General features: G+C 39.1%; 1 protein-coding gene, 1 long non-coding RNA gene and 1 pseudogene across 5 annotated transcripts; all 3 read right to left on the bottom strand.

Moving 5' to 3' along the window:
• Positions 1-16,308: 16,308 nt before the first annotated feature.
• Positions 16,309-105,668, bottom strand: gria1a (glutamate receptor, ionotropic, AMPA 1a). 4 transcript variants are annotated; one of them, XM_086085700.1, is made up of 16 exons: positions 105,315-105,668; positions 105,046-105,180; positions 80,632-80,871; positions 70,980-71,164; positions 66,684-66,737; positions 60,140-60,298; positions 59,546-59,713; positions 58,573-58,677; positions 58,368-58,478; positions 51,467-51,673; positions 49,016-49,461; positions 33,488-33,686; positions 31,925-32,172; positions 26,165-26,279; positions 22,578-22,712; positions 16,309-19,959 (listed from the first exon to the last, which is right to left on the bottom strand). In XM_086085700.1, the coding sequence occupies exons 1-16, from the start codon at positions 105,400-105,402 to the stop codon at positions 19,792-19,794; spliced, it is 2,763 nt and encodes a 920-aa protein (XP_085941826.1). In that variant the 5' UTR covers positions 105,403-105,668; the 3' UTR covers positions 16,309-19,791. The 4 variants fall into 4 exon arrangements, with proteins under 4 accessions (XP_085941826.1, XP_085941825.1, XP_085941828.1 ...); XM_086085699.1 differs by lacking the exon at positions 26,165-26,279 and adding an exon at positions 26,799-26,913 and having other exon boundaries at positions 105,315-105,666; XM_086085702.1 differs by having other exon boundaries at positions 19,810-19,959; positions 22,423-22,712.
• LOC147168203 (uncharacterized) lies at positions 19,967-21,717 on the bottom strand (annotated as a pseudogene).
• LOC147168201 (uncharacterized) lies at positions 105,548-109,515 on the bottom strand. The gene is made up of 2 exons (XR_015096024.1): positions 109,369-109,515; positions 105,548-105,724 (listed from the first exon to the last, which is right to left on the bottom strand). It is a non-coding gene; the product is annotated as an uncharacterized LOC147168201 (long non-coding RNA).
• Positions 109,516-109,807: the final 292 nt, after the last annotated feature.

Below are 109,807 nucleotides of genomic sequence, written 5' to 3'. Positions count from 1 at the left end.
TGACTAAAAGTAACCAATCAGGAGCTAGCAGAATTTAGGCAAATGCAAGTGAATGAGAACAGCAGATTCAACACATCGACTCAACTGTTTGCATGTATGAATGTGTTCTGCAAACATAAATGTAAATCATTTATATATTAGAAATATTTTTAACAAATTAAATATAGCAATTAAGTTGGAATTCTTTACTGTCAAACCTGATATTTATCAGTCATTTTACACCTCATGTATTCCTTCTTGTGGGCGCTATGAACACAGAAAGGTATAACTAGGCCTTCACCATCTTTTTGAAAACTGATGTTTTTGTCACAATCTGTGTTTTGTTGATTTGATTTTAGTTAGATTTTAGTTGTGATGTTTTCCTTGTGTAAATGACTCATCAAGCTTTATCATGTCAACCTGTGCTTGTCATCCGGTCCCTTGTATCATCCAATCATCTGCCTCATCCAGGTGTGTCTCGTCTCGTTAATTTGTTTGTATTTAAGGCCCCATCCACACGAAAGCCAGTTTCAATGTATCCTCACAAGTTTCTCACCGTTTAGGCCGTTCGTCCACATGACGGTGCGGTTTCGGAGCTTGAAACCGAGCACTTTTGAAACTGAGCACTTTTGAAACCGGGCTCCAGAGTGGAAAGATTTCAAAACGCGCCCGTACGCGTCCGTTTGGACACCATATGCAGGATACTCCTCCAGTGATGACGTAATGGCCGCAGCTCGATGATGACGGATTGTCGCATGATTGATGATGCATACTCCAATTCTCACGTGACTGCACGTGAACCGTCAGTCTGTCAACAACAATGGCGGATAGCCGTGTCGTAGTCGTTTTGCGCAGCCGCCTTAGCTTGCTTACGCTTTTGCAGCAAAATATTTTGCTTCTTTATTCCCACGTTCAACAAGTGGTGTTGTACTTGTCGTCACCTTTCCTGTGTTCGTCTTTTTCATGTTGTTTTGATACATGCAAAGCCATGTTTGTTCTGTAGATTGCAATAAAGTTAGAAAAAAAAGGATTCGTGTTCTTCGCTGATTCTTTTTCTACGTTTTCCGTTAATTCCCTGTGGCTGTGCTACCGGCATGATTCCAGACTTGGCATATACATTACAGCCGTCCTCAGCGTCTTCTTTTGGACACATGCAAGTCTTGAAATGCTTCTGTGTGTACGAGATTTGTTTGAGGAATGAAGCCGGCTTTGCTTCCGTCTGGACAAGGCCTAATTCACTGCTTCCTGTCTGCCCTTGTTGGCTCATTGTAGATTTCATGTTCTCGTCATGACTGGACGCCCTTTGTTCGACGTCTTGAGTTAAGTCTAGTCATTTCCCATAATTTTTTTGGAACTTAGAATATTTTTCTAGACTTTGTCAATGTTGTGTTTTTTGATAACTAGTATGTACCTGGTTTGCCTTTTTGTCTAGTTAAGTTAAGTTTGTTTTTGTTTTTTAAGCATACCTTGGGTCCTCAATCCTCATGAGAAAAAAAACTGACAGTTTTTTCCCCCATTATGTTGGAGTTCCCTGTCAAACCTACATTAAACCCTTTTGTTTTTTAAGTTATTCAGTTTTTTTCCATTGTTATTTTAGAATTGATAAAATCCTATGATTTTTCCAGTGTTTATATAATCTAATATATAATTTACATCCATAAACACATCATGTCCACTATTACACAAGCTTTTTTCGTATAAGCTTTTTGAGGGACCCTATTTGCCTCGTATTGATAATGAAAAATGGATGTGCTCCATTGTGTTTAACGTAATAATTAATACAAGGCCTTTATTTGTTGATGCCACCAAAAACAATCAAGTGCTGTTGACATTGTAATTTCCACAAGGGCTTATTTAATTTCCACATCTTTTTATTTGATAGTAACCCATTTATATAAGTCATCAAATGCAGTCCTTTCTAGAAATGATTAGTGACAGCATTCCTGCTTACTGTCATGGGCAGGCGGGCCTGCTGTAATCTGCATTTTCAATACCGCTGTCCCTTTTCAAAGAGCAAGTTGAAGGTTTATTGGAGTTGGTGGCCTGTGATTGTGTTTTAATGAGAGAATGACTGTGGCGGGAAGATAAGGCACCCACTTTGGCCTGAGAAGTCCTTGGTGGGATTAGAATAATCATCAAAAAATGCCATGTCTTACAAAAAAAAAACACACACACAATAGGCCTCGGCTGCTCCTGTGATCCTCCCTTCCATCCCTCCATCCAAGTTAATTGACATTCCATTTTGATGGTCCGTTGCTTGCAGAGAAATATGACATTTCCTCCCTTCATTTTGTTGCGAGCCAAACGTGCCGTTTTACAGATGAGAGAAGGACAGCGAGGAAACGCGAAGATGGGTTGAGTGTGGAGCCGAAGTGTTAAAGATGTGACAGTGTGAGGTCACAGGAGACAGAAATAAATAGGGAGCGAGAGATGCATGATGAGGCATCGAGTAAATAAATTCATGCAAAGTCATGATAATGAGACATTGTCATACAGCCATTTCAATGATTATCTTTATGTTCGCAATGTGACAACTGAGTTGCATTTGGAAAATCAGCAAATTACAGCTTCAAGTTGAGGTGCACTGTATATGTCAAATGTTAATGTGACATTAACACTCTGTGTATACTCTTTTCTTTTTTTTTAATAAGGGGTGCAACACTAAATTGCATATTCTCTGTATGAATGGATAAATTCACATCCACATACTGTAAAATATTACACATATTGAAATGAAAATTTGACAAGTTTATTCTGATTTGTCTACTTTTGCTGTACTTGATACTAGGGATGCTCTATGACACTTTTTTTCAGACCAACACCGGTACGAGTATGCAACTTTTGAGTAGTCACTGATACCGATACCAAGTACATATACCACAGGTATATAGGTATACAGGTAAATTGCAGCATGGAGAAAAATGATTGTGGGTGGATCTCCTCAAGTGAAGGAGAGCCATTCCAATCTCCCACCTTGCACGCATGCTTAAGCGTTCTATTCTCCATCTAATCTTTCTGTGCACGCACAGCTTGAATTGTGATTTGTTTTCAATAACATTCTTCCCTGTTAACTCAGCATGTGCAACAGAGAGCCAAATAGAAGACAGTGATGTATTTCAAGGTGCTGTCTTTGGGCAAGCCAAGCGAGGTGATTAATATTGACACTGGTGGCAAACAAGTCACACAAACAGGCACAATTACGCAGACCAAGGCACAAGATACAGTCCTTAACACGAGGAAACCTGCTTGTGACAAAAGCCCGCAAGGCTCATTGACACTCCCTTATTTACAGCTCTTTAAATGCGGTTAAAATCAGCGCAGCTAATCTGAAAGGCTTTGCTGGTGTTAGTGTGCATGTTGTGTTTATTTAATGGAGGGAGATAAATGAAAGATGGGGAGAGAGAGAGAGAGAGAGAGAGAGAGAGAGAGAGAGAGAGAGAGAGAGAGAGAGAACTAGCTTGTGGCCTCTCTTTTCAGGGAGAAGGGATTATGTTCCTCTGCTGTCATGTGTTCTGACATTCAGAATGTTATTAAACTTCAATAGGCTGAGCTCAGGGTTCACTGATTACTCTTACTATGGCGGAATCCATTATTCAGCTTTTACTTTTGCGCACGCATGTTTGCCGAAATCACAGTCACGCCGCATGCTTTCCACACTAATGCATACACCTGGGTTGTGCTCAGGTATGCATACATTTGTATTATGCAAGTCTGGATGCCCTCATGTTGAAGACACGCTCAGATAAATGTATTAGAGAGATGTGTCATTGCTTCAGTGAAAACATTTTGGGGTAATACGCCTGCCTTGGCAGGTTTGATTTGTGTGCCTACTAAATATGCATATTGAGCTTCCAGGAAAAGGCGAAGCAATGGTGGTTAAATGTTTCTATTGTGATGTGATTGTATTTTAAGTGACCGATGACTGGAGCAAACAAAGAAGTAGAATATTGCCCACCCACAGTCCCCAATCGCAACCTACATATACAGTGTTGCCATGGTTACCTTGAACATGTAATTTAGTTACTTTATTGCTTAGTTGCATTCAAACGTAACTAAGTTAGATTATAAGTTACTTTAATAGTTACATTCAACAGGTGACATGCGGGTTTGCCACTTAATTGGATGTTCGTTTTTAACAGTGATGTTCAAGAACAAAGTTTGCTTTTAATAAAAATAAAATACATCAACCATTTTAACTTATAATTGTTTCAATTGAAAAAAAAAAGCATCTTTTCAGGATTGTACTTAAAAGGGAAATCAACCTGAATTTTTTTTCTTGACAATAATATGTTCTAAATATAGTATTCTGGTTAATATTGCAATAGCGGCAAAATCCAGCAGTTTTTTAATCAATATGAGAAAGCGGCCATTTTGTCACTTGCTGTCGAGTGAAAATGACATCACAGTTGCTCAGATCTCAGGTAACAACCAATCATAGCTCAGCTTCAGAAAACATGTGAGCTGTGATTGGTCGTTGCCTGAGCCCTGAGCAACTGTGATGTGATCAGTCGACAGCAAGTGGCAAAATGGCCGCCCCCTGAGATGGGATAAAAATGGCTGGATTTTGCTTCATAACTCATATTCCACAAATGTAAAATTAATCAGAATGTCATGTTTAGACTACTGAGGTCACATATGGTAATAGGTATTGTTGTCAAAAAATGTTTAAGGTTGAATTCCCCTTTAACAATTACATTTTTATTAATAAACTTGTTTTAAATTATTTTTTTCAAGTCTTTCTAGACTTAGCAAAAAAAATGAAATAAAGGCAGTCTTATTTTATTAAACTATTGATGTTCTAATATTAGAATGTACATTGTATATAAATATGGTAGTTAAATTTGGGTCCTCCTGCAGTCACACGATCTGGTATGACTGTGAATGCATACTGACCTGTGATCGTGTTTTTTTTAATATACATAATGTTAGTGAAGCTACGTAGACAACACTGTCGACTAAACAGAGTGTGGAACAAACTTTAAGATTTTTTTTTAGCTGACCCAAATGCAAAATAGTGTCTGTACTTGCATCTCGAAAACACAAAGCTCTCTTCTTTTCTCTTGCTGATTTTGTACACAAAATGATGATGTCACTCCCTCAAACGTAAATGTTAATTTGAATACTCTCACAATGCATATCACTATGTTCGATATCAGAGTTTCCCTTTCTTAAGTGTCATTCTATAATGTATAGGTATTTGTGAGAGAGGCTCTGGTGCTGATAAGTGTGTGCTGTTTATTTAGTCTTGTCAACTGCAGGCAGTCCAACCGGTATGAAATGCTACTCTTGCTGAAATGCTGCATTAACCTGCACATGTACATTCTACAAAATAACATTCATGGCCATTTGAAAAGTAACTGTAGTCAGATTACCTACATGGAAAAAGTGCGCTACTTTGTAACATGGTACTCACAACACTGGCCATATGCAGAACTGTGCATGTATTATGCACAGCAAAAATGTAATTCCTCAAAGCAGAGGGTATATCCTGCTCCATTTTTTTTGGCCCGTCCACCAGTCCGGCTGCTATGTGCAGGGAAGCTCTCTAAACTTTGATCACTGTTGAAAGTGGCCCTGCTCTATAATCCCCTCATCTATCATTCTGTCTGAGGTGATGTGGGCTGCCATACATCTCTCCTCCACTCCCGCTCCTCCTTCTTTCTGTCTCCAGCCCGTGTTTACAACCTCCATCCATCTTCCCCTCATGGCATTGCCTGCCACCAACCAGCAAGATGGACAGATGGGAATGGGAGGGAGAAAAGCAGCAAAACAGCTTTTCTATTGAAGAATTGGGAAAGAAAGGACCAATAAAATTTGGGGACAACCCATCTATAAAAAGGGTCGTCCTCAAAAACAGTGGAGGGGCCTATAAAGTTCCAATTGCATAATTAATTATCCATTAAAACCTAATACATTTTCATTTACAGAGCAATATAACTGGATTACTCGTAATATATCAACTGTTAATAGGGCAAGTGAAGACTGGAACTGTGGACCTCGATGTGTGTATTGACCACAGCAGTATTTCAGGCTGTGCTGCCCCCAGCTTCAGTAACAAATGTCGACCGCACTGTGTGGGTGGCGATTTATAGCCATTTAGTATCTGACTAGCGTCTTGCTCAAGGACATTCCAATATGTGGACTGAAAGAGTCTTTTTTTTCCCCCCCCGTGTGCGGCCTGTCACTGCCCAGACAGGAAATGCAGAAAAAAAGGTCTGGAAACAGGCAAGTAAACGCCTGAAATCAAACATGAAAAGATAATGGATATACCCAAAAGAGAAATTGCACTTAAAGGGATTACATCACGGAATTTTAAGCCCTTCCACAGTTAACTGTAGGCATATAATGATTACATCTTACCTTTGACACCATGGCAATGTAATTTAAAAAAAATGAAATATTAGGTATTTTGCTGGCTATTTTTCTAATGCTGTGTGGCCACGCAAGACCGGCCAGCCGTTGAAGTACAACCGCGTCTTCTTTACAAGTAGAAATTGGATATTTGTCCAATTCTTCAATAAACATTTGAAACAAAACGGCTCCTTGTCACAGGAAATCGTAGTGGAGGAGGAGGGGAGAAGAGGGAAGGAAAAAAAAGCAAGAAAGAAAGAAAGAAAGAAAGAAAGAAAGAAAGAAAGAAGAACAAAACTAACCATTTGTTTAATTAGGTTCAATTGCGCAAAAAGTTGTACTTGTAGTTTACGCAAGTGTCAGCCAGAACCCTTTCTGGGATTTTAAGACGGCCAATTGTCATTGCACTTTGGCATTGCAAATGGGAAGGATGATTGATTGCTTTGAATTCATTAGGACAGAATGTTCATTGATAAAGGCTACTTTTGTCATTATCCCATGGAGGGAGGACTCAGAGAAAGTCGGCGTGTGTTTAGTCCGCAGAGGCGGTGCGGGGGTGGATCCCCTCCGAATGACGTCAAAAAGTTCCAACAGCTCGTTTTCTCAGGTTGGTAGGGGCTGGTGCTTGGAGAGTACAATGATTTAGAATTTCTCATTGAGGGGCGAATGGAGGGAAACACCACTTTGGTGATGTTTTTGGTGAGGAATTAGCATTTTAATATGGCTAAAAGCTCCAAAAAGTAGATTTTTAACATTACTTAAAAACAGTGACAATGCTTAATTTTATTCCGGTTCATATATTTTGCAGTCAACAACATGGTTTTCAACATGAATGTCAAATACTATAAAGGAGAGAATGAATCAGAACCTAACACCACAATAACACATCATTTACATTTCAGCTGTTCTTACTCTACAAGTTTTTCTTTCAATTCAGCCCCCCCCCCCAAAAAAAACCTCCTTAAATGTATTTCATATGAAAGCTCATAAAATTGTGCAGGTGTTCCCAAAAAGTGGCCCTTAAACGCCTGATCTATTCTCTATTTAGCTTTACACACCTGTTATTCCAGGTTCATAGTGTGCGCCTCTTTTAAAGGAGCAAATTGTGCCTTTTTTTTCACTCCCCCCTTTCTTATGTTTTTCCTTTTTTCCATTGAAAAAACTAGGGGGCGCTAAGTAGCGAACCACCAGGCTTCCTGTTCTGTCTCACTCTTTTGGTCATTGTTATTTTTCATGTTTCTCAGAAAGGTTGTGACTGTGAAGACAAATTCCTTGTGTTTTTACACACTTGACCAATAAATCTAATTATTTTTCTAATTTAAGACATTTCTCCAAAATAGATTTTGTTTTACAATGGTTGACTTTCAATGTTTTGTTACTTAAAAATAACTGTTTCCCCCTCATATCTGAGCTGGAAACTATTTCAGGCTTTCCATCAGTACTGTTTATCCGCATTCGTCACTTCCTCTTCTTGCCCCGTGCGCTAATTTGCTAGCTGTCAGTCAATCACAGTAATCAAATGCCCCGACGCCGATTCAACATGTCAAATTTGCTGGAACCTCTTTAAAAGGTGCTAAACTCTAGTTAACGGGACTCTCTCTGGCCTTGACTCTGAGTCTGACCTTTCATCTTCATGCGTCTTTGATTTCATCCAAGAGAGCAGAGAGATGCTTCCCTTGACTGCTTGCTGTAGCTCCTTTTCTTTTCCCCCTTTCTAGGCATTGTGCTACAATTACTAAATAAATAGACCAATTGTAACCAAACAGACTGACTGTTGTCATAACAAGAAGGCAAAAGGGTATTTCTCACAGACAATTGACAATTCCAAACATCCGGGCATTTCTTCGATCACCAATGACGTATTGGATTGTTTTTGCCCGTGACTACTAGCATAATACAAACCAGACACAAGCAACAGTTCATCACATTTTGAAGTCAAAATAATCCACACAAATCAAATTACAATGATTCAAAGTCCAATGCTTTTCAATGCACGGATCACAGGGAGCTTCTTTTCACCGTCATTTGTCTTACTATGTGGTGGTTATCATGTTATCTATTATTAATTAGCATATAGCATTTTAAAGTAGGTGGCTATTATCGGCTAATTTATGCTCAGTTGTTTGTGCTGTATTAGACATGCTACTTCACAACAAAATGTTTATAGGTAGGGAATAGAGTGCAAACAAACAATACAATTTCACTGGATCCATAACACAGTTACCGGCTGGGGTGGAGCAGCAGGGGAAGGAGATGCGCGTGTGTGTCTGTCCCCCACCACAACCGTGGGTAATTAGCGTTCACGTGACAAAGGAAGCGAGCGAGCGAGCGAGCGAGCAAGCAAGCAAGAGAGCTAGGTCGGGTGCTCGCGCAGGGTACACATATTGTTTTGTTTTTTCCACACGTGATTAAACATGCAGCTTTTATAAAAGATTGTGTCAACATTGACCTGTCCTCAGTAAAGTGTTTATTTAATAAAAATAAATAAAAAAATTAAAAAAAAAAAAACTTTCCAAAGGGCACCATTAGGGGTCTACCAGCGCTAAAGATTCACATGGTCATCAGTAGTCAACTCAGAGTCTATGGCATGTGGACCACATTTGGTCGTCTGCTATGTTCTTTAATCCAACTCACCGAGCATGATTATGCGTTCTGTAGTATTTGATATATTAATTAAATTAAATTATATTAATTTATTGGTTTATAAAAATGGATTAATTGTTTTTAATTTTATTTAGCTTATAAAATAATTTAATAATTAATTCTCATAAACAATGCAATAATAATTATAAATAGTATTTTTTTTAAAACTATTTTAACAAATTTACATTTTAAACTTTTTTTAAAAAATTAATTTAAAAATGTTTTTTTAAATACCTATGTATATTTGAGAACAAAGGTTTGCCATTGCCACCAGACTTAAGGCGAGAGGCAGAGTACACCCCTGGTCACCAGTTATTTGCAGGGCAAGTATCAAATTGCATTACCACCTATGGAGTCTTCAATTAACCCACTGTGCATGTTTTAGGGATGTGAGAGGAACCAGGAGTACTCAGAGAACAACCACACAGGCACAGAGGGAACGTTCAAATTCCACACAGAGATGTTCTAACAGAGATTCCATTTACTTTAAAATGTAGCTGTGGGTATTTCAACATGAGCAGCTTTCACCTCAGTGAAATGTGATTGCTGTTATCCACTCATCTAGCCTCTGCCTTTCCCTCAGGCCCCTTCGGGAAACAGCCTGAGGGGTGGATGCTGAGAGACATGAGATGTAAGATGCTACTGAATGAGGTCCCACGCTTGCAGAATTTTTGCATTGTGTGTGCAAGTGTGTGCGTACTCATACTATACACATACATCGTCTTAGGGTGACATAAAAAATGGGAACTTTTTAACAATTCAATAAAACCAAGAGTGATGAAAGAAAAAATATTTAATTCATAGTAATTGAAACCTACAATTATATATATATATATATATATATATATATATATATATATATATATATATATATATATATATATATATATATATATGTATGCATAATTTTGCAACACACTAGTATACAAAAAAATAAATATATAAATAGAGGGCAAGCTAAAGTTGTCTATAAAATGTTACCTGCATAACCAAATTGCCTGGAAGAGCTTTCAAAGCAAAAGGCTCAGCTAGCGAGCATTGTTGCTGCGCAACAACATGCAAACATGTTTTTTTTTTTCAGGCAGACCATACTGGTATAATCATAGATAAGACACACACTCACAACCAATATTTATTTTCAAGTTTATTTATTTGTAAAGCTTTGAAAACCTTTGCTTTTAACAATGTCTCCCTCATCACAGCACATCAGTAACCTGGAGCTAAATGCTAATGTATATTTAGTTTTGGCAAAATACAGAATAGTTACTAAATTGTAATATATATATATATATATATATATATATATATATATAATAAAGTGCAAATAACAACCTTCCCATTAGTTGAATTATTATTTTAATCTATTTTCTATTGTGCTTTGCCCTCTCTTTTTGTCCATTCTCTGTTGTGTGGACCTCAAGACGACAATGGGTTATGCAAAGAATTCAATAGAATAGAATACACTATTCAAACTCTTTTTTTTCTGAGAGAGCTCAGTATTGTTCATTCGGTAATCTTACCAATTCTACATGTCATCATCATTGTTCTCATAGTGCGTGTGCGTGCGTGCGCGCATGTGTGTGTGTGTGTGTGCATATGTGCGTGCGTGTGAGTTTGTGCTCATGAATTCACCTGAAACCTATAAAAAATCACATACCCTTAACCTAAACCGAATACTTCAGAATTCCGATAGAGTCATGAAGTTGTCAGAAGACCCGAGGAGTGATCAAAGAAAAGAGAGAAAAGTGAAATCCAGCACCGACCAGACACCACCTACTACACACAGGGTTACAAACCAGAATATTTCACCAACCCCAGAAGCATATTCATTTCAACAAATTTGAGATACCTCAAGAGACCAAAGGAAAGACTAAAGAAAAGAAGGAAGGATAGATGAAGCAGGGTGAGATCAACAGACATCAGCCTCCACCGATTCAGCAATCAGAGGAAGAAGCAGCTTGTGTTTGAATTTCGGTAGATGCTGGTGTGGTGGATCTGGCATGCATGAAAAACCTTCACCAAAGAGGGGAGCCGTCGACCCAAACCAGGACAGGGCAAGCACAACCCCCCAGGGTCCCCCAAGCCTCTGCAGCGCCATGGCACAACGCCCGGCCCCCGCGGGGGCTACAGGCCGGAGAGCAAACCCAGGAGCCCGGAGCGCCCACCACCCCCACCCAAACACGGCCCACGCCCCCAGCCCAATGCAGCAGAAAGGGGCACGGCAAACCCACCAGGCACCCTACCGGCCCCCAGCCCCACCCGCCACCCACCACAGCCCAGTCCATGCCCCCCCACCCAGCCACCAGTTCCATTTCCCCATGTGCCCTATGTGTCTATTTACAAAGTGAATTGTACAAAACTAGTGGAGTGAGTTGAGGGGAGCGACCAGCGGGGCCTCTCTCAAACCGGCGGGGACAGGAGGCGCACCTGCCCCCGCCCCAACTAGACCCCGGCGGGCAGATGGAGACAGCATGGCGGGGCAATAGGAAGTACCCCCGGTTACCGGGGACCGCCCAAGGTGCCAGGAGGCTCTGGAGCGGGGCAGGCCGCACAAAACCCCCACCTACCCGCCCGGCTCCCGGAGCCCCGACACCTGGGCCAGCGGTGGAGCCCCCGGACCAGGGGAGGCGGAGGAAGGCTTACAGGGGAGGGGGACAGGACGGGGGGAGGAGCCGACAAGAAGGGGAAGGGGCGGCGGCAGGGCAGCAGGAAGAGGGGGGAGGAAAAGGAAGGGTGACGAGGGAGAAGGAACCGAAGGACTCCTCTTTGTCTACTTTTATAAGGGGCAGAGTATACTTGAAATTCCTGAAATAAATAATTTTTATTTTTTGTCGGTGGGTTTCTTGTAGGAGACTAATTTTTTAAATTATTTTTGCCTGTGAGCGAGCACCACACACATTTCAGGAAACCAGAGCTAATTCATGCATACAGACAATATAAACTCAGTCCTGTGTGTATATCTGTGTAAGCTGCTTGTTAATATTGGCATGTTATAGGTGATTTGTGTGAATGGAGAGGTGACGTGTAAGTAAATATGACAGTGAAAAAATGGGGAGGGAGGTGAATGTAAATGAAATTGGTGGGGGGTTAAACATAACAATGCACCAGTAAATGGTAACCATAATATAGCCTATACATAATAAGTATGAATAATTTTAAGGTTTTATAACCAAATATATGTGTATACATCTAATAATCAAACATAGTTCAGTTCCACCAATGGCAATTAGAACAGCCAGGAAGTGGAGTAATAGTTGGTCATCAATGTATAGCTTATCAATGACTATCGTAGTCCGTTTACCCTCCTGCCTATTCTGTCTCATTATAGGAAACAGTACCTTTCGCCACTTATTAATCTCTCTCGGGAATTGGTCATTCATCCAGAAAGAGGTCCCTTTAAGCTCTCGTCCTTTACTTTTAACACATTTTTTCAGTTTAAAATGCTCAAACTTAGCGATAATAGGACAGGGTTTGTTGCCTCTACGAGCTCCAAGCCAATGTACACGATGAAAAGAGATTATTTACCGTCTCCTGAGGAATTTTTAACGATGTCGTCATCATTTTTCTAAATCTCGGGCTCTGAATCCAGAGGTGTTCTCGGATATACCTGAAAATATTAAATTCTCCCGCATGCTATGGGATTGGACATCCAAAACTGTTTCTTTTAGCGTTTTATTCTCCTTTTTAATCGTCTCCAACTCGGCTGAAACAGTGGCAAGTGAAGAATGTAACTCTGCATTTTCTCGTTGGAGGTCACTTACTCGCAGATGAGGAAGAGAACATATAGTTTTTTGTTTATGGAGTCCAGCATACTGACCGAGACGTCCGTAGCAGCTAGATCATCCGTGTCCGCCGATGAGTCATTTTTCCTCTTCTTGGAAGGTTTCCTCTATTCAAGCTTACTCTATTTAATATGGTAAGCCTTCATCGCGGTGAAATGTGAATAGTGGACAGTAGAATGTATATATATATATATATATAAATCCATTCATTTTCTTAACCGCTTAGTCCCCACAAGGTTCGCGGGGGGCGCTGGAGCCCATCCCAGCTGGCTTCGGGCACCTGAACTGGTTGCCAGCCTATCCAGGTATATATATGTATCTCTCTCTCTCTCTCTTTATATATATATATATATATATATATATATAGAGAGAGAGAGAGAGAGAGAGAGAGAGAGAGAGAGAGAGAGAGATACATAGATATATACACCCACGCACACACGCGCACACACACGCGCACACACACACACACACACACACACACACACACACACACACACACACACACACACACACACACACACACACACACACACACACACACACAAGATCTATTTACATATTAACATCACTGCAGCATTCTTTGTGGCAACTATACATGAATAATAAATACTATGATGCAGATGCTGATAGCTAACAACATATAGGAAAAGTTAATGGAACAGCAGCCCAATAGTCTGCAGTGTAAAAACATGAACCAAGAAATAGTCTAAGGCTGTTGTGAGATGAAACAAACACTGGCTGTTGTCAGTGGAATGACAATTAAACATAAATGAATAATTTATAAACATATACAAACGTGAACAAAAGTTGCATTGGATTGGCAGCATCAGTGACTATGACTTTATACTAAATGGATCAGCAATACCACATATGGTATATCACACACATTCACCACACACAATCACACATTTGGGATGAAGGTGCGAATGCTTTGATGGTGTCTTGAATACAATTGCAAAAATTTAACTTAAGTAAGAATACTCTTATCTTAGAAAAACATGAATCAAATAGGCCGTGGGGGGAAAAAAAACTTTCCCTGGATGTTCGCCAGTGTTGTCCAAAAAGTTCCCTTTACTCCTTTACATTATCTTCCTGAATGAGGAAGATGATAACAGAGTCATCAGAGAACTTCTGTAGGCGGAAGTGGATGGAGCTGTGCAAGAAGTCTGATGTTTCCTGTCAGTCTTGGAGTATAGTGGATTTCATTGTGGGACTCTAACATTTTGGCCCTATTTTCGTGCCCAACGCAAGTCTACACAAAGTGCAGTCTAACTGTACACATGGGTGGAGTTTTCTTTTATTTGGTATTTTGATATGTGCAGTTCAGAGGGATTATCCGATGCTATTGGCATATGTATTATTATTATATTTTGGGGCGGCGTTGCTCAGTGGTAGAGTGGTCGTCTTTCAACCCAGAGGGTGTGAGTTCAATCCCATTGCCCACGTTGAAGCAAGATACTGAAACCCAGTTGCTCCTGATGCTGCGTCATCAGTAGGTCGAATGTAAAACGCTTTGAAGGCTTTGTAAGGTAGAAAAGTGCTGTATAAATGAAGCATTTTTCATCAATCCATGTTCCATACTGCTTATTCGGGTCACAGGGAGCTGTCGTTAAGCCCATCGGATTTTGGCTGTAAGGTGCACTTCACTCTGGACGGGTAACCCGTCAATCAGGGACAATACGAACTAGTATTTTTCATTCATTGAGATCTGGAATGTGTGATATGCTGTGAGTGCTCAGTTAAGATGAACTATATTATGATGAGTGGCGGTGATACCTATCTCCATTAGTGTTTTTATATATGCAAATGTTACAATAGTAAATTTATATAAAGGTGCATTGAAATGAAATGTGGGCTGTACTTAGTCATCTTTATCACTGTGATGAGGACCATTAAATACAACTCTCTCTTCAGAGCTGCTTTGCTGGTCCAGACTTTTTTTTTTCTCCTTTCATGTCAGACAGAATGTCACAGATTATTTTTGGGATCAGTGCGTCCTTTCAAAGCGAGACACATTATCCATCTCAGCAGCTATTATATAACATATCACATATCTAACACCGACTACGTTTACATGCAGGCAATAACCCTTTTAAAACTCAAATATTGGCAATATTTGGGTTTTGTAAGGCCGTGTAAATATGCGTAATAACCCGAATATGCTCTTTTTCGGGTTTTTAATAACCCGAATAAGAGCCCTGAGCTACCCCTTTCATAACCCAAATTCTTGCTCGCATTCGGAATACCTCGATTGAACGGCGCATTGTTGTTCGCTGTGTGCATGCTCTCTATTTTCTTATTCGTCATCTTTTCCTCGTCTTCGCTTATTTGAATTTGCAAGGAATTTTGGCCTATGTCGTGACGACTTGTATAACTCACTCACTCACTCACTCACTCACTCACTCACTCACTCACTCACTCACTCACTCACTCACTCACTCACTCACTCACTCACTCACTCACTCACTCACTCACTCACTCACTCACTCACTCACTCACTCATTCACTCACTCGGTAAAGGAGCCTCGCTTGAATACATTGATTTCTCCACGGCATTTTCACATTATTTTGTGTCTCTATGGCGAAAACACCACCGTTTGTGCCAATTAGACGTAGTAAGTAGATAAGTCCGTGCTTCTGGCGTGTAACCCACCAGAAATACTCAAGCCGGTGTAAACAAACATGACGTTCGCAGCAAAGAAACACACTTCTGGAGCGAGGAGGAAACCGACTACTTTATTTAGCGTGGTGAGTGACATAAATATAATGTCTTTTATGGAACGTAGTAAGTTAAAAGCGTAAATTACGTTATTTATGTAATTACGTTGTCCGTGCATCACGGTTCGATATTCTAATCAAACACAAATGACCGTGGCTGTGTCCGAATGTGCACCCTACTCCCTAAATGGTGACCCACTGATGGCTCACGCCATTTTGTAGGGGTGTCCGAATGTCCAGGGATCGAAAATGTAGAGCATGCTCACTCAACCGGGTTGATATAGACCACAATGCATTGCAATGGATGAAAAAACAACAACAACACAGCACGAGCAACAGCACGAGCAACAGCGCAAGCACGACAATCAAAGCTATGCATTAAATATAATAATAAATAATAAATATCACACTGAAATTATGAATTTGTTTTAGTTGAAAATATGTACAATAAAGTAAATAAAGTACAGTTTTATAACATTTTCATTCACAATAAATAGTCAGAGATTTCTAAACTGCCGAAACAGGTACGGTGGTCATGGGTTATGCGACGAGGAGAAAGTAGTGAGCTGGCTGTCCAAATCGCCAAACAGCCTATAGTGCGGGGCTGTGTAGTGAATGAGGGCTTAGGGGTCAAGGGTGGACATTCGGACACAGCCCATGTAAACCAGAGTAACTCTTTCTGCCACGCATTTAAATGTGTTACCTCGATTGTTTCACAAACCACAATTCTGACCTTAACCCGAATATTGACTGCATGTTAACATAGTCACTTATTTGATGGAGTCATGTCATGTGTGAGGATCATTTAAATAACACAAATGTCCATGAACAAATATACATAGTTTATTCTTTTATTCTGTTACAAAAGCACAATGACTTCCTTCCAGGACACTTTGGCTAGAAAAAAATATTTATCAAATTTCCCCCCTCCTTTAAACATGTTAATCTTTTTTTTTTTTTTTAAGATTCTTAGACATCCCTTCTGTAGTTAAATAAAACATAACAAAAAACATCTTTGTAACCCATAATCAGATTCTAAGAATAAAATACTGTGAAAAAGGAAAACAACATGGAAATATTCAAATTGTGTTAAATTACTCACACTTAAAAGTACAAACAGGAAATAATTTTTAAACCTCAGCAATAAAATGAAAAATAAGTCGATTTAACATTTCAATAGATTTTTCTACACTGGCTTTCTCTCTCTCTCTTTTTATTTTTTTTTATTTTTTTTATTTTTACACTATTCAAAGTGTAAAACACTGGCAACCAAACTCTCCTCTATAATACAAATATCAAGTGTATTTTTTTGATATATATATTTTTTCTTATAAATCTGTTATGGCATATAAAACCTCTCTGAATGTGAAGCCTTGTTTGAGGAGTGCTGTGCTGTGCCCTAATCAATGCAACAGCACAAAAAGACGGAAGTAAAGTATGCACGCAGTTCAGGTACACAGAGGCGTCTCTGCAAAAACAAACATTTGAGAGAGGAAATCGTTTTTATATACATCATAGGTGCTGATATGTATGATTTTGGTGAACTCTGCCTATTTATCATTAACAGTAAGTAATTTAGGATATGAAGTATTCAATTTGGTACCATAGTTCATAAAGCAGAAAAGGAAGAACAAAGCAATAGACATCTTAGACTAGAGGAAGAAGCGATAGTGTAATGTAGGTGGGACTGTAAATGATGGGACAGGAGACATCCAGTAAGACATAAGCCACAACCTTCGAATCACCCTCAGGTAAAATTACAGCTTTAGGTATGAACAATTTGCAAGAAGGGTGATAAATGACTGTAATTTCGTGTTTTCATGTACCCGCCTTTACTTTCATCTACTTTGTCTGAAACCAAATTTCACTGCAAGATGACATGTGATAAGGGGAGTGGAAAATATTCAAATGTTCATTCTGCTCAAAAACAAAATAGCGTCTGGCTTAAATACATTACACCTGCATGGCAATTTCACAACATAACAATACTGTTGGTTTGTATCATTATGAACACATTTACAACACGTAAAAAATGATGATTCTAAAGTATGGAACAGTTAAAAAAAAAAGTTTTTTTGGGTCACAAAATAAGACATTCTGTTGTTTTAAGGATCTTGAACTTGGTATAGTGCTGAAAACGTCCATGATATGGCAAATTGCTAATCGCAGTGGATGAATCTGATAAATGGAAAAGTAGGCTATAGAAAAATAGAAGAATATGATTGCAATACTTAATTCTAAATTATTTTGTTTTTAAACAGTTTTAAAATAAACCTGAACAAGTTTGGAATATGTACAAAAAAAATCATGTAAGTCCTTCAAGGGGAAGTCAACCCAATTTTATTTATTTACAATAATAAGCTAGATGTGCCCTCAATGTGCATTCTGATTAATATTGTGTTTGTGGAATATGAGTTAAGCAGCAAAATCCAACCGTTTTTATCCATGAATTGGGGCGGCCATGTTGCCACTTCAGGCGACTGAAAATGACATCACAGATGGGTTCAGGAAACAGCCAATCACGGCTCAGCTTCAGAAAACAGGTGAGCCACGATTGGTATGGCAATAATAATAGTATATGTAATGGTATGGCTGTGACCTGAGCAACTGTGATGTTATTTTCAGTTGACAGCAAGTGGCAAAATGGCCGCCACCTGAGATGGATATGAATGGGTAGATTCTCATGATTTTGCTCATATTCCACAATCACAATATTAATCAGAATATTGTGTTTAGACTAGAAAATGTGTTTGTAAAGAAAATGTTTAGGTTGACCTCCCCTTTCATGACATTTTTGTACATTTTATTAAATTGTTTGAAAAGGGGGTATTTGCTAGGGAGTTATTCAGGAAATTTATGACTGAATATAGTGGCATAAAAAAGTATTCATACGCCTTGAACTTTTTCACGTTTTCACCTTACAAACACAAACTTGATTCATATTTTTTTTTATTGATTGAGATTTTATATGACTGGCCAACACAAAGATACACATACTTGTGAAGAGAACAGAAATTATATCAAGTTTACAAAATAAAACCTGAAAAATCTGATGTCACATATATAGAGCCACCTTTCTCTGCATTATAGCTGCATGTCTTTTGGGGCATTTCTTTATGAGCTTTTTTGCCCATTCTTCTTTAAAAAACAAAAACAAACAAACCTGAAGCTCAGCCAGATGAGATGGAGACATGCTACTTTGTGTTGGTCTAAATACATTTAAGTTTGTGATTGTAGGCTCACATAATCTGAACAAGTTCAAGGAGTCTGCATACTTTTTCAAGGCACTGTAGCATCACTGTCCAATTCCTTAAAACTGAACACATTGAAAACCACATCACATGCATCACAGAGATGAATCCATCTTGTATTTCAGGAGCACTTTTGCCAGTATATTTCTTTACTCTTCAACATATGCTGCTAATAGATTTCCGAATATAGCAGTGACACACTGGGAATCTCACAGCAGCAGAATACAGTGGAAGGTCACTCTTAGTCACAATATTGCACCAGTGTGCCTTTTCTATCTCACGAGGTCAGTCTAAGAAAAGCACAGAAAAACTTTCTGCATACAAATAATGATGCTATGGCACAAAGACAAGGAGTGATGTGTTACGTACATGAGGTGTAGCAGCAATGCATGTTTTTGTAGCCTGTCAAACAGCATCAGCCTTTAATCGTGATTGAATCAACTCAACCACACTCTACCGTACATCAGTGCAAACCATCTACTTAAAACTATGCTACACAGAGCACTTGGTCCTCCTAACAAATACATGGACATGTGAGAGAGTGCAGGCATGGCGCCAAGAACCAAATTGAAATTATTGTAGCAGTCACAAGTGTTTGTCTTCATCAGTGCGAAGACACCCTCAACCACCAAAAAGCATGTTGGTAGTACAGGGTCAGCAGTCGAGATGAAAATATTGCACGCAGACTTAAGTCAAAAACTTCATTGCAATGGCACAACGCAGGTGGCACATTTAAGTTTGTTTTTTTTTGCCGCACAGAAAAGAACACGGTAAAAAAAGAAGTAAAAACACACCCAGATTCTTTATTGCAGCACACTTCCTGTCTTCTTTCTCTCTCTATGTATTTTTTTATTTTGTTTTTTTCCAAATATCCACATATTAAAAACGTCTTGAGTCTCTGTCGCTTGTAAGGAACGTTTGAAGAGTACATTTTGGCAGTAAGTTAAATCTTGATCCAGTCGGGCAACGCCAGGAGAATTAATGGGTCAAACCACACAGCCACGATTTTTTTGGGGCGTCATCAGAGTCTTCTGCTCGTCCTGTTCCACCCTGCCTAAGTCATGTGATCACATTCCTGAGGCACCCAGCCCCATGCTGGCAGTGTGGCTCATGCATGGCAGTGTCTGAATGGTCTTGGGGAAGTCGTGGCTGAGGAGTCGTCCATTCTCTCCTCCGCTCCCGTTACCGCTCATCCTGGTCAGGGTGGAGCAGCGCATGGCGTCGTTAATGGATTGCTGTTGGACAGTAACACATTACAATCAGACCGCAAATTCAAATTATTGTATACATTATTTGTCTATAAAATTGTGGGAGTATGTCTCTGTAGAGGAGCTAATACTCGTTGCGCACTCCCTGACAATGAGAGTCACTGCCACCTACTGTAGTGGATGTGCAATTACACTTAATTCTAGTATGGCCAGAAAAAAACATGTACCCCGAGGTCACAAGGGCCCGCCCCTCCCAGCATCACACTGCGCCCCCTATTTGAGAAGCACTGCGCTAATGGGAACAGCATTGTTGTTTTTCAAGCCAAACAGTACAAAGGCACTGTAGCTCCTCAGCAATTTCATCAGCATACTGATCGAATGCCCGTTTCTATTCTGATTAAAAATGAAGAATAAACATCCTTGTTGGCCCTGTTGTGCCTTTTCTGTTTAAAAAAACCCAAGTGAAAGTAAGCCCAAGCAGGTGACTGTTGTTGAATCGGGTTGTCGATTGATTACGGAATTAAATGGCTAATATTGTAAACTACATGAAGGGAAACTTTTTATTTGTATCGCAATAAATCCATACTTTGAAAATTCTGAAATGCAATAAGAAGGTTCTACGTTAAAGCAGTGATGGAACACAGGCCTGCCTTATGGTATACATATAAAGGATGCTCACCACAATGGGCCCTGCTTTGCAAGACAGTCAGCAAAAAGAGCAGAAGGAGCAGGGGACAGATTTATTCAGAGTAACAGAGGTAGATAGATGCATCACTGTAATTCAAATTGCCTTTATACTTGTCCTCCAACATGAGCTTCTGTCTACGGTATGTGTGTAGGGGTGTGTGCATATAGTATGTGTGTGTCAGTACTTTCACGTACATTATTGTGAATAACAACTAATATAAGAGATGTGTCAAAACCATCTTCTTCCAAAAAAAGACTCATGCTCAGTTTTGATGAACACCATAGAGAGGTTTCTATTCCACATGTATATTTTTATATTTTACCATAAAGTGCAGAAAAGCATATACGGAAAGAGGCTAGCTAAGAATAGAAATAGTGAGAAATAGTCAGAACTCAAGAAAGGAGACAAGAATACAAGGTGATGTGACGTAGAGCAACGGCAGTTGTGGCAAAGGTCAATAAAGATGCAAATGACAGTACAGAATGTGAGAAAGATCTTTACAGGTTGGCCAACAAAGAGATAGCGATGGAAAGGATGTGCAGCATGTTAGGGTGATTAAGGATAGAGATGGAAATGTGTTAACTGGTGGTTATAGTGTGATGAATAGATGGTTGAATGAGGGAAATGAGAGAGAATGAATAGTATAAGAGGCAATTGTGGTGGACCAGGAAGTAACAATGATTGGTGAGGAGGAAGTTAGAAAAGCACTAAAAAGGGTGGAAAAATTGAAAGGCATCTGGTCTTGATGATATTCCTGTGGATTTATAGAAGCATCTAAAGAGGTGGCTGTGGAGTTTTTGACCAGGTTGGGTAATAGGATTCTAGAAGGTAAGCAAAGTCTAAGGAATGGAGGACTAATGTGCTGGTGACCAATTTCAAGAACAAGGGCAATGTGTAGAGTTGTGGGAACTATTGAGGAATCAAGTTGGTGAACAACACAATGAAGATATGAATGAGAGTAGTGGAAGATAGACTTCAGGACAGAAGTGAGTATTTGTGAGGAACAGTATAGTTTCATGCCGAAGAAGAGTACTAAAGATGCATAATTTGCCTTGAGGGTGATGATGAAGAAGTACAGAGAAGGTCAGGAGCTGCATTGTGTCTTTGTTAATTTAGAGAAAGCCTATGACAGGATATCTGATGAAGAACAGTAGTACTGCATGGGGAAGTTCGGAGTGGCAGAGAAGTATGTTAGAGTAGTACAGGACATGTATGAGGGTAGCAGAACAGTGGTGAGGTGTGACAGACGAGTTTATGATGGAGGTGGGCCTGCATCAGGAATTAGCTCCAAGCCCCTTTCTCTTTGCAAAAGTGGATAGGCTGACAGACGAGGTTAGACTGGAATTCCCATGGACCATGATGTTTGCAGATGACATTGTGATCTGCAGTGAAAGCAGGTGCACTGGAAAGGAGAGGAATGAAGATTTGCAGAAGGCAGAATATACTGTATGTGCGTGAACGAGAGCTGGAGGACGAAGAGTGAGGCTACAGGGAGACGAGATAGTGAGGATGGAGGACTCAAACCATGTTGTATTTGCAAGTACTAAAAATGAAGCAGGTATAAGGGCAATTTTGAAATAAGTGATTGAGGACATCTGCAGGCCATCAGTAACACGAAAACTTAGCGAGGGAGCGACAGAAGGAAAGAGAGGTACAGGAGAGCGATAGAGCTGCGGTGGAAGCCGTGAAAGGCCCTACTGTGGCCACGGTTAGATGGGCGAGGGATGAGGAGGCGGATGTCATCATCATCATCATCATCATCATCATCATCATCATCATGGCTTAATCACAGCATTTCCTACCCCGTGGCTGTGCTCTGCCCTTATATCTTAACAGTGTTGTTGGCGTACAGGCCGTAGCTCTGCAGCTCTGTGTAGGGGGCGCTAGCACCACTGTCTAAGGCTGAGCAGTGAAAGGCCTGAGCAGCTGAGGCAGCAGCGGCTCGTGCGGTTGACACCTTCATTCGGCGTGACTCGGTCCTGGATTTGTAGCAGAACTCCACCAGCGCCACAAGCATGGCCAGGCCCAAGCCGCCGATCAGGATGTAGAAAACTCCGGCCACGTTGCTGAGGCTCAGAGCGCTCGTCTTGTCCTGGGGGAAGCGACAGGATGGGGGAGCCAATCGGTGAGGGGAGATTTTGGAGCGTAGCAACAGACAACATTCACATTTACGCACTCATGATTGACTGAGGATGTTTCCATTCACACATACTGTATACAGTAAAGTGCAAAAATGCCTTTACCACATGACACACAGTCCTATACATAATTCTACATTCTTATGTAATCACCGGCCACAACATTAGGGACACTCTCGTTAAGAAAACGTCATCAGGGGCACAATCAAAGTTGGGCAAAACCGTCGTTACATCGGCCCGCCATTGACGGATGCCCACCTTTCAGTGAGTGCTTACGCATTTTCGGCGAGGTCTTTATGGTGCAAAGAAAACTGCATGGAGTAAGACCGGATCAACGGATGTAAACCTGCTTTAGTCGGTGCTCAGTCCGTGTATTTTTTTTAGGCTTTGCGTCATAAAGCACTTGCCAAAAATTCAATAGGATCTGTCAATGATGGGCCGATGTAACGACAGTTTTGCCCAGCTCTGAAGACAATACAGATCCAAGACAAAGCTATACAAAAATTCTGCATTTACCAAACTAGTTGATCACTGGAAAATATTATATATATATATATAGGAGGTGTCAACAATTTTACGTTAATTTTGTGTTATTTTATAGTTCCTTTAACGCCACAATTTTTTTTAACGAGTGACCTGGGGGAATTCCAGTCCCAACGCAGCAGACATGTCCACGTAAAAAATGAGCAGTAATAAAATTAATAATAATGCATATATTTGTGGAGAGTGGGGTCAAGTCATATTTTACAACTTTAAAATTGTGCAGAATTTCTCAAGTTACTTCATAATAAATATTAGATAGCTTTTAATATCAAAAGAAAAATGCACTGAGCTGTCACCACCGTCTTACAAATGAAATTCTGCCATCTAGTGTCAGAAAAATTACCTCAACAGAAATCCATATCACACTCGTTTTTTTAACAGTACAGGACATATTTTTAATTGTAACTCAATTTTATGAATTATTATGAAATTACTGTATCAATGACTAAAAGATGCATATATTTTATTGTACATTTACAACAGATATAAAATTTGTGATTACCGGTAATCGTGTGTTAACTATTGAAGTCATGCGATTAATTCCGAAAATTTTTTTTTTAGCGGTTGACACCCTAATATAAAACATAGTACTAGCACTAGTACCTAATGTTTTGACCAGTTTTACAGTACATGTATACATACAGAAATACGCACATAATGTAGATGAGGTTGTCAAATCAAGATGTAAATGGAGTTCACTCAGACACACACACGCACGCACGCACGCATATAGACACACAAGCACAAAAAACATAAACAAACAATATTACAAAACAGTAACATATTCCAGGCCTGTCTCACAAAGCACAGTTATACAATTCAACTGGATGAAATCAATAATTTTAAGATAGCTTCAATTCTATTTCTTTCAGTATGAAACGCACAGATCTACTCAATGACAATAGTTTCTCTCAGAACCACAGGCCCATCTGTACAAGATGCATGTAATAGTGCAACAAGTTGTAATTGTACTAAAGTATTACATAATACGTCTACAGTACCCAAGGTATTGGCTGCTGATTTTGATTTCATAAAGACGTATCAGAGCCACATGAGCCATTTTTGTCACACATGCAGTCACTGCACGGGTTAAATGTCAATTATCAGTTTTGTGAGATCAGTTATCCAGAGATATGAATGTAAATGAGGTATTGTTTCACTGGTTTCATGACACAGGCCACACATATTTAAATGACGCACACATCTTGCTAATATATTTTTCTAAATGACTAATTACTCTGCATTTCCAACTTATCTATATTGACATACATTGTGAGGGAAATGACACATTTACAGGTTTGGTATTTACCTCTAGTAACAGTTTTGACGTCTCATCATAGTACCTGTATTTAATATAAATTCAATCAATGCAAAAACAGGATCTATAAAAGTTGTAGTGGGAATTGTTAATTAAATCAGAATTAAAAATAAATAAATACTAGATTTAAGCGCCTAAATAGATTTGTCTTTATTACTATAAATGTTCATTTTTACGGCTGAGTAATGTTGAACTATATATGGAAGTATTATACGGTATAATGTAGATAAGATTAATATTGCAAGATCGGTGTCAAATAATGTGTTCTGAAGGCATGACCGGCTGCAGGTTATCAGTCTAAACTGAAGCAACATGACAATTTCAGAGTCAAATTCCTCCTGTCAGGAATAATTTACGCTCATCAAATCATCTTCATGGGCATTTACAACCCTCTCAAGGTCTGCCCCTGAGGCCGAATACTCTGAAGCGTCTTAAAAATAAATGATCTGACTGTGTTTGAAGAATGATGTTTATTCCTCAAAACTATGCTGGTTGCCTGGTTGTATGCTTGGGATAAACACGACTGGTACATTTGTTTCCAAGCAACAAAAATAAGTGTGTATATAGTGGTAGTGTACTGAGATGCAAGTCATGTCGGAGGCCTTTTCATTGGAAATGCGATGAAATTAGGCGAATGAAACTCAAGTGCAAACACATGCAAGTAAACTCGATATGACTCAGCTTTGAGTTACCAGATGAAAGTCTATGCATGATTTAGTTCAAAAGTCAAGGACGTTAATCTGTTTGAGTGATTCTAGAAAGCTAAACTCAGGCATTTGTGTTGATATGCTTGGAGAATAGTAATCTCGACAAAAATTTCAAAATCATACAAACAGACTTGAAAAAACTAAAACCAGACACCAGATTGCCCACAAAGTACATGTATATACAGTAAGTATATAAGGCAATTATTAAAAGATGTTGTTGTGAAAATTACACTTTAACGCAGGTGGATGAAAATGTATTTATTTATTTAAGAATCATAGTAAAATACTGTCTTATTGATGAATCATTTATAGCAAATGCGTAAAGTAGTTAAGTAGTAACCAATTATTGATCAACTGTAAAATCCTGTGAATAACGTTATTATTATTTTAAATACAAAAAAAAAAGATATCAATTCTAGGGGGGTATTACACAGGAGGCTTAATAAAAAATGAAAAAATTCACATTGTTTAGACATTTACCAATATCTTATTAAAATTACAAAAGAGTGCACAGTACAAAAACATGCTTTTAAAAATACTTTGAAAGACCTTAATCAAAAATAGGGGAAAATAACTTGGTTTTTTAAACCAACATTTTGATTTTTCATACATTTCACTTAAAATATTATCACAGAAAGTTTAGTTACTTTTGGATTTTTTTTTAAAATTATGAATAACTGATGAATACTACTTTTGTCCAGGCCTGTACTGTTTTTGCTACTGCAAGAGTACTCAAAGTATCAGAGGCCTCTCGGCCTGGATCTGGGGCTGGTCTAGGATCAGGGCAGGGTTGTGCTGAGAGATGCTGTGAGGAGACAGAATCAGGATGGGGACTAACCTTTCTTCCGGAGTCCTTGTTGCCACACTCCCCTTTATCGTACCACCATTTGTTTTTCAGTTTGTCTAAGACGGCTTGTTCATTGAGTTTCAACACCGCTAGGTTTACTGGGATTCTTCCAACCACAAAGAAATAACATAAATAACATATTATACCATGTTATTTTATGTTATTGATTCAAAAACATAGCAAAATACATTCACACATGAATATTTGAGCTGGTTAAAGAAAGGAGAAAGCAACACATCACGCACATGCACACCCACGCACGCACACCCACACGCAAATACAGGTTGCATAAACATCATTGGAATCATTAGGAATCAAAGTGATATGCATTAATACTCCATCTAGCTTGTTGTGCTGGCTCCCTAAGGCAGTAGATGTGTATTACTATATCACTTTGGGTAACCGGCACACTGCACACCCTCCTTTGCTGCAGTTGAGCTTTTTAAACAAGAATTGAAAAAATACAAATGATGATATATCACATTGTCATTTGCTGTTTGTTTGTTTTTTAAGCCGGGCCGGTATTGCAGTGAGGGTCTGCCGGTTACCCCCCCTCCCCATACACCCACCACGCACCCAGCGGTGGTGGTAGGTTACCCGCAGGGTTTATCAAACTGGCTCTGACCTTGGAGTCCCCGCCCCCGCTGCCGCACTCTCCCTTGTCGTACCACCACTTGTTTTTCAATTTGTCCAAGAGGCCCTGCTCGTTCAGTTTTAACACTGCCAGGTTTACAGGGTTTCTTGAAAATAATATAAAATGATAGCCATTAGGAGACATTCTATGCCACAGATATAACGAGGTCAGAATCATGGTGGTGGTGATTATGACAACACTGACTAATGTGCTCGTTGAAACTCCTGCATATAGCTACTGATATGAAGCAGGAGCCCTGGTTTTACGATGCACGTGTTAGTTGTACATCCGCAGTGGGCTGAAATGCTGGATGCCCATAAAACAATCAAGTCAGGTTTTACCAAGCAGCGGCCTCAGAGGGAGACACAGCAGACACTATAAATGGAGATGTCTTGGATGCGGAAGTCTGTCTACAGATGGCAATTTCCTTTTGGAGACGACAGCGTACAGATCGCTATGGTAACTGACATATCAATATGAAACTCAAAACGACCTCCTAGTGAATTAAAGCTCACAACGATTCATTTCTCAAGATTTTGGTTTTTACTTCTACAAACAAAAAAACGCTGAAGATTATGACACGTCATCGTCATCCTCATTCAAATCATCTCCTTTGTGGCTGCAACCTCCCTCTGGTGAGTGAGTGTGTGTATTTCCTATAGCTGACAGCTGCGGACAAAGACATTCCCCATTCACAAATCCAAGAAAAGAAGAATTTGCAATCAGAGTTTGAATGTGATGTGAAGATTAGCCTTATTTCCAAAGCAGCTACATTTTTTTGTATCATTCTTCTTTTCTAAGTGGATGCAGGAAAGTCTTTATTCACAACCGTGAGTGTACAAAACAGCTGTAGGGAACACAGGTACAATAATATCCTCTGAGCTGGTAAAACCTTTGAATTCTTTCTCAGCCTTGCTCTCAGACAGAAAGAAAGAAGTCAAAGTGCATGGACATGGATGGTCAGGAAGTTAGTTAGTTTGGTCACTTGGTTCAAGACCAGCGGATGTCGATACAGGGAGGTGGGGTTGGGATTAACAGGCTGGCAGGCATGTTGGTGGCAGGAGATCATACATGTTAAAAATGTATGACGGGACATCAAAAGACAAATAATAAAATATATATCGTCAGCAAAAGAAAAAAGCGCCTTCTGTGAAAACAAGATGTATGTCATCTGGGCAACAATATGATCATATTAACACAGCTTTCCAACAGGGATGGGCATTATTTGTTTTTTTCAATATTACTTGATGTGAAAATGTCTCTTTTAGCGTATGGAACTTGTTTTTGTGCCTCATGAAGTTGCCATAGGCAAAGCCTCTATGCACCAATCCGACGTTGGCCTATGTGACAGATCAACCATCAACACGCCGTGCTAGAAAAATGACAGAAATACACACCGCAACAAACTGAACACGACGCCGACTATTACATACCGTCTGTGCATGCGTGAGAAGTAATACCACACCAAACCATCGGCAGCTGTAACTAGAAAGTTCTTTACGGGGGCGGGATATAAACTACTCACAAAAACGTTTGGGATATTTGGCTTTCAGGTGTGTCAAAAGTTCACACGGCAGTGATATATCATGAAAGTAGGACATTTAAGTAGATGGTTGCACTGGTGATTTCCTCATCTCAAACAATTGATTGAAACAAAATCTAACAACAATGTTGGGTACACTACAACAAAAAATTGAAGGGCAGGCCTCAGGTCATTGAGGTTCTTGGGTGCAGAGTTTTGAACCTCTACTCAGCTGATCCTATGGGTTTTCAATAGGATAAGTGCAGGCCATTCCATTTAAGGTACCCCAGTCTCCAACAGCCGTTCCTTGATGATACCACCTTCATGAGCTGGAGCATTGTCGTTTGTGAATTTTGCCGTTAAGCTCCTCGTTCGAGAACAGCAACTTGTGCAAAAAGTACTGAAACATTTAACAGTTGGACATGTGCATTCAAAAGCTTAGAGGAGGTCACATTAAATTAACCTGTAAACATTAGAATGCATTTTAGGCTCGTCCTGAAGTTTCACCTGAAAGCCAAATATCCCTAACTTTTTGAGTAGTGTAACTCTATACAGTAAAATAAAATAATAAATAAATAAAGAATAAGAAAAAAATAATAAGTAAATAAAATAATTTTCAGTCATAATGCACACCCTCAGGCTCTTTGCAGAGTAATGCGCAATGTCCAGACAGACATTGTATATCCAAAAGCAAAGAGTGAATTTTCCAAAATGAGCGAAATTGTGAAGGCTTTATAACTATTTATCTGCATTTGTCACTTCGTGTTCTTGTCCCGTGCAAACAGCCACTAAGAGTGATCAAATGTCACGACTGCCTGACGCCGATTCAAATACACTCCCCAGACGCTCCAACATTATGACATGAGCGTTCTACACCATTCAGATGGCGCATCACGACACTTGGGACGTCAGATTGGTGTATAAAAGCTTTTAGACCGCACACTAGTTGAGACAAGTTGAAGCGAAGTAGCACATTGCATTTTGATTCAAGACTTGATAAATCAGCAATTATTATGCCCATCCCTACTTTACAAAATATTCATGCAACTCATTCTTTCCTCTTTATCTGAAAAAAAGAGCTCAGTCGTGTTGTTTTTCAGACAAATGGAAAATAATACATGCATATCAAATGACAATACATTGACAACATAGTTTTTTTTTTTAAACGCATTTGTTTTTCATTGTCAACTAAACATCATACATTCAAATAATGTATGTTGCATATGTGTGATATCAAAAATCTGTTCGTGGCACCTTGAATGCAAAATGATTAAACACCACAAAGAGAGAGAGCTTCTGGAGGTCCTCAGCAGATTTTTACTAGTCTACAATGTACCTCCAGATCTAGATGACTTTATGACTTTGAAAAATAATTCAACATTTGACTACACTATTGAATCTAATTTGAGTCTAATTTAAAAGATGCTGTGATTGAACCACTGGAAGCATTTCTTGTCAGTTATCTGACCTTTGGCTGCGGATCAAGGTAAAAGCCCAAATGAACCCTTTGAAATTTTGAATGAAATCTCACCATATGGCTCCTTTCATTAAAATGAATGAGCCTTATTAGTTCTGGATTATAGGCTTCAGATACCACCGGCTTCAGCTCTCCCACTCTGCAGCAGCAGAAGCATGAATGGTTGTTGATCTAATGCAAAATGGCAGCTGCTGCACTTGGACATCGATGGTAGAAGAGCGTTCAGTATACGTTATCATTAGTTACACCAATTAGCACACTTAATAGGGCACATATTCAATTTGGTTGACTCAACACTCACTAGTGTGAGCCCTGACTTAAGTGGGCAGGTGGCTGTGTGGGATGCGCTCCTCTTTACTGTCCTCCCACTTATTGCCTTGTGATGGACACATTGAGTGTGCTTGCATGCCATAAGATACAGTCCCCTACTAAACTATTGGAATGGCAAGTTGAATTCCTTTGTTTGTTGTATACTAAAGACATTGGGGTTTCAGATCAAAAGTTCAGAATCCCATCTTTTAATTCATGGAATTTACATGTATAGATTTGGTCAATAACTCAGGAGCACCTTTTGTTTAAAGCCTTTTCAAGTGAACAAAAGTATTGGGAACGGATAGTATGTAGTGACATAACTCTTGTAATAATTGCATCAAACTTGCGACCCATTGATTTCCATTTGAAATTAATTTCCAGGCTTTTAACTGCAGCCTCTATAAGCTCTTGGTGGGGGTCTCTCCCTTCAATATTCACTAAAAGATAAAGTGCATGCTCTTTTGGGTTAAGCTCTGGTGATTGACAGTATAAGACCTTCCACTTATTCCCTTATGAAGTCCTTTCCTGTGTTGGCAGTGCGTTTTGGGTCATTGTCCTGCTTCATGATGAAGCTTCTCCCGATTAGTTTGGAAGCATTTTTCTATAAATTGCCAGAAAAAAAGTCATTTTAGAGACTTCAGAATTACAGTTAAATCATCAATAAAGGGTGTCATGGCTCAGTAGTGGAGAGGTCTTGTCCCAACTGGAAGGTTCTGGGTTCAATCCTCACCCCTGCTGACCATGTTGAAGTGTCCTTGAGAAAGTCACTGAACCCTAATTTGCTCCCAGTAGATCTGGCCGCGCCCTGCATGGCAGCAGCCGACCACTGATATATGAATATGTGTGTGAATGGGAGGCTTCGTAAAGCGTTTTGGGCATCATATGGTGTAGATAAAGTGCTATTTAAAAAAAGAAAGCAGTCCATTTACCATTTAAAAGTCTAGTGAGTCAATTCCAGAAGCAGCCATGGAAGCACAAGCCGCGACGTTACCTGCACTATGCTTCACAGATGAGCTTGTGTGTTTTGAATTATACGCAGATCTTTTCTTTCTCTATACTTTGGCATTTCAATCACTTTGGTAGAGACTAATCTTGGTCTTCTTATCAGTCCACCAAACTTTGTTTCAAAACTTTTGTGGCTCATCTCTGCACTTCTTTGCAAAATCCAGTCTGGTCTTCTGATTCTTTTTGCTGAACTAATTGGGAGAAGCTTCACACACGCAAAGGTTTTCTGTCCTGAGTTTTTTAACACATCTAGATGTGCACCAAATGCCACAAAATAAAAACCTGAATTCTCAACTGTTGCCTGATGTTTATCTTTTAGATCCGAAGCCCAAATGTCTTCAGTATACAACAAAAATAAAGGATTTTACAATTGGGGATTGTACATACGGTATGATGGTTTTAACTAAGAGGAAAATTCATTCTCAAAACCACCAGCCACCAGAACTACTCATAAGGAAAAGTTACGTGTAGTTCGATGAATACGTTTGTTCAACTACACTTAAGCAGGCGCTCACAAGCTTGAGTGTATTACTTCATTAGGACACAACACTGTGTTTAAAGAAATGACCGACTTGAACAAACTTTAACAATGAATGTGACTTCACTGCTATGCAAAACAGTTTCTATGAATTTTTAGATGCAAAACATGCATAAATAATCATGTTCTAATAATGCAATTTAAAAAACTTTAACAAAACACATTATGGAAAAATAAAAATACATGATTCAGCTCATGCACAAACTTCCATAAAAGCTTCTCTGAGCTTTTATGCGGTTTTGCTGAAGTTTTGGGGGTTTTACCTGAGAGGGGATCCCTTGGGAGTAGCAATGCCATAACCTTTTGAGTCCAGATTTCCTCCTACTTTCATCGTGTCACAGGGTTTTCTCTGCTCTATGTACTCATTCATGGTGGATTCCAGCAAGTAGGCATACTTTCCCTTGGATTTACGAACTCTTATGACGCCCTCGTCTGTCGTCTTGACGAACACAGATGGGTCGGCTGCTTTCATGTACGACCACATCTTCTCAAACACAGCAATTTTAGATCTCTGATTGGAGAGGATGAAACGAGTGTTAATCAGGGGAAAGATGCAAGGAAAGTGAGAAAAGTTCAGACCAGGCATATGGCATTCATCAATGAACACTCAAAATTGAAAGCTCATTTGCATGCAGCATAGTTGGAAAATACTATTTATTTTGTTTTCAGCATTTATATCTTAACTTAGACCAACAACCATCCACATTCACACCTACTTTATGGGCAATTTACAGTCTTCAATGAATCTAACATGCATGTATTTGGAATGCAACCGTAGTACCCAGAGAAAATCTCATTCATCAATATACAGTATTTGTAATTTAGCTCAATACTTAAGTATCTTTTGTTTTCCCTCAGACGTAAAGGGAGAAATAGTCTAAATCTGATTCACGTTTTATGTTTTTTTTTTTTTTTTTTTTTTTTAGAAATCAAGGCCTTCCAAAACACAGTGTGAACATGTAGAGAACCGATCAGCCACCCCATTTCATGTTGTGGCTTTCTTTCATCTAACAAGATTGTTGTAAACAGTTGGCAGGTTCTTTCAACTTGAGTGAATGAATACAGCTGTTTTGCATCATTCACCCATATTTTTGTTAAAAATGGTTTGCTGTAATGCTTCGGTGCACTGAAGAGTGTCAGCCGCAAAGGTTAGTTGGTGCAGATTTAGTTCCTACTATTAAACTGCTTAGTCAGATCATCATTTTATTTATTGCATCACTCGTGGCCTCTAAGACCTAAAAAAGAGTTAAGCACAGTTGAAGTATTAAAGGCTTTTTGTATGGTCAGGCAAAAAAAACGTAGTAAATTTGCTTCTTTTTTTTTTTGCATATTCAAGTATAAATCAAACACGATTTTCAGGTGGGGTTGTTTTGATGTTGGTGCAATATAAATATCAACTCGAACGATTCGGTGTTTGATAACAAGAGTTAAAAATAAACAAAAATGGCAGCCCCCTTATGCGAGTACAGCACAATTTAAATGTATTTTTTTTTAGAATAAATACGGTAAAGATTTAAGTAAACAGCAGCAGATAAAGATTTGCTCATTCAAAATAAAACTACGTTTTGAAATCTTGGGGTGAGCTCCCTTTTATCGTAACATCCAAACATACAAACAAAAAACTTTAAAAATAAAAGCTAAATAGTTAAAACAGCTCAAAACAGTGCCCTGTGGAAACAGAAGACAAAAATGTCAGGATCAAAAATTTGTGCCAGCTTGTGGCTTTTTGTGCATATTACAGCGACAAAGAAAAAAAAAACATTGTCATTTTTGTGCAAATGTACACTTTGTAGTGAATAAGATCTCTTCACTATTAAAGTTCTCACCCTGAAAAACTCTTTTGTTGAGCCAGCATCCAGTGTTCCATAGGCAATCTCTGTTTGCTTGGCCAAATCTTCAGCACTCTCTATCGGGGACACCATCCTCTCCACTGTCAGGAATGCAGCCAAGTTGGCAGTATAGGATGAGATAATGATGAGGGTGAAGAACCACCAGACACCTCCAACAATGCGGCCGGACAGAGAGCTAAAACCAGAGGGATGACATCATTGGGTGGTCAAAGGTCATCATTAAATGGCATACAAGTGTTAAGTATGAAGCATTTGTATTTTCGTCATGCAGATTTAGAGATGATTTTGTTTTTTTCTGTAGATTGAACACATTTGAGTTTTACTTGAATATGAGACAACAAAAGAGCAATAGTTCATCTTTTAATTCCATGTATTTACACCTGGATTGGAAATAAAGATAGAAAATAAAATTAGTAATAAATCACAGAATTTGTAGGCGACAAAATAGAATAAAGATTCAAACTTAATATTTCATTGAAGATCTTTTGCAAAAAACTGCATCAAGCCCGGGAACCATTTACATCACCAACTGTCTGCATGATATTTTTTTGATGATACATATAAAACAGACTTTAAAAAAATACATGCTATATAGGGCTTTAGTGTGGAGATTGACTTGGCCAGTGTAAACTCTTCCACTTCTTTCCTTTGTTGTCCTAGCAGTATGTTTTGAATCAGTATCTTGGCTGGGTGATGAAAAATCTCCCAATTAGTTTGGTTGCATTTTTCTTTATATTGCAAAGACAACATTTTTCTGTAGAAAATTGTGTTCATTTTGCTGCTGCCATCATTTTGTTCACCAATGAAGATTAATGAGCCTGCTTTAGAAAAAGCCATGCAAGTCCCAGCCATGACAAAACATCCCCTGTTTTCATGAGTACCGTCGAGTTTTTGACAAATTTCAGCCTGGCCTTTCTATTGTTCTTGGTAATGCATGGTTTGCATCTTTGAGTGTATGTGCTTTTGTTTGTGTTTGCTATCCTCACTCCTCCTGTCCTTTGGTCGTTGTTGATGTCATTAACAGTTGTATTTTTCGCTTTGAAAATGCTTCTGCAAAATAATTTAATTTCATCTACCCATTTTGACATGTGTTAATTAATACACCAGGCGTTATTACTTCTTCAGGGCATTCAAAATGTCTGCTCACTGGCCATAGCCAATGTTTGCTCAAAAGGTCCAATTAATTTTCCATCCTCTCTTAGCTTTACATTCGCTTGTTTTTAATTCATAAACAAGCTCTCTGTTTTTCATGTGCCTAATACAAGTGTAGATCTAAAATATAAACGTAGTTTTCACAGGAAAACCCCCCCAACACAAATCTAAAACTGAGATTCCATGATCTGAAAAGAACCTCTTGAGTCAAATCCCTGCATTTCCATCCATAAGCTGGCATCATCAACAGCAACGCTTGAAATTCTGTTACGTTCCACTTTGGTCTCTGTCAGAGCAGCAGGGCTGGTGCAATGAACATGACACAAATCTGAAACAAAAGGCCGCGTTCATGATTGTACCTTTGTGTCAGGCTAAACCTAGTATGAACATAAAGCAAAGATTAAGTAGGAAAAGAGTGAGAGGCTAAAATGTAATCATTTGAGATGTTTTTCAGATGACGACTACATGATGAAAGAGCCAGTGGAGACATTAAGTGTATGGCAAGGCTTTGAAACTTGCAGTGTGTAGAATGCACAGCCGACTGCTGATTGTATGCGCGATGTCCATCTTAGCTTTTTAGACTTTGACAACGGGTGAAAAAAAAAATGCACCCAATGCCACTTTATTTAAAGCCCTCTCCACCTCTTTGCTTCCAATTTGCATGTGAATGTAAAACAAACTATTATAAAAATGAAGATGCAAAAAGGCAAAATAAAACATTATAATAACATTTAAATAAATGATTCATCAGGTGTGAATGATCCATTTTCACTTAAATGGTCCGGAAATTATTGCTTAAAATCTCTACAATTATCTCAGCTTTGTGTTCATCTAAACAATCTCATATTTCACGAGTAAGCTAATTTGTAAGTAAATTGAGACAAAATCATCATTAATTCCAAATTTGAGGCATTTCCTGGTCATTGCTTCTCCATGTTGTTGGTCTCTGCAAGTATTAAATACGACAGGAAGTGTGGAATTGCGCTTCACATGCCAATAAGTCAAAGCCCCTTATTCTACTCAATAGTTCCTCATCCCATTTCTCCTCAGCTACTTGATAGATCCTTACTCCATCACCTTTTTCAAATTCTGACATTCCTTCAAGGGTTTTAGTTCCTAAATTCAACACCTTCTTCCATCCCACACGTTTGCAGAAAATGCAGTCATGTTTAAATATGATAAAGTGAATTTGATTGAGACAAATTCTGAGCTTCGTGGACATTTGTGGTGATTGTATTTCATTCACAAGTATAACAATAGACCTCTGAATCATTGCAGAAATAAATTCACTGAATGCATTATTAATATATTTTTTTAAATCATTCTACTGGCCCACTTCAAAGATCTGATATCTCCACGGCAAACTGTACATCAGTCACCCATGCAAGCCTGCTTGTAATTCCTTTCTGAACGTACTTTGCACACTTTGACCTGCTGCATTAAACTGCCTCAATCTGTGTGCATCTATGACAATACCAAATCAAAGTCCAACTTGCCCCTGTGCAGATTTAGACCGCACCTTGTGCCAGACTTGCTCTGGTGACAAAAATAGAGCCTTTAATGTTAAGTTTTTAACATAACATTTGTACAATTGTATGCACCAATGGGATGCTTCAAGTATCATAAGACATAGCAGAAAGTGCAACTTTAATTAATACTGTTAAATCAAAACCTACACTGAGCATCAAAACGGAGAAATATGAAATATTATACTTTGGCAATGACATGCAAAATTTTTGATCCCAGAACAATAACCACATTCGATTGCGCAGTGTTGTTGCCAGTGAATATACGTTAGATGAAGACAACATCTCGTCAAAATAAAAATCATCATATGATTTAAAAAAGGGAACCAGGGGAGACTGAAGAACTGCTAAAATTCTTCTGATTAAGGCACAGGAAGTGATTAACATTTTTGGGGTATGCGAAAACAAGTTAGGGAAGAAAGACCTAACGAGAGGGTGGCTTGCTTGAGAGATAGACTGACTGAGGGAGAAATGACAGAGATTAAAAGTTAACTCCTGCTGCTGCCCGGGCTCGGGAGATGCCACTAAACATCTGTCTAATCCTTTCCTTCAATTGCCCTCGTTCTATCTTGTTCTTTCTTATGCTCTTCCCTCCATCCACCCACAATTTCCGCTGTGCCCGCCTCTCCCTGTCTGCTCATGTGCTGGGGGGGCTGACAGAGCTTTGTTGTGGTCCACACCTTGGCACAGACACGGAGGCATTCAAGTGTGCACGCACTCTCTCCCAGTTGGAGTGTGCATGCAAGTAAGAACAACTGCAAAAGAACAACCAGGTCACCATTTCCATCATGTGTGTGTGTGTGTGTGTGTGACTGCAGTCCTCCACACTCAAAGAAAAGAGCACCTGGCACACCCAGACCTGTTTGTTCCTTTTTGTTTCCTCTCCAAGCTCATCCGTAGAGCCTCTCTTGCACTCATCAAACATTAGTGCAGCAGCAGCAGCAGCAGCCTACCTAAGAGCCTTGGTAAAACTAAGCTGTCTCATTACTGTAAGGGAACACCTCCAAGTAGGACTGTAATTTCTTAGCCTTGTAACAGCTATGATTAATCAATTATTCATTCCGCCTCCTCCTTTTTTTCATTTCATTTAATGACAAGAAGAAATGGTAATGAAAGAACAGCTCGGGTGCTGTTTACGCAAACGCGGTTGTGGATGATAAAGGCTGTAATGATTAATTGATAAGTCATTTGGAAGGTATTCCATATATTCAAGAGTTGTGATTTGGGAATGTTAACAGGGGAATAAAAAAAACAACAGCTTCTTGGTGTATGATGGGAGCATTCTGGCGTCCAACTGCCAATAAGCCTTGTGTTGTAATAATGCTGTCGCTCTCTAGAGGGTCACTATAAAGGACCAAAAGGCATCAATTATTATCACCCACGTATACAGTATGTTGCTTGATACTTTCCCTCTGAGTGGATACTACAAGGCCATGGTGCCTATATAATTATGCAAATAAGGGGGAGAACGTGATCATCAGCCATGTAGCCAAGTGAATTTGGTCATTCTTTCAATAACCCAAATTACCTGTAATTTAAATGTTTCATGCTCATCACATGCCAATGAAATTCCTCCTATGCACAATATCCAGTAAAACATATAATAAGGTTATTTTGCACCCGAATCCTTGTGTGCACGCTGTTGTCATATTTCTGAATGATATATACTGATCAAAAATATAAACGCAAGACTTTTCTTTTTGCTCCCATTTTTTACGAGATGAACTCAAAGATCGAAAACTTCTCCCACATACACAATATCACCATTTCTCTCAAATATTGTTCACAAACCAGTGTAAATCTGTGATAGAGAGCACCTCTCCTTTGCCGAGAGAATCCATCCCACCTCACACGTGTGCCATATCAAGATGCTGATTAGACATCATGATTAGTGCACAGGTATGCCTTAGACTGCCCACAATATGTGGCCACTCTGAAAAGTGCAGTTTTGTTTAATTTGATTCTATTTATTTATGGGGGGGGGGGGGGGGGGTCTGCAGTACCGAAAATCAGACTCATGGATTTTCTCAGCAAAGGAGAAGTGCTAACTATCACATATTTAGAATCCAATATTTGAGAGAAATGTTGATATTCTGTATGTGGAAGAAGTTTTAGATTTTTGAGATCTCATAAAAAATGGGAGCAAAAATAAAAGTGTTGCGTTTATATTTATGTTGACGTCCAGCACACATGTCAGCGGTGCGCCGATCTGTCTGCCTGTGCCTCCATCAAATGGACCAAAATCGTGTTACACCACATACACTATCATTTAGACCTGTTTTTATCAAGTCAAAAATTCAGTGGAATTTTTCACACCAGATTACCAAATGTGCCTTGCGGCAGTTTGATGCGCCGAAAAGTCTACCAAATTCACAAACACGAAATTAGATTTACCCCAACACGAAAATTAAGATATGCCTGTTTTTAGGCCGAGCGCAGTCCACTTTCTGCTCCCAAATTGCCAGATGTGCCGCAGCTGTGTCCGTTGGGACGCCCAGAGAGGCGCAACACGGCCGACAACTAGACTTGCCCTGGCATGAAAATCGAGATATGCCCATCTTAATGCCGAGCGCATGTGCACCTGTCTACAAAAATAGAGTCCAAAGTGTTTGTTTTGTTTTCTTTCTCATTCTGATGGAACGTCATCAAGAGGGCCCATTTTGAAGAAGACATCAAGATGGCCAAGATGACGGCGTTGCAGAAGATCCCAGAAAAAAAATCCTTTCATGAGTGTATGAAGGTGTGGCAGAGAAGGCTGGGAAAGTATATTAGGCTCCAGGGGGATTACTTTGAAGAAAAAGTATTTTGATTAATTATCAATTAATAAATTGTATTTTGGAATTGGATTCCTGACAGAACTCTTATGTGTGTGCTCGGCATTTGTATTTAACTACAGCAGAAAGAGAATTAGCAATTGCCATGGCCAGTGTCTTCCATCAGATATGCTAATAAGCAGTGACTAATAACTTTGGGAAGTGTACAGAAATCAGCCACTTTACAAACAGATTAGGAATCACAGAATTTTAAACGAGAATTAAACAGTATCTAATCATAGTGTGACTTTAAGGCAATTTTGTTCTTCTGCTGTGGTTTGAAAAATCATCCGACTCTGAAATTGTACGGCATAGTGGTTTGTGCAACAAAATGCTTTTAGTGCTTAATGAAGTGAAACTGAAGTTGAAGTTAATGAACTTTTTCTCTTTTTGTTCCTCTTAGGTCATAAAACAAGTAGCAAAGGCAAACCACACAAATTATTGGAGACACAGTGAAATAAGAAGTGCGTAATGGACAATATAGCAAGAGGAGGATTTTTGCTTGACTACTCGTCTCTTTAGGATTATTATGATATCCTAGAGCTTTTATCTCCAACACCACACTAATCTGCAAACTTGAACTGGTAAGAGAAATAATGATTTCATAAACATTCCCTCCTCTTGCCATCTAAAGGTCAATATTAGCATGCTGCTGCATGAAAAACAGAGTATGAAAATGTAGCTGCCAGCATGCCACAGCTGCATTGAAAGATGTAATTTCATCATTCATCATTTATTTGTGTGCGTGTTCTGACGACAGAGATGAGCTGATGCTGTTCAACTTTTCTATCATGGATGCCGTCTTTGCCACATGCACATATCTTCGTGCTGACAAACAGTGAGAGTGCCAACACTCATATGCAAAACATTACAGAACAGAAATTAAGTACTTTACTCATTTATGTACATCAAATAATCACAAAATTAAATATGTAGTTGTACCATTGTAATTGTATCCATTGGCACAAAAGCTTGCAGTGCTCTTCGGAGAACATCTCCTTACCGTTGTCATGGTAGCACACTCTGCACTCCAAACTTTACAGCTGAGCTGAGAGAGTCTTTAGTGATCTAATTTCTGTGCCTGGCTCTCTGCAAGTCCAATAAGAGCAGCCATTCCCAATGTGCGACGGAATTACCACGACGATGGGGAAATTCTCATTAGGTCTCCTCTTAAATCAGTGGCTAACAGATGCACGATTGACTGATAAGCCATTAACATGCCATCACAGTTGATTGCAGCAAACCCCCCTGGTGCCTTAAACAAGAGTGCGACTGTCTTTTAAATGCAGATTAGACATAGTATACATCTCGAAGGGAACGCCATCTTGGTCTATGTAGAATGTGTGAAAACCCCATTGAGCTCCCGTTGGGGTTCGTGCAACTCGTTTGTGTGCCGCACTGGTTTCGGGTTGTGAGCGTGCATGCATGTATGATCACAAGTTGCCTGCATGAGTTTTTTCCCCCTTTTTTTCCCTTCAGATAAATAAAACACAAGCGATGCTGCGAACCAAAATGAACTCCCTGTATGAATAAATCATTCTTCCCCAATCACTGTGACAGCGTCTCACAAATGCCGCAATTATGTAACTCGGTGAAATGTAATTCGAGCTAACATGTTCTTAATTATAATGATGCTAAAAAACAAAAACATTTGTGTATACTGAGACGAGCAATTCTCTTGATTGAAAATACAATTTGTGTTTCTCCATTTACTGTCAGATAGTAAGCATAACTAATACTGCTTTTTGATGTAACTGTCAAAATTTGGTGGTTAATATTTTGAAATAAAACTGCAACAGATAAAATATGCAAAAACATAATTTAAAGTTGTAAAGTTGTCTAGTGATTTATGCTTTACCTGAATAAATGAATGTTAAACACCGCATTCGTTAAAAACGTTACATTTTGGAAATGTGTGTTTGGTATACACATTTGTTTATTGTAACAATGTTTCTTCTTCTTCTGAAAACAACAACAACAAAAAATGTCCTACAGTTGCAAAGCACAACTGAGCACACATTACACCCACGCAAAATGGGCCAAACCTTCACACGGCTTCTTCTGCTGTTGACTGTTCTACTGTTATTGACTCTTGTTTTCAGCTCGCCGGTACCCCCCCAGGTGTTGACAATTCAAGCATCCGATTGCAGTGTGATGTTGTGGAGCCGCATCTACATCACTCGAAAAACAAGGCTTGTCATCATTAAAGGCAACCTCATTGCAGAGTGGTATGGAAAGGATAGTCTGCAAACAGTGGCAATCCCATATGTCTGGACTGTGGGACCAAACTCAACCCTACAAGATGGCAGCGCTCAGTGCTCACCTGTGCCGTGCTGTGGGGCATTTTGTCTCCTTTTTCGCTGGTGCTAGTATAGATCGCAATTGGTTTGCTTGCTGGGCAGGCAGCGAGCAGCCATGAAACGTCACTACGCAGAATGCATTGCTACGTAAACAACAATGGCGGCGTACGTACAAATAAAGTTTCTACAAAATGTACTAAACTGGAAATTATTTTTGAAAAATGAATCTCATAGTTATGTTAGTAACAACCAAGTAAATCATATGGAGCAAATTTGTCATTAGAGTCGGGGTTTCTTTTAATCGTAAATGTAGTATGAGATTTGTAATGCGATTATAATTAATATTAATGTTAAAGTGATGTATACTGTAATAATGTACAATCATGTTAATGTAAATTTAATATTAATATTGGATACATGTGGATCTCATGGTGTATTTTTATCAACTTGATATTTAATCTAAAATAAAAAAATTTGAGTGAAGAAACATTTTCAATTGACAATAACACTTTTTTTGTATTGTAGCCACGTCGGGATGTATTCAACATAAAAAAAACACAATTTAAAAATTCAGGGAATTGTGATTTTTTTTTTAAAGTGTGCTCATGCCCAAAGTTTCAAAAGTAATAAATTAAGTGGAGGGCGGTACAATAGTGAGACTCCTGTTTCAAGATGGCGGCCACTCTGTTTGATTGCTATGAAAAAATTTAACCAAAAGAAAGATTAGAGTCTCTTCTTTCTTCATGAAAAAGGTATATTCCTATCTGTTTCTGTTTTGCAGCAATCAGCATTAGAATAGAGTTTCATCATTATTCACAAATCCGTTTAGAACCGTAGGTAAATGAGCTTTTTTCAACATGGCCCTGGTTGGTCTCTTTTACTCTGCTGCCACCTGCTGACCGTTTTTGTAATTACTACCATTGCTTCACCCGTTCTCTGCAATTCAGAGGCTGAATCAAAGCCTTCTGTACGCTCTAGCATAAAAAAAACATAAAAACATACACTTAAAACATTAAAAATAGAACGTATTTAGGCAATTTTGGGAGCAAATGACTTAAGTGCAGGCTCCATCTTGTGTTATAAGACATCTATGGACAGTCTTGGTAGTACGATGGTCATCTGGATTGAGGGATCAGACTCACAATTTTCAGTGGATATAATTTTACTTGTGCGGTCTACTGTCTTCTCGACATCACCACAAACTATAGGAGCAGTTAGCACACATGGTGATATCGTCCTTGTCATTTGTCGGTTCTTTCATATTTGCAACATCTGTTGTCCAAAATCCTAACGTGCACCCGGCTTTACAACAACTCCTGTCATGAGTGTTGTCAGGCTGGCGAGAGGTATGAGGAGGAGGTGCCTGGATTTTTTGGGGGCTCTTACTGCTTCTTCCACATATTACTGAGACCACTGATGGTTTGATAAAAGAATACAACTGCTGATATTTTTTGTTTATTCCTTGTTACTGATCTTACTAGTCATCCAGTCCACCAAAAAACACTATACGGGAGTCAACAGCAACAGCAGAATAAGATTTTTGGCATAGCCAGTGTAGATTTGGTAAAACACACATTTTCTGTTGTAGTGATAAATCCCACAAATGTGTTGCTTACAAATGAGGCATCATTAATAGGGAGAGAAAGACGGTTTCCAATATTATTGATGTTATTGGCAAAAATAATTATTTAAAAAAAGAAATAACCTGTTAAACACAAAGATTTATTTTATTTTATGGTTTGTTTCTACATTATGCAAAAGACAGATAACTTACATGAACTCACTGGACACATCCTTTAAAATTATGATAATGCTGGATTGAGATTTAGACTGCTATTGTTGAATTGATAGAGCAATAGTTTGAATTTACACGCTTTAAAATTTTGACTTGACTATGGCCGGTGTCACCCATGTTAATTAACTCAGCTGACCTTATCGCAGCTCATTCTTGAAGGCAAAGTGCTCCTCATTATTAAGAAAAAAAAAAAAGGTGAAATTTGACAAACTGGGTTCAAGTTACATTTTAACACAAGAACATGAATATAGAAACTGAGGTGGTGGGAGGTGTTTTTTTCCCCCCATCACTTTTTCCGGTATTAGGTAGGTTCAAAGAGAAAACATCAAAATAGCTCACAGATCACATACACCATCCTCCCAGGTTACATGTGATACATCCTTTACCGCCAGGCAAGAGTGTGAGTGACAGAGCTCATTAGTTTCATTAGTCTGGAGTCATAAGAGTGGAGCAATGCAGACAATGTAAGAGGAAAAAGCTTAATCGGGGAGGGGGGAGGTGGTTTTCAGGCCACATATGCATGCTCCAGCACGCAAACATGCACCCACAGTTATACTGGGAGAATATGGTAAATGGAACTGAGAACAGTTGTAATGAGTAATGATCCTCCGGAAAGGAACATCGGTATCAAACATGAAATGTGTTGTCAAATGTTCTAAAGCAATGGTTCTCAAACTTGTTGGAGGTACTGAACCCCACCAGTTTCCTACACGCATTCACCGAACCCTTCTTTATTGAAAAATAGAACATTATTTTTTTCTCAAATTAAGACATAGATATAGGGTTTACAGAGGGCAGCCTTTTCATTAAATCTGGCTCTCTTCACCTTGAATTCAGAAGCGTCGTCCTGTAGTTTTGCTACATAGCTAGTTTTGCTGGACTAGAATTGCTCAACTTGAAATTGCAAATCCTGACGTTAGGACGCTGACTCCCATCACTCGACTGTTTTCTTAAAATGGAACCCAGAGGCAGCAGATACTATGTAAACAGCAGAGGCCCCAGAATTGAACCCTGTGGAACTCCATACGTTCCATTATACATGTGAATTCATATTACACATACTCGTCCGACCGCTTTCTCAACATAGTATGAATAAGAAAGAAATCACACGCCGTACCATCACAGTACCAAATTTCTTGCAGCAAAGACAGATCAAGCGATGTACCGTGATCGCCTGCAGGCAATGATGGGCATATCATCACGAATCAAATGAGTTGGGTGTATGTCTTGACCTCTGCTGAACTCCTGAGACTGACTCACCGAACTCCTGGGGTTGGATTGAAGGACTGGTTTATAGAGAGAGAGTGGGCGGGAGTCAGATAGTCATGCAATTTAACTCTTCCTTAAAATGGCACCGAAAAGAAAGGAAAAGCTTGCTTGACTATTTAAAAAACAAGCACAAGTGGTGGAAGAGACACGACATAAAATTGGATCTAAGGACTGATTTTGAAAGACAGGTTGATGGACGGATTGAAGGAGGTATGTGTTTGTGGAGGGCATTTAGCCATGTGCAGAGATAAACAGAAGGAGAAGCCACCAACGTAGATTACGGCCTGTGGGAGGCCTGACTGACAGTGCTGACATTTAGAAAGAGCACAGTAGACTGAGAATAAATAGCAGGAGCAGCAGAGTGTCTACACAGTACACATTCATGTACCATCTTAGTGTATGACTATGTAACACCGAATGCCTACAAGCATGTGTACACACGCACCCATCCTACAGTATACGAAGGAACACACACACACACACAAACACATGTGCAGTCAAGAGAATTAAACAACACTCTCTCTGAATACAGTCATCTAAAACAGAAAAGATGCCCAAAAGTGTTGATTGGCGTTTGTCTCTGGTTAAATGAAACAGTGAAAAAGCTTCCTCTGAGCTCAATGCACCTCCAGAACATTATTTCCTTGCTGATTAGAGACAAATAATCAGTGGTTTGCGAGCACCTACACGCACAGAACTGCTTCGGGTGTTAAATGTGTTAATTTCCTATGCTCCGCAAGAAATAACATTACATTAAAACAATTAGTGATGGAAAGGACTGGCTCAAACATCATGACTATCTAAGATTTTGAGGTATTGAAACCTCTTATTATCCTTTACCAGATTTCTGAGGGAAATATTAGTGCCATTATTAGGTTGATGACACTACTGCAGGTATACACTACAAGAGATATACAAAGTATACACACCCCTGCTCAAATGCCAAGTTTTTATGACAAAAATGAGACCAAGCTAAATAATTCAACTTTTTTTTCACCAACAAAATCTAACAAACATAACTAAGTGAGCTGGATATACGGCTATATAGACAAGGTGGAAGAACTTATGGATAGTTCAAATAGCAGTCAGTGTTAAAAAATTATTTTTAAAAAAGTCAGGAAAAGCCTATCAATATAACTTCTGGGAGGCACTTAAATTGCTTTTTAAACAATTGACTTTTTACAAGTCTAATTAATGGTGGAAAAAACTTTGAAATTATTTATTTTGGTCACATTTTTTCATATCACAAAAACGTAGCATTTGACCTGCGGTGTGTAGAATATTTTTTTTCTCTGTACATTAGATAAGTTTAAAGTGTATTATCATTTAAACAAGCCGACTGCAAATAATGAGTAAATAAGCTGCAACTGAGATTTGTGCTGCTTTTCACATTTGTCTATTTTACATATGTATATCCATGCAGAAATAAAACTAGCGGGAGATATATTTTGTACATCATTATTTATTATTAATTAAACTAGGAAGTGACAAACTGCACATTATATAATACATAAATATTCAGTACAATTAATTAAATAATATAACGGACCACAATAATTTGCAGGGCTTATTGTTATGTTTTTGCTTTTTACTCAACTCAACTCATCTTCATTTATATGGTGCTTTCACAACTGCTGCAGCTATAACAAAGTACTTTGCAGAACACAGGACAGAAAACTTTAATCATTTTACAATCATGACTAAACAAATATTTTAAAGGTTTACCCAGTAGAAAGGTTACAATATTTGTATTATTCTAAAATGACGTCAAACCAATTTTTTTCTTTACATTAACATGTTTTATGTGCCCCCACTAATCGATAGATCATTCTTTATAATATTGTGTTTGTAGAATATGAATTAAGCAGCAAAATCCATCCATTTTAGCAAAATGGCCGCCACTGAGATGGATAAAAATGGGTGGATTTTCCATGAAAGCAATATTAATCATAATACCGTGCGTAGACTAGTGAGTGTGCATAGAGCATGTTATTTTAAATAATTTGTGTGTGTGGGGGGGGGGGGGGGGTTGACCTCGCCTTTAAACCTGAACCCAAGCTACCACAAACAAAACACTTCAGGAAAAAATAAAATAAAGAGAAACTCATGAAATGTTAGTCTAATTATAGCGAAGAGCTGAAATGTAAGAAGACAAAGGCATGCAGCATTTTTAGAGATCTTAGGCTGTGTTCACACTGCAGCTCAATTCGAATTTTTTCACACCCGACCTGGGCCTCTTTCGTACGTGGATATAAATCGAATATGTATGCGATGCGTCTGCACTGTGAACACTCATCTGTACACATGCATTCAAACGTCATCAAAAGCCTGATATGCGCTCTGCGCGGGCGGGAGAGAGTGCTTGGAAGGGAGACTAATGACACGTCTGTGAATATATACAAAGCCGTTTTGAGTAACTTTTTATTTTGTATTTGTCTTTAATTTAATCACACTTGAAACATGAAGCATAAAGTTGATATGTGTGGCGATAGTAGAAATTCAGCCCCGCAGACGGTTCATCAGGTATGGCGATGACGCGACATCATCTTCGGTAGACTTCTCAATGAAATGAGGAGGTCGAAGAGTGTCCCCTCATTTCCCACAAATGACCTCTTCCAACCTTGCTAAACTGGCGACATGAGATTAAAAAAAGGCCGACAGATTTCTGTTGCTGTTTGTAAACAGCACTTTAAAAACTGACACACAAGGAAGCTAGGACAGAAGCCAACCAGGAGCGAGCGTGAAAACAGTCCACCAACCAGGAGCGCGGGCGTTCGCACAGCTATATTTGTATAATTTATGCAGACAAGACATACGAATTGAACTCCTAACACGTCCGCGTAACGAGTCCACCAGACTACCATTCGCTAGCGTGCGTTGGCACAGCTAAATTTGCATATGACACTAATAAACGTCGCTTGCCTCAGTGGCTTGGCTGGCGTAAGACCTTGCTAGTCGGGACAATAGGAACTTCCGTGAACACTGCAACGTGACGTCGTTGTAGTGCGTTCACATTCACAATACATTAGATGTTGCATTTGTTTATGTAATGTGAACGGTACATAAAAAGATCGGATTTAACAAAAAATCCGAATTGGGCATCACACTGGGTGTGAATGTAGCCTTACTGAAAATACTGCCGTGAAAATAACATATATAACAAATAATAGCACTTCCCTATTAACATATACACTTGTGGCTTGTGTTGAGGAAAAGCTTTGAGAAATGATGTGAGTTTATACAAATACAGACAAAACCAAAACAACACTTTGACTTTCGGGACTCCATCTACACCCACCTCAGTGTGTGAATAAAAGCTGTGCTAACTAAAGTAACTGGGTCACCCAAATGTTTAAGGGGAGGGTGATTCCCTCAGGGCAATACTGAGCGGGGTCAAACATTCACTGAGTTGATATTTCAGTACACACAGCTTTAGCCACCCTATTGGACACTATTACATCTGCTCAATCCCAGTGTGTTATAATGGATGCCATTTAATGCCGTACTTGTTGCTAAACATTACTTAATCAAACACACACTGTATATTTGTACATATTTGTATTCAGAAACATGCTTTTATACATGTTACCAAAAAATGAGAGAGAGTGAAACTGCCCCTACAAGACACTTGGCAGACAAATCTGATGCATTCACTGGCAGCACTCGGACAATAAACTACATTGAGCGTGAAGAACCGCAATCTCCAGACAATTGTACTGGTACACAGATTCTCTACCTCACCCTCCCAAAGCTATTTGTGTACAGTGGGTGTAAACCAGGAACAGGATGAAAGCTATCACAGTGTTATACTATAATTGCAATCATTTATTTATGTTTTTCAGAAACAAGTTACAAAACAAATTCTATATATAGCTGGACGGTTTTAGATGAAAACCACCAGTCACTATTTACAGCTGAGTTGATTCGTGCTGTCAGATTGACTGAGATGTTATTTCAGGTGTGCAAACAGGATTTGTTTTTGTTATGAGTTAAGATCGCAGATCAAATACATGGTTAGTTTGACAATTTGCATTTTGAAGTTTCAAAGAAGCACGGAATATGTCACCTGAAGTCATCTACGGTTTTAAAACCTACCTTTAAATCACACTCATCTCTTTATTGCTAAGCTGCAAGTTAAAAGAAAAGTCTAGGACATCAGCGTTTTACATCCCATCTAAACCTTACCATGGTCCTTTGATCACAGCAGGTCTGCACTGCAGATAAATTAGACATACATATATCCAATTTTGTATTGATAAATTATGCATATCTGTGTTAATGTTTAAAGAGACAAGAAGCTCCTGACCTATCTTGTATCTGCTAGGTCAGACTCGCACGAGCAGCGATAATACTAACATGATCCTTTCATTTTCTCCTGCCGGTCTCTCTGGAAAGCTCAGAATGTCGACCTCAGTGTCTTTAATTTCAGACACTTAATGAGATTTTTAATTGGTGACCTTTGGAGAATGGTTTCTTGCCACTACATATGAGAGCACTAATGGGAGCCGACAGAACATTCAATACTCCCATCAGGATCTTTCAAAGAGTTACTGTAAATCAAAAGCTCAAATGACCGGTTGATTGGTTTGAGTGAACGACAGAAATGGGTCAACATTGACGCATGCGGTGATCTAAATAAGAGGTCTTACCGTGGTGAAATATCACAGCCTTGCTGCATGAAGGCCCCAAGTGAGAACCAAAGGGAGTTGAAGATGCCAAACTCATTGGTCTGCTCCAGACTTTGCTGGTTGGCGTTGGATTGGCTCGTCGTTTGGCCCTGCTGCAACCCGTTGGAGGCCGCCGCCTGAGTAGGGCTCTGCGGCTCTCCTCCTTCCTCGTAGTCGTCTGCGTGCCACTCGTACGGGCTGAAGCGACTGACGAGGAACAGCACCACGCTGACGCCAATGTAGGCAAACACGATGCACATCCAGATTTCGTAAGCCAAGGGGTCCAGGAAGGAGAAGACTCCAGGTTTGGATTTGGTGGGTTTCTTGATCATGATGGAGATACCCAGTGACATGAAGGGCTTGGAGAAGTCGATGACTTCCTCTCGGACGAGAGTGATGGTCAAAGGGGCAACAGCCACGTCTGCTTTCTGAAGGAAGTGAAAAGACGCAATGCATATTCATGGTTTATGACATGGGATATATTGTTCTGTATTTACAGTAGGGGTGTGCCAAACATTTGATTCTCTTAAGAATCACAATTTTCATTTAGTACGATTCAGAATTGATTTTAAATGTCCCAAAATCGATTTTATTTCAATGATTTTATACTGTCTTGCCCTTGTTTGTGTGTACCTTTATTGTTGTACACGATTTGTCCACTTAGGGGCAGTGTGGTTCCGCGCGCTCTGATACACTGTTAAGTTGTAGCCACATTAGAGAGTGTAAGGAAAAAGTCACGATCAAGTTATGACAATAAAAGTAGGTTTTTTTGCAGCGTAGGAAGAGAATATGCCAGTGGGTAATGTTAACATGCTTCTCTGTATACATTCCTGAAGCACTTTGTATGAATAGCCGTCCTTTTGAGTGATAAAAGTGCCGAGAGTAGCACGCTAATTAGCATTAGCATTAGTGAGTCGGACTGGAATAGATCATGCCGATTATTTGCACATCTCTAAATTGAAGCAGCAATCATTGTCAATCAAATCATTTTGAATTCAAAATCAATTCAGAATCAAATCGCAGACGCATAAATCAGAATTGAATCGAATCGTGAGACAGTCAAAGATTCCCACCCTAATTTACAGCATAACTGCTAAATAACAAATTGCACAATCCACACCAACTATATTTCATACCCACAAAAATTGTTGGTTGACATGTTGAAAAAAGTGATCACTGAAACAATTTGAAACTGACAAGATTTGCCACCATGCGTACTGACAAGGGTTGTTTGGACCGATGAGACAAAACTGGAACGTTTTGGCGGATCACATTAATTCCACGTTTACAAATGCATAAGCAGAACAACCCAGTTGCGATGGGTTCACTGCCCTTAGGGTGAAATGACCCGGATGAATGAGAATATACACAGGCATAAGAAGGTATGCACCTAAGTGGTGCGCATGTGCCCATGAGCACTGAGACTTGTCAAAATGCACCACAAGCGGTGTTTTCATGCAGACTTTTTAGTCATTCTGGCTGAAATCATTCTGATTGAAGTTCTCCGGTCACTTGTTTATTAAAGTATTTCAGTCTTTTCATCGGAACAGCTGTTTTACAGATGTGTGACGTGCATATCAATTAAAATTCCATGTGACTTACCAAGATGACAATTTAGCACAGTAGTTGCAATTGTCCTTAAACTTTTATTAAAGCAACATTGTAGGTTTGCAGTCATGCCATACTTTTTCAATTTCGGATGTTGGATTGAACGGTGCTCCTTGAAACATTCAAATCTTGGCATATGTGTTTATTATTATTATTATTATTATTATTTAATCTGTCTACGACTTTGTCCGTGACCTGTCTGGTGAGTTCCTTGGTATTCATGATTTTGTTTTCTAATAAACTGCCGAGGCCCTCACAGAACAAGTATATTTATAATGAGAATAAATTACACAAGTAGACTCTAATATACTAATTAGGTGACTTCTGAAGGCAATTGTCTTACATAACTGCTCAACACAATACACACAAGGTTTTGATTGAAAGGTCGCAAAAGGTGAAAAGCTAAAAGGGTATGAATAATTAAGACGTTGTCATTTATCACTCAAACATCATCTAATTAGCAGTTCACAATGGTACTCCTGCAAGTCTCTGGCCAATAGTTTTCAGACTAGATTCGGGTTCGAATTTCCCGCCCTCTGTGACGTCATGCGTCCATTGTGGACGTGTGACTGGAGTGTGCAGTTTCATTTTTCGGCCACTTGTGGCAGTAGCGATTTGAAATTCAATTTCCTGCATTGAGCTGCATTGAAAACCAACTCTCCCGTTGCAGATCAGCTATGGTTTGAAGCTTCCATATTTTCACGTGCGTAAATGAAGATGTCACTGCACATTAATGTCAAGAAAGTGCATGTGCAGACAGGACACAGCTTGGCTATTCTGACGACTTACTATTGTCAATCGAAACCAATAAAGCAGTACACTCACCCCATACACAAGTTCTCCAACCATGCCGTTCCACATTTTGGTCTCAGGGTCTCGGGCTCCATACTTGCCATCCGAAACAACCTTCAGTTTGTACTGGTAGCCAACATGTTTGGCTATCTCTGCAGCCAGCTCCACGATGTAGCCCTCATACTTATCATTCCCAACAAGGTGCTCATGTTTCTTCTTCAGCATCACATATGGTGATTCCTGATAAATACAGAGCATAGAAAGAAATGAAATGATGTAATGACTGAAATGTGTATGAAAATAATTAAAAACCTACCCAAAACAAAATACTTTGTATATTTGGCTATGGCACAAGCTACTGTGAGCGTAGTTTAGCTCGGTATAGTGAGACATTTTTCAAGTTAATTAAAGCTATGCTTCATATCAAAGCTGGGTGCAGTCAATGCGGCACAGTAATCCATCTGAAATCTTGTTGTTTGGAAAACATATTATTGAGATGAAACTGCATTTGTCGCTCTGCAAGATTTGGAGGCAACATTAATTGAATGAGATTACATAATGTTAATTGGGCTGTATCCTTTGACGGTCTGCTGCGTAATTCAGATGCAAACAATTGGTATGACAACGATGACACATGGGCCAGAGGGGACAGTGAGGAAGACAATATAGATGATTAGACTTTGTGTGTATGTGTGTGTGTGCGCGCGCGCGTGAATGTGTATAACCTGGCTGTCCTCTATTCCTACATCTGTCTGTAACAGCAATTTAATTACACAGCCACATTTGTGCACCTCGCACTGATTGGGTGCCACGAGGTATTACTGCTGCCTTTACACCTGGGGCCTCGTTTTGCCTTTCTCCAAAAATACATTTCACATAGATTGGAAAGTATGAGAAGAATTGTCCATTACGAATAGAATGACCGCAATACCCAGAAGTTATGTATTTTATTGTGTTGAGGTGAACAAACAGCACTTCATATTTCATATAAAGAAGGAAGAAGGCATTATTCTTTTGTATGTTGTCGAAGTTCTCCTGCTCTTTATGGCTGAGGTGAAAATTCTTAGCCTACTAGTAATATATCACCTTCTGAGACAGAGAATAAAGCAGGACCTGCCGCATGACCCACTTGCTAATGCACCCATACAAACACATAACAAATGAGCAATTACAAAATGTAGAGGTGTTGCTAGATGCTTAAAAATATAGTAATTTGAGGGTTTGGAAAAGTCGCTAAATACAATTGTTTATTTGGCTGCTATCGCTATGATAGTAGCCAAATTAGCTAATTACATTAGTTACTATCATAGTGAAATTAGCCACTATATTTAGCGGCTTGTCCAAAACTTCAAGTGACTATTTTTTTAGTGGCTAGCAACACATCTAAACGTTCTAATTTGCCAATTTGTGTTCCCAGATGTGTCCCTGGAAAAATACAAATCTTTCCCGGGACAAACTATGCCAAAAGCTAATTTTATTTCCTTCATGCTGTAGTCTAAAAATGTCCCCTGTATTACTGTGGAGTGCTTGCCGCTGGCACTCTCTCTCGAGGTGCATTTTGGATTACCATAATTCTGGCACCGTTCTCAAAAATTCCAATGGTGTCTGAAAGCTGAGACCTTGCTCTTTACAGAAAAAGTACTGTTATTACGGTAATTTCAGTCCTGCCTCTCATGGAAGCCAGGAAAGTCTCAAGTGCAGAGAGAAACAGCGCGGGATTTTGAGACGTCACATTTCTACATCAATTTGAACAAAAAATATTAACAAGATGGTATGTAGCCTGTATCGACACTTGTATTATATAGTGGCTTTTTTTTTTGAACCGTACACCAAGTCTGTGACTTTATAGTACGTACCGAATTGTTTGAAATCTAATCTGTATTGTTGGTGACGTTTTTCTAGAATAGTTATGCAATGCTATTTTTGTATCTTTAGAGTGTATGCCTTGTTTGTACTTTACAGTGTGTGTAACTAGCTGAATATAACACTAAATTCAGTTTGTTTTGTGATGAGGGACAAACATTGCATTAACGGCTGAGGCATGCAGCTTTGGAGGACCAAAATAGCCAAAATAATAAATAAATAAATAAATAAAGTGAAAATAAAAAAACGGATATAAAATATAATTCAAAATTCAAATACATAAAATAAATATAAATGGAAATAAAAACAACAAAAATATAGACATAAATAAATAAATAAATAAAAGTAAAAATACAAAAATAAAAACGACTCAGAAAATATAAAAAATAAATGTGGAAATAAATACAAAATAAATATAGATTTAAATATAAATCAATAACTAAAAAAGCTCTGCTCTAATATTTATTCATTTCACGCTGCAGAGGCTCATGAAATGTTATTCAAATGTGGGGGATGTCCCAAGCGTGTCTTGGGTTGGACTCCGTCAACAATTTGTAAGTCAACTGCATTTTTATTTTCATACTAAGAGTTATCTAATCTTTAACATGAAGTAACTTGTGAAATTCTGCACATTTTTAAAATTGTAAAATACAACTTGACCCCAGTCTCCACAAATATATGCATGATTATTAAATGTATTACTGCTAAATCCAAGGTGGTAACCCTAATCAGTATGTTAGTAGCCAAATAAGTTAATTTGGCTACAATCATATGATTTTTAATAACAAAAAGCAGCAGGCACACGTAGATTTGATGGTTGGTTGGAGACAAAAGTTTGGATGTTTTGGTAGATGCTTAAAAAAAGTCACTTGGGAGGTTTGGAGACGTCGCTAAATAAAATCACTAATTTGGCTACTATGATATAGTAGCTAATTTGGCAACTATCACTGTCGCAAATAATCACTTATTAGCAGAGGTGGGTAGAGTAGCCAAACATTTTATTCAAGTAAGAGTAGCGTTACAAAAATAATATTACTCAAGTAAAAGTAAAAAATAGTCATAAAAAAAATCATTCAAGTACAAGTAAAAAAGTATTAGCTGAAATGAATACTCAAGTACTGAAGAACTGCCTGAACATGAAGTCTGATTTATTTTTAAAAACAACGTAATCAGACAGGCAAAAAACTAAAATTGTGTGGAAATGCTGGCATCTTCAAATCATAAACAATAAAAAAATAAAAAAACTTTTTGAGCTCGAACAACAGTGCAAGCAGACACGTTAAGCCAAAGTGTTCGGATATTTTTATTTTAGCCCTCTGAAAAGGCTCAGCAGGAGACACATTGTTATGGCTCGTGTTTGTCTGTGTTTGTTTATTGAACATAAGACCACAGGTCATAAACCTGGAGCAAAACAAATACAAATAATATCACAAAGATATAATGCTAATATTACATGTATCATTATACAAATACATGCACTGTATACATTTTATTTATTGTTGAAATGTATGCTCTATGTTTTTTCATTTGATTTCAAATAACATCTATTTTTTAATTACAACAAAGCTGATGCACAATAATCGCTATTGAACGTAATCAACTACATAACCCATAATGCTTTGCAAGGTTGGCTCATGCGCACAACGGCTTTCTTCTGCCCGTCACCGAGTCAAACAAACGTGCGACGGTTTACCCAAGCTTCACATCCAACTCTTCTTAATGTAAGCACTGCACGCAATAGTCACAAAGTGCGTTTCCATTACCCTCAGGTTTGCGCAAAAGCAAACTGGTAATGGAAACACGTGATTTTTGAAAAAACTCTAAAATATTGCAAAAAAGTTTTTACGCTCTAATGAGGTGGTTTTTGAGACGTGTCGAAATAGACGTATTCTGCAAAAGTATAATGGAAACACTTTTTGCGCATTTCCTGTAGTCATGTACGGAGGAAAGGAAGTAGAAAGTACGGGCCACTCGCTTTCGTGTCGGAGCTGCCTCCGGCGGGGATAACAAGTCTTTTTAAAGTTGTGTCGTTGATACCTCCAGCAACGGACACTTCCGTGTTTAAGTTTTAATTAGCTCCGCTCTGCCGTCCGCAATGAATGTCCGTGCAGAAACACGAAATATTGGTTCTGGTTATTTCAGGTCGCACAAATATATATATTTTTTAATTATTGCACAAAGTATTTTTAAGTAAATATAGACTTTAACGGTGAAATCCGACTTAAGACGAAAATCGGGTTACATCAACAGCGTAGGAACGTAACTCGGCCGTAACTCGAGGACTACTCCCTGTAGCGGCCAAATTAGCAATAGTATTTAGTGACTTTTCCAAACCCTCATGCGACTATTTTTAAGCATCTAGCAACACATGTAAACTTTTGTCCCAAACCAACCAGCAAATCCATGCGTGCCTGCTGCTGTTTATTATTAAAAATCAACTCTTGAACAAAATAATGTGCAATTTCGGAGTGGAAGCAAACTCATAAAGATGCTGAGCGCTAGTGTTGCACTAAAGCCAGCCTGCTTCCCTCCTCCAGATCTCCTGCTCACAGCCTGTTTGCACTGGCTGCAACCGGCCCCATTGTAGTCAGGCACAAAGTTGCACGTGCATGTTGGTTGGAATGGCACGTTGCCTCAAGCAACAGTTCAGCCAGCAAAAAAAGTTAAAAGGTGTAAAAGCTCTGTGCTGCAACCCCCCTCAGCCTAATAAATGTTAACACCTAATCTCTTCTCTTTGCTTTTGAGGCAGAGAACAAATTTGTCTTCCCAGAAACTGGGACAATGAAGAATATGTCAGAGAGTTATTTTGGCTCTGTACTTGAGTGACTGCAACCTGCAGGCTAAAAGGAGGTTTTCTATTGACTTTTCATTAGACGCCAACAAACAATTTGTATGTAAATTCCCTTTAATTTAGCTAAATACGTTGAACTATTGTTGTGTTGTGTATAATTCTGACACAAAATTGTTTCCCCTCCAAGTGTTAAATAAATGTGTTTAAATAAATGTATTCAACTGCTGCCTGAAACAACACAGCATTGTTGGAATGCACTTCTATTTTTCCAGTTAATTCACACTGCCTCAGATCTCCCCACACCTTCCGTACATCATGACTTCATTCTGTCAAATTTCTCTTCAGGGAAACTCTTTGTTGGAATCGTTCAACCCTTCAACCTTCACAGCAGAGATTAGCTGCACAGAAGCTTCCTCGCTCGACCGCGAAAGTCTTGCAGAATATCTAAACTCAGCTAGATCCATTCCAAGTCCAGCGATAATACATGCACTGATGCCCAGAGATAAAAAGCACAAAAAAACCCACACAAAACCCGAAACACCATACTTGAAATATAGCAGACGCAGAGTCAGTAAACTGAGAACTGGAAATGGGATTCTGGCATCTTTAGACGGCATTTTTTTTCTCTGATATCAAATTTTTCGCACAAAGCAGAACCTGAGAACATCCTGTGCCTGCCAAGATAAAATTACGTCGCCATTGTTATATATGTGTGTATATGCGTGCGTATATATAAACCAGGTGTTCTGAGCAATGCTCTTAAATTTCAAGAGGATGTCAGAGATAACACTGCTGCTTTATTTGGAAATCAAAACTACTATAAAGACACAGCTGCAGCTTTTTCTCTTACATAGACAAGGTCAATGAAAACTACCAAGTTGCATTTAACTAGTGGATAGTAATCCAAACTTTGAGCATGCATGTCAATAGCACCATTAGACAGTTTTTACAATCACTGACTTTACTATGTATTGCTGCATTCTAGAACTAGCAGAAATCTTTTTGGTACTGATTAGTGTGGTAGTTCAAGATCAATCTTAGTCTCAAGACCACTTTTTAAGTGTATCGGTCTTGTTTCGGAATCAAAGGCATTTTTTTCTTGCCTCGGCCTCGGACTGGGCAGACTCAGAATTTTTGATCAAGACCGGTCAAGACTAGGTGAGTACTACTGTGATCAAGAAATAACGCAAGTGGTAGCACACCGTCTTCTCTGTGGCACCAAGAGTGCCACGCCCTCGGCAGCCAGAGAATGGATGAAGACAGGAGACACATTAGACAACATGTCGCTAAACTCTTTAGTAATTAAGTTTAGTAAACCATAAGAAGTTTGTTTCTAATTGGACAGTAAGAGAAGACAACGGACCGTTAATAGCATGTGAGGTTTGTAGCTTGATGGGGCATTTAAAAGACTCATTCACCATTTGTGTACCGTGGATAATTCTCAAGTTGGCAAGTTATAAACATTTCTTTGACACGTGTTCTGGCTTTTCTCACGGTGGTGGCTGTTGGCTAGCTAATGTTGACGTTAGTCTTGCTCCAACACACAGGTGCGTTCGGAAATTAATGGGAGCGGAGGGCACTTTGTATCTCCAAACACTCGTACTGCGTAGTGCACGGACTTCAGACCATATTTCCAAACGTGCAATGAATGCTATGAATCCAATTAATCCTATTTATCAAATTAAACACAATGAAATTTTATGATCTAGTTGAGTTTAAAACTGCTCAAGGTACACAACAACCTACTTTGCCACAATATTCAGAAGCTGTTTGAAATCAGAGACAATGACTATGATTTGAGGGGTATAAGTGTCTATAAAATATTCAAAATAAGAGCAAATAGTATGCAAATGTGTGTTACAAAGTATAGGTGTAAATTTGTGGAATCGTTTTGGAGTTAAACTGAAAAGGTGTGATTCACTGGTTGTGTTTAAAAGGATGTTTAAAAACAAAATACAACAACAATATGTAAATCAGGTATAAGTCAGTACAAATAATAAATGTGCAATTAAAAATGTATGTGTAAGCCTCTGTGCTGATTTATATATCTGTAAAAATGTTTTGCTTATCAACTAAATGTACAGTACTGTTGGCATATCTATGCACGTATAAGTGCAGCTTTTTGTGTGTAAGTTTGTGTTTGTTTGTTTTTTCTTTCGTAATGGGGTGGGACTTAATTCGTTTTTTACTTCTTCCTACTCCCCTTTGAACATGTAACCTATTATTTTAAATATTTAAATTTAAATTGCAGTGTTGCTGGTTTATTTGACACAGACTCACCAGGATAGTTGTGACAATGTAAGTTCGGTTCTGAAGTCCATAGGTGTCATTGCTGCCTCTTATTAAGGTTGCAGTGGTCACGTACTTCTCATCTTCATTCCAGTAGCCGACCTATGGAAAGTAAAGTGAATTTCTTTCTTAGAGTATATCGAAAACAGTGTCCCAAAACAAACAAGTGCACTAAAGCCGAACACATAATTCTCACCTTTTTGGGTCCTGATGGAGCCAGTTCCATCACGCTAACAGTGTAGTTGGTTCTGCGACCTTTTTCATTGAATTGAATGTGACCAGTCAGTCCATCTATACGGACCTGAGTTGGAGATGCTGAGTCAGTAATTGGCATACAGTAAGAAACTCTTTGAAATATGTGGCAACAGAAAATAGATAAAAGCCATTTTCTCCGTCTCACAATAATGTATTTGTTCACAAGTGTCTGTGTGGCATGCGTCCGAGACCGCGGTGTCTGCCTCCCTACGGAGGTGAATGACAGACGGGGTGTGTGTCCATGTACAGTGCAGTGTTTGTCTTGGCGGCATGATGGAGTTAATTGAGCGAACACAGCTTCATTCCACAGTCTATCCGAAGGCAGATGGCTAGATTGACACAGAGTGGGCCTCTGCACAGCCGTTCCGCAGACAGAGCCTCGGGCTGTCTGCGTACATGCATGCTATTTCATTATATGTTCTACATGGCGTCAAGTCTATTATGAGTTCCAGCGAAAATTAAGGGATTTATTTTAAATTACATTTTTAGTTATGTGTTGTTTATTTCAGGAATTGTCTCTGCTTCTTGATAAGAGTCCATGCTCATGTGTATGTTTTTGCATGTGTGTTTGTTTGTTTGTTTGCGTACGGCTTCGAGAAGTCTCACTGCAAGTCCACTGTTTCTTTTTTTATTGCCAAATATTTCATTTCTAAACTCAATAGCTGATGTCATATTTCATGATGATCACAGCTGAGTGTTGTTGCCTGCAGACATTGTTTACCAGCCTTGATGTCACTTTTGATACTGGGGACTTTCCTGCGACTTCATGTGAACTTTCGATAACAGAACAAGCCCTAATTTGCTCAGCCAGCCTCAACTCAAGAGCTGTTAGCCCACGTGCCACTCAGGAAAAGGCTGCATGACTCTCGAGGTTCGTGTGTTTGAATGCAAGGCTTCCCTGCGTGTACGCAGACCTGCTGCAAGGCTCTTTGGATGTCGATGCCTTGACCCCATGGAGCTGGTGGGTTAGCCAGACATTCCCCGGCGTTGCCCCTGCGCGAGATGTCTATCCTTTGTCTCCTTAAATTCTGGAACGCTGTTGACATAACTTTTACGCCATCATATGTCAAAGCTCCAGTATACTGGAAACACAGAGAAGAAGAAAAAAGGCAGATCATTTTACAGGCTGTGATGTAAGAGTGAACCGTGTTCAGAATTTCAAATATCTTTGTAGAATTACGCACCTAACTAGATAATCTCTATCAGTTCCATTCTTCCATTCGCATTCAGAGTTAATTGCTTCACACTGATCCATAACTTTTGATGGTTAAATCTGTTATCGGAAATTTTATTGCAAAACGGCAGCATTTTAATTATCCTAATGAGATAGGATCACGCAAAAGTTTACTTGTACCCAAATGTATAGTTTCATGACCTCTCGTTGACAGCCAAAAGCTAACAACTATACTGATAAAAGTTTAAGCCTGAGGACACTCATTAATATCAATGGAGTATATTACATCCGCACTGAATTACTGATGGTGAGCAAAGGTAAACATTGTAGTTACTTTGAGTCCACTCTTGGGCATTTTGGAGTCCTTGTTGTCAAATTCCAACCATTGCTGGACGACTCTACCAACGCTCGGGTCTGAGTTGTTGACCAGCTGGAAGCCGGTAATGTTCGCTCCACCCTTCCGCAGGTCTGTCAGGTCAATGTCCAGGAAACCCTGTGAGGGGAGGCAGACAAGTAGAGAGAGTGAGCCACAGGCAAGAGACGCGGTACGCTCACTGGCCACAATATTTGATGCAGCTGTACAATCTAATAATGCAAGCGCTGTACTAACAGTTCTGACACCACAAAACTAATAATTCAGCTCTGTCAGGGTGTGATTAATTAAGTGTGTACCGTAGAGGTACAGTATGTCATGTACAGTATGTTGAGTAATTTGTTTGTGGTTTGCATGCAATCTGCAGGTGTGCCAAATGTTTGGTTAACGTTTGGGATGGGCATTTGACGTAATTCCCTTCAGCCACTATGTGAAACTTGAGTAGAAAATTTGTTATTGTGGGAATGCTTGTTGTGATTTTTATTCTCCACACTTCTTTGCCATGTAACAACTCCCACACAATACTTCCGATTTACACTGTTCACATTTCTAGTTGCTTAAAAAATGAACGCCTCTCGGGGTATGTGTCGTCTGATTTCACATTACTTACAGTATTGGCACAATTTAACGTTAAATATAAACTTTTCCCCATTCGTTTTCAATGGGACAGACATTGACATTTTTGTCCCACTTGTCGCAGGTTTTAATCCCACCTCCGATGTCCATTATGCTAAGTGATATACATATATACCAACTGACTATCATATCAGCAAATGCATTATAATTTCACTTAAATGATTAAATGCATGTTATCTTTCAGCATCAGATGACACATTTCAAAAATAAATACACTATTAGCCATGATTTAAAACAATTCAAGTTAGCTCAGTGGTTAGAGCAATTGCCTGCCACCTGGGCTCAAATACTCCTTGGACCACATTTGAGTACATTTGTTGGTTCGATACCAACTCACTATCATATCAGGAAATTTATTATAATTTCACTGAAATTATTTAAGTACATGCATTCAAATCTTAGCATTAAGCTTTTCAGCATTCCCATGCAATTTCTGTAGAAAATGCACGTTGACTAGTTTCTTTTTAGATTTAGCTGAATGCACTTGACTCCTGTTTCGTTGTTCTTGAACGAGTTAATTGGGTGGTAGTATCTAAACTGTAAGGATAACAACTAGTTGGAGAGATGCTATTCAAGACTAGTCGAGGGCATTTGAGTAAGGCAACGCACTATCCCACCACAAAATCTCAGCTCATGGGAACTTGCCCCCTAATTCTAATAATTCCTGCAACCCTAGTGAGGATAATTGTTTCAGAGAATGGACTCTGATATCCAGCTGTATTTACAGTTTTCTTGATAGCAACAAAAATGACTATAATACAATACAATAAAATTAAGTTTAAGCAGACCAAAGAGGACATAAAGTGTTATGGAATCAGGTATATTTTGTTATGTTCATTGTATTCTTCAGGTAATATACTGTACATTCATTGAAGTTAATAAGAAACTGAAGAAACAAACTCTGTAAATTCAGAAATCCGTATTAAATCTTCCTCTCACCTAAAGATGGTCAGATGTTCAATTCAAGGGGTCAACAGCAGTATTTTATGTGGGTTTTATGTATGTTTCAGGTTTTAGGTGTCAACACTATGCAAACATCTCGGGTCTTCTCCAGCATTATCTTATTCGTCTTGTTTTGCTAAACAGCCATCCTGTAGGTTATACACACACAGACTAGGCACTATGCTGTGAAGACTGTGTGTACGTGTGTAAATGATAACTCAAATTACACTAAAATCAATATTTAAAAAAAGAGAAATACAGTTGTAATGCAGTATAAGTAAGCTAGTTGTTTGTCTGATAAAGCTAAAACAGTTAACTACGGAAGATGGAGATGAATATTGCAATGCCTTATTGCGTCATAGCGATCTTTAATTATGAATAGCATCCTGAAAATGACATACACCTCTTTTGCACTTGAAATGGAAGCTCATGTAAGAGACTCACTTTTCTCCTCAGGGACAAAAGTAGTGAGGAAAAAAAAGAAGGAAAAACAAGTCCTTAAGTGGAGCTGATAGATTTAGCAACTTTTAAAGAAGAGCCAAACCTTACAGGCCACCGTGCAGATAAAGCAAGCAGTGTATTCAGTCCGACCATAATGGGCTTGACTCTAATGATACACGCAACTTGTACTTCCTCCCTTTATGTGAAGAAGGCTATTTTAGTACTCGTACAAGGGACAAAGACAAGACAGCGTGCCTGTCAGGAAGAGGCAGACACTTGTGATTGAGTGGGAAGTCCAAGAGAGAAGAGTTTTGCCTGAAGAGAGGAGAAGGTTCTTCTCTGGATTGTCAGATGGAAAATCTTTTCATCTTCCCTCCATGCTCTGATATTTTTGTTTGAATCTCATGTAAAGCCTTCCTTGGCTCTCTCTTTCTGTCACATGCCACATGCCGAATGGAACTACTTCCCAGTCCCGACACCAAATACATGATTGATCATTAACTTAAAGCCAGTAGACCTGGCTGACTGAGCAGCTTTATGTGCTACTGTTTTCATGAACTTTTGGGTCTAGTGAAGGTTGGCATGGCAACAACTGCAACATGAAAGCCAGTTCATGCTTCAGTAGAAGCAAATGTCACCACCTGCTCCCTAAAGTAGGAGCATGCTTGCCAGGTGTTCTTTTTCCTGCACTTTAACAGACAATATTTGGGAAACATAGTCAGCTGAAGAACAAGTGGCAAGCCTGCATTAGACACAAGGCTATATTTGTAGTTCATATTAAAAGCAGCAGTGATCTTTAATAAATAAATAATCGCTGAATAGAAAAATTGGTCCATGAACACAAGTCAAAAGTGTGTGTTGATGACATTTAAGTATTTAAAACAGAGAGAGATAGGACTGATTTAAATGTGTCCATCACCCCCATTTCCTCCTGCCTACTTATGCAAATCTTAGAGTTCTTTTGTAATGCCTTTTATTATTATGTGACTGCGAGTTTTAATCAGTACGGGTCAGGCCTCACGGTTCGGATCTCACACGAGCCGCGGATTGGTTGGTGAAAAAAACAAACGGCACATTCACATGAAAGCAAATGATCAGTCCACATTCACTATACCAGCAGAGAAAGTTGAAAATCACGTAAGTTCGACTTTTGACAACTATGGGTGAAATGTCAACATCAACACAAAGCTATCTCAAACACATATTCAATCGCTAATATAAGATGCTAAGAAACCGCTAGTTAATTACGTCGTCATTGTATGGTACGGCACACATTTCCGACGTTAGTGGCTAGCAGCTAGCTGTTAGCATTAGCATCGTGTGCCTGGCTGGTAACAGTAAATGAGTTTGACAGCTGTTCCATGGCTTGCTTTCTTTGCTTCTTTTTCAATATAACCAAGGCTACTTTGTAATTCACTCTCCATGTTAAAAGGAAGGGGATGTGCCTTAAATTGCACTTTGAGGTCTTTTACATTATATATATATAAAAAATAGAACTTTGTCCTCATTTATTTTATAAAACTCTTTTGCCCATTAAAAAAACTCCCCAAAACATTCAACTCAAAATGTCAAATATAGATGTTTAGATTTTAGGGACACAAACTTAAGCAATTAAGACCTTGTTATTTTACACATGGACCATGTATAAAATAAGAATGTATCTGCCTTATATCAAATTTACAGTTGTGTTCCTAAATCCTAAACGGTTAATTGGACATTTTGAGTTGATTTATTATTATTATTATTTTATTTAATGGGCTAAATCGTTGTACAAAATAAATGAAGACAAAGTGCTATTTATCTTTTATTTATTTATTTATTTATTTTGCTTATCCAAAAAACAATCTGATCCATGACTCAAATCCGTGATCCGTTGCACCACTAGATAACATGTGCAGAGGTTTTTCCAGGTTCATACTGTGCACCCCTTAAAAGGGCAGAGCTTGAGCCTTGTTTTCCCCTCCCTCTTCTTATGCTTTTCTCAACCCCCTCACCCCCCCTTTTTTTTTATCTAAAAAAACTCAGGATGTGGAAAAGTGATCCGCCAGGCTTCCTGTTCCTGACTCAATGTTGTTTTCATGTTTCTTGGATGTGTTGTGACTGGGAGAATTGCCTTTTTAGGGATCAATTAAGGAATCTGAATCTTCAAGAATGTATGTATAATTTTCTGCAATTTGTATAGTGATGGATTTTAGTATTTTCCTCAGCGTATGCCAGGCTGATTGTGGGACAGCTTTGAGTCCGAGGCTTTCTGGGTAACAAGTGGCTGCACAAACGTGACCAGAAAAGGAAACCAGGCCATTTTGTTTATGTTAACTGCTGCATCTTGCTCAAGAGCTAACATTTTATCTCACTTGTTAAATATGATAGCGAATCGGGCTCGATTTGTGCAAACCTGTGACACAAATTTATTTATTATAATTTTTTTTTAAAAAGCACATGAGACCAGATCTCAATAAGATTACTGTTGTTTTCCTGCTGCAGAGCCTACCACTTTGGTTGTTGTTAAAATAAAACCTTACACTGATGAAGTTACTAATAAACCAAATCCGTCCTAAAAACGTACTACTCTTTGACATCTGGGAGATATTTCAGCTGCTCTAATTTTCACCTTTGTCACATAGTCTACATGCTCTACACATATTTAACACATTGCACGAATGGAGGTAAAACACACAGTTCGCAATCTCCAGACTCCAATGCCCAAGAGACTGGACCATCTGATTATTGTCAATGCGAGGATATGGAAACAAAAGTTCCATGTTTGAAAAGGACTGTTGTCCCCTCAACTAAAAAAAAAAGTCCAAGCGTTATCATTTGAAATGAACTCATGCATTTGGGGCAGACAAGCAAGATTGAGTCACTCTAATAACCACAGTGGTGAGAAAGTGTTGAAGCTGCAGCATATTAATGCTGTTATCACGACAATGTCAATTATTGTCTTCTTCGGCGTCACTGAGTGAATGTGAAGAATGCTGGAGGGTGGTCTGCAGAGAATTTGCATGTTGAAAATGGCCATAGTCAAATTGAGTTAATGGATCTAATCTTACACCACATTGACTGCCTGACCTTTGTGACTATGGATCCGCTCACTGTGTCTCGCTAAATTGTTTGGAACGTCGAGTTGACTCATATGAGTGACAATTTGAAAGACATTTAAAGGCAGAGCTCCATTCCCTTTTAGAAGTTTAATTCAGCTAAGGTTTTGTTTCTAGTGTCAGATTCTGTGAAGGGTATCAAAAGGATCTATATTGTATATCTATATTGTCATTTTTGGACAACTTAAAGACACACTGTAGTCTGATAGTGTGTCAGTATTTAATTATCATGCCCATTAAGGTTTAATATTCCAAACTGGTGGACTTGGTGGAAAGTTGACTCTAACTGGGATGTTAAACTAATTTACTGTAAGATTGACGGCCACATTCATCCTAATAAATTTGGTCTCAAGTGGGCCGGAACAGTATATCCGTGCCTTAATAATCTCTTCCCTATTGTTTTGGTGCAAATAATAACACATACATTAGGAAATTATTCATATTTATTGATTATTATTAGCTTATTGAAAATATTGTTGCATATCATAAAATCCATTTGAAATTTCATAAAACTTTTACAATTGCAAATGTCACGGTTTTAGCCGGAAGTTGTGGACCCAAGCACAGGAAAGCAGGTTGAGGATGCAGAGGAGCTCAAAAGTAATTTAATTTGAAGGATGCGTATCATGAAAAATCAACTTTTTGAAACTTTTAACCATGTAAAAATAAATGTATGAATGAATTAAAAACTGAAGCGGTGATTATTCAGGAAAAAAAGATGGTTACTTTGCAAATGCATAAATAAAAATACATGCAAGTTGTCATTCAATGTCTTACATTTCTACTGTAATCTCTCCAATAAAAGATGATTTGATACGTATTTTGGTGCATAGCGTGTGATGTGATTCAAGGATGGTGGGACAATTTTGATTTGGTTGGATTCAGTGTGATTTCAATTTAATTTAGTATGTTACAGCTTAGTTCAAGATGTATGCTTAGTATGATGCAATGAGTTTCTTGTTGTCATTTTACAATATGAATGAACTTGTCAGTAGAATGAACTGTAAATGTAGCAATTCCTTTAAAGATCTATCCCTCCAATAAAAGACAATTCGATATGTATCACAATATAATTTAAAGTGGAATGAATTTATTTAGTTTGATTAGATGAACTCACATCTTATACATCACAGCCAATTTTACTGATTAAAAAAAATGTTACATTGGTGAATACTGAGCAGTGAGCACCCTTATTTCACAATGTCATTTAAGTGTCAAGTGATTGCCAGTGCACCCTCCAGTGCACTAAATTAGCAGCAACAGTTAATTTTATTGAATGTGAATGTGTTGAACACCACGGACGGGTTGGTTTTAGCCCACGAGTTGTACGTTTGACAGCCCTTCTACAGAACATTCATTGTGGAAAGCAGAAGAAGATCAATGCTTACCAGGTTTGCCAGTATGTAGTGGTAACTCTTTGCATTCTTGCCTTGCTCAACAATCTGGAGAAGAGAAAAAGAAGAATAAAGGATAAAATGACGTAGACAGAACAATGTGTGCGTGTGTGCGTGGGAGAGAGAGTGAGAGAGAGAGAGAAACAGAGAGAGAGAGCGAGAGAGAGAGAGAGAGGAGGAGAGAGAAGAAGTGAGAGACAGAGACACTGTCAAAGTAGTATATACCAAGACAAGTGTTCTTGACAGTCATGAAAGTACATAGGTCCATACAAATTAGAGCAATGGCACAAAATGAAAAATAGGTCAACCTTCAACTTTGGACATATTTAGAGATTTTTGTTTTATTCTCCAGGATAACCTTTGTATGAATAGGATCTGAGGTAATTAATGTGATCTCTTTGAATTGACTTTGACAATGTATTATATTACATTGGAGGATAAAAATGATTTTAATAATGAACACTGTATGTACTATATATATATATATATATATATATATATATATATATATATATATATATATATGTATGTATTTTTTTAACCGTTATTTTACAACTATGATTGTTTGTTTGTTTGATTAGATGAAAAGTCAGTATATCAATATAGATATATTGACTTTTTAATTGCATGTAGTTTGGTTTCAGGGCTGTATTTCCCCCCAGAAAGTGTGAAATAAAACAAAACCAATCATTTATCATCATCTATTTCCAAACGTGTACCCGTGGGCTGTTATGAAACAGTAGGGCTAATTTACAAAATAAAAATACAAGCCACATGAAATGTGTTTAATAATTGTGGAGTGTTACAACAAAACATCCCCTCCTCCTATTTCTTTTACTATTGTCTCGCGGAGAGCCATCGTTTGATCTCTGATGTGTAAATAATTCAGAGCAAAATCAGTGAAACATAATCATGATCTAAAAAAACAACAAAGCACATCACTGCATTCGTTCCCCATCGTAATGGCAACACACAGAATGATGACCCTCTTGCCTTTCCTGCTGACCGTTCAGCCCACCCCGAAGGGTCAGGCCAGATGGAGTAACACGTCGAGCGGTGTGGAGTATCGTGCCAACATCAATTTATTCATACGTATATTTTTGGCCCCACTTTGACTGACATTTAAATAGGCCGCCCTCTCCCCTGCTCCTCACTGCGGCGCTCTAGGCAACTCTCTTTCCTAAATAAAGACAGTGTTTTCATATTCAACAACTGAGTGTCAATTGTGTCAACAAAGCATTCTGAGGAGTCACATGAATTAAGCCTGAGCGGGCAGCATGAGTCAAAAGTCATGCAACATCCAATTAACATGTCTTACAGTAGATAAGCAGCTCATTCATGTGTCTGTGTTCAACCAGTGTGCAGAGCATCACACATTGTTGCTCTCTCAGAATTTTCCCCTGAGGGGGTGAGCATTTGTTTTACGTTTTGTGTGTGTGCGCGCACGAGTGTGAGCGTAATAGTGCTGCAGGTTACAGCAGAAGGTGGCATTTGTTATTAATGATGACCCCAGTACAAGGCGGGCCCTGCGGTCAAGCCCGTGGCAAGGAAAAGGAAGACACCCGCACACACACACTGACACTACTACACAGACGCACCCGCGACAGTCGGCTACCAAATGCAAATGTTTGGGATGCGAGAGCCGATTAATTACACATGCAAATTTGTGGCATTCAAAATTTGAAAGGGTCACTTCTCACGTCCATGCATGGAAATGAGCTGTGCAATATTTTTCTAGTAACACTTCTGTCACCACGGATGTTCTCCAAGGAGACTACGTTAACATTTAGCCGCTCTGAAAAGTCACCCTTAGGATACTGCCAGTGACATTATCGTAAGAGAATCTGTGTACTGTAAGAGATGAATGAGATGAACACGGGAGTTTAAAGGGCGGAAGAGGCAGACGGGTGTGTGTTTGTGTGTATGTGTGCACACCGCTGCATACAGGTGTCAGATAGTCTGTGGGTGCACAAGCAGGGCACCATGGAGGCGGCGAGCAGATGTGGGTGATTGATGGCGGCTGTCTGAGTGCAAAACTTCTCAGCCCGGGATCCTGTAAAGCAGCGAGAAATGATGCAATAACCTTAACTGTTGACCAGGTGGCCATCAATAACATTCATGGCCAACTAAAGTAGTCTCGACTGTATGTATGTGTGTTTGTGAGGATGCGGATGTTAAGGTATGATTCATGGCTTGTCGCAACAAAAACATGTTTACTGTTCAAATTGTCCAAACAGTACAAGTGTCTTTTTGCATCACATGAAACACTCTACAAACTAAACGTAATATGTGTGTGTGTGTGTGTGTCAGTGATATATTAGTTTAAAATTTCCATTATAGTTAGCGTTTTGAGTATTGATTTTAAATATAGTTGATTTTAATTAACTCATTCAAACCCCAAAACATTTAAATATTTTTTTTTTTACATATTTGTCCTTCACTCCCAAAATACGTTTCTTATGTTTTTTTATGCTAGATCATAAAGAAGGCTATGATACAGCTTCTGGCATGAAGAGGTGGCTTAAAGCAATGGTAGTTATTACAAAAAAATGGCCAGCAGGCGGCAGCAGAGTATAAGAGACCAGGGCCATGTTGCAACAAACTTTTTTTGCCAGTATTTTCAACAGGTTTGGGAATAATGCTGAAACTTAGCTATATTCGAATGCTAATTGCTGCAAAACGAAAACAGATACAAATATAAAATTTTCCCTGATGAAAGAAGAAACTCTAATCTTTTGTTTGGTAGGTTCCATGTTATATAGCAATAGAACAGAATATTCTGTGGACCTCACTAAATGTGAAAATGGCTGAGAGTGAAGGAGTTAATTAATTAATTAATTGACCCATTAATTGACTTTCTAGGCGCAGCCAAGGCGTTGAGGGGGTCCGGTTTGGTGGCCTCAGCATTGCATCTCTGCTTTTTGCAAAATATGTGGTGCTGTTGGCTTCATCAAGGTGTGATCTCCAACTCTCACTGGAGCGGTTCGCAGCCAAGTGTGAAGCGGTTGGGATGAAGATCCGCACCTACAAATCCGAGACCATGGTCTTCAGTCAGAAAAGGGTGGAGTCCCCTCTCTGGGTCAGGGATGAGATCCTGCTCTAAGTGGAGGAGTTCAAGTATCTTGGGGTCTTGTTCACGAGTGAGGGTAGGTTGGAGCGGAAGATCAACAGGCGGATCGGTGCACCGTCTGCAGTGATGCGGACTCTATTGGTCTGTTGTGGTGAAGAAAAAGATGAGCCAAAAGGCGAAGCTGTTGATTTGCGAGTCAGTCTACGTTCCTACCCTCACCTATGGTCACGAGCTGTGGGTCGTAACTGAAAGAAAAAGATCCCGGATACAAGCGGCTGAAATGAGTTTCCTCCGTAGGATTGTTGTATAGAGACATGATTTTGCTCGTTGGATTGTTGTACAGAGATCTTTAAAACTAGGATGGCCTCACTTTTTTCATAAAGCAACTGCACCATGGCACAAATTATTCGAAGATCCGCAAGCCTGTGCTTGTCGTCTGTTACCAGCATATCGGGTCTTGCCCACCTCGGCACAGCAACACCACAGCCTGCGCAGGATTCATGCCGGTCATGAAAATAGAGCCCAATTGAATAACTTGTTTAAAAATATGTGGTGAGACATATTTAAGAAATACAATTAGACGTCATAAAAAAAAGTAAATTTCTGCTGTTGCACGAAAACAACCGGATGTAGTCCAGAATCATAATGGGTGTTACCAATTGTAAACAAATGTATTATTACATTATGAATATTATAGTTATGATTATGATTTTGTATTATTATTATTATTATGTATTATTTATTTAGTTAATTTTTTTCTTAAGTAAACAGTTACACTGAACCTTCCACCAAGAGACTGCTGCAAAAGTCTTTCTATTGAACTGTCAATTACGATTCCTGGATCATTTTTCTTTGAGCATAGCTGCTGTGAGTGCTCATCCTGTCATCGAAGAATTTCTGGACTTAAATGCATAACCTGTGTTATTCAACATTTTTGTCCTTGATGCTTGGAGAGTGCGCATAGTAGCAGACCAACAAATGCTGTCACTACCTGCACATCCTTTTCCGTTCTGCATCGTCGGTTCGCTTCATCTTGTTAAACCATGCAAAGCCGAGTATACAAAACCACTTCTTCCTAACTCCTTTGAGGAAGCTAATTGCTCAAAATAACTCTCATGTGCCCAAAGGGGAAAACAACCAAACAGATGGACTTTATTTTTCTTTCAGGATTTAAGATCATTAAAGCACAATGGATTGTATTGGAGAGAAGCTCTCTTTACCTTTTTAAGGATGCCAGTGAGCCTCTCTGTCTCACAATCGATGATAATCTGCCCCTCCTTTCTCTTGTCCAAATCTTGGAACACTTTCAAGAACGATGCCTCCGTCATAGTCTCCACATTGACCGAAGTCACCAGCCAGTTCCTCTCTGCTGCTGTGTCCAAAACCTTCTGGAGCACGGAGAGCCCTGCACAGAGGTGGAAAAAAATCAAAGAAAAATGTGACTAATTTACACAAAGCGTCATCTTTTTTTTTTTTTTTTTTTTTTTTTTTTTTTTTTCTTTTTTAAGAGCTCAGTATTGTTCATTCGGAAATGTCATCATCATTGCTCTTATTTTTTTTTTTTTTTTTTTTTTTTTTTTAAATATATATATATATATATATACACATATATACATACATATATACATATATACATACATACATACATACTTTTTTTTTTTTTTTTTTGTGTGTGTGGGTGAGTATGTGTGTGTGCGTGCGTGCGTGCGTGTGTTTGTTAGCTCACCAGAAAACCTATTAGAAAAAAAAATCTTATACCGTTCACCTAAATCGAACACCAGGAGACCCGAGGGGACCGAAGAAAACCAAGGAAGGTGAAATCCAGCACCGACCAGACACCCCCCACCAGAACTCCTCCCCAGCCCAAGAAACATCCAGACCCCAACAAATCCAAAAAACATAAAGTCAGGGAGGCCTCAAGAGACCAACGGAGAGACCGAGAAAAGGAAGGAAGGACAGACGAAGCCGCGTGAGATCCGAGACACCAGCCTCCACCGATTCAATAACCTGAGGAGGAAACAGATTGTGTCTGAGTTTCGGTAGATGCTGGTGTGGTGGATCTGGCATGCATGAAAATCTCCACCAACAAACACAAAGCGTCATCTAAAGACATCATCATTATTCATCAGGATGGCCTTAAGAGTGATGCATTCTGTTGGCATATAGTGAGACAGAATACACATTTTGAGCTGTATCACTGTCAACATTTCTCACAGTATCGATGCACACAAGAATTTGCATTCTTAATGACAGGTTTTGCAATATACTGAATATTTCATAATTATTATAGTCATATCAGTGTAAAAATATTGTATAGTAAGTTCCTATGCTTTTCCCCACCCATAGTAATATTAGGACAGAAACAAGGGCAAGGAACAAAGCCCATCCATCAGAACTTCCCCTGTAGGTTTAGTGATAAAGTGTAATGAGTGGTTGAGTCCATTCAGCACACTGACACGTCCAAGTGTGCTGGCCTAAATAATGACCACTTCTACACCAACAAACACTCAGTCCATGCATCACAGCCAAAGACACCGTCACAAGCCGGTTCACATCCTCCAAGTAACAATTATAAGTGACACTGCCACAGTCCTGCACTGTTGCCTGGACACTGGAGCGCCATGGAGTGAAAGCGAGAGCAGCCAATGAGAGAAGAACTCTTGCAAAAACAGGAAGAAAAAGGTGATTAGAAAACACACAACGCTCTGACTCATTGCTTTTTGCTCCCTTTCTCTTGGAAGTCAGCCACTCAAGCTGGGAGCCACAAACATTCCAGTGAGAAAATGTCATTATTTCACTGTAGCAGCAGACTGGCAGCTGTTATCCAAATTAAAATTTTTTGAAATATAGCAATGTTTTGGGGGGCCAACAGACAATGTTTTTGCATACCACCATTTGGTAATGTCTGTTCGGGCATTTGATTTATTTTTAGCAAATGTAAAAATGGCAACCCCAACAACACAACGTTCTCTGTCAAAGGAAAATGATAAATGCAGTCACTGCCACTGGAAAATGATGCCTTGGCCCTTTTTGAATGCACACCAACTGCTCTCCAGGCAATCGATGTGCCTATTTGACGCCAACTCATTAAGTAACAAAAGGATGGATGACGTTCAACCTCCATAAATAACCACATTATGAGTAAATAAGTAAGACAGCCAGGAAGTGAAAGACGTAGACGAGAAGCGATGCCTTTCAGCGGGGAGACCAGAAATAAACTAAATGGGGGCTTTTACTAAGTTATCATATCCAACACTGAAACTGTTGTGTGCAAAGGTGACGTAGGAAGCTGTTACTCAAGGCGTGAGGGAAAAATCAGCGTGTCCAGTTAGAGCAACATTTTGCCCTGTAAGGATAATAACAAAGTCAAATCATACAGATCCATCAAATGGGCTATTTATTAAGATAAGAGCTTTAACATTTGAGGACTTGGTAAACTGTAAAATAGCACTGATAATGTATAAACTCCTACCTAGCCACATAGAAAACATGTTTAAGAAAAAATAATGTAGATACAACCTCAGAGGGAATAAAATCCAGGACTAAAATAAAAGATCAATTTAGTTCTATAAGTGGTGTGAAAGTATGGAATAATCTTGATGGAGACCTGGAAGAGTGTCAGACAATTTTTAAGTTTAAACGTTTGAATACAAGTAAAGTTTTTGAAAAATATGCAAATGAAGGTTGATGTATTCATCTTGTTTTTGTGTGAATAATATATTATTTATGTGTAATGTGATGTTTGATTTCACTATTTTGAATGGTTTGAGCTGGTAAAAAGGGTAGGCGTAAATAAGTTTCAGCTTATGCCTTTTTGGTCTGTGTTTTACTTATTTTTTTAAAAGATGAACATGTGTGTTTTTTGGTTTGTTTTTATGACTAATCGAAATAAATTGTTATTCATTCAATTAGGGGTGGTAAAAAAAAGCAATAATTTTAAAAAACTAATTTGTGGCACCTGGAAGTTGCTGGGAGGCCCGGAACCAATGTTTCGTGCTTTCGCACGGACATTTATTGCTGACGGACTCTGACCGGCATTCACCACTACTAACTAATTGACTTGTTACGGTTTGTTTGTGGTCTCTTAAACTGAAAAGGGAGAAAATTAGCATGTCTGATGTTTGTAACAAAATAATCCATGTCAAAATTATTGGTGTTCCCTCGTTTCTCGTGGGTGTTACGTTCCAAAAACTACCCGCGATAATGGAAACCCATGTACACCATCCCCAACCCCGTTAATTATAGATATTTTTCTTTTATTATATGTTTTTCCGTTTTGGTATGATTTTTAGTTTATTATGAATGCTTTTTCATTCATTATGTATGTTCTTTATTTCATTTAGTCTTTTTTTTCTCCGTTAAAAGTTTTTTATTGCTTTACATATTATCAGCACAGTATATATATATTTTTTGTTTATTCCAAAAAAAAATCGTTCATCCTATATATTTTTCATTTATTATATATATTTTTAACACCTCACCACACACTTTATACATGCACTTATCTTAATAGGCGTAAAAAAAATTCACATACTGTATCTTTTATTTAAATACAGAAGGCCTATACACACTCTCAGTGTTCAAACATTTGTAGATTTTAAAATAATAATGACAACAATAAAATAGAATAAACTAATGTCCAAAACATTTATTTGAGAAACAAAAATATAACGGCGATCGATCCATTTTTTTCCGGGCCGGTATGTTTTCCTAAAAAAAATAATAAAAAGAGTAATTAAAAAAAAAACACACACACACACACAACAACAACAAAACAGCTGTTAGAAATGACACTCTTAATTTTAAAGATGATGACACGAGGCTGAGAAATCCATTTTGACCGGGAGGCTCGGGAGAACATTGCTGCCTGGTGACTGTCGCCTGCCTGCGTGGGTCTATTCGTCTGGCGGTTTCGGCACGATAAGCTGGTCGGCAGTCGATCCGCATAATATGAACAAGCTGGAAATGGAAACAAATCAGCGGAGCAGATCCCCAATGCACACGCATGCGATGTAATCTAGGAGTGAGCCATGGGGTGGTGGCGGACGCACGCTGGACCGTTCCAGGGCATGAAATTGGGAAACTGTCGGCCCTCTATCTCCAGGTCGCGAATGCGACGTGCAAGGTCGGAACGTGACGGACCATACCGTTGTATGAGGTGGGCCATTATTCGGGATTAGCTCTCACACATATAACTAAAATGCTCTTATAAACACCACTGAAATGCTTTTTTGCTCATGCACACTAGTGAAATGTGTTCATTTTACAAGTGAAATACTCTCGTAAACACAACTGGTTGGTACATCCAGCATTTGCCATAAGGACCATTACTACGGTTTTATGCCACCAAATGTGAAATAACCGAGCCAAATTGACCCAGTTGGCTGCAATGCACTTAACAACACACGCAAGGAAGACGCTGGCGGACCTTAGAAATGAACTCCATTGTAGGCTTTGACAACTCAATATGTTTGAAAGAGACAAGCGAATACGTCAGGTTTAGGAAACATGATGAAGATAAAGCGCTAATTAAGTGCATTCCATTTACCATTTAATATTTTCATCAACTTAGATTTTTTCATATGTTGGACTATGAAGTTATTTTCAGGAAAAGTACAATAAGTAAGTGATTCGAGTTTATTCAGGGCTAATGCTAATTGTGATTGTTAATCGTTAAGCATAGGCTAATTTTGATGGTGTTTGTGTAATATGTGCATATGTGTGCAGAAGATAAGGAACAATGAGTATTTATATCCACTGAATTCAACTCACGTAAATTAGTAGTGGACTTTAAAAAATAAAATAAAAATAAAATAAAAAATATTTTGTAAAAAAACTAAATTGGGGCGATTAATCGATGGAATAATCCATAGGACACTTGATTTTAAACAAAAGTAATTAGTGACAGCACTAGATTCAATCATTCAAAGTTGCTGTGAAATTCCAGAACCGAGGACAGCAGCCATATGATGTTGTAAAAGTGTAAAAGTCACAATAAGTAATTCAAGGCTATAAGTTATCAAGACAATAAGTTTTGCATCAAGACAATAAGTTTTGCATCGAAGTTTGTGAGTAAAACATCACATTTTACGCCTCATTGAAAGGCAAGACTGTGAAAGAGTTGACGTTTATGTGGCAAAATGCAAAGCTGCCAAATGTTATGGAAATCCCTGAACGGTAACTCATTACACCTATAACATGTGATTGTTCCAAATATTTACAAAAATCATCACCGCTACTGAGAGCCTTAGCTTTCTCCTCTGCTCCCTCTGCGCGAGAGTCAAGAGGCCGTGAGCGCAGAACCCTTTGAAGAAGAGGGCTCCGCTCATGTGAGACTTTGCTAGCGCTGAACTGAAACACATTGCCGCCACGTATGCATGAAGTGTCGATGATCAATGTGTTGCGCATTTCACATTAGTCGTGGCAGCTAGTTCATCAATGCATGAGCCGCTAACCACACTTTTGTGTATGTCAGCCGGTTTGCGACGTCACTGACCATCGTTGGTGGGAGTAACGTGTTTCAAAATAACGCATTTAATATAAAAATATTAACTAATATATTACGTTTAGTCAGTAACAACGTAATATAAGAAGTTACTGTAATAAATTTGGGTAATAATATTACATGTTGCTGACTCCCGTAATGCGTTACAATTTTGTGACCACAAAAACATTAATCACCGATTAAATAAAAAAAAAAGCAGCGGGAGGAGCAAAGTAAAGCAATCATCTGTGAGCAGAGTTGCTTACTATTGCATTGAAAACACGTATCATGATAAGGTATGCTGGACAACTGACCTCCTCAGAGAACAGCATCGTATTCCATTAACACGATAGTCAGCTCTGTACAGGCTGAGTCATTGTTTGTGAAGCCACTCACAGTTACGGAACTTAGAGTGTCACGAAATAAAACGCCAAACATTCAAAATACAAGCACAAGCAAACAAAGTAAAACAAAAATAATAATAAACTGTGTTTAGAACTATAAAAATGTAAGCGTTATTGTGTGTTTAGATATGATTTGAATGATTGTGCCATCACTTGCAGTATGGAAAATGATGATCACCGATTGGCTGTCGGCGAGAAAAATGCATTCTTGGGAAGATCTCCAGTGGCTGATGACGTCCCGCTAAAGCAACTCCAAACGCACGCGTGCCGTACACTGAAATACATAATTATGGTCCCGCATGGTGTCGCGTCTGGGATCAACTTATCACATGGATTTACATGTAAGTACGGGCCTGTTCATCTCATATGGCCAGAGTAGTGAGACAGGAGAAGGTACTAGAAATGTTTTGGGGAAATGAGGCGACGTATGGAGAGTTTGAGACGTCTACTAAAGCTGACGTCACGTCATTACTTTGCGGAATAAATATACCATCTGCCGGGCTACCACAAATGTCAACTTAAGGCTTCATGTTTCAAATGGAATTAAATTAAAGGCAAATATAAATTCGACAATGTTACTTTGCGTTCATATTGCAGACGCATCACAGATATCAGATTTATAAACAAGCCAAAAAATTGGAATTGTAGCCTATTATTCGCACTGCATGGGGAAGAAAACATCAGACACGTCGCATATATGGGCAAAAAAAAAAAGGAATTGGGCTGCAGTGTGAACATAGCATAAATATTTTTGCTTTTATCCAATTCAATCCATCCATCCATTTTGTTAGACCAGTTATCACTTATACTTCATCTATCACTATTATTTTTTAGCCAATTTCCTTACATACTAGTTAACAATACATACACAATTGCATTGTGTTATTGATAAGAGGAACATACACGGGCAATATAAACTCATCTTTCCCTTATATGTAAATTTATTTGAGTATGTTGGTCAATTTATTTATGGTGTACAGTCTGGGATTATTTATTTACCGGACCAAATATCAGTTCCAATATTTATATTTGGAAAAAAATACATCTTGATACAAATATGAATCGAAGGCAGTGATCTCACACTATAGAGTACAAATATTTAACATTATACAACACGCTATATAGTTAAAAGTCCTCATCACAGTTGTGGTTGCAAAGTTTTCATTTTATTTTTAAAATCTCAAAATCATGATTAAATAAATTAATCCCCGATTTTAAAAAAAAGTAATTTAAAAGTAACTTTAAATTTCAAATGCAAGTAACTAGTAATATGAAATATGTTACATTTTGGAAGTAACATGCCCAACACTGCTGACCATACCCACTCATTTGGGGCCCAAGGAAAACACATGTATGTTTTATTTGTTATATCAGCAGACATATATTATGTCAGATCATGCAAATGAAAAACACAAAAAGGAGTGTTTTGTTCACATTAATGTGTTTTAAAGTATCTGGTATTTTGCAGTCCAAGAGAGTTTTTTTTTAGCCTGTCCTACATTTTGGTTCATATTGCCTTCAGTGAACATCCTATTTTAGATGAAGACAAGTTGCTGATGCAACCCCAATGATTTTGAAAAAGGCTGACAAGGAGCCTCGTAGGACAAGTCAAAGTAAAACGGTCCTTTCAAGGCATCCTAAATGAGAATAATATCTTAATGGAATCTAGCTCCCACAAGCACCCTTGGGCGCCACGCAATTGAGAGTCGAGAAAAGAAACCTTTAGGAAACCATTTCATTGATGTTTTTTCTTTTTTTTTTTATGTCTTATTAGCCTATCAAATATGTTTTTCCCAATCTTAGCTTTTGTAAAACAAACAATACGTCCTTTATTTTCATCAAGTGCTGCATGGTAAAATGACAAGAACATACAGTATCTCAAAATTGCCACCTTTAAATGCTTACAATATATTTTTCTTTCATGAAGACAACACAACACAGCCAAATATTTAATGTAAAAGCTCAGACTCGATGTGAATAAATAATACAAACCCACATAAGCCAAACCTCTTTCAAGATATTATCTCAAAGTCTTAAAATAACCTTGTAGATTAAGATGACTGCACTGTTGTATCCAGGCAACAGGCGACTTCTGATAGGGATTGCACTGACTCAATTCTACCACTCAATCACACGGAGGGTGAATGTATCCAGTACACACACAGTGCACCGAGTGGGGAAGATAAAGGGATCACAGGACATTTAAAACAATCTTTGGGACGTGCGGAACACAAAGGCCATCATGCGTCAAGAGGACTAAGGAAGAGGGTGAAATCTTCACTGTCACTGCCCATCACTAAGCTTAGCAGCGTAATATTGTGCAATGTGTCCTTGAAAGCTCCAAAGGGTGGCGACTGTATTGTGTAAAACTGACTTTTTCATTGATTTTGTTCAAATAGGTGGGGCAATGGAGTGCATGCCGACTCATCAGGTGTGAAATTACATTCGTAAACGTTTGAGTGAATGAATACTAGTTGTTAAAATGTTTGGTGATGTGTCCACACGCACACATGCAAACAGTTATAGTCAGGTTATTAATTAAGTGACTTGAAGTGATAACTCCACAAGAGAAAATGCTTTTCTTGTCTTAATAAATTTAAATACATTTCCACTTCCGCAAATAGGAGCCATTTGCTGACCTCGTTCAATCCCTTAGCTGTGTGCTTTGTCAAGTGTAATAAAATCCATTATATAATTCTTGATCCTTGGGATACACCTGGGAATATACCAGCTCAGTGGGCTAGTGGTAGAGTGTCCGCTATGAGACTGGGAGGTTGTGGGTTCAATCCGCGGCCGGGTCATACTAAAGCCTATAAAAATTGGACCCATTTGCCTCCCTGCTTGACACTCATCATTAAGGTTTGGAATTGGGGGGTTATATCACCAAATGATTCTCTAGCGCGTCTCCTGCTGCTGCTCACCGCTCCCTCAGGGGATGGGTCGAATGCGGAGAAAGAATTTCACCCCACTTAGGTGGACTTGACAATCAGTGGTACTTTAACTTGATCTGTTTTAATTTGTGAAAAGGTGAGACAAAATGTCACCATTAACATCTGGTACATGTGCTTGCTGATACTGTATGTAGTAAATAGTGCATGAGTGCTTTTGCCCCCCCCCCCCACACACACATTTGTGGCCATGCACCAAAACACCTGGGAGAGGGCCTGACAACATGGAGAAGATAGAGCTGATAGAGCTTCTTCCTGGGAAGAAGATAAGAAAACATGAGGATGACTCTTTTAGTTCTTCTGTCTGTGTATTTCCAAGCAGCAGAAATTCCTGCTGAGATGAGCACAATGAAAAGCTGAATCTTTGTTGTTTGTGCGATTTATCTGCCAGTCAGTGCGGGTGCATTTATCTTTTCAGTATTCTAGCCCATTATAAAAACAATTACACAGTATAAAACTAACTGATAGTTCGTCATTCAGAAACCGCATATCCGTCTCAATGACGATGTGAAGACCAAGCAGCCTAGATGTGGCCTCTGTCTGGAAGGGTCTTTATCAAAAGTATGCTGTTAGAGAGTCATTCACTCCCAGCCATTTTAGAGCATTTTGACATTTTCAAGACTCACAGGATATTGCTCCATGATTATATTTAAACCAAATCTACCAAATGAAAGAATAGAATCTATCCTATTACAAAGGGAAAAAATGAAAACAATAAATAAAAATAAATGTGGAATCAAATTCAAAAATAAATATAAAAATAGAATTTAACATCAATAAATAAAAACGTTCTGCTCTTATATTTATTTATTTCATGGTTGTCAGCATGAAATGCGTCATGAAATGTTATTAAAATGAAGGGGCGGTCATAAGTACTCACTGAATAGGGTTGCAGGCTATGTAAAGTTAGTTTTTTTAATATATATATATATATGCTGAGGGGTGCTGGAAAATGGACGACGGGCTCTAATTTGGACACCACTGCCAGACAGACAGACAGACAGATAGATAGATAGATAGATAGATAGATACCTACCAGAATCTGAACTGTACATGTAGACAAACTTGTTCCATCCATAGTATTCGATCACACCCACGAGAGCATCCTGCAGCTCAGGCCTCAGCTGGATGACAAATTGGTTGGCCGTCTCAATCGGGAAGGACGGAGTAACAAAGCAGACGTGCAGGGCGCCGCAGAAGGACATGAGCATGTTGACCGTCTTCCTGTCATATAAGCCGATGATGGCATACACACCTTTGGAGAACTGGGAGCAGACTGCAAGAAAAACCAAACAAAAAAATGCTTGTGAATGAACTTTCAAATGTTGTTTTTATACTAAACAAAAATATAAACGTAACACTTTCGTTTTTGCTCCCATTTTTTACGAGATGAATTCAAAGATCTGGATCGTCTTCCACATACACATTATCACCATTTCTCTTAACTATTATTCACAAACCAGTCTAAATCTGTAATAGTGAGCACTTCTCCTTTGCCCAAAATATATATCGCACCTGACAGGTGTGCGGCCCATATCAAGATACTGTTTAGACACCATGATTAGTGCATCGGTGTATCTTAGACTGCCTACAATAAAAGGCCACTCTCAAAGGAGCAGCTTTGTTTTAATAAGGGGGTGGTCTGGGAACTCAGAAAACACAGTACTGACTGCAAGTGTTGCGTTTATATATAATACTAGTGGCAAAGGTGTATAGACCCCTACTATTTACTTTGATAAAAAAATAATTATTTGCAGAGTTTTATTTGCGAATGAAGCAACTTTCTAACTTACAACAATATTTTCATTATTATTATATTTTTTTGCAGGTTAATCCCAGGGACCTGAAGCAAAAATATAACAATATAATGGATTAACTTTTTTTTTCAACAGTTATTTTGATGTCCAGAAGCAAAGCTAAATTGGTTAAAAAAATGCTTCAGTGTAAGTTTCAGGACATGTATTGTGCAGAACTCAAAAGTCAAAGGCAAAACTCATGGCTCTATTGTGAAAACAAACAAATACCGGTACTGATAAATTCCATGTATCTCATACTATGTTTTAATATACTTTAATATTACGGTAAATGGTACTTCATTTACAATCAACTGCAGCATTAGGACCGACTGGGGTTTCAGTATCTTGCTCACTTCGACGTGGTCACAATGGCATGGAATCTAACCCACAACCTCTGGGTTAGGAGACGACCACGCTAACACTGAGCCACAACGCCCTCTTGGTTGACGTTCAGCGGAACAGAATTTAATTCATTTCCAGTTCCAATTCAGTTTAGCGAGTATGATTTTTCCTCTCCTCCAAAATGTGTTAGGCGTACTAGTGGTCAGCCAAAGCTGTTGCGAGCAAACTGCTTCTGTGTAAGTAGCAAATAGCTTCCCTTGACCTCTGACTACCTGCGGTAGTCCACGTGAGTCCAGCAAAGCTTTTTAATCTTGCTCAAGGATACTTCGACGTGGTCACAACTGCATGGGATAAAATCCACAACCTCTGGGTTGGGAGACGACCACGCAACCACTGAGTCACGACGCCCTCCCTCCTTTTAGACGTGTCTCGTGGTTCTTTTTTTCTTCAACTTTCCTTGGACGGTTGGCGTTTTGCTCTTAAATGTGTTCAAATAAGGCACGTATTAGTTCTGACCCGCTTTGAAACCGCTTATATGGAGCCTTGGAATAGATTGCTAAACCTTGTCCTGAAGAAAACAGATAGTGTTTGAGGTATAAATCATGCTTGTATGGGTTGACTCCATGATTGTGTGAGACAACCGGATGGGTTTAAATGCAAGAAAAAAAAGGTAGCCCATGTTCAAAAGCTAATTCTATTGAAACTGAAAATATTTAGTTTCATCTAAACCAGGTGCTCCCTTTGGGGAAGCGTACACCGTACCGGAACCCTACTCATTTGTTTTCCACCAGCCTGTCTGTTTAGCGTCAGTGAAAGCTGCAGGAGCTGAAGGCAGATTAGGTGTAGAGAGGTTAATCAATGTATCCCCGGGGTTTCACTGACATTTCACTGGCAGCAGTAGGCGGCTTCCATCTATCATTTGCTTTCATCCCTCAATTTCTCCACCTTTCTTTCGCTCATTTTCTGTCTGTCAAGCTAAATTCAGTCACACCCTAGTCTCCAAAAATAGCTCATTTATGTTTGCGGTCTCGTCATTAGTAGCACGTGAGATTCACACATGCAGTTTTTGGTCTGAGCCAGTTCTGCTGTGGAAATTGGTGGACCTTATCTCAGTATTTACCCGAACATATTGATATTGCTGCCTGTGCCCTGCACCAGGGCCAGCTCACCACCAGAAGCCGGGGAAAAGACAGTGAGGATGGCCTGTATCCAAAACGCCTAACCTGTCACAGACCTGCACCCTCCAGGCAGGCAAATGTGCGTTCTTGCCTATGACGAAGACAGAGGGAGAAGGGGAGGGGTGAGGGGATATACACATGAAAATACATACACACAAATGCAGCCTCGAGTGCTCCAAAAGCCTGGTGACTCACCCTACTTAAAGCAAGCCCTGAAATAGACATTTTGCACCTCGCCACACTGACTCTTTTCTTCATGGCCTGCACATGTCCGAGTTATTCTACCACCACACATTACATTAGAACCAATTTTTGTGGTAGGCTCAATGTTCTGCCTGGATGAAATGTAACCATAGCCTGCTTTACTTTTTTTGCATTGTGCTATTACTTTGCAATACAGCCTGTTAACATATCTGAAATGTGACTCATTTCTCCTTGCTAGAGTGTGCGTTTTAACTATTTTCTAACTATAAATAGAGGTGGGGGAAAGCTGCGGCCATTTGGTACGGACCACCTGCTCCAGGCTGCTAAGAGAAGCATGAAGTTGTCGAATCTGATGTGAGCATGTCACAGAACACCTCCAATTTTGAACCCTTAAGCGCAAACAACTCCGAAAACTGGGAAAAATATGTGTCGAAAGTTGCACTAAATGGGTGGGCAAAAATATGAGTGACGTCAGCATTTCATGAGGCTTCAGCACACTTGTGAGTCTTCAGGAAATCATTGTAAGCATTTCATTGGCTATTTTTCATAGGTGGGCAAAGCTGTCAATACAATGGCCCTTCATTGAAGGATGCCCACCTTTCGGTGAGTGCTGTATGAAGGGAAGCCTCGTAAAAACTGAGAAGGACTAATAGTCATTTTCAGATTAGCATTCAGCTTTCAACTTTCCCACGCTTTTCGCACTTTTTCTAGTTATTAATATATAAACTATATTTCAGTTATGTTGGAAACTTTATGGAGCTATTTACTATTTAATTTTTATTTAGCTTATGACATACTGATGACACTGGCTGGAAGCTCCATGCACTTTTTGTTAGAAATTTAAAATAAAGCTGTCTATTCTATATATGTTTAAAATTAAAAGAAAAACATTCAACATGTTGAAAAGTTGTTTTGAAAAACGTGCTTAATAGCATTATTATTTTTTTTTAATGTTGACGCCAATCTTTTACTGCAAATGAATATTGGCTCCCTTGACTACTAATCAACGGTATCGGTATCAGCCTGAAAAAGACTTACTGGTCTATCAGTACTCAAAAGGCTGTTTCCTTACTGATGACAGCGTTAGGAGTACATTGAGGTTCAGGATCTTGCCCAAGGGCACTTCAACATAGTGTTCCAAATATGTTAAAACAATTGAGGTGGTCTGAGAAGCAACAACAAAAAACGTCCCAGCAACATATTTCCTAATCAGCTGTCGTGGCGGCACCTCTGAGGTTCTCTGGCAGGAATTAAAGCTGCTAAAAACCTTTGAAAACTGGAATGGAAATTGAGTGTTTTGTCATAATTAAGATTCATCTCCAGGAATTAGTGAAATTGCCAAACTGACTTGGCTTCCCAAAATCCAGAGAGGATATCAGAAATAATGGAGGATTTGACTCACAATTCCGCTGCGTCACATTTTCATTTACACTTCAAACAAACATCGCCCAGAAACATCAGCCTTATGCATACAGATGCAGGGAAGCTTTGTGGAAGAGTTTACACTTCTAACGCCTCGCAGCCATTTCCAATGGGGGAAAAAGCACATTGATTTGCAACAGCTGAGGCCAAAGAGTTCCAAGCCACATGAAAGAAAATCTTAAATCCCAGAGGGACACAACGGCAGGGCGTGTCAAAAACAACTCACACAGTTACGTTCTTGCCTATTCAGTGTTGCCTGTAGCATGCAGCTGTCCCTCTCCTAAGCATGAGCCAAATATCAAATGACAGAAGTGTCTGTGTCGGCTGCACAAGGAGGGCATGTTACTGACAGTTATTTTTCCCTACCCATTGCATCTGATGATGGAGGATGGTTGCTAGGAGATGGTAGGCGGGTCAGCAATAAATCGAAAATTCTCAGTTCAAAGCAAAAACAGTAATGGATTGATAGAATATGCTAATATTGACTAGTAAAACAATTAAGAACTGTTAAAAAATTTTGATTTGTTAAACATAGCCCAAAATTTCTGTTAAATTTGCCAAAAATAATACAAAGGTGAATAATTCATTATGACATTAAAAACAAAACATTGAAAAGGCACGTCCCAAAAAAAATGCTGTGTCAACATATTCCACAAACATGGCAGACATATTGTTGACATGCGGCTCTGAAAACACAAGTGGAACCTCAAAGGTTGAATACAATCAATGTGTTCCTCTGATTAAAAAATAAATAAATAAAAAACGTTGAACCAGCAGGAGGGTGTAATGGTTAAAGGTCAATATACACAGTGATTGCTGGTACCCATCTGACGACACAGCCTACTGTTAGCTAAAGGCAGCAGTCGTAATGACTGACAACAAGCATCATAAGATGTATGCAAAAATCTCACAACTGTAAACGAGGGTAACTCATTTGCTCCCAAAAATACGTTCTATTTTAAATATTGCCAGTGTCCCAAAAATGTATTTATACATTTAAAAAACAATTTTTTTATGCTATAGCATACAGAAGAATTGCAGAGAACGGTTGAAGCAATGGTAGTTATTACAAAACTGGCCAGCACTTGGCAGAAGAGTATAAGAGCTCAACCAGGGCTATTTTGCAAAAAGCTGTTTTCCCCACAGTTTTAAACAGATTTGTGAATAATGATGAAACTTAGCTATATTCTAATGCTAATTGCTGCAAAATGGAAACAGATAGAAATATACTCTTTTTTTCCCCTGATGAACAAAGAGACTCTAATCTTTCTTTTGGTAGGATCCATGTTTTTATAGCAATAGAACACAATGTAAAGCAGCCAGGAGCGAAGGGGGTTGCTTCAGTGAAAATGGCTGGGAGTGAATGAGTAAACAGTGTAAAATCTAAAAACTCAAAAATTTACTTTACTCTCTCTCTCTCCCTCCTTCCCTCCCTCCCTCTCTCTCTCTCACTATTTCTCTCACTCTTTTTCTCTCTCTCACTCTCCCCCTCTCTCTCTCTCTCTGTATATAGCCAAACAAGACAGCATCATCAGTCATTCAAGTGGCTTCCAATATTTCATATTCTTGATTTGATTAAAGAATCAATCCACTATAGGTGTGTAAATACTTTACTATCTCTGAAACACCTTTTTCAGTTAAAATCAATAAAAAAAACTTTACCAAATTAAGTTACAGGAAAAAGTTGGGAAGGATCAAGATTGTGATGTTTTTCTCTGATGCATTCTCAGTGAAATCATGTGCACAGTTGTCTTATATGCTTATTGTAGCCACATTCATTCTATATGTCCTAACAGCCAACATGTTGTTCAGTGTGCCTCCTCAAACACTCACACATGAAACACGCAACCATTTTCCTCCCGTAGGACTTGCCTGCCATTATCCTGTGCACCATTAAGGTTAGAAGAGCTGAGGGAATTTCAGTCGAAGGAAGTCGGGTTCATCTGCAGAGAGAGCGTACTGATTGGAAGGTTCCTATTCAGTCTTTCAAAAGTCTCCTTTTTAACAAGGCCTCTGGACGGAAGATTGATATGCCAGGTGACTGCACAAAATAGGGCATGTGATGAGCTTGCTCAACAACACTGACCTCTGTTTTTTAAGTTGTGGGGGGAACAAAACCAGACAAAATTGACAGTGGAAAGGCAAACCTTCTGATGCATTAGAGATTTCTGCTTTCAGCCCTAACACCACAGTTGAATGTTTCGAGCCTGACTATGTCCAATCTTATTTTCTTTTTCACTCTAGAAAAGTTGCAAAATGTAAGCAACCCGACAAGGAAAACCTGTAATGTCACTTTCTCTCACATTACTGGCTGAAGCAATCACTACCTTTGCGTTGCTGAATATGCTATTGCATTGATCAATTATAGATTCTTCTAAGTGGATGTTCATGTTCATTTGAAGTACATTAAGCAGTGCAAAATCATCATCATGTATGGATTTGTGCCCTAACTAACAAATCTGTCCATTGTGGAAAGTCACATTAATGCTGTATTGTTTTGATTTTTGTTTGAGGGTTAGGGCGGAGACCGTGACAAGGGCAGGGCATCGCCTGTCACATCAGTCGGTAATACACACCACCTCCACAAGGGTGAAGGGTCACTCAATCAACCGCATAGCACTTTGAGGGGAGATAAACACATCTGACACCAGACACCGGAAGACGTACGCAATCGCGCTCTACTCAGCCACCCATGGCTGATAACTGTCAGATGATGTGTGTAATAAAAACAGAGCATGTTGTACCCCCTCTGGTCCCATCCATCTTGTGGTCCCATCCATCTTGTGGAGAATAATAAGCTACATTAATGGGAGGCCTAACAAAGGAAGTCAATATCTTATTCACAGAGCATCTCACGCAGGCAGCTTGTGAAGCAACCCTCAGGTGATGGGTGGCTGAGGGAGGGAGCCCTCCAACACAGCGTGACTCAAACAGTGCAATCAATCTCCCTGTGTGCACACAAGCAGGACTCAAGGGACAGGGACACAGCACCAGCGTGGTTCTGCATGAATGTCTCCATCAGTGACTGGGTGGCATAGTGACTTGGGATGCCTTTTAGAAAAAATGATTCATAGCACTTCTCAGTCAATGGGCAAAAACTTTACTCCAACTGGTACCTCGATGCTATGACGCAGTTACGTTTAACAATAACTAACACTGGAATGCATTACGCTATCAATAGATAATCAGTTACCATTATAAAGGTGCGTTTGTCTGTTACGTTTATTCATATGTCCGGCAGTCAGCGCGATAGCAAGATGACTTTCTCAAAGTGGAAATACGCTCATTATTACACTTTAGCTGAGCAAAAACATTTTAATCAAATGTAAGATGTGTCTTTCTGCCGTGAAGGTCCTATCTACTGCGACAAACAGCAACTCAAACCTGTTGAAACACCTCCACAAACTAGATGCCTCAACAAAGCTAGCCTGCTAACAAAGGTAGTGTCAGTGGACACACTTGAAGTGAGTAACACCCCTCCACCAAGACAGTGACTATAGTTTAACGGTACCAGACTGTTAGCCAGGGACAAACCAAGAAAACTATTGCACAGTATTCTGTTGAAAACATGCAAGCCGGTCTAAACTGTGGAGTCTCCCGCTTACAGGTAACTCACTAGTATGATAGTGCCCAGGTGGCACATGGTAAATGGGACCAAAAACTGAGAATTTTTTTTTTCTCCAAACTACTTGGATAGGGAATATTAAAAAATGTGAGATATAGACAACAATTGAAGGACTCAACTACATCGCGACAACTGCAACATTTGGTCTATACACAACAAAAGCTTCCTGGGGATGACAGCACTTCTACTCTATAACATCAGTAAGCAACATAAAAGGTCATGTAGGCACATGTATTATTAATCTATTTCAGAATGTTTCTGTTTTTCTGTTGTACATTCTTTTGCCAGTTTCCATACATAATCTGTGAAGGAACATTTTAAGGGGCAAACAAAGCAGCTGTTATGATGCTGAAGTCACTTTCATTTTCTATCTCTGAGTCTGTATAATAGATTCAGCATGTTTTATGTTGTCAGAAATCCTTGTGATATTTTCAGTATTTGCTGGTCTGACTAAAATAGCATTTAAAAATACATGCTGTTTGAGTGAGGTTTGTTTCTATCCAGTATTGACAATAATATAGACCAGGGGTGTCAGACGTAAAGCCTGCGGGCCAGATAAATCCCGCCAAGGGATTTAATCCGGCCCGTGAGATGATTTTGGGAAGTAAAAAAAAAAAAGAGTAATGTCAGACCAAATAATCAGAAGGCCAAAATCAAAACATACATTTGTAATTTCACAAGCAATCCTGAGATGAGCAATACAATTTATACACAGAACTGACCTGGATGTCATTATTTTACACACAACCTGAAAGTTAATAAAAACTAAAAACATAAACCAACATAAATCAAACATAAACTTGCTGAATACGACACACATTCAGCGACTGGTAACACAAATACATATGCCATAGATTAACATCCTATAACTTAATTCACTGCGCGACACAATGCATTCTGGGAACAATATGTATACAAAACAGGTTCATATAATGGGCCAAGTGTTGCTGGGTTGCATTTGCATTTGTCTTATTTTTTGGAACAATATATTTACAGTTTAGCCCCGCTATTTAGGGCTGACCTTCACATCTGTGTATAACACAGACACAGTGATGCCAATTGTTTTTAAGTTATTTATATAAGATGATTTTAATAGTCCGGCTCAAATATTTGCCTCCATGTGGCCTCTGAGCTAATGAGTTTGACACCCATGATATAGCCCATAATGCTGAGCAAACTTTAGTGATGTGAATGCAAATTAATTTAAACTGTTGAGTAGATCAACATTGTATTGTTTTCCATGTAGCACTTGAATTATGCTGTAAAGGCATAAATGGGAGCATGAAAAAAATCCATCCATTTTCTTAATCACTCATTCCTCACAAAGGGTGCGACATGCTGGAGGCTATCCCAGCTGGCAGGCGGGGTACACCCTGAACTGGTTGCCAGCCAATCGCAGGGCACATTAAAGAATGTTCTTAAAATAAAATAAAAAGTAACTAGTTACTTCTAACAGGAATGCATTACTTTTAGTAATCAACAGAGTAATTGAGTTACTTGTGAATGCAGTAACTAATAATTGGTTACCTTTTTTCAGTAACGAGCACAACACTGACTCTATTATTCTTTACCCCCACAGAGTTTGATGATTTGGCCCTTCCTAATCCTCTCGAGATCCCACGTACCCCCTAGAGTGTTGTGCTCCAGGGAGGTGTGCTTGCTATTCCCCTGTATAAACTGCTTTAGCTCCTCTGGCTCAAGGGAGATTTGCAGCTTATGCAAGAGCAATGAAGCAGTGTTTATGACTGCTGTTCCTGATCTCTATGTGCGTGTGTGTCACAAAAAAAGATGGACAAGAAAAGGGAAAGGAGATGAATAGACGAATGAGGTACATAAAGTAAGGTGGAAAACATAAAAAGAAAATCGATCAAAACACAGAAAAACTACAGCCAACCTTTTTAGCTTGATATGATTAGGTGATTGCATCGTTATAGCTAGGCTAATAGGCAGTTCATATTAAACAGGAATGCTTTAATACTTGAAGTGCGAAACTTGTGGGTAGGAGAAGTGAAAAACAGATGTATTATTGCTTGTGAGTGGAGATAATGGGGGGAGACTGCAGCGCACAGAGAAAACAAATGCCGGCCTAGCAATGGGAAATAGGGATTGCTGGGTGAAATCTAGATTTCTCCCATTTCCTCTAAGTAATAAAACAATGGTGCCGCATCGCCTCATTAGACAGGTAATCGAGGGTGCAAGAACACTCGCCTCGGCACCGGCTCTTTTTTTCTCTTCTTCTCCAAGCCGCCCTTGCTAGGCTGTTGTCCCTCCTCGTCACAGTTTTCCTGCCGTGTGCGGCCCAGCCCTGCCACCTGCTGAATAAATACTTACGCCGGCAGCAGGTCAGAACCCCAGCCGAGACCATCTCCCATCACGCAGTATGGAAATACCAATTATCTCCTTATTAATCCTCCTTTTGCAATTATCTCCCATCTGCATCTCTGACAGTAAGTGCAGGGGGGTAATTTTGCTCACAGTTTCAATTGTCTGACAGACTGACAAAGTGATGGGGGTGAATACGTGGCGCAAGAAGAGGCAACACAAGTAGCATGCTAATTCATTTGGAAATTTGAATGAGAGAAATCTTGTAGCTACCCCTGGCCTGGTATGTTCAAGAATCTGGACCTGTCAGTTCGTATCACTCTCATATTAAATGACAATAAATGTATACTGTACACTCCTGTGCAAAAGTCATAGATTGTGTGTTATTGTATTTTATGAAAAACAGGAGCTTTCTTTTTTAACAAGTGGCAATATTGTGTCATCTTGCATTATACAACAACACATATTTTCATTCAACATTCAACATCAAAATGAGTATTACAATTTGTACAATTAAAACAGGCATTCTATACAGTTATTTTGAATTAGTCCCTGTTCCTCCATCATAGTCTGGTTTGGTGCCGCCACAAAAAAGGACACAATCCGACTGCAACGCACACTTAAAATATCATTGGTAACCTGGGCAAGTTAAAGTCTCTCTGACCCTCCACATCCTGGTCACCACCTCTTCCAGCTCCTCCCCTCAGGTAGGCGCTATCAAACCATGCACACTAAACCCAGCAGACATTCAAATAACTTCTTCAGTCTTGTCATCAATTCCCTAACCAGTTGATTCAAAATTCCATAGTTGCACTTTGCAAATGTTTGCCAATTTTTCTCATCCCTGTGTGACAGTATTACTGTATTGATCATTGTAGCTTCAGATCTCTGCATATTTGTATAACTGTTGTTGACCAATATTTCACAGCACTAGCTATGTTAAGACTCCATTATACTTCCAGCATGTGTCATGTCTTTGCTTGTCATAGTTGATACAACAATTCTAGTGTGGTTCATACTAATTCCTTGTGTGTTTTAAATAATGACCAATAAAGATGATTACCATACAATCACATCTTGCATTTAAGCTTCAGTGTCACTACACTACAGAAATTGTGGATGAATAGATTTTGTTCTTACACTAAGCACATAGTCACTAAGTGCAGTGAGCAAAAGGGCACCTAACAATTTTGCTTGGCCAGTGAGCGTTGAAGGATGACTCTCGCCGAAAGGCTACTATCTGGACTAAAATTGCCCAGAATGTCAATGCCATGGGGAGGCGTACACATACCACGACGGCGATAAAGCACAATTTTGAGAAGCTTACGGACCTCCGTGGAAAAGACATTCTCCACCGACTACAGGCACACACAAGGCACTTGAAGAAGCCTACTAGCACCACTGCTTAATTGAACTGGATATGCACAGAGAGAAGCGTGGAGTATAGTAATTACGTTGACGATTAGTTTTCAAATAAGAGTATAACAAAAAACCCAAATAACCTTGTTTCCTTCGTTGTACATTTTCCATTCCCAACACTACCCAGATAAATACATTCAATAGATATCGAGCCAACTGCCAGGCACATATACACACACACAAAAAAGCATCAACTTCTAAGGACAATTTAAAGTCTTCAATTAACCTAAAGCAGCGCACTTAGCAATTCGGCAGAAACCGAATTAACTGTCGTGCAGCGGCATACATAGGGAGGCCGGCAGACATTTTCAATGTGTTTGGCATTCAACAGTTGTTTTGTTGCAGTCTTTCAGCATTCGCAAATTACAATGTGCTAATGCATACGGGCTTATCTCATTACTAGCCACTGAAGTCTAATTCACTCAGATAAATTATATTGCATGTGCGTAGCATCTCATTTGTGTGTGGGATGTGTATTCCACTGCTCTAACAATCCTCAACTGTTTCAGATCTGGAAACACGGCACGGCTGTGATTCAGTGCCACAGGAGTCTGAATTTTGTGGATGACAACAGCACGGTGCGGCAAAAGCAGCTGCAATGTGTCACACTGTTTAATATACTTGTAGAATTTGCTCTTTATTAGAGTATGCGAAGGCTCCCGAGATGTGCAGTCAGTGACAAAGGAACAACTTCACTGCTGTCTTTGCCACCAAAAACATGACAGCTGCCATCATGGAGCGCTCGCATTGCATCCCCGAACACATTGTTTTCTAATTGCCCGCCCAACACATCACAAGCTCAGACCTCCACATCCCAGCTGCCATTACCTCCAGAGATGACAGATTTCTTTTAAATACGCGGGATGATATTTGAATACAAAGAAGCAGCATGAGCATTGAGAGTGCTTTGGCGCACAAGGGGAGGAAATGACAAGGAAGCTGACATCAGCCACAGTGGATGATTGGAACACAAACATCTCAGGATTCCACATAAAAGCTCTTGGAAAGGAAAATCCAGAACTGAAAGACAATGAGTCAAGTTAACAGTCCATATTTTTGTCATTTAGTGTGTGTGTGTATAGTAGGGATGGGCAACTTAAATGCTGGAGGGGGCAATAATAATAATATATATATTTTTTTTAATCAGTGCTACTGCGGGATGTTTGACAAAAATTGTATTTTAAATATGGACAAAATATACACTTACGAAAAAAATAGGTCCTAATATATAATCCTGATAAATAAGAAACCAACATTAAGTGCAAGAACTCATTTTGTATGTTTTTTTTTTCACAGAAATCAATTTGCTAAAAATGTTGTAATTATTGAATTGTTCTACTATTTTTGTTCTGCATATGATTCCAAATCTGCAAAAAGTTATTAGGCCTACTCATGTGGAAGTATGGGGCAGTATACGGCCAAGTGTGAGTGCAACTGAGACATGTCTGCCATCAAGTGGTGAATGGTGATATTACAACTTAAAAGTACAGTAGACCACCGCATGTGTGCAGATTTTCCCCCCGTTTTCATATTTTGGATTTTTCCCCATTTCACAGTTTTTCATAGAAAAATATGTGTTTGTCATTGTTTTTTGGGTTTGTAAGAAAACAACATTAAAAGTGAAAAGTAATCCATTAATTTTACTGTATCTATTTTACATTTTGCAATCAACAACAATTATTAAAAAAAATATCAGTTGTCAAAAGTTGGTAGGGAAAAAAGATTTCCAATATTTATTATGTGGAATTATTAATTTACCATTAAATTACCCGTATAACCAATTCTGTAGAAAATGTATTGATTCATAATTGTGAAGCAACTCTGCAAGCTTAGTTCAATCACTATTATTATTATTATTATTATTATTAGTAGTAGTAGTAGTACTGGTACTAGTAGTTCTTATTAAATCGAAATCCCATCCCTGCATACAACACCCTGGAATTAAATAGAGTTGAATTTAGAGCCTCAACTTGTATTTTTAAGGTTAGTGGTTCTTAACCTTGTTGGAGGTACTGAATCCCAGCAGTTTCCTATGCGCACTCATCACTTCTTTATTGAAAAATAAAATAGGATATAAAAATATATATATTCAAGAATCACAGGGTTTACTGGTGAACAAAATGAACAGGGAAAGTGGCCTTTTGATCCAATCTGGCTCTCTTCACCTTGAATTCAGATAGCGATGTGTTCTTGTATTTCCCATCTTTATGCATTTTAAGCAAATTTTCCTTTAGTTTTGCAAGATAGTTGTGCTAGACTAGAATTGCTTATGTCGGCATTGCAAAAATGGCAAATCATGCAATTAAGACGCTGACTCCCATCACTCAACTCAACTCCATATTTATAGAGCACTTTAAAACACTGCCGCTGTTTTGCTATGATGGAACCCAGGGGCAGCAGATACAATGAAAACAGAACATGCTCCAGAATTTAACCCTGCGGAACACTATATGTTTGAATGTATATTGTAATGTACATATTTGTACGACCACTTTTTTTTTTTTTTTTGCTTAACATCATTATTCTGAAGGGATTACAATAATAAAAAAAAGACATCATACGATGTACCATCACAACAGCCACAAGTTGACTACTGACTACCAAATTCCCTACAGCTCAGATAGGCCTAACAATGTAGCGTAATCACCTGCAGCCAATGATGGTCAAACGCGGTATATCATCCCAAATCTTATTATGTCTTGACCTCCGCTGAACCTTTGTGATTGACTCACTGAATCCCTGGAGTTCGATCGAACCCAAGTCAAGAATCACTGCATTCGAAGCAAAGGTTTAGGGAGGTTATGCAATTCTCCACTGCACTGTTTTACTTGTACTGTGTGTGACAATGGCAATATCAGAAAGGCAATAACATGACAGGTGGGGTCGTTTTTTCCCTCCTAAGCATGACTTTCCTCCCGCATTGTGCCCCATGTGCGAATTTCTCTGCCTTTCTTGTGTAAAGCAACACAAGTGGACACAGCACACAGAAACAATCTGCGTCCTCCGCCTGCTCCGCGCTCCATCACTCTGCTGCTTGGGGAGCACTTTTGGCCGATCTACATTGATTGCTATGGGCCATTCACTATCCCCGATGTTGGCTACTCATTCATCAAACCAGCACCTGCCAGAATCTCGCTCCTGAGAGAGCGCTTGTCAGCGTCTTGTTTTTTCATTTCACCCTCAATTCTTTGTTTTCCCCTCAACAAATAATCGTCATGTAGGAACACGGACCTGCTATTCTTTTTCAATATTACATCCATGTAATCCCTCTAATCATGAAAGGACTACGGCTGTCAGTCACCTAAGGTGCACCTCACTATCTGACAGACAAGCAACACAATGTAGTACATCACCCCAAGGCTCTCCCACAGCAGCCACCAGGCCGAGAGAGAGAGAGAGAGAGAGAGAGAGAGAGAGAGAGAGAGAGAGAGAGAGAGAGAGAGAGAGAGAGAGAGAGAGAGAGAGAGAGAGAGAAAAAGAAGAAGCTTAACCTTCTTCTCAACAGTTGCAGTGTATCCAAGTACTTGATTTAAACCCTGAAGGTGGGGAAAATAAGGTACATCGATGAAAACGCCCAAATAAAGGTTTAAGAGAGATCATCATGTCTTTTTCCCTTTCCCCCAAGAGGAGAATTATGCATAACAGTTGTTAATAGAGCTACTTTTCCAGGGGTTATTATTGAATATTTAAAATTCATTATTCCATGGAGTGTTTGCTTTGGATGTGTTAAACTGAATAATACATTAAACACATCTGCCCAATCTCTTGCTAGCTATTGTTTTTGTGTGCACGTTTGTGGCTGGTATATTCTTTACTCACACGCTCGTACAGATCATTTTAGTTCAGCAGTCAGCGCAAATTCACATGATGAAGAAATTACTATTAGGTAAAAAAAAATCTTTCATTACTGAAGAATTTTGCAATCAGTTAAATAAATAGTATTGCGCTTTTATAAATGTTATTTATTACTTTATTTATTTTGTGCCACATTGAAATGACCTGATTTGGTGTCAGACTGAAAAATGCACACGACCAAAGCAAAGGCAAGTGCTTGAAAAGCCAGAAGCTGAACCTTTCGGTCCCGGTTATAAACATATTCATATTGCTGTTTTAGCTTTCTAATTGATAGTTTGCTGCTACAACTGCAATGGTTCAGTCATAACAAACAAAAATGATGACGACAATGGCTGGACTGTCAATATGTTCACTTTGAGAGTCCAAAAGCCTTGCCAATTATTATTATTATTATTTATTTATTTGTTTATTTATTGCATGGAGCATGGAAATTTACCAGAACTGTTCAAATCCCTTAAGAATAATATTAATTTAAAAATAAAATAAAAAATAAAATAAAATAATAATAATGCAAATTACACCATCTAACATTTTTACCACAGCAGAATTAAAGAAGACAGGCAGTTAACCAATTACCCGCTCCAACTATGTTGCTTAACAATACAGAGTGTTCCAAATTATTATGGAAATGAAAAGTGTAAGTGTTTTTCTCAAAAATGAAAACACAGTTTTTGTTAAATTGCACTATTCCAAATTATGATGCATAGCAGTGTTCCCAGACATTTTATAGGTTGGAAAGAAGAACTGAACATGGTCCTTTGAATTTGCAGCATTAGGAGATTGTATTGCTGAAATCAAAAGATATTTTGAGTGAGTCTCTTTTTGAATGTATTTGCAGGATATAAGAATAACCTCCCAAAGGGGATGTTTGGATGCGAACTGCCTCCCCCGCCCTCATCAAGCGCTGCTTGAGGATGCTCCAAAGGTTGTGAACAGGTTTGAGGTCAGGGGAGGACGGGGGCCACATATGGTGAGACACGGTGCATGTAGTACATGTCATGTTGTGAAATCACATGATTTGCTTTTAGCTAAAATGAAAAAATGTGGCCCCAATTATTTTATGAAGAACACATTTGTTCATATTAGCCGCTGGTGAATAAGGTGCAGTTTCATGTCAATCACTAAATACATCACACTGTACTGTTTGTAGTGACTGCTGCAAGTCCGGCGAGAGGCGTTAATCTGCATGGGTTCGTGTTGGCAACTTTCCATGTGCGTGCAAGCATGCATATTCAAAAAGTGTTTTTTGCGTTGTTGTGGGTGTGAGCACAGCCAAACTTAACATTCACCGCCAATCCTAGAAGCTCTTCTCATTCCCCTTTAAATAAAGCGCAATGCTAGCGTCGCATGGAGACATCTGTGTGCAGAAAAGGAAGCAATGCAATCGGCAGATAACCTTATTAAATACAGAATGAGCTCACGATTATCAAGGTTTGAATTAACTTTTTTCTTCGAGGAGCAGTTTTATGAATCGTTGACTTAATTTGAGGGTCAACTTTCAGATTTTCAGCAGCAATTTTTTACTGGTTGATCCCAGTGAACTGAAGTGAAGGTTTTATTAAACAATAAAAATATGAAAACAAATGAATGAACAATTGCTTTCTTCTTTTCCATATACAGTACAGGCCAAAGGTTTGGACCCACCTTCTCATTCAATACATGCTTTATTTTCATGACGATGTACATTGTAGATTCTCACTGAAGGCATCAAAACTATGACAACTATGACAACTAATGAACACATTTGGAGTTATGTACTTAACAAGAAAAAGGTGAAACTAATAAAATAAATACATAAATAAACAGCCACCCTTTTCTTTGATTACTTTTTTTCACATTCTTGGCATTCACTCGATGAGCTTCAAAAGGTGGTCACCTGAAAGGGTTTTCCAACAGTCTTTAAGGAGTTCCCAGAGGTAAGAATGTCAAGAGTATGTAAAAAAGTAACCGGAGCAAAGGATGGCTATTTTGAAGAATCTATAATGTAAAACATGTTTTCAGTTATTTCACCTTTTTTTTTGTTAAATACAGTACATAACTCAACAGTGTTTCAAGATCACCTCTATGTTAAGTTAGCTTAGCTGTGGCTTAGTTATCAGAAAAAATACAAATCTGTGATTCACAGTTTTGCTATCGAATCTGCTTTGATGAGGCCAAAATGTGAATTTTTTATTGCAAACTGTGATGATTATTCAGTATTTTCCCCAGGATTTGTATGACTGATTCGTAAAATGTTTTGCTAGTGGTGATTTAAGTAAGGAGGCTACCACTATAGCGGTATAGCGGTACCACTTGTCACTTTTGTGCTTGAAAGACAAAAAAGTGCCACTGACATGATTTTTATCTGTGGTCGACCCCCGCACGACATGACTTCTTAACCTCTGCTAGCTAAATCTCTCCTTGACAAAGACCTGTATACATCCAATCTTGCCACAATACTCTATAGAAGTCTTCCAAAAGGGGCATATTATACCCTCGCCCTACCCGTTATTCTGCATTGATTGGCTGAGCAGGCCTCATTGATCATGGCTGCCTTGTAGATCCTTTTCCAGTAGCCTTTGAGCTCGCCTCAGAGACCAAATGAAGCACTGCTCCCTAGCTGCATCACAGCTACAATACAAATTGTCTTTTCCATGAACACTAATTAGTCCTAACAAACGGTTTATTTCCACAATGACTGGACTAGACACAAAATCAAAGTCACATTAGTAACACGGAAGCTAGATGAACGTTTTAAATAGCCTGGCACCTGGTGCTAAATTCTGTCATTTAAAAGCAGGGCTTATTACCTAAAATAGCTGAAGACTGCTGTAAATCCCTACTACCCCCACTCACCCCCCCCCCCCCCCCCCCCCCCCCCACACACACTGATATCAAAGAGAAAAGTCGATCATGAAAGCATGAGCCTGCAGAGGATTTGAAGCTTGCGACTCAGTTCGTCCTTATAATAAACCAAGTCAATAGCAGATTATGGTAATGTAATATCTAACTGAGGGGAACAGTGACTAATATTCTCCATGTACATGCAGCAACCCTGGCAGTTATTTTGAAGCACTGAAGTAGCATCTATGCCATAAGCCGTTCCAGTAAACTGACATGTGTGGACGAACTGAGAAACTACAGGTGTGACTTTATAACTTGGTAGAAGCGAAGAGTGAAATCCAAGTTAGCTCCATTTTGATACCTCACAGTAGCAGTGGTGCTGCCATCTTTTGTTTCCCAATAAATACACAGACAGGCAATAAAATGAATCATGTGCTTATCATCACGGTCTGATTGCATTCAGCTCACCACGGTACGGTCTGCTAAGGTAAATGTTTATTTGATTTCGAGATCTGTGCATCAGTTATTTACAGTGAAGTCCTAAATTAATCTTAACCTAAAAAAATATTTAGTCTGGTTAAAGTAGCACAAAGGAACTTTTCAAAATATTTTCACAACTCTTCTGATGAAACATGGACTTAAAACTAGTTGAATGGTACTTTTGCCATGGCCTGAGGGGGTCTGTATCATTTTTACTGGCACTAAGCAACTTTGAGGAGGATGCCAATCATACCACACCAAAAAATACAAATGTGCTGACTGCTTTTTGGCATACGTCACTTCCTCCTTTACCGATTCGTTACAAAGACAGAAGTCAATTTGAATGTTGACGCATGATTATTGCCTTCTTGGAAGAAGCTGCATAACAACTGAAAAGTTTTATCTGAGGAGACAAAAAAGAAAAAGGGAAGATACCCGGATAAAAGGACAGTCAAGGATCAACATTGGCCCGCATTTCACTTGCTGGCGTGAGCTCAAAAACGATGCAATGCGCTTGTCCTCATGGGAAATGTGGTCTTCCTTTAGGCGTAACATTACTGCATTTGTCCATGTGGTGCCGCCACAATCAACGTAAACTGAAAGTTCCTTAGAATTGTTTTAATGTATTTGTTAAACTGACGCAATCAATTTAGGAATTTTATGGATAAAAATGAAGACCAGAAGCAAGAATGCTTCCCAATCTCAAGGACCTTGGGTTAACTATGGGCCCAAGATCCCAATCAAAATGTGCAATGCAACTAACAAAACCTTAAAGATGTTTGACAAAGCAGGTAATAAGCATGGTAGACCTGAAGTGCAAAACACAACAGTAAATGAAAAAATACACAAACAAACAGTGGTTCTTAGCTTGGGTTTGATCAAACCCCAGGGGTTCGGTGAGTCAGACTCATAGGTTTGGTTGGTGGAGGTCAAGACACACACCTGACTCATATGATTCGGGATCATACATCCCACTTGGCTATTATTGGTTGCAGTTGATCACGCTATGTTGCTTGGTCTATCTGTGCTGCAAAGACTTTGGTGCGCTCAGTAGTCGACTTGTGACCTCTGTGATGGTACGTCATATGATTTATTTATTATTGTAATCCCTTCACAATGTTGAACAAAAAACAAAAGAATATGTGCAATATGTATAACGGGACCTATGGTGTTCCACAGGGTTAAATTCTGGGGCCTCTGCTGTTTATACTGTATTGTTTTAAATATGCTCTATAAATAGTCAGCAAACTGCATGATTTGCAATGCCAAATTGAGCAACGCATGGAGATGGGGAACATAAGAACACACCACTTTCTGAATTCAAGGTGAAGAGAGCCAGATTCTATAAAAAGTCCGGTTCATTTTGATTCAATAAATAAGGTTCGCTGATGGGGTTCAGTACCTCCAACAAGGTTAAGAACCACTAAGCTAAACAAAACAACAACAAGCTACTCACAACGGCAGATCAAAAAGACAAAACATTAAAACAAAAAGTGACATTATAAGCTAGCAGAAGAGGTAGATCATACTCTTTGCTGGTTGTACAGGCTGATTGACCGACTTTGACTCTCGTCATCTAATTATTAACGTGTCAAAAATAAATCCATATTTAAGGTTACTTTTACACTTGCCACTGTGAACAAAACATAATCCGTGTGAGACAACCCATGCGACAGGATGGGCAAATGTAGAGTGCCATGACAAGATTTTTAAACTATAAAATTTAAAATTGCCACTGCAGTCATGCTTACGGATAAGAGACCTAATGGTGAGGCGGCATGGCTCAGTGGTAGAGTTTTCATCTCGCAACTGGAGCAAGACACTGAACCCCGATTTGCTCCCAGTGGACCTGACACAACCTGGCCTAACAGTACATATAACACAGTGTAACACAACTAGGAGGCGCGCTCTGTGCATAGGGCCTCATCCTCCATGGGGGACAGCAATTGATATCTCTGACCAATCGGAAGCATGCGGCTGGTCGGCACTTGCGGAGCAAAGAGTGACTTCAAGTGTCGTCGGGAGCAAGTAAGAGGCAAAAAAAGAGGAATCCCATGCTTCTCTTGAAGGTGGATGTAGTTCAAATAAAACCATGTGGTATAAACCAGTTACTCATTACATAAGAATCTCTTTTTCATGTCTTTGTCTAGACTGAAGACCTCTTGTTGACGCCTTATGCATTCATCGCATAGAAAAGGAGTGTTAAAACGACCAGAATGATGCCGATTATGTGTCAACTTCATCTAACAGATTGTCATTTTTTCAAACATGTAAGCAACTAATTTATTGTTGGTGTGTGTGTGTTATGGACTGACAATCTATGTATGTTATTGCTAGGGGTGTCAGGTGATTAAAATGTTTTAATCGTAATTAATCGCATGACGTTAATCGTTAACTCACAATTATTCACAACTTTTATATCTGTTCTAAATGTACAGTAAAATGTACCATCAATGATTTTTCATTTTAGTTTTCATACTCTTGTTAACATAAAAGTGGAAAAAAAATGTAACTAATAGAATATGGCTGCATTTTTTTGTCATATAATAATTTCATAATAATTCATAAAATTGAGTTAAAATTAAAAATATGTACTGTACTGTAAAAAAAAAGATTTGTGTTGAGGTCATTTTTCTGTCATTAGATGGTATAATTGCATTTGTAAGAGGTTGGTGACAGCTCAGTGCATTTTTATTTTCATATTAAGAGCTATCTAATCTTTAACATGAAGTAACTTGTGAAATTCTGCATATTTAAAAAATTGTAAAATACAACTTGACCCCAGTCTCCACAAATATATGCATGATTATTAAATTTATTACTGCAAAATTTTGACGTGGACGTGTGCTGCGTTGCAACTGGAATTTAACTTAATTTAACACAAAATTAACGCACTAATTTTGACGCACATAGTTATAATGACAAATCTGTATAATGTGGTAATTAATTCCCCCAAATTTTTTTTACTGTACCAAAGAAGAACCCAATAAAAGCTTTCAAAAAGTGATATGGTAAAGATCAACTCAAGGCCCTGTTCTTTACGACAGGTGCCAGTGGTTGCGCGTGTGTGTACATTTGCAACGGGAGTGATGGCCTCTCGAGGAAGTGGCGAGTCATAAGAGCCAGCTGATGTGCATCACCCTCATCCGGAGCGCTATTCATGCCCTGCGCACAAGGGCTCATTCACCCAATGCTTTTCATGCTCATGCACCCTGAGAGCCCGCGGGCACTTTCCCACTGTGAACTGTCACTCACTCACCACATCCGACAACAGACGTCAGAATGGCCATCCAGATGCAAACACACACGCTCATCTACTTGGGCATACTAAACAGGAACCCAAGAACAGGTTGCTTTTCTCCTCTGACTCATGACACAAACGCATGCAGAAAGGCTCTTTGAGACAGGAAGCGATGTCAATTTTGCTTTCTGTGCCACACTTAGCAAAGTCAAGCCTATAGTCACGGAGTGAAGCGTGACACCGTAAAGAAAATGTGTTATGTGATGCCAGTGCACAAAGGATTAAAGCAGGAAAGATGGCTTGTTGTTCCGTGCTCATGGATAAATCAATAAAATAAATAGCTTCCTTGAAATATAGCTGTCACTATCGAATATTTTTAGAATCAATAAATCTATTGATCATTCAATTTATTGATCGACTAATCGGATACATTTTTATTTTGCATTAAAAAGACTATTTTCCCCTGATTACTGTTTATTAACCGGTAAATGGTGTTTATTTTGTGCTTTGTTCCCGTACACTCTAAAAACAGTTGGGTCAAAAGTAATCCAATTATGGATAAAAAATGGACTGATCCACTTCATGGGTCAATTTGACCTAACTTTCTGGGTTGTTTTGTACAAAATTACCCAATTTTTTGACCCAAGTAAAGGAACTGACTAATATTTATGAGTTGTTTTACACAAAAAGACCCATTTCTTGACTCAAAGTAGAGGATCGTTTTTGACCCAACTGTTTTTAGAGTGTATAGTGATTAAAAAAAAAAAAAAAGGGGGGGGGGGTAATGTTGCTGTATTTTACCGGCATTGTCATTGTTTTCCAAAGTAAAAACAGATGTTTGCAAATGTCTTATTTTGATCAGTCTTCTTTCATGAAGGACTACAGAAATCAGTGAACAATTACTGCTGATATGCTGTAATCAGAGGATTTGGACAGTTTAAAAAAAAATGGATCCAAACGATTACTCAATTATTAAAATAGTTGCCGATCAATTTAATAATCGTTTACTTGTCAATTAATCTATTAATTTTGACAGCTCTACTTGAAACGCTCCAAAATTTGGTCTTTGGGATTTAATTACACGCATATAGGAATTTAACCAACTGTTTCCACAAGGGTATGGTTCAAATTTTGAGAGGCATGAAAAAAAGTGTACAAAACAGTAGGATACACATCTACAGCCATCCGGTGGGATATCAACCACAGCAGTATGGTGCAATGATAGGGTGGAGCAAGACACTGCAGCCACTTGAATCTCACTTCTGTGTGACAAGAGAAACAAAATAGCCATCTATTTTATTTAGCGCATATCCTTAGCACTTATCAGGATAACAGGGAGCTGCAGCCTATCAAGGAAGGCACCCTGGATTGGCCGCTTGTCCATCATAAAGCGCATACAGACACACAATCACATTCACATCGTCACTGAGTGTAACTGAACCGCACAAAAGTCAGGCATATGTACCACTACGCCATCAGTGACCTGAGGAAATTAAATCCGCTAGACCCAAAAAAGCACCATTCTGATAGATGTATTAAATTTCGCCCTGCACTTGAAAGACAAGGCAGATCAGGGTTTAGCAGTCCGGACCACTCACATGGCGAGCTGAAGTGAACAATGCGTCCTTGTCCAAAATTTGACTTAAGTGTTATACAGACATTTACTGTGTTTGATCTGTGAGCATATTTGTGGGTAGTCCTCTGCTCCATGACCTTCATGTTCAAATCTCATTCCACTCTGAGATTGAAATCATATAATGAGGGTCTCTTTTGTGTGTTGTTTTTTTGCTTTCTTCTTTGTAATAAATCCTCCAAACATAATTTTTGGGCACTGTTTTCACTTTTTTTTTGTTGAATTCCTCAGTGACACTGTATTGCAATGTTATGATGTCACGCAGCTTACACAGTTGAAGATTCAATGTAAACAATTTATTATTGTCAAGATAATATTGCTCGTTAGGCAACCAATACATGGAAATTAGTGCAGGATTGTGGTTTCCAAACTGTAATATTCTGATCTAAATGAACCTGCTTGATGCACAAAAAATATGCGTAATAGTTCTCATACTGCAATTACAGTGTGGGACATAATTTGATACTCTGTCAAAAAGCCTCAGAGACCAACCAATCTTGTCAGAACACAAAGGCCGGTTAAGTGCAGGGTAACAAAGAAGAAACAATTTAGCGTGACATTTCCTTTGTATCTGTGAGGCATGCACTTGTTCTCTGACTGGCATTATGACACATATTATCAGCCACTGGAGAATAGCATCCCCACTGCTCTGATTGGCCTGCTATTATCTCGATAAAAATGGCACCGGAATAATTCTGCATCATTTCCCACCAAAGTTAAAATCTCTCAGAATGTTTGATTTCCTCTCTTTGAAATCAGGTGAGAAAAAGTTGATTCTTGCATTTGGATTATATCATGCAGGTACATTTTTAAACAACAATCTTATTTTTTATCCACTTTAGCTTTGACTCTTTGTTTCTACTTCAGTTTGAGGCTCATAAAAATGTAATCATTGAGACATAAAAATGTACAGCATGCAAAAATCCGGTTCCTCTGCAGAGGTTGGCCTCCCTGGAGCGCAAAAAGCGCGCCGCGTTCACGCAGCAAGAGGTTGAGAAAATAAGTCCCCCATGCACGCAACAGTTACGAGCCGCTCACTGACACTCACACGGCCTTTAAAAGCCAATTGTTTAGGACACAAAGCACAAACAACGACGCATGAATACTCACAGGCATATGTCATGGAAAAACTATTTCCCATCTTGACCATATCGACCTGCGGCACCAGTTTGGGGATGTCCTGGTGGTGCGAAAGGGCGAAGCGAAACACTTCATATTCATGGGACTCGGTGGGGAACAATCCTCCTGTTGAGCATCAAACACAAATCGTTGTCATGTGAAATTGTAAAAAAAGAGCCACACCGGGAGAGCGCGATGAAGCAATCATTTTAGGAGGAGACAAAGGGATTGTTGGACGGGTGCGCGCGCGCCATTCTTACCTATATTGATGTTACTTGGGAAACTTGCGCTTGAAGCCAAGCACATCCCCAGTAAACTGGTGTAGAGGATGCTGAAGCTTCGCTGCATATTTCCTTTTGCATTGGCGAAGGGAAAAGAGTCGAAATCCGAACATACATACGTCTCCTTCGCGTATTCAACTTCAAAATACCTCCCGTGCTTCAGCTCTCCTCCCGTTGCTCGTTAGCGCAACATCATCTTCACCGACATGGATTCAAAGAGAGACGACGAGGAGGAGGATGACGATGATGATGATGAAGGTGCTGGTGGTGGTGATGGCAATGGCGAGAGGAGGTACCTTCCTCTCGACTGCTCTCCCTCGATCTGCTGATGCTCTCTTGTGCTTGGATGCTGTTGTAGTGATGGGGAATGTCTTCGGCGTTTTGGCGCGCTGCAAAAAAAAAAAGGAAAAAAAGTGTACGCCCAGGAAGGGAAAAAAACAGCAAAAATGTTTAGTGTTATCATAAGGAGCTCACATTCATCATGCAAACCTCAAAATCACAATTATTTCACAGTTCCCCTCGGAAGGGAGCTTAAATGCCTGAATTCAAAATCTCAAACTCAGACTCAGAATTGGAACGCTATCGACAAATGGCAGTCTTTAAAAGGGAACTTGTGCTGTTAAGAGTTTAAACTAGTATAAAATATTTCCATGTGTCCTAATAGAGCAAGGAATTAAAAGGAAGTTTAAAATATTACATTACTGACCTTTGTTAACCTTTACATTAGAACAATCTAAATGTCACAAAAAATAGCCTATATGCTTAAATGACTGACAAAGATGACATACTGCAGGAAGACTAATAATGTTCTCGGAATGGCAACAGGTGGATACACAGTTTAATTGTGGGAGAGCATTTAATTATTCTGTTTATCACTGTATACGTTGCTGGCATAGATGTATATGAACAAACAGTACATTCATTTCCTGCACTCATGGCTGATTAATGCAGCACAGAGTTTGTTGAAGGGTTAAAAACCTTTAAACTACTTGTTTGCCAGGGTTTGAAAAGAGTTGCATGATTAAAGTGCAATTAAAGACACTAATAACAAAAAAAAACAATAACAAGAATTGTCAAACTAAATATTGCTATGATTTGGGTTAAATAAATCAAAAGCCTGCTGAATGAAAATGTTCAGATTTCTGGAAACATTTGAATTACAAATGTGGTTTAGACTTTGGGTGGGGGTTATTCCCTGAAGGAATTGATTTAACTTTGCAAGATTCCACACTTTAAACTGGTCCTTTTTAAGTACAATATATGAAAATTCTGACTTTTGCTCTGCACGCTCACTTCCTCTTTGCAGCGAGCAGGACTGCTGTGCTGCTGATAAGGGAGGGGTTATGAGTTAAAGCATGTATTTACAGACAGCTACAGCCAATTACCTCCCAAAGAAAAGGTACATGCCCCCACGCTTTTGTACACATGGGAAAAATGAGACAAAACCCAATGGGATTGACTGCAAACTGCACTGCGGTGTCATGTTTTGGTTTTAAATTCTGACTTAAACAAAATGAGAGCTATAGAGCTCTGGCTGCATTGTTGGAGAAAAATACAATGATTTCTTGATTTAGAATGTTACTTGCATAACAGAAATGAAGGTGTGAAAACACTTGTAGGAGAAAAATATTAAAATTGTGTACTTACTTCAATATCTCGTGTTTCCAGATGAGGAAAAACTAAAACTCTGGCCACTTGGATTATTATGCAGTAGCAAAGCGGCAAGTACGGTACATATATTTTTTTATTTAATGAACAGTGACGGGATGGTTACTAAAAAAGAGAGTTTAGCTTTGTTATTTGAGAGCAAGAAGCTTGCCTAATGCATATGTAAACATCCTGGTTTCATAGTGTTTATTTCTGAGTGCAACCACAAGCCTGATTAATGCAAATAGCCCTTAAAATAGCAGTAGTAATGATGGCAAATTATTCTGGAGGTTGAATACTGGCAATTGCTTGTCATTCTACGTTAAGAATGTCTCAAGTCGACTGAAAGGAACGCACCAAACAATATCTTCGTCATAGATCATAAGGTGAGTGTCTGTCTGAGGTTTTTAATAGAAGTCTGTGTGAAGCAAATAATGAGGCCAATCCGTCAAAATCCTTCCTGTGGTTTCACTCTCGTGGGGGGGGAAGAGCAACTCACAAGCATGTTATTCCTTTTAATTGAGCCACTACACCCATGCTGTCACATTGTGTGCATCACAGGACAAAGCTGTGGATCAGACAGGCTAAGAGAGAAAAAAAGAAACAAATCGGAAGAAACGGGTGGAGGTGATGATGGAAACAATGACACAAAATAGACTAAAGCCTCGGCACACACTACTCATGTATTTACTACAGTTTAAGCTGCTCAGGGTCACGGGTACACAGCAAATCCGTCAGTGTAACATTTCCAGTGTTAGATCAAATATGCAGTAAGCAGTGTTATTTTAACACTATTAGGATAAAACATTACACTGTCAGAGTAAATTTCCTTGAGTGTTGGGCTAGATGTTGGGTGTAACCTGAATAGCACTACCTTGAGTGTTAAATTGACCACACCCTCATTTCCGGTAAAGGAGAATCTTTCCAATTTTCCAGCGCGCTGTCAACATTTCAATAGCGTAGTGGTCGTCTCCCGACCCTGAGAGCGTGGGTTCCATCCCAGGCCCGTGTAACTATGTGAAAGTATCTTTGAGCAAGATACTGAACTCCCGGTTGCCCCTGATGCCGTTTTATCAGTAGTCAAAATGTAAAGCACTTTGAGGGCCTTGTAAGGAGGAAAAACACTATATAAAAGAAGTACTATTTACCAGAGTAAAGTGGAGTTACATTTTTAAGACTGACACTAGTGTAATATACTCAAAAGTGTTTATCACTATACAGTGTTGGAGTAACACTGGTTAATAGTGAAAAAAGCAACAGTTTGAGAAGTGTAACATTTACACTCATTGGTGTGGACACTTATCCAGTGTTAGATTTAACATGATCAGTGTTACTCTAACAATTTTGCTGTGTAGGGTTACAATGGGGTAGAAAATTCTCAGCAAATCTCTCGAATGACAGATAATATGATTTCATAAATTAAATATGGATACATTATTATCATTTATATATTTGATATTGGCCTCCGGCTTCTTCAGGCAATGATGGGTACGAGCATGTAAGGTGGGCGTGTTGTGACGAGAATACTTCAAAGACCTTCTCAAGTCCACTGACTTGCCTTACAGTCAAGAAAAAGAGTACTGGAACTGTGAGGTAAACAACGGTGAATACACCACAATAAGAAATGTTAACATCTCAATAAGTCGTCTCGTGCCCTTGAGCATCAATTCCAAGTTGTTCACAAGTCGACTCACAGTCTGCTGAGGCATGGCATCCCCCTCTTCTTGAAGGGAAGCCCTCAGGTCATTGAGGTTCTGGAGTGCAAGTTTCCAGCCTCTACACGGCTACTCAGCTGATCCTACAAGTTTTCAATAGGATTCAGGCCCGGACAAAGTGCAGGCTATTCCATTTGAGGCACACCAGTTTCCAACAGCCGCTCCCAGATGCTGCCACATCGATGAGCTGGAGCATTGTTGTTTGTGAATTTTGCCGTTAAGCTCCTGGACATGTGCATTCAAAAGCTTAGAGAAGGTCACATTAAGTTCACCTGTAAAGGTTTGAATTAATTTTAGGTTCATCCTGAAATTTCACATTTCATATTTTTTGACGAATCTGAGTCTCGCAACTCTCCAGATTCAATACTGATGGAACGTCTATCAATTCGTCACCGACGACGCCTTTTTGCTGACAAATGAGTGGAGACAGATGAGGTGCTTTAAGCGCCTGTAAGAAATCTACCACCCGCAAGAGTCTCACTTCCGATCAGGAGTCGGTCAAGGTCATGGGCGGCAAGCAGGTGTGACCATACTTTTGTCTCTCAGCACGGTGTCTTTCCTTTGGGGTTCACCCCGGCGCATGAGAGGGTAGTCCCATCCACCTTCAGGTGGGGTATGGGTCCTCACTGTTGTTTGTGCCTATGCACCAACGAGCAGTTCAGAGTACCCACCTTTTTGGGATCCTTGTAGGTGGTGCTGGAGAGTGCTCCAGCTGGGCACTCCATCGTTCCGCTGGGGTCTTCAATGCTCATGTGGGCAACGACAGAGCACACGTAGCATGGCAGTGGTAAAATCTATCTTCTGGGCAAGGTCAAAGCCTGTAAGAAAATTTAACGCACATGCTGTGACAGGGAAGCAAACATATTCTGTCTGAAAACCCCGAGAGAGGAGCATTAGTGGTGGCACCTTGACCATGTACGGCGGAAACCATTAGAACAGTGATATCTCGGAGTAGGCAGTAAATCCAGTAAAGCGCTTCATTAACTTTTCAAGGTCACAGAGAAGCACACAAACTCACCAGGAGGGCTTATAGCATCAGCCCAGGACTGACAGCTGTAAGGCGAACTGGGAAGACAGCTCACATTTTCAGAAACCATATTCTGATGGTTT

The sequence above is a fragment of the Leptonotus elevatus genome, chromosome 9 (assembly GCF_054856555.1).
Source record: "Leptonotus elevatus isolate MCC_2025b chromosome 9, RoL_Lele_1.0, whole genome shotgun sequence".
Taxonomy (NCBI): Eukaryota; Metazoa; Chordata; class Actinopteri; order Syngnathiformes; family Syngnathidae; genus Leptonotus; species Leptonotus elevatus.
Note: the sequence above shows the minus strand (reverse complement) of the source record. Positions and strands in the feature narration are given on the sequence as shown.

Excerpts from the sequence above, each read along its gene's own strand:
- gria1a (XM_086085700.1), bottom strand. The coding sequence starts at position 105,402 with ATGCAGCGAAGCTTCAGCATCCTCTACACCAGTTTACTGGGGATGTGC. Across the intron at positions 105,181-105,314 it reads CCCAAGTAACATCAATATAG|GAGGATTGTTCCCCACCGAG; the intron begins GTAAGAATGGCG and ends GATGCTCAACAG. Across the intron at positions 19,960-22,577 it reads CCGAGTCACGCCGAATGAAG|CAATCCATTAACGACGCCAT; the intron begins GTGTCAACCGCA and ends ACTGTCCAACAG.